General features: G+C 39.9%; 5 protein-coding genes across 10 annotated transcripts; 1 reads left to right on the forward strand and 4 right to left on the reverse strand.

Annotated features, from left to right (window-relative positions):
- Positions 1-9,091: 9,091 nt before the first annotated feature.
- On the reverse strand, positions 9,092-17,768 carry LOC124119378. Of its 2 annotated transcripts, none has more exons than XM_046481866.2 (3): positions 17,589-17,768; positions 13,428-13,674; positions 9,092-12,786 (listed from the first exon to the last, which is right to left on the reverse strand). In XM_046481866.2, the coding sequence occupies exons 2-3, from the start codon at positions 13,663-13,665 to the stop codon at positions 12,542-12,544; spliced, it is 483 nt and encodes a 160-aa protein (XP_046337822.1). In that variant the 5' UTR covers positions 13,666-13,674; positions 17,589-17,768; the 3' UTR covers positions 9,092-12,541. The 2 variants fall into 2 exon arrangements, with proteins under 2 accessions (XP_046337822.1, XP_048258626.1); XM_048402669.1 differs by having other exon boundaries at positions 17,662-17,746.
- A 7,914-nt stretch (positions 17,769-25,682) lies between these two features.
- On the forward strand, positions 25,683-36,631 carry LOC124119381 (dentin sialophosphoprotein-like). Its single transcript, XM_046481869.2, has 3 exons — positions 25,683-25,975; positions 29,115-29,642; positions 33,497-36,631. Exons 2-3 carry the CDS (start codon positions 29,135-29,137, stop codon positions 35,881-35,883), a joined length of 2,895 nt encoding a protein of 964 aa, XP_046337825.1. The 5' UTR covers positions 25,683-25,975; positions 29,115-29,134; the 3' UTR covers positions 35,884-36,631.
- Positions 36,632-61,459: 24,828 nt separating this feature from the next.
- LOC124119387 lies at positions 61,460-84,684 on the reverse strand. Of its 2 annotated transcripts, XM_046481874.1 has the most exons (17): positions 84,528-84,684; positions 77,290-77,382; positions 75,578-75,747; positions 73,842-74,015; positions 73,552-73,714; positions 73,024-73,165; positions 72,790-72,918; positions 72,375-72,457; positions 71,728-71,910; positions 71,249-71,430; positions 70,939-71,083; positions 69,663-70,034; positions 69,157-69,465; positions 65,529-65,702; positions 64,935-65,125; positions 64,475-64,652; positions 61,460-62,234 (listed from the first exon to the last, which is right to left on the reverse strand). In XM_046481874.1, exons 1-17 carry the CDS (start codon positions 84,583-84,585, stop codon positions 62,140-62,142), a joined length of 2,841 nt encoding a protein of 946 aa, XP_046337830.1. In that variant the 5' UTR covers positions 84,586-84,684; the 3' UTR covers positions 61,460-62,139. The 2 variants fall into 2 exon arrangements, with proteins under 2 accessions (XP_046337830.1, XP_046337831.1); XM_046481875.1 differs by lacking the exon at positions 69,663-70,034.
- Positions 84,685-92,215: 7,531 nt separating this feature from the next.
- Positions 92,216-109,702, reverse strand: LOC124119385 (stearoyl-CoA desaturase-like). The gene is made up of 5 exons (XM_046481872.2): positions 109,492-109,702; positions 108,636-108,837; positions 97,252-97,382; positions 96,068-96,273; positions 92,216-93,319 (listed from the first exon to the last, which is right to left on the reverse strand). Exons 1-5 carry the CDS (start codon positions 109,495-109,497, stop codon positions 92,890-92,892), a joined length of 975 nt encoding a protein of 324 aa, XP_046337828.1. The 5' UTR covers positions 109,498-109,702; the 3' UTR covers positions 92,216-92,889.
- A 1,472-nt stretch (positions 109,703-111,174) lies between these two features.
- Positions 111,175-120,078, reverse strand: LOC124119391 (peritrophin-1-like). 4 transcript variants are annotated; one of them, XM_046481879.2, is made up of 6 exons: positions 119,998-120,022; positions 118,786-118,837; positions 118,444-118,483; positions 112,906-113,128; positions 112,187-112,522; positions 111,175-111,904 (listed from the first exon to the last, which is right to left on the reverse strand). In XM_046481879.2, exons 4-6 carry the CDS (start codon positions 113,051-113,053, stop codon positions 111,735-111,737), a joined length of 654 nt encoding a protein of 217 aa, XP_046337835.1. In that variant the 5' UTR covers positions 113,054-113,128; positions 118,444-118,483; positions 118,786-118,837; positions 119,998-120,022; the 3' UTR covers positions 111,175-111,734. The 4 variants fall into 4 exon arrangements, with proteins under 4 accessions (XP_046337835.1, XP_046337836.1, XP_048258664.1 ...); XM_046481880.2 differs by lacking the exon at positions 118,444-118,483 and having other exon boundaries at positions 119,998-120,032; XM_048402707.1 differs by lacking the exons at positions 112,906-113,128; positions 118,444-118,483 and having other exon boundaries at positions 119,998-120,078.
- Between the last annotated feature and the right edge of the window lie 6,576 nt (positions 120,079-126,654).

Here is a 126,654-nt window from a genome sequence, read left to right on the forward strand (position 1 = left end):
ATCTGACATATCGAGGAATGAACAAATTAGGTTAGCCTCCCCTCGACCAGGGACGACTGTTCCTGTGCTTGTGGATTTATGCATCCTTACTGACAATATTGGAACTGTGATTATAATTACTTTCGCATAGACAAGTTCCTGTGCAAAACTGTCAAAGCCTTTGGTCTATGGGGAGACTAGGGCTTGGACAAGTCCAAATTTACTACCCAGTTACTCCCCGACCCCCCCAACCCCCCCTCCCTATTACCCGACCCTACCACGATCTGGTCAGGCATACACTGAAGTTGACTGAAATTTTATCTTTATTGAAACATATAAGTCAGAAGGTTTGCATGCTTATACAGAAAGAAATGCTAACATTAGTGACTTGCAGTGTAACCATAGAGTTCTAGATAATTTTTGTCATTAAACAATATGATATGTGACTAACCCTGGGTCCGGGTAGTCCTTTGGGTACCTGGGTCCTTCTCAGTACCCACCTGACCCGAGTACCCGAGTTACCCGTCCCAGCCCTTACGGAGACACAACATTCTTCTCTCTAGCTGTTAAATCGTATTTGTGTACACTATCAAACTTATATAATCCAACACACCAAATACCTTGATTGAAAATGTATTTTGTCAAAAGTTACGAACCTGTAAACATGAAGCGGTTTGGCTGCTGTGTTTAAAGTTAGTAACCTCTTCATGTTTTTAAGACTTGTAAAACTCTTTTGGCTGTGTTCAAAGGTGGTTTGGGAACAAAGGGTATAAAAATATCCATGATATTTTGTAATTTGCATTTTCCCTTGTGAAGGCTGAGACTTGTGTTAGTAGAACTTGTGGAGGTGTGAATTGTAGCTAGGTATCACCAACCAGTGGATGGTTTGTCATATTTTCATTGTTTTATATGGCACAGGGCTGCAAGCATGTTGATTTATATTGGTGTTCCCAGAGGCCAATCTCCAGCAAGGTCAACAACAAGTGCTGATACAAATTCCCAGTTGAATAAAATATTCCTAATTCAGAATATTTATGTTTATAATGCTCGTAATGTTTTAGAATGGACAAAGTTCAAAATATGGACAGTTCTTAAATAAAAGTGAAGGGGTAGTAGCTAGTACTTGTCTTATTTCTCCAATGACACTGCCGATGTATTTCATTTGTGAAATAATCCTCATAAAACCATGCTTGTCATGTCACTTTTAGCAAGAGAATCATAATAAACTGATAAACAGTAGGTCACAGTAACCATAAACATGGAAGACCAATGCTGACAAACGGTTGTCAGCTACCATCATTGGACACTCAGTGTGACCTGTTAATATGGAAATGTGACAAATCAAAATAATTAAAAATAGCAAAAGGCAGCTGATGATGAATGTATATTCAATAATTATAGTCTCAAAAGCTAATGGTTTCATGCAGAAGTATTCATTAGCCATAGAGTTTTGGCAGGAAACAAACACTACTTGTTTGAGACTAAGTCAAGATTTTTCCATTAGTTGAGCATGTGGTCTTTGTGTTGTGGCTCAGAAACAAAGCCCACAATTGTTTGAGATAAAGAGTCAAAATTGGTTCATGGAAACGTAACAAAATAAAATTTAGAAAAATAAGAAAATAGCAGAAGGCACCAGTTAAGCTGATGAGCAAAGCATATCCCAAGTTTCGTGGCAAACCATTGAGTTTCAGGTTTTCAAATTATGGCTCGTAATAGAATGGGAACTGAGCCAAAAACAATACGTCCCCACTCACTATGTCATTGAGAGATGTCTTAAAAAGGATAATATGAGTGAGGTGTTCAAGAGTGAGGTGTCATTGAGTATGGTGTTAATAAGTTATTGCACTTATATATCGATATGCATGCACATCTGAGTGTGTGTGTGGCTGCTTGTACTTGTCCGGACTAATGCCAATTTTATAGGTCTAGCTCTATCACTAGACCATGGAGATGGTCTGTTAATGAGTGTTGTCTGTTAGAGCATGGTGTTATTTAGATCACTATAGTGTTAATCAGTGTGGTGTCAAGTCAGTGTGTTGTCATGAAGTGTTGTGTTAATCAGTGTGGTGTCAAGTCAGTGTGTTGTCATGAAGTGTTGTGTTAATCAGTGTGGTGTCAAGTCTGTGAGTTGTCATGACGTGTTGTGTTAATCAGTGTGGTGTCAAGTCTGTGAGTTGTCATGACGTGTTGTGTTAATCAGTGTGGTGTCAAGTCTGTGAGTTGTCAAGTCAGTGTGTTGTAATGAAGAGTTGTGTTAATCAGTGTGGTGTCAAACCAGTGTGTTGTCATGAAGAGTTGTGTTAATCAGTGTGGTGTCAAGTCAGTGTGTTGTCATGAAGAGTTGTGTTAATCAGTGTGGTGTCAAGTCAGTGTGTTGTCATGAAGTGTTGTGTTAATCAGTGTGGTGTCAAGTCTGTGAGTTGTCATAAAGTGTTGTTTTAATCAGTGTGGTGTCAAGTCAGTGTGTTGTCATGAAGTTCTGTGTTAATCAGTGTGGTGTCAAGTCAGTGTGTTGTCATGTAGTGTTGTGTTAATCAGTGTGGTGTCAAGTCTGTGAGTTGTCAAGTCAGTGTGTTGTCATGAAGAGTTGTGTTAATCAGTGTGGTGTCAAACCAGTGTGTTGTCATGAAGAGTTGTGTTAATCAGTGAGGTGTCAAACCAGTGTGTTGTCATGAAGAGTTGTGTTAATCAGTGTGGTGTCAAGTCAGTGTGTTGTCATGAAGAGTTGTGTTAATCAGTGTGGTGTCATGAAGAGTTGTGTTAATCAGTGTGGTGTCATGGAGAGTTGTTTTAATCAGTGTGTTGTCAAGTCAGTGTGTTGTCATGAAGAGTTGTGTTAATCAGTGTGGTGTCAAACCAGTGTGTTGTCATGAAGAGTTGTGTTAATCAGTGTGGTGTCAAACCAGTGTGTTGTCATGAAGAGATGTGTAACACTGTTAATCAGTGTGTTGTCATGAAGAGTTGTGTTAATCAGTGTGGTGTCAAGTCAGTGTGTTGTCAAGTCAGTGTGTTGTCAAGTCAGTGTGTCGTCATGAAGAGTTGTGTTAATCAGTGTGTTGTCATGAAGTGTTGTGTTAATCAGTGTGGTGTCAAGTCTGTGAGTTGTCAAGTCAGTGTGTTGTCATGAAGAGTTGTGTTAATCAGTGTGGTGTCAAGTCAGTGTGTTGTCATGAAGAGTTGTGTTAATCAGTGTGGTGTCAAGTCAGTGTGTTGTCATGAAGAGATGTGTTAATTAAGTGTGGTGTCATGAAGAGTTGTGTTGTCATGAAGAGTTGTGTTAATCAGTGTGGTGTCAAGTCAGTGTGTTGTCATGAAGTGTTGTGTTAATCAGTGTGGTGTCAAGTCAGTGTGTTGTCATGAAGAGTTGTGTTAATCAGTGTGGTGTCAAGTCAGTGTGTTGTCATGAAGAGTTGTGTTAATCAGTGTGGTGTCAAGTCAGTGTGTTGTCATGAAGTGTTGTGTTAATCAGTGTGGTGTCATGAAGAGTTGTGTTGTCATGAAGAGTTGTGTTAATCAGTGTGGTGTCAAGTCAGTGTGTTGTCAAGTCAGTGTGTTGTCAAAAAGAGTTGTGTTAATCAGTGTGTTGTCATGAAGTGTTGTGTTAATCAGTGTGGTGTCAAGTCTGTGAGTTGTCAATTCAGTGTGTTGTCATGAAGAGTTGTGTTAATCAGTGTGGTGTCAAACCAGTGTGTTGTCATGAAGAGTTGTCTTAATCAGTGTGGTGTCAAACCAGTGTGTTGTCATGAAGAGTTGTGTTAATCAGTGTGGTGTCAAACCAGTGTGTTGTCAAACCAGTTTGTTGTCATGAATAGTTGGGTTAATCAGTGAGGTGTCAAACCAGTGTGGTGTCATGAAGAGTTGTGTTAATCAGTGTGGTGTCACAGAGAGTTGTGTAACAGTGTTAATCAGTGTGTTGTCATGAATAGTTGTGTTATTCAGTGTGGTGTCATGAAGATTTGTGTTAATCAGTGTGGTGTCATGAAGAGTTGTGTTTATCAGTGTGGTGTCATGGAGAGTTGTGTTAATCAGTGTGGTGTTAATCAGTGTGGTGTCATGAAGAGTTGTGTTAATCAGTGTGGTGTTAATCAGTGTGGTGTCTTGGAGAGTTGTGAAACAGTGTTAATCAGTGTGGTGTCATGCAGAGTTGTGTTAATCAGTGTGTTGTCATGAAGAGTTGTGTTAATCAGTGTGGTGTCAAACAAGTGTGGTGTCATGGAGAGTTGTGTTAATAAGTGTGTTGTCAAGTCAGTGTGTTGTCATGAAGAGTTGTGTTAATCAGTGTCGTGTCAAGCCAGTGTGTTGTCATGAAGAGTTTTGTTAATCAGTGAGGTGTCAAACCAGTGTGTTGTCATGAAGAGTTGTGTTATTCAGTGTGGTGTCATGAAGAGTTGTGTTAATCAGTGTGGTGTCATGAAGAGTTGTGTTAATCAGTGTAGTGTCATGGAGAGTTGTGTTAATCAGTGTGGTGTTAATCAGTGTGGTGTCATGAAGAGTTGTGTTAATCAGTGTGGTGTTAATCAGTGTGGTGTCATGGAGAGTTGTGTAACAGTGTTAATCAGTGTGGTGTCATGAAGAGTTGTGTTAATCAGTGTGGTGTCATGGAGAGTTGTGTTAATAAGTGTGTTGTCAAGTCAGTGTGTTGTCATGAAGAGTTGTGTTAATCAGTGTGGTGTCAAGTCAGTGTGTTGTCATGAAGAGTTGTGTTAATCAGTGCGGTGTCAAGTCAGTGTGTTGTCATGAAGTGTTGTGTTAATCAGTGTGGTGTAAAGTAAGTATGTTGTCATGAAGAGTTGTGTTAATCAGTGTGTTGTCATGAAGAGTTGTGTTAATCAGTGAGGTGTCAAACCAGTGTGTTGTCATGAAGAGTTGTGTTAATGAGTGTGGTGTCAAGGAGAGTTGTGTTAATCAGTGTGGTGGCATGAAGAGTTGTGTCAATCAATGTGGTGTCATGGAGAGTTGTGTTAATCAGTGTGTTGTCAAGTCAGTGTGTTGTCATGAAGAGTTGTGTTAATCAGTCTGTTCTCAAGTCAGCGTGTTGTCATGAAGAGTTGTGTTAATCAGTGTGGTGTCAAACAAGTGTGTTGTCATAAAGAGTTGTGTTAATCAGTGTGGTGTCAAGTCAGTGTGTTGTCATGAAGAGTTGTGTTAATCAGTGCGGTGTCAAGTCAGTGTGTTGTCATGAAGTGTTGTGTTAATCAGTGTGTTGTCAAGTCAGTGTGTTGTCATGAAGAGTTGTGTTAATCAGTGTGGTGTCATGGAGAGTTGTGTAACAGTTTTAATCAGTGTGGTGCCATGAAGAGTTGTATTAATCAGTGTGTTGTCATGAAGAGTTGTGTTAATCAGTGCGATGTTAAGTCATTGTGTTGTCATGAAGAGTTGTGTTAATCAGTGTGGTGTCAAGTCAGTGTGTTGTTATGAAGAGTTGTGTTCATCACTGTGGTGTCAAACCAGTGTGTTCTCATGAAGTGTTGTGTTAATCAGTGTGTTGTTAAGTCAGTGTGTTGTCATGAAGTGTTGTGTTAATCAGTGTGTTGTCATGAAGTGTTGTGTAACAGTGTTTATCAGTGTGGTATCATGAAGAGTTGTGTTAATCAGTATGGTGTCAAAAAGAGTTGTGTTAATCAGTGTGGTGTCAAGTCAGTGTGTTGTCATGAAGAGTTGTGTTAATCTGTGTGGTTTCATTGAGAGATGTGTAACAGTGTTAATCAGTGTGGTGTCATGAAGAGTTGTGTTAATCAGTGTGGTGTCATGGAGAGTTGTGTTAATCAGTGTGGTGTCATGAAGAGTTGTGTTAATCAATGTGGTGTCATGGAGAGTTGTGTTAATCAGTGTGGTGTTTATCAGTGTGGTGTCATGGAGAGTTCTGTTAATCAGTGTGGTGTCATGGAAAGTTGTGTAACAGTGTTAATCATTGTTGTGTCACGAAGAGTTGTGTTAATCAGTGTGGTGTCACGGAGAGTTGTGTAACAGTGTTAATCAGTGTGTTGTCATGAAGAGTTGTGTTAATCAGTGTGGTGGCATGAAGAGTTGTGTCAATCAGTGTGGTGTTAATCAGTGTGTTGTCAAGTCAGTGTGTTGTCATGAAGAGTTGTGTTGTCATGAAGAGTTGTGTTAATCAGTGTGGTGTCAAGTCAGTGTGTTGTCATGAAGAGTTGTGTTAATCAGTGTGGTGTCAAACCAGTGTGTTGTCATGAGGAGTTGTTTTAGTCAGCATGTTGTCATGAAGAGTTGTGTTAATTAGTGTGGTGTTAATCAGTGTGTTGTCAAGTCAGTGTGTTGTCATGAAGTGTTGTGTTGTCATGAAGAGTTGTGTTAATCAGTGTGTTTTCAAGTCAATGTGTTGTCATAAAGAGATGTGTTAATCAGTCTGTTGTCAAGTCAGTGTGTTGTCGTTAGTGTGGTGTCAAGTCAGTGTGTTGTCATGAAGAGTTGTGTTAATCAGTGTGGTGTCAAACCAGTGTGTTGTCATGAGGAGTTGTTTTAGTCAGCATGTTGTCATGAAGAGTGTGTTAATCAGTGTGGTGTTAATCAGTGTGTTGTCAAGTCAGTGTGTTGTCATGAAGAGTTGTGTTGTCATGAAGAGTTGTGTTAATCAGTCTGTTCTCAAGTCAGCGTGTTGTCATGAAGAGTTGTGTTAATCAGTGTGGTGTCAAGTCAGTGTGTTGTCATGAAGAGTTGTGTTAATCAGTGTGGTGTCAAGTCAGTGTGTTGTCATGAAGTGTTGTGTTAATCAGTGTGTTGTCAAGTCAGTGTGTTGTCATGAAGAGTTGTGTTAATCAGTGTGGTGTCATGGAGAGTTGTGTAACAGTTTTAATCAGTGTGGTGCCATGAAGAGTTGTATTAATCAGTGTGTTGTCATGAAGAGTTGTGTTAATCAGTGCGATGTTAAGTCAGTGTGTTGTCATGAAGAGTTGTGTTAATCAGTGTGGTGTCAAGTCAGTGTGTTGTTATGAAGAGTTGTGTTCATCACTGTGGTGTCAAACCAGTGTGTTCTCATGAAGTGTTGTGTTAATCAGTGTGTTGTTAAGTCAGTGTGTTGTCATGAAGTGTTGTGTTAATCAGTGTGTTGTCATGAAGTGTTGTGTAACAGTGTTTATCAGTGTGGTATCATGAAGAGTTGTGTTAATCAGTATGGTGTCAAAAAGAGTTGTGTTAATCAGTGTGGTGTCAAGTCAGTGTGTTGTCATGAAGAGTTGTGTTAATCAGTGTGGTTTCATTGAGGTGAGGTGAGGTGAAATTGGGTTTAACGTCGCGTCCAAGATTATTGCACTTATATAGCGACGTGCATGCACGTGTATGTGTGTGTGTGGCTGCTTGTACTAGTCCGGACTGATGCCGATTTATAGTGCTAGCTCACTGAGATACCATGCCGCAGTTTAACATGAATACCCCACTCAGACACAGTATACTGACTCCGAGCCGACCAGTCCTTGTTTTAGCCCCTTAATGCCGAGCGCCAGACAGGGTAACAACAAGTACAATCTTTTAACGTCTTTTTGTATGACGCGGCCCGGGATCGAACCCCGGACCTTCCACTCTCCGGGCGGACGCTCTACCACAAGACCACGGAGGCGGTCGGTTTCATTGAGAGATGTGTAACAGTGTTAATCAGTGTGGTGTCATGAAGAGTTGTGTTAATCAGTGTGGTGTCATGGAGAGTTGTGTAATAGTGTTGATCAGTGTGGTGTCATAAAGAGTTGTGTTAATCAGTGTGTTGTCATGAAGAGTTGTGTAACAGTGTTAATCAGTGTGGTGTCATGAAGAGTTGTGTTAATCAGTGTGGTGTCATGGAGAGTTGTGTTAATCTGTGTGGTGTCATGGAGAGTTCTGTTAATCAGTGTGGTGTCATGGAGAGTTGTGTAACAGTGTTAATCAGTGTGGTGTCATGAAGAGTTGTGTTAATCAGTGTGGTGTCATGGAGAGTTGTGTAACAGTGTTAATCAGTGTGGTGTCATGAAGAGTTGTGTTAATCAGTGTGGTGTCGTGGAGAGTTGTGTAACAGTGTCAAGTCAGTGTGTTGTCATGGAGAGTTGTGTAACAGTGTCAAGTCAGTGTGGTGTCATGGAGAGTTGTGTGACAGTGTCAAGTCAGTGTGGTGTCATGAAGAGTTGTGTTAATCAGTGTGGTGTCATGAAGAGTTGTGTTAATCAGTGTGTTGTCATGGAGGGTTGTGTTAATCTGTGTGGTGTCATGGAGAGTTCTGTTAATCAGTGTATTGTTAATCAGTGTGGTGTCATGGAGAGTTGTGTAACAGTGTTAATCAGTGTGGTGTCATGAAGAGTTGTGTTAATCAGTGTGGTGTCATGAAGAGTTGTGTAACAGTGTCAAGTCAGTGTGTTGTCATGAAGAATTGTTAATCAGTGTGGTGTCATGAAGATTTGTGTTGATCAGTGTGGTGTCGTGAAGAGTTGTGTTAATCGGTGTGGTGTCATGGAGAGTTGTGTTAATCAGTGTGGTGTTAAGTCAGTGTGTTGTGTTAATCAGTGTGCTGTCATGAAGTGTTGTGTTAATCAGTGTGGTGTCATCAAGTGTTGTGTTAATCAGTGTGGTGTCATGGAGAGTTGTGTAACAGTGTCAAGTCAGTGTGGTGCCATGAAGAGTTGTGTTAATTAGTGTGGTGTCATGGAGAGTTGTGTAACAGTGTCAAGTCAGTGTGGTGTCATGGAGAGTTGTGTTAATCAGTGTGGTGTCATGGAGAGTTGTGTAACAGTGTTAATCAGTGTGGTGTCATGAAGAGTTGTGTTAATCAGTGTGGTGTCATGGAGAGTTGTGTAACAGTGTTAATCAGTGTGGTGTCATGGAGAGTTGTGTAACAGTGTTAATCAGTGTGGTGTCATGAAGAGTTGTGTTAATCAGTGTGGTGTCATGGAGAGTTGTGTAACAGTGTCAAGTCAGTGTGGTGTCATGGAGAGTTGTGTAACAGTGTCAAGTCAGTGTGTTGTCATGGATGGGTCATTGGATCTGGTGTCATCGGCCAGGTTACAGCAACCGGTGACAGGAGAACGAGCTGGGCTAAGACCATTCATGTCAGGTGCACTTGATAACCATTTCCCAAAGCTGGTCGTCTCAAGTAGTCTGTAGCATTATCTACACACATCTCTTAACACATAGAAATTATATGATTCTTTATTGTCACATGAGATCATAACAAAATATATCCATACAAAAGATAATAAAGTATAAACAGTGGATACATAACCATAGTTGCTCCAAGGACAATGGTTATACAACAAAACAACTGATAGTTGATAAGCTTTGACACATTTGTAAAATCTCTAACCATTATTAAAGGGCTGCATGAAAGAAACTGGATTCCTATTTGACAAGTTTCCTACCCACAAGATAACACATAACAAACTAAAATCAATAGAGCTTTCAACCACCTTAACACAGCTCATTTGATTGCTAAAATATTCACTTCTTCCTGTCAAATGGTTGTGATGGTGACAACTTTACATACTATCCCTAAGGCCAGGAAGTTGAAGTCTCTGTTGGCGCTGTCTACATGAGTGGGAAGATCAGAGAACTCCGAGACACTCAGCTACCATCAAGGAGCTGATCACCATGCAGCAGAATATTCATTAACTTCTATTTCTCTGAGTGTTCAGGTTCAAGGATGTGTTATGAACATACATCTGTCTCTGATACACAAGCAGCTTTAGTTAAACTACAGCACCCGGTAACTTGACTCAGTGTTACATTGTGTATCTAAATATATACACAACTGCCTTGTACAAGCTAGCTGGTCGCAGGGAGGCAGGTACACATTGCCAGCAAACAATTACTCCTACAATTGTCAGTTAATCTTGTTGCTCCAGATAAACAAACATATCAGATATGAAAACTATTTGTACCGTGGTTGCTTACCGTAATAGGAAAATACTAAATATTGTCTGCAAAATTCCTTCTAAAAATGTAAGGTTCCATGGTGGCAAATAAACCTGAGGTTCACTTACGTCCACACTTAGTTTGACTAAGATGACCATTAACGCCCTGCTGAAGTCATACTTGTGATCATAGTCTATAATGGGGTGAAGGCTAAAATAGGGCTGTGATCTTGGTGATGGCATGCTGATGCTATACAAATCTCAATCACACATCTATTTCTACCATGGTGAAATAGACAGAGAGTGGTGACACATGTCTTAATGTCTGGGATATGAAGGCTGATTCACATGAACATTTATATCTTAAGAGCACTCACCTGAGTAAGGATATGAAGAAAAAAAATCAACATCAGCAAAAATAATTTTGAGCAGTGACATGAACACAATGTTTTTCATTCTCGACTTTCAAGTGTATCTTGTCTATTGATCGTAGTAAATACCTGGAACCCATTCACAACTGTAGCTTCATTCTGAGCCAACAACTGTAGCTTCGTTCTGAGCCAACAACTGCAGCTTCGTTCTGAGCCAACAACTGTAGCTTCGTTCTGAGCCAACAACTGCAGCTTCATTCTGAGCCAACAACTGTAGCTTCGTTCTGAGCCAACAACTGCAGCTTCGTTCTGAGCCAACAACTGCAGCTTCGTTCTGAGCCAACAACTGTAGCTTCGTTCTGAGCCAACAACTGTAGCTTCGTTCTGAGCCAACAACTGTAGCTTCGTTCTGAGCCAACAACTGTAGCTTCGTTCTGAGCCAACAACTGTAGCTTCGTTCTGAGCCAACAACTGTAGCTTCGTTCTGAGCCAACAACTGTAGCTTCGTTCAGAGCCAGGGTGGTGGGGTAGCCCAGTGGTTACCATGTGTGAAGCTCATTTCTGGTGTCCCTAACGTGATATTGCTGGTATATTGCTAAAAGTGACCCACAACCATACTCACGCCCTCACTCGTGTTGAGTCTGATCTAAATGAGCAACACTAAAAATAGCCACCCAGTGTAATTAGTCTCATGACAATTCCTCTGCTAAGCTATCTATGAGATGGTGATGTCACTTCCAATACAAAGCTATAGATGTGAACAGGTCCAGGGTGTTTATCATAACAGAATGGGGATACACAGGATAATCAAGGATGAATGTTGTGGGTCTGTGGCAGGCAAATACATGAAGAGAGGTAAGTCCAGTGTGATTCAGGCCAAAATCATGAACCAGCTCCACTTAGTGAATTACAGGAGGGGAATACCAAAGGGCCACAGGTTATCAGTTTGTTCATAGATATGAGGACAAACAACATGTACATGCTATGTTTAGGAAAGAGTAGATGTATAAGACAAACCAGGTCAGCAATGGAGCATGCTACCCTGGGGTTAGACACTGATGGCTTCTACTCCTGTACACAACTACCGGAATGGCACATAATTGGCCCAACACATTAATACCAAACACGGCAACATGCTTAACATATACATAATGTACATTGACAGGCTAATACTGCAAATCTTATACAGGCTATCTTAAACACAGATACACAAAGTGAATCAATGACTAGATTATGCATTATGATGAAAACAGTAAATCTAAGAATACAAAAGTCAAAGAAAGCCTCATCCCAACTGTCAAATCAAGAATATTTACCCATGAAAGCTGAAAAAAGTGTTCACTGAAAGACGTAATGATCTGTCCAGGACAACAGTAAGTGACCGGTGTTCACAGTCAATTACTCCCAATTACACGTGCTACACTGCTGTCAGTCAGCCTTCAAAGTATCTTTCACCTACAGCTTTCCTAGAGAATCCCAGAATGCACTAGTGGCATGTACTCAACAACAAGCCACAGCTCCACACAGACAGGAAGATGATAATGTTCCCATTACAAGATCTTGGACTGAATCAGTAGACAGTTAGTTTAGGGACATACATCCTAATATGTTGTCTTCATGTACTGGAGTCAGGGTGCTGTGAATAGCATATCAGTTGCCAGCATGCTAGCCAAATGTGGGAGGAAAGAGAAGTAATGCAAATCATGGATGTTTACCACTGAAACTCACAAGCACAAAGCATGGTGTTGACAGACCAATGATCATAATATTCAACAATCATAATCTCGAGTCCCTTGAAGATCCGGGTTAGAATAGGTCTTCAGCAACCCACGCTTAACAAAAGAGATGGCTATGCTTGTCTTAAGAGGTGACAAACGGGATTGGTTGGTCAGGCTCGCTGACTGGGTTTGATGCATGTCATCGTATCCCAATTGCTCATGACGTCAATCACTGGATAGCCTGGTCAAGATTATTTACAGACTGCTGTCATATCGTAGGAATACTGCTGAGTGCGGAGTTAAACAACAACAAACAACAATAATCCTAATCTCAGCAAATGAGATTCAAACTCTGGACCGGCAGATCATGGCATAGCTATGGGACACAACTCTACACAGCAACCTGTGGCAGATCACTAGACCTACATTAGATCAGATAAGCACAAACTCATTATCTTAGTCACCACTGACGCAGCAAAGGTTCAATCATGGTACATAATGAAACATAGCAACATATATTCCATGAAATATATTCAATGTCACAACCTATTCATGTATATTTATGTACGCATTCGGCTGTTCATTTCTTAATTGTTTTTCATTCAATGTTTGGTACAAGTTTCTATTTTCAGACAATTGATTCGGCTCATCTCTTCTGGGAGACAAATGGCCCCACCCGTCCCTGTGGAGTCTCAGAGTGTGTGTTGTGCTGCTTCACTGCTGCACCTGTCTTGGGCTTCTGCATCTTGCTGGTCAGTCCCTTGACCATGTCCAGGCTGTACTGAATGGCATAGAAGCCTACCACCAGGCTCGAGCTGAATCCCAGTGCAAGCAGGCAGCACCACAACAATGCACCGCCTAGCAGCACTGTGGCTATGGTGACCACGGTTCCTGCAAAACACAACAACATGCAGTTAAACTCTCCATAAGTCAAAGAGGAATCTCATTTAGGAACAGTTGGCGTTGCCATTATCATGGGACTCTTGCTCTCCTCTTATTGTAATTTACAGATTTGTGATTATGAATCTTGACTAGACCAGATCATGAAACTTGACCAGATGATGAAATTTGGCCTGGCCATGAGTCCACCAGGCCATTAAACTTAACCAGGCTATGAAACATGTCAGTTCACAACAGATGTGTGTACATTGACCATACCCAGGTCACATGATTTCTCCACACTACAGTATGTACTCTTGGACTGATAATACTGCAATAAAGGCACCTTGTATATTTGTTGTGAAAGTTCTTTGAAACTTGACCAGGTAACATACATTCCTCAGTTGAACAATATTTTGCAAAACTTGATTTATGATTGTGCCGCCCCAAAACCTCAGGTACATGAAAGACATTAAAAACTTATTTTACTAGGACATGATAATGACATTTACAAAACACAATTGCCTGATTTGTTTCCGCTCTGTGCCCCAGACAAATAATGCATGCTCTTGTATGTAGCTAGTAAGTGCAATCTAGAAATATTGAACAAGACTTGTCTGAGGTGATGAATGAAATCAATACTGTACACACACCCTCGATGAGGACAAATCCTGCTATGGCCAAGAAGACACTGGCACAGACAAATGTACAGAAGCAGATAACCGGTACACAGCACATGGCCAGAGTGACCACCCAGAACAGGGTCATCACTGGATGCTGATGTGCATACATCTTCACCTCCGACATCCGTCGATCTACCTCCAGATAATCATTGAGGCTGTATATGAGAGATGAAATATCCTCCTCTTCTTTCTCACCAAAGCCTGACATCTTCAGTTACTACAAATAAAAACAGTTTTCATAATCATAAAATAATCATAGATTCCAGATGCTAGCTTGTTTATCTGCAAATGACATTGTTTTGTAAACAACGTATGATTACTGGCATGTAATATCAACCCGTGTGCAACATTAGTTTCATCACATCAAGTTAGTCTCACCACATCAAGTTAGTCTCACCACATCAAATTAGTCTCACCACATCAAGTTAGTCTCACATCAAGTAAGTCTCACCACATCAAGTTAGTCTCACCACATCAAGTCAGTCTCACCACATCAAGTTAGTCTCATCACTTAAAGTTAGTCTCATCACATAAAGTAAGTCTCACCACATCAAGTAAGTCTCACCACATCAAGTCAGTCTCACCACATAAAGTTAGTCTCATCACTTAAAGTTAGTCTCATCACATAAAGTAAGTCTCACCACATCAAGTTAGTCTCATCACATCAAGTAAGTCCCATCACATAAAGTTGGTCTCACCACATCAAGTTAGTCTCATCACATAAAATAAGTCTCACCACATCAAGTTAGTCTCATCACATAAAGTTAGTCTCACCCAAACAAGTTAGTCTCACCACATAAAGTTAGTCTCACCCATAAAGTAAGTCTTATCACATCAAGTTAGTCTCATCACATCAAATTAGTCTCACCACATCAAGTTAGTCTCATCACAAAAAGTTAGTCTCACCACATCAAGTTAGTCTCACCACATCAAGTTAGTCTCATCACAAAAAGTTAGTCTCATCACATAAAGTTAGTCTCACCACATCAAGTTAGTCTCACCACATAAAGTCAATCTCACCACATAAAGTTAGTCTCATCACATAAAGTTAGTCTTATCACATGAAGTTAATTTCATCACATAAGGTTGGTCTCATCACATCAAGTTAGTCTCACCACATCAAGATAGTCTCATCACAAAAAGTTAGTCTCATCACATAAAGTTAGTCTCATCACAAAAAGTCAATCTCATCACATAAAGTTGGCCTCATCACATAAAGTTGGTCTCACCACATAAAGTTAGTCGCACCACATAATGTAAGTCTCATCATATAAAGTTACCGGTATTCTCACCACATACAGTTAGTCTTATCACATGATAAGGTTAGACTGACAACATAAAGTTAGTCTCACCACATTAAGTTAGTCTTATCACATGAAATTAGTTTCACCACATAAAGTTAGTCTTATCACATAAGTTAGTTTCACCACATGAAGTTAGTCTCACCACATAAAGTTAGTCTCATCACATAATGTAAGTCTCATCATATAAAGTTACCGGTATTCTTACCACATTAAGTTAGGTTAAACATTAAGTTAGTCTCACCACATATCACATGATAAAGTTAGTCTCACAACATAAAGTAAGTCTCACCACATAAAGTTAGTCTCATCACATGAAGTTACTCTTATCACATAAGTTAGTTTCACCACATGAAGTTAGTCTCATCACATAAAGTTAGTCTCACCACATAAAGTTAGTCTCATCACATCAAGTTAGTCTCATCACAAAAAGTCAATCTCATCACATAAAGTTAGCCTCATCACATAAAGTTGGTCTCAGCACATACAGTTAGTCTCACCACATAATGTAAGTCTCATCATATAAAGTTACCGGTATTCTCACCACATAAAGTTATGTTAAACATTAAGTTAGTCTCACCACATACAGTTAGTCTTATCACATGATAAAGTTAGTCTCACAACATAAAGTTAGTCTCACCACATAAAGTTAGTCTTATCACATGAAATTAGTTTCACCACATAAAGTTAGTCTCACCATATAAAGTTAGTCTTATCACATGAAGTTAGCCTTGTCACATAAGTTAGTTTCACCACATGAAGTTAGTCTCACCACATAAAGTTAGTCTCACCACATAAAGTTAGTCTCATCACATAAAGTTAGTCTTATCACATGAAGTTAATTTCATCACATGAAGTTAGTCTAACCACATGAAGTTAGTCTTATCACATGAAGTTAATTTCATCACATGAAGTTGGTCTCACCACATAAAGTTAGTCTCATCACATGAAGTTAGTCTCATCACATAAAGTTAGTCTTATCACATGAACATGATGAAGTTAGTCTCATCACATAAAGTTAGTCTCATCACATAGAGTTAGTCTTATCACATGAAGTTATATTCACCACATAAAGTTAGTCTGATCCCATGAAGTTAATTTCATCACATGAAGTTAGTCTCACCACATAAAGTTTACAATTACATATTTCCACAAGAGGGTTAAGAGTTCACCCTTGTATGACATATGTCTTTTCTGTAACATGTTTTAAAACATTACAATGTACAAGAAACAAATGCATATATTTTTCACAAGTATATCCTTTTGACAACCATTCAATGTGGACTTAAATGTTGTATTTGAAAGTTATTCAGACTTAACCAATAAGTCTAAAACAATTCATATGTGTCTTTCCAGTAACAAAATATTGTCCATCCCATAACAAAATATCCTTCTTGTAACAAAGGCCTTTTTGGTTCAAATATCTGCCATAGGCATTTTATCATTGGAGATTTAGGTTTAACATGTTGGATCTATACACTAATACTGAGTCTTAGGGAATTGAGACAACTGAATAGTTGAACTATTATGTTGGTTGAAACCCTTGTCATTTTGATGATGTGACAATCACACATACATGTTACGGGATTTCTACACAAGAACTAACGCTTATGGCATTGCTTTGTAGTTATTACAAAACTTACTACTAATATATAAAAGACCTGCATTCAAAGTTTTATTTTTTTTTTAGGTTGTTTTTATGATTTCATAAACAAACAATTTTGTTTCAGGAGTGCATACAGAAAAACGTAATAAAAGTAAAAATTATTGTGATATTAAGTTGTCTCTTTTTATTTTTGTACTGTGTGTTCATCTATCCAGACCAAGGAAAATATTGGATCTACTCCTTCATCGGTTTTGTTATACTTCACACTTTTGAATTTTGACATATTTTGATATTGACACATACTTCTTAGGGGCTCAAAATGCCACATCACAAAGATATTCACCCCTAAATCAATGTAAATGGCAACAGTGCAGCTTCGTCCTCTACCAACAACTCATTTACCTTGCTACAACACAACCAGTGTCTCACTACCGTGGCTGACGCTCGCATGCACTCGTCTCAGGGAGCTGACACGACCTGGTGATCCAACATCCTATACGACGCACACACGCACAGAGCAGCATCTTAGTTATTGAATATCATACCTTTTGTAGCTTCTGCAGCAAGTGGCAAACACTTTGATGCTGATACGCGGTGGAAGTCTTAAAAATAACTCAACAAAATGTTAAGTTAATGTCTGTTTAGTAATTGAAACTAAAATTTACACCATATCTAAATTAACCCACGATTTCAGAAACAATTTCTAAAATCACTACTTACCACGATTTGTCCTTATTTGACTATGTTTTAGTCCTTATCTGACAATGTTTTAGTCCTTATTTGACAATGTTTTAGTCCTTATTTGTCTATGTTTTAGTCCTTATTTGACAATGTTTTAGTTTTCTGCGTTTTCTCCGAAGGTCTGGATCACAGGCCCCTGAAGCAGGATAGTGATGTAACTGAAGTCTGGATTCATTATTCAACATTACTGTGTCGACCCAAGGCTGTGCATTAGGAATTAAAGCTTGCATATTGTGAAAATCAATATGGATCTGTTGTGGATGGACTTGCCAAACCTCGAACAGCTGATTTTAATGTGGTGACTTATTGAATATAATCTGTATGTACATATACTTGACATGGTTTTCGTCGCCGAATGCTAAACTGTGCTGGGAAGACGAGAACCTTGTTTTATATCCGGGATATATGAATGTGATCTGCCGAGAGACTGACAATGTTTCTGTGTTGCGGTGTCTTATCACATACATAACCAAACCTTCTTACCTCAATGAAAACTCGTAGAACAAGAGATCTTCGAAATAAGGTAGAACCTATATTGACGGCCTATGTTCTCTACCTCTAACTGTCCCAAATCCGGAAGCATCCCAATCAACTCTGAGCTCGAGAGTTAAGTCCCCTTTAAGCTCCTCACACCAAGCTCCTTCCCAGCGCGTGACACCTTCGTTACACTCTCGGTAACATCGCTGCCACCATTGTGGTAGACTGGTTCCCGTTCGTTCCTGCGACAGACTGGAACGACCGGTATTGGGTAAAACAACCTTCACCTTGACGTTACGGTAAACTGGTTTAGCGCCTTTGCTGGTTATATAGACAGTAACATAGTCAAGACAAGATGGCGACTAATGTGTCGTCTGTCAACAGTAACATAGAAATTGCAAATATTTTGGATCGGGCGAACGGGTACCAATCTTGTAATTTTTTCCAATTAAAGGCTAAACAACTTGATGCTATTTTGGCATATGCATCAAGGGGTGTTTTGGTGTTCTACCGACTGGTTACGGCAAACTGTTGACGTGTTGTGATACAGTTAACGATTCCGCCAGCACTGTAGTGGTTGTGAATCCACTAAATGCGATTCTCGAAGAGCAGCACAATCGCCTCCGTAGCCACAGTGTAATAATTATAAATAAATGTATGTTTCATGTTTGGAAAATAGTGCTATTTAATATGTAAACCTCCTGAAAGGGCGATACCTTGACGTGGTCAGGAGGCTTAATTCGCTTTGACTTTGATATGGTCGTAAGGGAAGACCAAAATCGCCTTGTTGTAGTAATTATTTTATTGCACATTTTGTTAAACGTTTTCTATAAATAAACATGTCTTAGTGTACTGTGTCCCATTATCCTCACCCCATATTCAAATTTCAGATCAGTCACATTATTGTTGATGAGGGCATTGTGTCATATCATGGGGGAAATCTAACTTTCGACCAGCCTTTCTCAAAGTAGGGGATTTACGTGCAATCCTTAGAGCCCAGTATGAAATTCAGCAGGCTTTGTGCATAGTGACTCCTCTAATTGCAGCTGAAACTCCTGGCAGGTGAAATTTGCAATCAAAATAGATTTATAAACAAAACAGTATACACCAGCGAGGTATGGATACACTTTGTTGATACCCAATTTATGAAAACTTGACATGTTTCGGAAACATTTCCCTAATCTCTATTAAATCTATTTAATAGTATCCCAACTAACATTTAGTACATTGAGTCATTTGATAACACTGATGTAGACATGGAGATTAAGTATAGCCATGGACTTGTATAACTTGTATATAGGTCTGTGGTTTTGCATACAATGCAGCAACCTATAATCTAAAGGGCATCAACATTACTTACAAGGGTCAAAAGGGAAAATACCTCCCAAAAGGGTTATAGATTATTTGTTATTACACTTTCTGCACATGGTTGACCACTGGACAAAAATGATGTTTTCCATGTACATTTTAGTTCAATAGTTTCACACATACATACATATGAATTTAATAATATTCTTAATGCTATTGGAAATGTGAAGTACATCCAAAGTAGTAGTACTAGTACAGTATACTGTCATCTCAAGAAGAAAATTAACACCACAAATCAGAAATTTTTCAATATATTTTCGAATATACACACTACAATATGTACAATCTACAGTATGGTTTGATAAGCTAAGGCAATTCATGCAGCGAAGCACTTTGACAATTACAGATAATCATGACGTGACAAATCCCAAATTTGAACAGTTACCATTCATCTCATCAACGCAAAAATATGTGATAATAATTACATTTGTTAGTGAAATCATAGAAAAAATTGCTTACTTTTCTTATTTTCCATTCACCAATGTTTAGAAAACATATTGTTCTTAAATGCCAAGTTTAGTATGACAAATGGAAACGTAAAAACAATTTACAAACAGTCTTTTAAACATTTTTCGTTTGAGAAATGGTAACATAAACTCAATATCCTGATTTTGTTTCACAGTAAATATGAATTATGTATTATTGCTTATGTCTCTACGTTACACTAGTGATCATCAATCAACATTGTCACTAAAAACAATTGTGAAAGTGAAATTCTAGTCACAGAATAGGTATGTTTTTGCCACGAAATACAGCTGGGATTGATATTAGTTACAAGAATAAATAGTTATAACACTGAAATAGCTTTCTTCGATACAGCACAAAACAACAGTACAACATGATCATAGAATTAATATCACACAATCCAATTTGAATGGCCCCAAATATATGGTGAAAATATACAACCAGTGAACAGTAACCTCATTAACAAACATTTGCAAATTGATAACCCATCTCAGCTTTTTCCTGAACTTGTGAAAGTATCCATGCCAAATGGCAAAGAAATCTCTTAATGCGATAATTGAGCATTTATTCATTTTGTTGTACATGAATACCAGTTTGACCAGATGAGTCAAAGATACTCTTCCAGGAACATTTCTTGATTGGTGGGTAAGAAATTCTGCCAATTGACATTATTTTTTTCTGCCTTTAAATCTTTTTCTTTGATAAGATTTGGGTTCTCTTTTGATTTGCTTAGTTATGCTCAAGCATAATTGAACAACAGACAACTGGTGAGGCTGGTTCACTGACTGTAAGTGGTTGCAAGCAGTTTTGTTTAGGCACCAACGGAGAAGTGGCATCAGTTGACGGTATGTCAGAGACATGGCAGGTCTGTGAGCATATAGCAGGTGCGGCTGGTTCACTGACTGTAAGTGCTTGTGAGTAGTTTTGTTCGGGCACCAACGGAGAAGTGGCATCGGTTGACGGTATGTCAGAGGCATGGCAGGTCTGTGAGCGTATGGCGGGTGAGGCTGGTTCACTGACTGATACATTTGATAACATAGATCTAATTAAGGAATGCGAATGAGTGGTATAAAGTGCATGACTGCTACATGCCCAGGTCACTTCAATCATAGGCCCAAAAGTTACATCAGTCTGTACACCCATTTCTCTGGTTTCGGCACAGTCCTTCCACTCTTTGTATTTGATATTTTCCATCCCCCTGCTCTCCACAAACTGTCAAAAATTTCTCCTCATCTCTAGTCCATCTCCCATTATGGCATGGTTCCTGCAAAATATTATATATTATTTTTTTTCAAATATTCTAAATTTAGGCAAATGGTGCAACATCAGTATGTTTATACAAAATTTGTGTCAACAGCTTAAAACAAAACTTAGAAAATAATGTAGGGAGTCTCATATAAAACTTGTCAGGATGGCCAATACTGTTTGCTTTGTCTTAATCTTTACCACCTAAACTTTGTATCAATGATTATGTTATGGTACGGTCAGTCATGACTTCATTCTTATGCAAGTTCCTACAAACAAAGATGTATGTGTATGCAGTTTGAATACAACTAATAATTACATGGTAATGAATGATTAAATATTAATAAATATAAATAAATATTACTATAAAGAAATTTTCAAATGAATAAAAAATAATAGTCTGCCGTATCAATATTTGCACGAAATTAGTCAAAAGATACACTGACATCAAATAGCCATTATGTGGGTACAAATACTCACCTCTATTACTGCGAAAACTACAATATTTCAAGGCTCTCAAGCCTTGCCCAATGTGTTTTGTCAGCCGCCATCTTGTTTTAGCAGACCATGTTTTATGGTGGGCGATAACGGTCCTTTAATTCCTTGGAAAGCAGAGCAAGACCAGCGACACCAAGCAGAGGATCCGGGAAACAGTCTATGGCCTTACGTGACATCAGCTGTTAATCTGGAGACAACAGATGTAATTACAGTTACTGTACATGTAGTATATTCACAAAGGCATTCAACAACATATTATTATATCATATGTACCTGCATAGGGCCTGTTGCATGTTAAAGTAGTGCAACCTATTCAACTGACTCTTTATGTATTGTAATGCATTGGTTAACATGATCATCAGATAGACACATTTTAAAAGTCACATCAAATGATTAAATATTTATAAATAAAAATAAATATTACTATATAGAACTTTTCAAATAATTTAAAAATAATAGTCTAGTCTGACCCTATAAATATGGACAGATCTTTAATGTCCTTTCAATTAAATATGAAGCATTTGACGATTTATTCATTGTCCTGATTTTTTTCATCAGTTGATCATATTTATAATGTTAATTCTTTGATTGAATCAAGACATAAGGGACCAACTATTTGGTATGCTGGTGGTAGGGCTGGGATTTTATTGAGAAAAATAAATTGTCCCTGAAATATGCTTGAAAACAATATTCATGCTTCAAACTGTTGAAAAAAAGAAATTGACTGCTACAAAGAATACATTGTTGCAAGAGGCATATAAAAACATGATTAGTCTCATAGTTGTAATTAAAAGAATATCTGGTATTTCAGCTGTAGCTGATAATACATTTTGTCTCCAAACACAATCCTAGACCCAGACCACCATCCTCTACCCCACTCTCCCACCAATATCAAATGGTCCCTCAGTATGCTCAGGAATTTAATAATATACCCACGAAATTAGGGTACATGACCATATCTGACCATAAACATAGCCCAGTTCAAATGATTCCCGTTTCGTAATTATTGTCACGATAAAATATTTGCAGCTAAATATTTATTCGTGCTTTCATTGCCTTTAATTTTTTTGATGCGGGAATCATCAAAACTATTCACAAAATATTTCTAGATATTATTTCGGTCAAAATTCAGTTTCATGTGTTATCATTGACATTTTGGCCGTGTCATGTTGTTGCCTAGAAATGACAATTTCGTACTACCAGACACAATGACAAGCATATGAATTATGAATATAAGTGCATATGTAATAGTCCATGCAACATATAGTTGACAACACGGCAGTTTCATACAGAATTTCTCAGAAACTTAAATTGTCTTGCGTAAGAACTTCATGATAATCTGTTCAGAAGGTAAATTCATAAGAGATTCATCGTCCTCCATTTAAAACAAAAACACTGCCGTGTCAATATTTGCACGAAATTAGTCAAAGAATACATTGACATCCCATAGCCTTTATGTTGGTACCAATACTCACCTCCATTACTTGGAAAACTACAATTTTCCAGAGCTCACTAGCTTCGCCAAATGCATTTTGACAGCCGCCATCTTGTTATAGCAGACGATGTGTCATGGTGGGCGATACCGGTCCTTTGATTGAAAAGCCGAACAAGTGCAGCGACACCAAGCGGAGGATCCGGGAACCAGTCTACCATTGTGGGCGCGGCCATTACAAGAATCTTGAAATTTGACGTCTAACCCCATATGTAGTAACGTTTATACTTTTGTTTATGTCTTTGGAAATGCCACTATATTTTATTTTGAAAAGGTTTACGACTGACCATGTTTTCCAGGTGAATTTACTTTGTTGTTTTAATAATCAAATTAGTTCGAGATTGCAGACTAACGGAAAATCAACCAACTTCTCCATTACATTCTTACTATTTCAATTAAGATGATAGTTTTAATGAAATAGAAATTCAAATTGACAAACAAAGAATTTTCAGCGGTAAGTGTATTCGGCGTCACGACAGTCGTCACTTGTTTGTAAACATAACGGTCATTCTGTTGCGAGTTCAACTCCAAGCATGGTTGGGGCCACCTATCACAGTGGCCGCCGTTTTCGCCTCGAGAAATCGGTGACGTTTTGCTGAGGAGCCGTTTTAGCCTGCACCCAGGATTTGGTTGGTTGGTTGGTTTGCTGTTTAAAGCCGCAGCAATATTCCAGCTATATGACGGCGGTATGTGTAAATAATCGAGTCTGGACCAGACAATCCAGTGATTAATATCATGAGCATCAATCCACGCATTTGGGATCGATGACATGCATCAACCAAGTCAGCGAAGAGCAGGGGTCGAGGATCCGGGAACCATGCAGTCTATCGCTGCCAGAGAACTTTAGTCAACGATCGATCTCCAACCAGTCTGATTAAACAAACCAACGTAAATTCATATGGGAAATTGTAAATCAGCCGTAAAACTATTCCAAAAGACATACCCTAAAATATGAATGGCACGATCGAGCCTCACTGCAGTTGGGGTTAGCACAAGTACACTTTTAGATAATTACCACAACTACATTAAGATATCTAAAATTCGAATTTGTGATATAAATAATATTTTATGATATCAACATAAATAGTTTTATGATATCATAAATTAGAATTTGTTACATCAATAATTCCATAAGTTATTGATATAATAAATCAGGTATAAACAGTAAAACGGCGCCTCATAGAGATCGTCCACCCGAGAGATCTATATTGCATAGTTTTAAGGCAATCCGGTTTCGGAAATCTTGCTTTAATTAGGAGATAAACATACTGTGTTTTCAATGTAGAGCTGGGTTACCTGTAGAATTAACCCCGCTAAATTGAATTTGGAACCGAACGCGCAGCGTGAGGTTTCAAATGTTAAATTTAGCGCGGTTAAATCTACAGGTAACCTAGCTCTACATTGAAAACACAGTATGTTTATCTCCATTCTACCATGACTAAATAAAACGCGAACTCTTTGGTGTTAGCAAATATACTGAGTGAAGCGGCATGGGTTGAGTTCAGTGTTTTGAGTGGGTTATCGATCTGAATTACGGAATCACCGAACCAAATATGGTGCTGTATATACTCAAGCAGTTTGTTTACTCCGTAATACTTCACTCGAACATATGACAGGCATTGAAAGCATATAAGCACGGCAAGTTGGTAAGCTAACATGAGGTGGCCATCCCTAAGAAAACAAAGAGGGCTTTGCAAGGCTTTCGCTCTACAACTCACATCACCATTATGACGTCATATCGCTCATTGTGACGCAAAATATATGACGTCACAGTCGTATATAGAAAAGCGCCAAAATTTCAAGCTCTCCGTTGTCTCCAAAACGTAAATACATTCCCTTTGTTGATTTCTGTCGTGTTTTTCTGCACGAAATGTATTGCCACACATCCTTTGAATATTGTAGTAACCGCATCTGTGCATTTTGTAACCTGTTATTGTAGATATAGTTATTTAAATATGCCTACCGACAATGACTGAAAATAGTACTATTCTATGAATATTAGCTTCCGCGGTGATGCGGCCGTCAAACCAGCTGTTTCAATCAGCGGGGGTTTATTGTGATTTAATAGCCTCTGATTGACCAATCAGAATCGAGTAAATTCCAAATTCATGGTAGAATACCGATTCGTTACAAATGCGACAAAAATAAAAATAAATAAATGTGTACGGATCCTCAAAATTTCGTGTACGGATAATCTAGATTTGTGTGTGGGTCCTCCATTTTTGTGCACGAGTCAGCGAAATATGAGCTAGGGTGGCAATCCCACCCACCCCTGAATCCCAAATACCATCTATAATTGTTCACTCTGAGTTTCATTGCTCACCTCTGAATCCCGTATACTACGTAATTAACACGATTCTCAAGACATTGAGAAAAGGGTGCGATTTGAAGTTAAATTACTGAAAGTATATCACACGTTATATACCTTTACGTACACTACACCGCTGATTTTTTTAAAACGTTGATTCAGATTACCAAATATGACTTTCTTTGAACACACAACGCCATTTAGAAAGTGGTCAAATGTAATAAATGTTATATTTGGGATAACACTTTCTTTATAATGTACAGATTCTCGTACTTTTTTTTTACTCAACCCAAAAAAGTACGAAAATAAGTACTTTACAAAGAAAGTGTTATCCCAAATATAGCATTTGTTATGATTTTATTTGGGTACCGCGTACCACTACCGAGTCCCGAATACCCTACTACTACTACTACTGCTACTAAAATTAATTTTGTACTCTGCATACAGATCTAATACTGTTCAAGCACATGCTGAGGACAAAGGCCAAGCCAATATTCATTTCAATAAATATATTAAGCTCACGCTGACATGCTGGACGGTTGTTTCTGTCGCCCGATACCTTTAAGGCTCCATTCAGCGCATGGCTTCAGGTGATTGCAAACACTTTAACGAAGGGGATCTGGTTTAACGTTAAAGGGAGTTCGCACTTTACATGTAGTGAGGTGATGGGCGCATGCGCTGTACGGTAGTCAAACCAGTCTATACAAGTTGGTGTGACTCAAAGCTCCGTCCCAGCGCGTGACATCGAATGTTATCACAGGGCGAAGCTTTGACTTGTGGCAGCGATAGCAGAGAGTGCTATCGCTGCGAGGAGCTTGGAGTCCATGGCGAATGTTTAACGAAGGTGGCACGCGCTGGGAAGGAGCTTTGAATGTTTTCCCATAAAGGGACGTAATTATGATGGACTCTTCCGCTTGATCCGAGAGCTGTCATCAACTGCATCGGATGGACATAGATTGTTAGATTGCTGTTGTCATTTACGATTTCGTCTTTGTCCGAGCACATTCAAAGCAGAGGGTAATATATTTAAAACAACTTTAATCTGTGTGTAGTGTTTAAAGAGGTGGGAAAACCCTTGGACTCCCCGCAGTCCCTTGTTGCTGGTCATCTCATTCGACCAGTGGGGACAGTATTTAGGCTACTCCACACGTGTGGGTATAATTAGTATCATAATATTTGATGTCGACACATGTCAGATAACATTGTAAGATTTCTACCTGTAAGAGGATAAATAGAGTCCGCCAGTCGTCACGCGTCAAAAGGTATTCTTTCAGTCCACAAATGCATAGGCCTAACAGCTAGGCCATGGACCCGTGAAAATCCCGGTATGGCTAGAATTGACCTTACCATGCTTGACCTAACAGGCGACTAACGGGATTGGGTGGTCAATCTAAGTGATTTGGTTGATGCATATCATCGTATCCCAATTGTTTAGATGGATGCACATGATGTTAGTCACTGGATTGTCTGGTCCAGACTAGTTTATTTACAGAGCGCCATGATATTGCTGGAATATTGCAGAGTGTGACATTAAAGGGGCACTGATCTAAAGCAATTCACTGGGACTGGTTGTTGCCTTTGTTATTGTTTTTTCCCGTGAGTACCCGGATGATATAGCAGGAACCTAGACTAGTTCGCAACCTGTGCTGCGCATTTTGTAAGCGCATTTGTCACTTTTATTGATAGTATAAGGGCGTAGGGTCACATTGATCAACAAAAGGAATTAAAGTTTTGGAAATAATAAGGAAATGTAATTATCTTTGTGGGTAGCATCGCTAATGGTGACGAAGTTTTGATAAGTCACTTGCTTGATATATATTTCTCCTGAGCATTGCTTATTTTATCGTGTTTATAATTTTACAGTCAAAATGTGCAAAATTTCCACCTAGAAAATTTATTAAACACCTGAATATTTAGTTATTTTACAAAAAGACTGAAAAATATGTCCATCTGTATGATTATGACAACGAATTCCAAACATTTTTATGTTTAATCATCACCAAGCGACTGAAAATGTTACGATGAAAAGTACATTTCTATATTGTTTAGCTTCTAATCCTACGTAATAATCTATTGTGATGTTTTTAGGCCCTTTTGATCGTCTTAATCAATTTTAGTCAATCTGTTAAAGAAATGGAAAGATTTTTCAGTCAAAATGACTGAAATATTTACACATTTTATAAATTGCCTAAGAGAATCACATTTTACAAATTGAGTGTAATATATACTCGCTTACAAAGGAAAAGATTTGTGAAAACAAGTCTATTGTGCATGGAAGAATTTCCCAACCAAGACGTAGAGGACCAAGAATATACAATAATGAAGGAAAACAAAATGCAAATATCATAATTACAACCTACAAAATTTATGTGTATAATTTTAGGCAGCTTCCTTTGTTGGAGGAATGTATCCGTGAATATCCACACAAAGGAACAATATCCCACACGTCTGCAGCTGTACAAAGAAACTTATTCGATTCCACGTGTCTCTGTTACAATCAAATATTTTAAAATATATATATATATATATCGTTTCGGGATATTATAACCCGTGTTCGTTTCTCAACTGATCACTTAGATTGTTCAGGTGTTTCACATAGGTGTCAAGTCTCTAAGGTCGGCTGAGAAAGCCCACGTGACAACTATTTTCATAACGTCCACTGTTCCTAAAAAAATCCCTTAAGTTATATAACAATGAGCAATCAATCAACGTATTATCGGTTAACCCTTTGAACAAAGTATGTTGTTTTTACATCGGCACTTCACGCCATAATATGAGTGTATTCCGTCTGCTTTAGTAAACCTACACATGTAAACACTGACTTTTGACATATCCACTGTGCAAGATAACAGTGATTAATCAATCAATGTATTTTCTGTTAATCCTTTGATGACTAGGAACGATCCGTTGATTTACAAAAAAAGTAAATCAACTGATCATTCATCTCTTGCTGGGCTGCCATGTGCATATTACATAACACACATTTCACCTCACTTAAAACCTGGATTTAGATTGAATAATTACCCCTGACACAATAAATGCCAAATGGGAACCTTTGTCAGGTAATCTAAGTGGTGCTACCAAGTGTATGGTTATACGAGAAAACGTGGATGACAAGAAGGGAGTAGTGATCTATTATCGACAAAATCCGAAATCCGAAAATGCTTTCACTGCATGGATACTTTTTTTATTATTAAACTATAACCATCAGGGGTATTTCCAAATGACGACATCCGATGAACTCCGCCGTTATTTTTTGTCTGTTTGTTTAGACTGAAGAAATTAATTAACAAGCACCCTTTGTCGAAATCTTAATAGATCACGGTTAACCAATCGGTGTTGAAAAATGAGTAACATAATTATTGCCTCCAAGTTTATTTAGCTGTCCTTGCAGACAGTAGCCCAGTCTCTTGTCACACTCAGTTGCGTTGCGTATCATCCGGGTACTCACAGGGAAAATACAATAACAAAGGCAACAACCAGTCCCGGGGAATTGCTTTAGATCAGTGCCCCTTTAAACAACAAACACACACACATGAAAAACACAAATATGATAGCGGTTTGTAAATAATCATGTCTGGACCAGACAATTCAGTGACTGACTACATGAGCTTCGATCCATGCGATTGGGATACAATGACATGCATCAACCAAGTCAGCAAGCCTGACCACCGATCCCGTTAGTCGCCTCTTACGACAAGCATGGGTTGCTGAAGAGCAATTCTAACCCAACTCTTAAAACGTATTGTTTTTTGAGTGGAAGTGGCAATTCCATGTATTTATAATAATGCGCACAACAATGGCCAAATGATGTAGGTAAATAAGACTGATGATTCACAATATGTGTCATTCAGAATTAATTCTTTTGCAAATTATATATATCACATTGATATATAACTCACACATTGCAAAAAAAAGAAGAAGTGATACTGGTTAACGTTTTGGCTTTGTCATGTGAAGTTCATTGCTCACTGTTAATATATTGGTGGCGTCTTATTTATTCCACCAGATTAATCTCAAATATGAATTTTTATAAACCGAATGATCTCCTAATAAAGTCTTACCTTGCCCACAGTCTGAGAAGTATCTCGACAATTTAATGCTATTTATCTAATAATTCATAGAGTCTATGCAACATCTAACTCTGTTTTTCCAGGCTAACCTCTCCATCTAGCCATGTCTCAGTATGATGTGGACAAGTTTGATCCCCCGCCAGATGCTGAGCTGGTGTGCTGCATTTGCACGTTCGTCCTAGATGAGCCCATGGAGACCCCATGTCGACATGTCTTCTGTAGGCATTGTATTGAGACTTGGCTCGGACATCGCCGCACATGTCCATCATGTCGGAAGAAAGTTTCCCGGAGGGATCTCAAGTCTGTTCTTCCACTTGTTCAGAATATGCTGAACAAACTGACCATGATATGTGAATTCCGGGAAAATGGGTGCCAGAAGAAACCAGCATTGGAGCACTACCGTGCACATATAGCTAAGTGTGACTTTGAGCTGCTCACATGCAAGTATGTCCGATGCAAGGAGCAGGTTCTCCGGCAGGACTTGGAGATGCATGAGACAAATTTGTGTGAGTTCCGAGAGGTCCTTTGTCAGCAGCAGTGTGGCTTGCATGTTCCCATCAAGGACATCGACAGCCATGACTGTATGCTAGCCCTGAAGAAACATGCTGAAGGTGAGGTCGAACTTGCTTTACTGTCATATAATTAGCATCTTCTCAAAGGCAACGGTATCTGTGATCCTATAAAGTTGTTGATAACTGGTAATTGATCACAATGTAGGTGATATTGATTTTATTGCATTACACTACAGTTTTACTAAATCATCTAACTGACAACATATATTTTCTCAAAGAATAAGTAACAGCTTTCTTTCCAAAGTGAAAACATTATTGCAGACATGTTAACATCAGAAATAGAATGTCAACAAGTCTGCTCTGTGGTATGTCATTTAGCATGTTTAGTCCCTTAATTACCATTTTGTCTCAGTATATCGAGGTTTTGTATGATCCATTTCATTTCCATAGTTGTATTATTCAACGTTTAATTGAGTATAGTGAATTTCATTTTCGTTGAAAGAGCGTGGGAAGTGATCAGCTGATCGCTATCATCGCTGAATCATTGTTTGCAAACTATAGCCAATAATCCTCGAGCTTACTTGGCTCTGGTTGCCTTACTCTGCAAGAGAGGTTTCTGCTCGCCACACCGCAGGAGTAGGCTCACCAGGAGGTCAGGAAATGCTTCCTTTTGGGGAATACCCCTGCCTTGTTCCTGACTTCAGTCGTCCAACATATTTAGTTGGTAATCTAGGCTTTGATAAACACTTGACTTCTAACCCAAACAAGCTGGCAATTAGTATTTTAAAAATCATCCGCAAGAAAAACAGACAAGCTTTCTCGTGCCCTTATAAAAACATGACTGAAGCCAGTTTATTTTGCACAGCCCTTGGGTTGTTGGCCTTCCTATGTGGAGCTCTTTTGTTCTTGGTTCGAGAAATGAATTGTGCCTGAACTAACTTGCTAAAGGTGTGATGCACACTTGGCATTATTTTAAACATGATTTATAAACACCCAGAACTGTCAAAGCTTTCGATATGGTATGGCATAACAGGCTAATACAAAAACTAAAAAAGGCAGGACTTAAAGGCCAAATAATAAACTATATCCAAGACTTCCTAACTAATCGCAAAATAACCGTGGGTATCGACCAAACGCTATCGGACCAGTGTCCCTTAGAAAATGGCAAACCCCAAGGTAGCATTCTAACACTCCAACACTTTTCAACATTATGATTAATGACTTATTCGAGGGAATACCCAATAAAATTCAAACTTCCAAATACGCAGATGATGGAGCCCTCTGGGACCGCATCAGAAGCATAAATATGGCTAAAAAGTTACTGCAGAATGCATTAAATAAAATTCAAATATGGGCAAATAAATGGGGTTTCTCACTAAATGTCGAAAAAACCACAGGGATAGTATTCAAACACAGAAATATGTGTGCAAACACCCCCAAACTACAACTAAACAAAAAAAACATACAATTCCAAAAAGAAACCAAATTCCTTGGACTAATCTTTGATGAACATCTCACCTGGGGTGCTCACATTAAAAACCTAACAAATAGATGCACTAAAGACCTAAACACACTACGCTGCCTGACAGGCCCCAACTGGGGGGCCTCCAAGGAGACCCTACTATCCCTTTACAAATTACTAATTAGATAAAAAATAGACTATGAGTGCCAAATATACAACACCTTAAACTCCTCATTAAGCGATAAACTAAACTCAATTCAATATCAAGCACTCAAGATAATCACACGCACTCAGCATGGCGCGCCGCGCATATCGCTACAAGCACTAACAGGCGAAATACCCCTGGATCTATGCCGAGAACATCTAACAATAAATTACTGGGCCTCAACCCAACAAAACCAACAAATCCAACAGATCCTTAAAACTAACATAAGCCCCGGACTCCAAGCTCTAGCTCGCAAAAACCCTCAATTAACACCAATCTCTCAACGCATAATAAATTACCTAAATACACACAACCTAAATAATTTACAGTTAAACACAGCCCCAAATAATACCTTCACACCCAAACTTCAAACCCCCAAAATCGACATATCTCTCTCCACCAGACTAAATAAAGAAACTGATCCAAATACCGCTAAATCCATCACACCAGCATACACTCAAGAAAAATGGCCAAATTGGTGTCACATTTACACAGACGGGTCCTTTGACTCGGGCTCAAAATGCACAGGATTCGGCATCCATATCGACAAACCCCAAAAAGAAACACAATCATTTAGGCTCCCAAATAATCAATCAATTTTCACAGCCGTATTAATGGGGATAGTAACATTCCTGCACAGCGATCAAATAAATAGACACCAAAAAACCCTAATCCTTTCAGACTCATTAAGTGGGCTCCAGGCCATAAAAAACTAAAACACAAAAAAACGCCCAAAACTAATACAGATAATTAAAAGCGCCAACAATCTACGTAAACTAGGTAAAGACATAGAAATAGTTTGGATCCCTGCCAACGTTGCAGTGTTTGGCAACGAAAACGCAGACAAAGCAGCCAAATCAGCACTAAAATTAGAAGTAAGCATCAACCTACCAATATCAAAAAACGAAATTAAAAGTATCACAAAGGAAAAAATCTTCCAAAAGTGGCAAAACAACTATCAGAAATCTGATTGCAAACTAAAACACCTGCTACAAAAGCCATTAAAAAAACAAAAATCCATCATAAAACACAAAAAATTGACAGAGTTTTAACTAAACTACAAACAGGCCACACTAAGTTAAACTCCCACCTGCACCAAATTAAAAAACACCAAACCGGTAAATGCCCCCACTGCAACTTAAAAGAAACGCCCAAACACGTAATACTATATTGCACACATTACGAGCAACACAGAACAACACTCCAATCCACACTAAATTGCAACAATCAAATGACACTAGCAACGGTACTAAACCCCCTAAATGACTTACAAACCTTTAAAGCACTAGATATATATCTAATCAAAACAGGCCTACTTGGCCGCATTTAAAAATAAAAGTACAACAAACAAGCTGCCAATAAACCCTAAAATTCCAAACCTATAAAAACACACAAACTCCTTTTAGTCTCCCCCCTCCACCTTTTATGGCATATTTAAAAATTCCAAAATTGTTCTCCAAATTACGTAAACAACCCTAAAGAGCCCCACCTTGGTTGCCTCACCTTTTCGGACATACCCTTTTCGACCAAACACCAAATGGCCTGGCGGGCTCCGTGCGCGAAATACCCATATGTCGGAAAGCGCACGTTAAATTCCTAATCTAAGTAAGTAAGCAAACTCCTGGGCAGTTCCACAAAGCAATCGTAGCGCTACAACTGTCGTAAGTCTCTGCTAAAGTATGGGAGTTACGATCGTCTTCACGCTAAGAACGCTTTGTAGAACGGGACCCTGGTCCTTTCAGTTACATATCACACACACTGTTATTAGTGTCGTCCTTGACTGTAACATCAAATCCCTTGAAATACATGGCTTTTAAATGTGTACTCTCTTTTAACAAAATATAGAATTGGTTCTGTTTTATAGAGGAATATGAACATGATAACTGTCAACATATGACATTTGTTACTTTGCAATGTTCCGAGGTAGCTATTTATAGTTCTTGAAGTGGTATTTTGTAAGTGGTATTCTTTGAGTACGGTTTTGTTTTTGTCCCATGACATGGTTAGAATTTGTGTCACTCCTAATGACACCGCCTTATGATTAATACAGCACAGTTGTTGACCGACGTACAATATGCTAAAATATTTCTTGGTATTATTTCGTGGTGTTGTCAAAATCTACATAAAGACGACTGCTTTTGGGCGGTCACAGTAAGTTCAAATTAAAGTCTTATGTCAACCCTGTGTATAAATTTTGATATTTTGTGTGTGCGTGCATTATGCAGTTATTCACAATGAATTCTTCTCAGCCTTAACATTACAATACAACATTAACATTTGCTTCAGAGCGACAGAAACATGCCGAGGAGTTGGAAGCCCGCCTTCAGCAGCTGATGTCCCTGCAGGAGAGCCTGCGAAAGGATGTGGAGAGCCTACGGAAGCAGGTGGACCAGGAGCGGCGCCGTCGTCCATCTCATCCTGATGACTGGTTCTCTTCCAGCTGGGACTCCTGGGACGATGATGACCAGAACACACATGGGTCCTCCGAGTCAGACTCAGAGGATGTGCCAGTAGAAAGTCTGTTCTTCAATTCCACTGATAATGATGCCTCTCCTGGTCATGCATCCAGAGATGCATTGTCCGACAGTGATAGTGATGTAGAGATGCTGAGAAACACCAGGAGCTGGAGACGGGTCAGACGTCTGTCAACAACCTCCATCAATTCTGACACACCAGAGATAATTGAGGCAGGTGTTAACAGCTCTGAAACTGTGGAAGTCCCTATAAGTATTGAAGAAGACACCGGTGCCAATGAAGTGGTGGATATGTTCAGTGGGGCTGAGGCTGCTGCAGTGCGTGAAGGCAACACAGAGAGCAGGTTGTCGACTGGGCTTGTTGCAGGGGCAAGCAATCAGATCTTCACTGCAGGAGATCTGGTTACAAACATCATTGCAGAATACCAGTCATTGGGCTCTGCCATCCAACAGTCATTTCGCCAGAGCACTGATAACCTTTCTCGAAGGAATGTAGTTGAGGGATCAAATGATTTGGATAGCCCACTAGTTACGGATATACACAGGAATTTGTCTGATGAACTGACTTCCCAGGCCGGTGTGGGTCAGGCCCTTGACACTGTATCGAGCATGGCCCCCACACCTGTTCTTCCGGCAGTCTGTGCTGATGTTCCAGGTACTTCTGCTTCATGTGATCTGCTGACTGGTTACAGTGCAATCAATACACTGGCAGCTACTGAGAACTGGCCCGCCACTGACAGGAACCATGAAGCTACAGCTCACATGTCACACTTCCCTCACTTCCAGGTGGCCAACTCACTGGACAGTGGTCAAGCAGTCACAACTACAGATTTTTATGAAGAAAGCAGATTAAAATCTGTTATTCTGCCTCTGGTTTCAGATTTCCCATCAACAGATGCAGTGTTCAGTGTTTCTTGTCCTCCAAATTTAGCAGAGCAGGCTGAAGATTCCAAAAAGTTTGGTGACAGTGTTAAGGCAGCATTCATGCATGACTGGGAGTCAGCATGTAGATATCCAAACTCGGACACTTCAGAGGAATGGAAGTCTGCTCTGGAAATTAGCAGAGAGTGTGCACCCACGATCAAACAAGAAGAGTATCTGGGTTCCCCTAGCGTGGATGTCTCAAGGACACACAAAGAATCTGTTGTTGATCTTACGATGATTCGTGGAACAGAGACAGTGGGTGAGGTTGCTCCAAGTGATGACTCCTGTATCTGGATCTCTTCAACAGAGGATGTGGAGTATGCTGAGGACACACTGGACAGTGATGCTTTCAGCAGTAGGAAGACTGGAACCGGTACCTTTACTGATACTTTGACCAGTGATCCTGATGTCATGAGGACAAGTAAAGCTGAAAGTTCAGATGTTAGTAATACAAAACATGGTGATACTATTCCAACTATGTTTTTTCAATGCCACCAAGAATTAAATTCATCTCAATCCAGACTTTGCTGTGATGAAATGCTTGATAAATGCAAAAGGAATCATAACCAATCAGAATTTAGTGAGCCATGTGTGAAAAGCAGAAAGAAATCTGAGCTTGAAAAAGTGGAATCTCATGATCAGAGCTACTCTCCAACTGTAAATGTCAAAATAAATTTGTCCTTACTCGACCTTAGAAAATTTTCAAAGCCTGGGGAAAAAAATAATTCACCTGAAGTCCCTTTGAGACATGCAAAACGTGAGAGTGCAACAGAGTTTAATACAAAACATGGGAGGTCTAGACCATTGTCCAACACTTCAAGTCAAGAGATGAAGTCTACAGGATTTCTGACAACACAAGGCAGTGTCTCCTTGTTGAGGCCTCTACTAAATGGCCCAAGTAAAACTGATTCAGTGATACCTGATCAGCCATCTGGAACTGAATTGGATGTATCGAGGTCGGTACAACCAGCACTGTCCTCCATGTCTGGTGCTCGGAAACGAAGACATGTATCTGAGACCCCTGGGCGTCCAGATGATGATGTTGAGATTCCGCCCAGCACTACCCAACTCCTGGCACAGTACAGCGAGGACAGTGACACTTCCTGGGAGCCAGGCAACTCCGATGTAGAGTACTCTGATGATATGAGTCTCACAGATGATGAAACAGCCAGTGACAGCAGCTATGAGGTTCGTGTTCCCAAACCCTTGTCCCAGCTCATTGATGAGTTGGCAGAGGAAGATGAAGATACTGATGATAGTTGGGCTCCTACTTAACTTGGAGTCACTGACACACTCAAAATACCACAGCACAGATCAGTTTAGAGTATGGCTCTTCATTTTTTTAGATTTTAGATCTTCTATAACATCATTTTCAGTTAATAAGTGTTTTCAATTTACAAATGTATTATTACCATGGCCATGTTAATGAAATATGCATGATCACATGATTTTTAATGTTGAGATGTGTTGAGTACATAAATCTGAAAACAACTTCATATTTTGATGCAAACATTTTGAGAAATTGATTCAATCTGTTATGATGATGGACTCAATTTCATTGAAATATATCATATCTGGAGGTAATGTGTTATGATCAGAGAAAGGTAGACAATATTACTTTGTACCGCTGTCTGTAAGCATGGTAAGAAGGATGACTGAAGGCAATGTATTCATGTATTTTGTATAAGCTATTTAAGAATTGACCCCAGTTTTTTTTGCGTTTATGTAGGTATAAACGAAAAAAATGCAGCGTTAGAAATTGGCACTAGTCCTATAGTCCTTGCCAAACTGCCCAATGGTAAAGGTATCATAAGGACTAGTAGAAATTTGCCCTTTTTAAGGGTTTTGCTATATGTTATCATTATAAGGACTAGTGGACGAAAACTGTTAGTTTCTAACCCTGTAATGGTGCGCATTCTGTTAATCCACGTAAAAATTGGTGTTGAATTCCATTTATATTTACGATTATAACTCAATAAACATAAAAAGGCAATTCTTATCAATAAATATTCAATAATAATGACTTCACCAGTTCACAGATTGCTTATTTAACAATTTCACCAAAAAACTGTTGACAACACTACGAAATCAGTGACATTGCACAGCACAATAAAGCAACACAAACCCCACCCATTCCATTATTAGCCATCTTCCCAAGGCAAGGGAGTTAACTGACTGAAAAAGTCCAGTTTCCACCCTTGCCGAATTAGGCTGGTATTATGGAGTTATATTTGGGCTGGACTAACAAATCTAGGCATAGTCCAATCAAAATCGTGCATCTAAATCGAAATCCGGTTCGTAAACTGTCCTGCAGATTTCGGTCGATTGCAGGATTTGCAAAGCATGTGCACCGCCAACTCGTTGTCAACAGATATTTTCCAAATCTTTTCATGTTTTTAATCAAGTTGCTCACGCATTGCGCCATGTAAGACCCGTTTTATCACAACTTAGACCTTGATTATCGATCAGATCGTCTTGACTGGGCGCCACTGTTTTGTTTGAAGCAAATGCAAGTGATACGAGAGGTGGAATCTGATTGGTCTAAAGGAGAGGCTCAGAGGGGACATAACTTGTAATAGCCATTGGTGGCGCTACGACAGAGCCCAAGAACTCCAGCCTAGTTCGGCAAGGGTGGAAACTAGACTTTTAAAGTCAGTTAACTCCCTTGCCTTGGGAAGATGTTATTAGCCAATTGGGAAACAGTAATTTGTTAGTGGGTGTGACCTACTATTTTTTAGGTTTATGCAAAAAATTGTTTCACATTTATTTACTAAGCATTAATTCCTGTTACTAGTTGTTACTCTTCTTACCCTGATTCTGTCTATTATTTGTTTTATCCCCCAAATGTCATTTATATATTTCATTACAGAAAGAGGGGCAGTTCTTTGACTGAGCTGAGGTTAACTGTGGTGTGTCACGTGACTTTCATTGACTCGGAAAAAATGGGGTAGCCTAGTGGTTTAAAGCGTTGGCTCATCACATACAATGTGTGAAGCCCATTTCTGGTGTCCCCTGCCGTGTTATTGGTGGAATATTGCTAAAAGTGGCGTAAAACCATACTCACTCACTGACTCAATACAGATAGGAATCGGGAATAAGATTTTGCCAGATGATTTTGCAGCTGCACATGAAATCTAATATCCAGTTTGATTTGATTCTTCTCAGAGGTGCAACAGCCTTACAAAACTGAACCAGGTTAACCCTGTGTATCAATTTCTTAAAATTTCAGTCAGGCAACCTGAGTGGCAACTTTGCAAAGTTACCAAATCAGGTAAAATGTTGCCAGTCTAGACAAAAAAAAACTAAGAAAAGAGTACAAAAGAATAGTACTTTTTAATGTTAGTTCTAAATAACTGGTGAATTGTCAACATTAGGGCATTGACATTTTATTCATCAATAATGTCAATAACAATGTTTAATACACATCATGCATACACCATTGTTCAATACACATCATGCATACACCATTGTTCAATACACAGCATGCATACACCATTGTTCAATACACATCATGCATACACCATTGTTCAATACACATCATGCATACATCATTGTTCAATACACATCATGCATACACCATTGTTCAATACACAGCATGCATACACCATTGTTCAATACACATCATGCATATGCCATTGTTCAATGCACACCATCCATACACCATTGTTCAATACACATCATGCATAAACCATTGTTCAATACACATCATGCATACACCATTGTTCAATACACATCATGCATACACCATTGTTCAATACACAGCATGCATACACCATTGTTCAATGCACATCATGCATACACCATTGTTCAATACACATCATGCATACACCATTGTTCAATACACATGCATACATCATTGTTCAATACACATGCATACACCATTGTTCAATGCACATCATGCATACACCATTGTTCAATACACATTCATACACCATTGTTCACTACACATCATGCATACACCATTGTTCAATACACATCATGCATATGCCATTGTTCAATGCACACCATCCATACACCATTGTTCAATACACATCATGCATAAACCATTGTTCAATACACATCATGCATACACCATTGTTCAGTACACATCATGCATACACCATTGTTCAATACACAGCATGCATACACCATTGTTCAATACACATCATGCATACACCATTGTTCAATACACATCATGCATACACCATTGTTCAATGCACATCATGCATACACCATTGTTCAATACACATCATGCATACACCATTGTTCAATACACATCATGCATACACCATTGTTCAATACACAGCATGCATACACCATTGTTCAATACACATCATGCATACACCATTGTTCAATGCACATCATGCATACACCATTGTTCAATACACATCATGCATACACCATTGTTCAATACACATGCATACATCATTGTTCAATACACATGCATACACCATTGTTCAATGCACATCATGCATACACCATTGTTCAATACACATCATTCATACACCATTGTTCAATACACATCATGCATACACCATTGTTCAATACACATCATGCATATGCCATTGTTCAATGCACACCATCCATACACCATTGTTCAATACACATCATGCATAAACCATTGTTCAATACACATCATGCATACACCATTGTTCAGTACACATCATGCATACACCATTGTTCAATACACAGCATGCATACACCATTGTTCAATACACATCATGCATACACCATTGTTCAATACACATCATGCATACACCATTGTTCAATGCACATCATGCATACACCATTGTTCAATACACATCATGCATACACCATTGTTCAATACACATCATGCATACACCATTGTTCAATACACATCATGCATACACCATTGTTCAATACACATCATGCATACACCATTGTTCAATACACATCATGCATACACCATTGTTCAATGCACATCATGCATACACCATTGTTCAATACACATCATGCATACACCATTGTTCAATACACATGCATACATCATTGTTCAATACACATGCATACACCATTGTTCAATACACATGCATACACCATTGTTGAATACACATGCATACACCATTGTTCAATACACATCATGCATACACCATTGTTCAATACACATCATGCATACACCATTGTTCAATACACATCATGCATACACCATTGTTCAATACACATGCATACATCATTGTTGAATACACATCATGCATACACTATTGTTCAGTACACATCATGCATACACCATTGTCCAATACACATCATGCATACACCATTGTTGAATACACATGCATACACCATTGTTCAATACACATCATGCATACACTATTGTTCAATACACATCATGCATACACCATTGTTCAATACACATCATGCATACACCATTGTTCAATACACATGCATACACCATTGTTGAATACACATCATGCATACACCATTGTTGAATACACATGCATACACCATTGTTCAATACACATCATGCATACACCATTGTTCAATACACATCATGCATACACCATTGTTGAATACACATGCATACACCATTGTTCAATACACATCATGCATACACGATTGTTCAATACACATGCATACACCATTGTTCAATACACATCATGCATACACCATTGTTCAATACACATCATGCATACACCATTGTTCAATACACATCATGCATACACCATTGTTCAATGCACAGCATGCATACACCATTGTTCAATACACATCATGCATACACCATTGTTCAATACACATCATGCATACACCATTGTTCAATACACAGCATGCATACACCATTGTTCAATACACATCATGCATACACCATTGTTCAATACACATCATGCATACACCATTGTTCAATGCACATCATGCATACACCATTGTTCAATACACATCATGCATACACCATTGTTCAATACACATGCATACATCATTGTTCAATACACATGCATACACCATTGTTCAATACACATCATGCATACACCATTGTTGAATACACATGCATACACCATTGTTGAATACACATCATGCATACACCATTGTTCAATACACATCATGCATACACCATTGTTCAATACACATCATGCATACACCATTGTTCAATACACATCATGCATACACCATTGTTCAATACACATCATGCATACACCATTGTTCAATACACATGCATACACCATTGTCCAATACACATCATGCATACACCATTGTTGAATACACATGCATACACCATTGTTCAATACACATCATGCATACACTATTGTTCAATACACATCATGCATACACCATTGTTCAATACACATCATGCATACACCATTGTTCAATACACATGCATACACCATTGTTCAATACACATCATGCATACACCATTGTTGAATACACATGCATACACCATTGTTCAATACACATCATGCATACACCATTGTTCAATACACATCATGCATACACCATTGTTCAATACACATCATGCATACACCATTGTTCAATACACATGCATACATCATTGTTGAATACACATCATGCATACACTATTGTTCAGTACACATCATGCATACACCATTGTTCAATACACATCATGCATACACCATTGTTCAATGCACATCATGCATGGATGGAGTAGCCTAGTGGTTTAAGCGTTGGCTCGTCACGGCAAAGGCCCGGCTGCGATTCCCACATGGGTACAATGTGTGAAGCCCATTTTCCGGTGTCCCCAACTATGATATTGCTGGAATATTGCTAAAAGCGGTGTAAAACCATACTCATTCACTCACTTCGGGAAAAAGGTGTCCAGCTTTTTCCTTTGAAGCGGGGTATCAGGGATTTATTCTTTCACTCAGGAATCCACCTGCAACCTGTCTTCTTCATTGCAGGGTATGTAGACGTTATCACGAGAGTGTGCTTGGGGATGGTAATTATCCTGTATTAGGAATGAACATTGTATTTAGCAAGCCTTGGCAAGCTAAATACATATAGTCCGGCAGAATGTTGACATGACCTTGCAATTTAGGTCCCACAGTTGTTTTTGCATGATTTCATTTGTTCAGACACTACATATGAATAAACTAATGGATGCCACTTTGGCACCCTTGAGGGTTTTGAAAAAAAAGATTTTTAAAAATTGGCTCAATTTTCATATTCGGCTTCATTTTTGTAGTCAGAAAAATACACATAATGAACTTTTCAGAGTATATAGATGTTAAATACACTTGATATAAAACATATATCTTTAAAAGTTTTGGTTAGACATGTGGTAGAAGTTCTTTTAAGTATTAAAACATAGGGACTTTTGATTTTCTAAACCTCTTTTATCCAGACGAAATGTAATCCATACCATGTTACTGTTGAATTGTGAATTATCAATGTATTACAGTAGATAAAAAACAATTATTTGATTTTGAAATTTCTAATATGAATTAAGTAATAATTACTTTGATTTATATCTTGAAAATAGGATAAGTAAAACTTTTTTAGAGAACCTTTCAGATGTTTACTAATAAATTGTATGGATAAAAGAGTGCTTTGACAATTTCCATAAAAGTATTTTAACTCATTGTTTCAATGAACAAACAAATATAATGCATGAGTTGGAAATAACATAAACCCAAGACTGAATTGTTTGATTTATGGATTGTATGTTACTTACAAAACAATCAGATGAAGAACATGCATCATACAAATCCTTATCCAGGATAATCAGTCAGGTCCCATTCTTGAATCAATTTGAGTCACAATATTTATGAGAGAGTCATAGGCAAAGTCTGTTTGAGTCTATTGACACATCAGATCAGTCACATCAGTCACTTTCATCTAACACTCTCTGTGCAGTTCTGGTGTGCTGGTTATAGCAATCATCACATCCTTCACATTCACAGAACATTGTACATGGAAGTCGAGCAACAGCACATCCACACTTTGCTGAGGCGCAGTTTTCACAGCTACATTTCAACAGTTTGAGAATGTAGTCAGGGGCTGATGGCCTTTCCTGGTGGCAGCAGCACTGGAAGCAAAGTCTGGTTGAGGGTGTCTTTCATCCAGCCATGCTTGAGAGGATCTAGAGTCGGAGGGTCTTCATCTAAAGCATGTTTCCAGATGCAGGTTTGCAGATGAGCCCTCAACGCATTCTGTTCAAATGCCTCCTGCGTAGGTGGCAATGACATGATCTTCATAGATGAGAGAGCATTTCTTCTTCCAACTTTTGATTTCCATACTTTGAAACATAGCTCATGCATTGTAGATGCAGTGTGACCATAGCATGATGACAGAAATAACAAGGATTCTTCTGTTATTTCTTTAGAGGAAGCAGACAAGTCCCCAACATGATGAAGATTACAATTACCTTTCAACAATTTGACAGCAGTAGATTTTCCAACACCCCAGCACTGAGCCACTGTGTCACAGCCTGTGAGAGCATGAGCTGCAAGAATTTTTGGAACAATAGCAGAGTGTTTCTCAACTGTGGCTTTGATGTGAATGCACTTCTTGTTGACAGATGATGTCGACTCCATGCATAGCTGACACGTTAATTGTTGGTATAGGTAGAAATGCAGTAGCAGCACAAACACATCAGTGTCGTCACACTTCACTGTGATAGATGCATTGGCAACTGACTCTGCAACAGATACCACCTGCTGAATGATAATGACATCAGCCTCTTCATGGGTTGTCTTGAGATCTTGTCGATAATCAGTAAACCATTGTTGACCTCCACAGGTACCGAGGAACTTCCAGTTAATACTAGCTTGTGTGAGCAGACTTTCAACGATTCTCTCATCTCTTGCAGATAATCTACTACTAGATCTATCAGTTGAACTTTGTTTGAAGTAACTGTGAGTAGAATCTTCTGTGGTGGGAGGGGCATGGACAGAGAAATCTTGTGTTGTCGGTTGGCCTCTTTGTCCCGTGATGATCTAGTGACACCTTTGATACTGTATTCAAAGTACCTGTCAAATACAAGGTACACATCAGCGTCTTTCAGTTTCCTCATTACATATGAAGCAACATTGTCAATGAAATCTTTTAGTTTTCCATCTTTCGGCCAGTGAACCACCCATAGCATTGCAGAACCATCAATGATAATGCTTTTTTGGTCCGAGGGGATGCTTTCTGACAATTCAACCTGCAATTGATTCCTCAAAGTAGCTTTGTTTGTGGCTGTTCTCATGACACCTGCATCTGTAAACATGGAAGTAGGCACTGGTGCCAACTCAAACTTTAAGACCTCAGCAATGTTGATGTCTCTTCCTGAGGCCTGAAGTCCAATTATTCTGGAGTAGATCAGATTTGTGTCATATAACGTGGCAGATCCAATCTGAACATGATTCTTCAAGACAGCCATAGTCTTTATCTTCTTTGACAAGGGCCTATGAAATCCATCTGGCCATGACCTTTCAAATTTCTCCATTTCTTTCTGACCCACTGCCAATGCCTTATCAACATTCACAGTACTGTCTGCAAATCTGCCACTCACAACCTGCAGAAGTTTATCAGTAGGGAGTTGGGATACGTTCAGTGGATCACTTGACTCTTGCAGCTTCTGTCGAATGCTTTCCCGATCTTTTGCATCTGCTGCAATTCGACCTTTCATTTCTTCTTTATGAGCTTAAATTGTTGATTTGTCCTGGTTTGTCATGTCATAGATATCATTTGACAAAACACTGCAAATATGAAGACTCAAAGCCCATGTCTTCAGTGTTTGGCTTTAAGGTGATGCCAATGATGCCATCTGGACCCTTTCCATATTTCATGAAAGTAGTTTCAATCATCATGTATATGTATAGGTGTATGACGCGTGACATGTTCCCCTTTGAGAAACTTCTCAAGTAGTTCTGGATTTAGATCTTCTGCTGTTCTAAGATAATAGAGGCCATAACGAGCATAGTTCTGATGTCCAGCAGCAAAGAAATATGGCATCATCAGTTTCACTGCAAGCAAATGGAGTGGCCAATCAGCCTCTTTTTCAGCTCGGACAAACTGTAGCATCAGCAAAACTGGTTTGATTAGCATATCCAACCACAGTCGCGTTGTTCTCGCATGTCTTGCTCTGCCTTCCAAGATGTTCAATAAGTCTTCTGGCTTGGATACTTCTGTTATCACATTCCTTATAGCTCTTCAACAAGAATTCTTAACGCTCTTAAGTTTTGAGGGTATCTTTTTCCTGTCATCATGTTTGCTACACTTCCGAAAGAGCTCTCAAGAATGTCTGACAATCCACTTCCAGCCATCAGCGTGCCAACACATCCAATAAAGTTCATAAGGAAATGCATTCCTCCAAGACGCAGAAAGATATTATGAAATCTTTCTGGGTATGCCCATGAAATGTGAACTGCCACCCTGTACAGTTGTTGGTCACATGTGAAAACAACAATATCTTGTCCAACTTGTTTAGTTAATCTGTCAGCTTCCTTCATAGCAGTTAAAATGGTGTCAGGGTCAGCCGGTTTTATGTCTATCAAAGGCGTGTAAACTGATGTTGTTTTTGATCTCACTGTCTGACTTTCTTCTCTGTTTAGGGCACTATTGTATCCATTCCATTCTGGACAGGATGTGTCTTGAACAACTTCAGACAAGAAGTGAACATCCCTAACGGTTGCACGTGATGCTGAGACTACCTGCATGGCTAAAATTTTCAGTGGTAACACTGTCTTCGTGGTGGAGTTCTTGGGCATGTGTGGCTTTTTGGGACCTGTGTACCGTTCTTGTGTGATGTCATCTTCTACTTTCTGTGTCATTTCCTCTTTCTTTATCCGACGAAATGTACCTTTGTCATCAGTGTCTTTGCCATCATCAAGTGTCTGAGTAAGAAGCATAGCAAGAGCATGTGTTGATTGGAGTCCATTCTGACTGGAAATATTGGCATCAAAGTTGTCAACTATGACTTGTACAAGGGGAGTTTCTGTTTGTGATGAAGAGCTCAGGCCTCTAGATGTAACATCATCAGATGCAAGTGCGGCTGACTTCTTAAATCGAAGAACTTCATCGTAAGTACACACAATGCCAAACTTGTTCAGTTCTTGAATGAGATCTTTTGCTTTGATGAAAACTCCAAGAGTTGTCTGTAGTGGTGTTGGTTGCTTTCTTAGTAGTCCAGTCATCATGTTACAAATCATCAGGACTGGTAGTGCATGATCTTCACCTTGAAGAATGTGACTCAAGAGTTCCTGAAGTGTTGGGCTACAACTCTCCCCAGCAACTTGGCAGTATATTCTTGTCTGGTATTCTTCTTTGGAAAGTGGTATTTCTTTAGTTTCCTTTCTTACTTGTTTTGAAAGTTTCTTCATGGAAGAAGTCAAATAATCATCTTCAGTTTCATCAACAACCAACTTAAGGGTGTCTGTGGCAGTTTCACGGAAAACAAGAATACTGGCTATTCCATTTCCTCTTAGGATAATCAGTTCATCAGCAAAGCACCTTGATATTTCTTCAATAAACTGTCTTTTTGAAAGCATGACCCCTCCACTTTCTAGGTACTGATTGTATACTTCTGTGGAATTTCTAATTTGTTTCCAATCAGCATTCATTGATCTGATCACATTATAGAGTGATTCATCTGAAATTGTTTCGGTTCCTTTCAGTTTTGAAGTAGCTAATTGTACAGATTTAGGGGCCATAAAATTTGTTCTGCATTTGTCATGATATCTTGCATCTGCAGCATGAAGATCACTTATGGCTCCATCTACTCTAAGTCGAACTTCATCTCCCCACTTATCCTGGCGTATATCGCATGTCCCAAGAATTATATTCTTGAATGATCTTTAGCCATCATCTGCAGTTCTGCAAAGAAGAGATCTCTTCCATCGTCCAGGATTTCTAGAGTCTTTTTCAATTTCACATGGGTTCCCACAGAATAAGCAATGTTTTAGAAAGTTAAAGTCAGTGCTTGAAACTGAACGACGCCTTCTCTTTTTGAATGGTTCTAGCAGGCATTTATCTGAACAAGATTTTGAAAGTCTTTTAAGGTGGGTCTTTGATGTGTAAGTAGAAACACAGTTTTTGTGGTAAAATAATTCATTAACATCAGAAGAAGATTTATTTTTTTCAATTTGTAAATGTAGACTATCCTGTCTGGTCTTGCTAGCATCAATGATAGATATGATATGTTGACTATTTGAATTAGCTGTCAGCTTCTGATTTTGGTTAGTACAACAGCCAATCAGCTTGAATAAACATTCAACCCCCGACTGAAATTGAAGAAAGAAAGGATTCATTATATCTCTTAAAATATGCAAAAATATTAATGATATATTGAAAGGTAGTTGAATAGCACAATATTAACTATAATGTTTCCAAAAGTTTTAAATTCAAATAAATATGAAATTGAATTATGACATTGTAGCCAATGACAGACATACATCAATTATTTAACATATTTCCAGTGCAGACTGTACCAATAATCAATATTGCATTTGATGAAAATTATGTAACATTTCATTTGAATCATTTTAGGGCTCATATTACCAAATACATCTTGGCCTTTGTAGGTTGATATCAATCATAATAGTTCACAGGAAAATAGTATCTACAAATCAAACCCTTTCAATTTATTTTAGTAATCAATTTAGAGACAAAAATAAAATAAAATCTCTTCCTTACTTGCATAGTCAATAGAGACCCTATGGCAGTATGATAAGTGGTTTGGAAAGTAGTATACACAGTTTTCATCAAACTATCAATTCAAGTGAATGGAGACATTATTTCCATGAGATAATTTGCATACAGTTTGCAAACATGAATATATTGATGCATATATAAATAGTTGTTATAAATTTCAACAACTAATAAAGTTTAATGCAGCTTTTGATAGCATTGGCATGCTTAGCCTAGCAGACGACACTTCACTAGTTTGCATTTTGATCTGAATTATTTTTCCCACTTATCTCTCATTCAATTACTCTGCTTAACTTCAATGTCTATGTCATAAATCAGTTGGACAACAAAAATAACTTACCATTGTGCCATATTATTTGTGAAAATGAGGTAGAAAATGAGTAACTAATGTAAACAGTCTGTACAGGAAGTACTCCATTTTGTGCTACTTACCGAACAACTTATTTTGCCTCCATACGGTCCTCTGCTGGCGCTTGAGATTCCAAGGGTATATTTTAAAACACATTTTAATTAAAATCCTCAAGGGTGCCAAGTTGGCATCCAGTTGTTTCTTGATCTACATATGTTTAACTTATAAAATCAGCAATAAAACACTGTGGGACCTCAAATGCAAGGTTAGCATTGAAAATTGCTTTTAGCTACTGGACTAATAGTGTTTATTCCTAATAGCGAGTTTTCCTGGAATGTGCGCATTGATATTTATTACGTCACAGGGTAAGTGATGTATTTGTCAGTCGGATAACAATGCACATAAGCAACTGGTAAATAAGTAACGAAATATAGGCGTACTTGATGTTTTGACCTACAGAAGGTGTATCCAGATAATATTGTACTTACGATAAACGAAAACTCCAACACACATATTCCAAGACAACTTTAATTATGAATTTCCTTTTTTTTCACAGAATTTTCACACACAAAACTGAGTTTAATCATTGGATCCACACTTGTCCCATGTATTTTTTGTTCGGTGTATTTGGATACACTTCGCGCACAAGTTTTAAAATACAATCTGGGATCCCTTTCCCGTTTTGTCCACACCAATCCTTCATCTGCTGCAACGTTTAATTCCGTTTCTTCAAGTCCAAGTATCTACGATCTCTCCAAACATTTCGTTTATTTAGCTAAGCCCAGAAGCAATGTGTTCGAATCGACGAATTTCTGCAACAAAGTGGCCGCACCATTCCCTAACTACGATTTGCCTGTGCCGTGTCACGCATGGTTGACAAAAGAAGTGTGAACATACATATTCGGCTTCATCTGGTTCCACAATGAAATCTAGCTGTGACACTGATTCACTAATCCCAAGAATCGGCACTGAATTTATCAAAGTTTCTGTTGCACTTCGTTTCGTCAAATTAGGCTTCACATGAAAATGTTCTGTTGCTCATATTGAAGACAAGCGAAATTGCAAAGTTCTTGACAGTAAACTGGTGTAAGCAGCAACTCGATGCGCTCATGGGGCGTGGTTTCTAGGAGATCGCGTGGTCAGAAAGGCGAAAATAAATAGTTTTAGAAAGTAATAAAAGAAATACCCAGTGCAATGAAAAAGTACCATGTACAGGATATTTTTTAATAATAATATTCACGAAAAAAAAACTTTTCTAAAAATGCAAAATAATTTATTAATTTATCCCAAGGTCGTAACCCTGATCACGGGGCAGGTATTTGGAAGGAATCTTGTGATGACGCCGTGAATGAGGCCGTGTGTATTACATTGTTGAATTCAACTGCCCGATGATTGTTGAGGCATTGACATTATGACAGATGTTCGTCATGGATGGAGAGAAAAATGTATCTGAGAGAAACATTGTTGCTTTGAGCTTCGAGACAAAACACTACTGCCGAAGTAGCCAGCGACCTGAATGTAAGCTTGATGAAAGTAATGTTGAAACCCATTTTCACGCACATGACAGAATTAATGTGAACAAATATTTATCTGAACATCGTTTCGAAGTCATTGAGGCTGTCCGTATTTGAATATTTTTATCTCCATTCCGACGTGAAATAATATGTCTTCGTGTCTCAATTTTGCTGCCCCTGTGGAAAATTGCGCACCGATCTAATAAAAGAAATACTACTAGATCTACAATTGCACCGTCATAAAAGAACCAGGTCAACTTTATCTTTGTTCCGTTGTTTATTAAAGATTCGTTTCCGAAGCAAAGTGAATCGATCTAGAAATCTACATCATAAATTAATTCATAGACTAGATTATAGTACCAAGTGTTGAACCTATTTTTAAAATGTCCTAAAATAACTTACACAATTATTGAAAGACATTTTTGGATAAGTCATAGATCTATATTTTATTTCGTCCGCCCGCTCTCTGATTAGTTGAGGCTTGAGGGGAGAAACACATCCAAATAATATGGATGGCCTTATGCAAATGACACTTGGCATGCCAATCAACAGGGATCTGGGTCACTGGGACCCGCCAAGTTTTACGGATCAAGTTACTTCGGCATGAGGAGCTTCATCGGACAAGTGAGACTTTGCCAATATACATTGCTACTGGGCAATGAAAAAACGACAAGAAACTACTTTGATCACCTGAAAATATTTTTGACCATTACCAGGGTTTTTTACACGATCTTTGTCATCCAGATTCAAGATGAGGCAAGACGAACACAACGAAAAAAAACATTGTTGAAATCACCGATTGCCGTATGTATTGTGAGAAATGCTATTTATAAACTGCAGATATACCGTACACCAAAGGATAAAGATTGGTGCCCCAACACGTATTATGTTTCTTGTTCATTTACACTGCTCATATGCATCACGATCTCATTTTATGAAGATGCGAAGACGACATGGCAGGTAGGTTTTGAAACCAAAGATGTACGCGTTTGTTGAAAAGTCTTGGAATCGTTTGGTAGATATTTATATAGAGGATTCATCACGAGTGTTTTTTAATATGGGAAATATCAACCGAGTCTTAGTTAATCGGTATTTGCCGAGCCTTTGGCGAGGCAAATACCGATTAACGGGACGAGGTTGATATTTCCCCTATTAAAAAACACGAGTGATGAATTCTATTTATCATTTTCACATTTTTGCTTCCCAATTATGGAATAATTGCATTAAACATTAACATCAGCAACTTGTCGAAATCTTACGTATAGATCGTGCGTAGTGATACATGTTTTCCATAGCCGTGTAAACCAAAATGAAAAACCTCTTAACTCCTTTATGACATATTCCTTCGCTGAGAAAAAAAGTTCCTCGGATTATTTTAAACAAAATACTTGAACAGACTTTTGCAGAATAATTGAAATAATGTCTCCAACATCAAAGGTATCCATGTTGTTTGTAAACACCTACTCACGTGCACTCTCCTACCCAGAGTTCCATGCGGCCGGTAGCCAGCTAGCATAGTACCTCTGCCACAGGCCAGCGCCATGTGACGATTCGTCACATCTTTCACAGCCCATTCAAGATATTGCATATGCTTTTCATCCGTTTCATGTTTGACAAGTCTACACATTTTCATAAACAAATGTCAAAGAATGGTTAACTTTCATTGAGAAAGTATGCAAATACTTAAAAATCTACTTGTTTTTGCGTAGTTATCCTATGTTTGCATTGGTTGTACGGCTCCACGTGCTGTCATCGAAGCCCAACGGAGAGCTAGCGACACGGTCACTTTGATGCATAAATATATATTGTCATACAACTCACTGTCGCAGTTGTAGTAGCATATCTATATAGTTATGCAAAACAATATGTAAAGCGCCCCCAAATACTTGCATTAGTCGGTTCTATACTGATTTCTGAAAAAGCGCGTTTGTTTACAAACAAGAGAAAAGTCCGGTCACGTGATATGCAAATTAGCCTGTGGCAGTGGTGTTATGCTGAGTCACCACTGCGACGGAGTGTGACTCACGTGCACCGGCGAAAAAAGTCCCACTTCCGGTTATCTAATTTGCATATCTAATTTGCATACTTATGTCATTGGGGTATCACATACATGTTTTTATGTCATAAGCTTATGTCATGGATAAATGCTTTAGTTAAATGATAAACTACCATTAAAACTTACGTCCTTGTTGTCAAACGGCCCACGTGGGTGGGTGTTTACATGACTTCACCCGTTTACGCATTAACCAATGAAATGTATGTGTTATCATGACGTCATATTGACCTGTCAAATCACTTGTATAAGCTCCGCCCACAAGAGTGCGGTAGTTACTACCGCAGATGGGGCTTTAAGCGTCAAGCATCACAACAGTAGTATGATCTATAACTACACTGACACTGAAGTGTCCAGCATCACAATAGCAGTATGGTCTATTACTACACTGACACTGAAGTGTCCAGCATCACAACAGCAGCATGATCTATAACTACACTGACACTGAAGTGTCCAGCATCACAACAGCAGTATGGTCTATTACTACACTGACACTGAAGTGTCCAGCATCACAACAGCAGTATGATCTATAACTACACTGACACTGAAGCATCCAGCATCACAACGGCAGTATGGTCTATAACTATACTGACACTGAAGTGTCCAGCATCACAACAGCAGTATGGTCTATAACTACACTGACACTGAAGTGTCCAGCATCACAACAGCAGTATCCTCTATTACTACACTGACACTGAAGTCTGAGAAGATAGAACCACACACCTACATACACCACGTGAAACGCGTCTAATAAAGTCTTATGACGTCATTCCTTTATCAATTGGCACCAATGACGTCATATTGCAAGGGGCATAAGCCATGGTGTGTTTATTATGGAAATAGAACTCTCTGTAAATGTGAAAAATATGAACCGATTTCATTAATAAAATAAATTAGATACGTGTGATATTTTTATTGTTTTGCCTCCGAAACTACTAGGTAAATACTTTTCATGATGAAAAAGTACAAGAAAAATAGGTTTATTTTCGTGTGAACTTTAAGCTGCACCTGCTCAGCCACTTTGTGTGGATATATATATATATATATATATATATATATATACTTTTATTCCTCCATAGGAGAGTTACAAGGTATAATATTAAAGATAATTACATGACAATAATTACATTGTCAGAGAATAGCACCTTATACCACTGTGGTAACGGATTTTCTTAGTAAATTCCGTCTATATATTGAAAACGGTAGAGTCCTCGAATTACACTTCGTGAGTAAGAGCGACTGGTATCTGGATCAGTATCCAAAGGTGGCTTACAGGACAACAAAAAAGCTACAAAATCATAGTCTGATTTGCTGTGGAGTTCAACGCTGATGTCAACGGGACCTATACACACAATGTCACACCATAAGTTCTCTCTTTTTGTTTCCTTACTCACACAGTGGCACAGTACGTGAGTCAGTAAGTCATGGTAGTTAATACCACAATGTGTACAGGTACCATGTAATTTCCCTGGTCTTCCACATCGCACACATGTGGACAACAAAACAGGCAGCTGCCTTTAGCTCAGGATACTCTCTAGCTATCCTCCACGCCACGTGTGGGGTCACATCCGGATGAATACTCTTAAAGTGCAATGTGTCAGGGTCTGATGAAAGTCTTTCCCGCCATGCTCGTACTTCAAAAGTATTCACGGCTTCTTTGACTGTTCTTTTCCATATATTCCGTTCCAGGGATGTACCGGAACTAAGAAATGCCTCCAGATGACAGTACAGTGAGTACTTTTGGAGGATGCGACATGTGTCTGGGACAAAGCCCATACTTGTGGATGAACACTTATGCATATACATGAAGATACGAGTCATAAAAACCTTCTTAGAAAGCAGATGATTAGAACAATTACAGAGGTGGCCAAGAAAGAATAGCTTCCTGATGTTGATAAATGATTAAATGGGGAGCCAGCCGAGAAGAGCATTAACTATGTCAGACCTAGTATGACGTGGAAGTCCCTGTGCCATTTTGAGAATGGACCTCTGTGCTCTTTCTAAAGCCAGAATTTCTGCCTTGGAAATCATCGACCAGAGTTCACACCCAAACATAGCCATTGGAATACAAACTGCCTTAATAAGTTTTGAGCTTGTCATGGGGTTTAGAGTGCGTTCATGCAGTCCCAATTTGACGAGTGCCATGGCTGATGCTTTCATCTTCGAGCAGCTCTCCAGAGTTCTCTCCCATGAGTTAAATTCAGAGTTCAATATAATACCAACGTGCTTAAGCTCATTTGTCACTAAGATATCACGTCCATAGCGTACAACACTAGAAGCAGCTGCTTTTCTGTCACTATATCTGACAATCTGGCTCTTGGAAGGAGAGAAAGCAGGTAGAGTTTTGCCGACAGGACGCTTCCTTGCCGAACACCTCTTGATAACGGAACCAGTATGATCTTGTGTTATTAACAAGGATGCTGCTCTCGATGAACTTGTAGCTATTGTCAAATATCCCCCACAGTGCATCTGGGATTCCAAGATGATACAGCTTGTATAAAAGTCCTTGGTGCCATACTGTGTCAAACGCTTTTGAACTGTCTAGGAAGGCTACGTTGATGACGTCCGATCGCTCTTTATAATAAAGTATTGGTTCTTGTACAATAAAGGAGGTGTCACTGGAGGAAAGGCCTTTCTGGAAACAACATTGTTGTATACATGGAAAGGATTTACTGTTGGTGAGCTGTGGGATTCTTCTGCTTACAATGACTTCAAATACCTTGTATATAACCGGCAATAGGGTTACCCCTCGATAGGAATCCGGTAAGACGCGAGACTTGTTGCCTCCCTTGAATATCGGAATGATAGTGCCTCTTTTCCATTGGGCAGGAATGTATCCAGATGTAATAACGAGGTTAAAGAGTTCTGACAAGCACTTTGTAAGGTATTTTCCACCATATCAAAGATGTTCATAAAATATGTTGTCCATCCCCGCAGCCTTGTTGCATTTAGGGTTTTGCAAATTGATGTTATTTCCCCTGGACTTCTTAGAAGATCAACTGATGACTGATCAGTGTTCTGTATGTCTAAACGTATCCTTTTCACGTGAGCCTCAATGTGCTTCCTAAACTCTTGAACAAAGTGAAGCTCATCTTGGTCGCTTGATACCTGTTTCATATGGTTTGCCATGGTGGTACAGATTTCTTGGGGATTTCTTGTTTGCACACCTTTTGCTTCAAGGCATGCAATCTGTTGTTTTCTGTTCCCGCGTTGAATTAAAGTCCAAAACATCTTCTGATCTAGGTCACCACAATCATCTTTCTGTTTAAAGTACTCATTTTCATACTGCGCTGCCGCTACAATAAAGCGTATCTAAATTTATCTTTTGCTTCCTTATAGCATCTGAAAGTGCTGTGTTCCCTTCCTCAGGGTTGCCCAGCATTGATCCATTCAGTTCTACAGTTCCACATGAACTTATGAAGGTTATCAACTTTACCTTTCCAGGATGGCTTAAGATATTTCTTAAACTTCTTTTTATGTAAATACATTTCACTTGCTTCTGTTAGACACTGGACTATCTGATCACTATAGGTGTCTACATCATCATGTGTACATCCAACCTTGGGGCAAGAAATAGGCCAGAGAAGATGTGAAACTGCATATGTATAGTCCTGGATAGATCCATCTTCTAGTGCTTTATCCCATGAATATTTTGTGTAGACATTTCCTTGGTCGTGATCTGTCGGAATCTTGTCATATGAAATTGTGCAGAGAACCGGATGGTGATCAGAGACGTTGAATGGATTATCATCTTTTACACAAGCAGTAGCTACTAGTCCTTTGAGGTCTTCTGAGATTATTACATAATCGACGGCAGAGACTGGACCTCCATTATAAGCTTGAAAGGTAAATATCGGACCAACACAATTAGATTGCATGTTTACTGGAGACAAATTTGAACTGGTCAGGAATTTCGACAGAGTGTATTTGATGCTCCCCAGTTTCTGACATCATTACTGTCATTTCTTTTGTTGTAACTGCAGTGTCCTTATGTTTTTCAGCTTCTGTTGTTTTGCTCATGTGTCCCTAATCAGCGGGTGAGCTTACATTGAATCTGCCCTCTGACATGATATAACTTTGTCTACTTTGTCTTTGTAACCAGTGCTGCTATTGAAAGGAAAAGCCAATTATCCTGTCATATTGGTTTCATTATATTTTTGGATGATCCCTGCAAACTGAAGCCATCAGTTGTTCAAATAATCTCCATGCACAGTATAGTTAGGTTTCCATGACAGACATGTTAAAATTATTTGTTTTAACAATTGCTGAGTCATTTGAAAAGTCTATTTGATGAAATTTGGCTAGTATACAGTATGTTTTTGCAGCGTATTTGATTATTTTACATATTTGTAGAGAGTAGAAAAATTGGTAAACATGGTAAAGCTTTGTGTTTGCTCCAGTTAGCTCAACAAGCTCCAACAACACACCAATCTTGTTTGATTTCATAAGAGGGTTCTAATGGAAATATGGCTACATAATCAACTTAAATCCTTTCTAGCAAGCTAGGTTCTGAAAAAGATTAATACATTTATGAACCTGTCTGTGTCTATTCCTAGATAATCCATTATTAACTATAATCAGTCATGTGTCCAAGATGTCATTCTGCTGTAAGACACGACAGTGGTTGTAAGTGTATGAACAACACAATTAGGCAAACATTTCACTTGTGTTTGCTAACTCATGTGAAGCCATGCGAACACAATTTAATAAGAACTATGTCTATGGTGTAAATTTGCACACTAGTGTTCATAATTTAAATGTGCACACTAGTGTTCATGGTGTAAATGTGCACACTAATGTTCATGATGTAAATATTCACACTAATGTCCATGATGTAAATATTCACACTAATGTCCATGATGTAAATGTACACACAAATGTTCATGATGTAAAATGTGCACACTAGTGTTCATGATGTAAATGTGCACACTAATGTTCATGATATAAATGTGCACACTAATATTCATGATGTAAATATTCACACTAATGTCCATGACGCAAATGTACACACTAATGTCCATGATGTAAATGTACACACTAATGTCCATGATGTAAATGTTCACACTTATGTCCATGATGAAAATATTCACACTCATGTCCATGATGTAAATATTCACACTAATGTCCATGATGTAAATATTCACACTAATGTCCATGATGTAAATATTCACACTATTGTCCAGGATGTAAGTATTCACACTATTGTCCATGTTGTAAATGTACACACTAATGTCCAGGATGTAACTCATGCATGCACATGATGGAAATAGCGTCAAGGTGGCAATGGTGAGTGTCATCACATTGGATTAATATGCCACCTTGTCTGTAGTTTATTCCAATAAAAGCTTCAGTGAGTCAGATAACCTACCTACTGTTTTGCTTGGCCTTATTGAAAAGTACATCAAATGTTAATTTGGGCTGTCCTGACCATATTTTTGTATGTATAGGCCTGATAGGTAGGCAGAAGTTATTTTTGTAAATAATTACTACTTTGAAAAGTATGTTGGAGCAATGCAGAGTTGCAGAGTCATGCCAGAATCCTAAATCATGGCTTTAAGTACCAGATTGACCCAAATATTGTTTCTAGATTTGTTGATTCCATACTGATGCTTGTCGGTTTCACCAAAGTTGTAAATGTCCAAAACCTACATCACTTTGGACTTTCCTCCCTCATTAATCTGACAGACTGTGATATAACCAAAATACTGTTCAAAGTGGTGTTAAGTCACTCTGATAATGACGTTTTTGGTATAGAGCTTGGAACATAAACATGATTAAAGGCATGTAGATGTTCCAAACAGTGATGTGATGCTATATGGTTTAAGAACAGATTGAAACAGTTTCCCAATAACAGCAATAAGATCTGTACAGTTTTGTTATCATTTCAGTTAGAACTACAGTGTTGCTGTCATTGATGTTGTGACACTACAGTTGTGATAACTGTGCTATGCTGAACAAGATAGGGTGCTAGGGTGTGATGAGAGGACACTCAAAACAATCCAGTGTTTTGATTTATTTTTGGGACATATGTATCATTAACTAATCCAGGTATATTCAATGCTTCACAAAAATGTGCTTTTATGTTATGTTTGTATGTATGTTTATTGTATGTATAATTATGATGTAGAACAGGGAGATGTGTGTCTGTTTATGACCAGATAAAGGCCATGTTATTTGCTGACTTTTCGCTGATATAATTCATCACTTGTTGATGACTTTTTGCTGCTGTGACATTATTCTGTTCGAATCGACACGAAACATTATCAGATCATGGTGAATTGTTGGTTCAAAGTCAATATTATTTCAAAGAAACCCCAGTGAAACCAAACCTTTAGAAAACTAGCCAATATATTTATTTATGATGAAATCCTTGTATGTGATGTCTTGGCTAGTTTAATGAGATCTTTGGCTAGTTATAAAAATAGTCATGTACAATTAAGTGATGATGTCATTGCTAGTTATGATAAAATCCATGTAAGCTATATCTTTGCTAGTTATGATAAGGGTCATGTTAGCAAAGTTCTGGCTAGTGATGATAAAGGAACATGTAAGTGATGTTCTTTGACAGTCATGATAAGGATTATGTACACAATGTTCTTTACTGGTTATGAGCTAGTGAGTGAGTGAGTGAGTGAGTGAGTATGGTTTTACGCCGCTTTTAGCAATATTCCAGCAATATCACGGCGGGGGACACCAGAAATGGGCTTCACACATTGTACCCATGTCGGGAATCGAACCTGGGTCTTCGGCGTGACGAGCGAACGCTTTAACCACTAGGCTACCCGACCGCCCCTACTGGTTATGATAAAGGAACATGTAAGTGATGTTCTTTGACAGTCATGATAAGGATTATGTACACAATGTTCTTTGACAGTCATGATAAGGATTATGTACACAATGTTCTTTACTGGTTATGATAAAGGAACATGTAAGTGATGTTCTTTGACAGTCATGATAAGGATCATGTACACAATGTTCTTTACTGGTTATGATAAAGGAACATGTTAGGGATGTTCTTTGACAGTCATGATAAGGATCATGTACACAATGTTCTTTACTGGTTATGATAAAGGAACATGTAAGTGATGTTCTTTGACAGTCATGATAAGGATCATGTACACAATGTTCTTTACTGGTTATGATAAAGGTCATGTAAGTGATGTTCTTTGACAGTCATGATAAGGATCATGTACACAATGTTCTTTACTGGTTATGATAAAGGTCATGTAAGTGATGTACTTTGACAGTCATGATAAGGATCATGTACACAATGTTCTTTACTGGTAATGATAAAGGAACATGTAAGTGATGTTCTTTGACAGTCATGATAAGGATCATGTACACAATGTTCTTTACTGGTTATGATAAAGGTCATGTAAGTGATGTTCTTTGACAGTCATGATAAGGATTATGTACACAATGTTCTTTACTGGTAATGATAAAGGAACATGTAAGTGATGTTCTTTGACAGTCATGATAAGGATCATGTACACAATGTTCTTTACTGGTTATGATAAAGGTCATGTAAGTGATGTCCTTGATCAAACCTGATTTTGATGTTGGTCACTGTGATTATGATAAATGATTATGATTCATGTAGATGGATCTTTCACATTTTTAAGTTTTCATCTTTTGTAGATTATCTTGTTTATTATATTGCAAGCATTGTTAATTCTGAAAACATCTGTGAAGATCCGGGTTAGAATTGATTTTCAGCAACCCATGCTTGTTTTTATTGGCTACTTAAGAGTCCAATTCACTGACTTGGATGATGCACATCATCGTATCCCCAAATGTGTAGATCAATTCTCATGTCAGTCACTGGATTGTCTGATCCAGACTCAATTATTTACAGACTGCTGGAATATGCAGATATAGCTGGACAAACAAATAACAACAAACAAATGAAATTATTCTGAAAAGGAGATATTTCCAGTCCATCGTGTCCACATAGGCTTATTCTGAGACACCTACAAACCTACAGGAACTGTGACCATGATATGTTTGTGGTAATGTTCAAATGTTCATGTTTCATGAAGATTTGAATGGAACAGGGACTGAGTAAATAATTTTTAAGTAGCTATTTAGAATTTCTTTTTTTGTCCCATTGTTTACTTCTGGTTCTGTGAGGACTGTGAGGAAGTTTTACTGTCTATTCCATTTTGTGTTGCTGTAGACATGATAGAAGGAGAAACTAAAATGAAGATCTACAAGATATCCAAATCTTGTGAGTAGGTGATATGGACAAGTTTGTGGAGACATGGCATTGTTATCATGGTAAGACAATTGATTATATGTCACAGCTTGATGAGTATTGTTACCAAGGCCAGCTACATCAACTTGCTGCTGGTTACCCATTACACAGACAACGGAACGTAGACTGACTACCCATTACACAGACAGCAGAACGTAGACTGACTACCCATTACACAGACAACGGAACGTAGACTGACTACCCATTACACAGACAGCAGAACGTAGACTAACTACCCATTACACAGACAGCGGAACGTAGACTGACTACCCATTACACAGACAGCGGAATGTAGACTGACTACCCATTACACAGACAGCGGAATGTAGACTGACTACCCATTACACAGACAGCGGAAAGTAGACTGACTACCCATTACACAGACCACGGAATGTAGACTGACTACCCATTTCACAGACCACGGAATGTAGACTGACTACCCATTACACAGACCACGGAATGTAGACTGACTACCCATTACACAGACAGCGGAAAGTAGACTGACTACCCATTACACAGACAGCGGAAAGTAGACTGACTACCCATTACACAAACAGCGGAATGTAGACTGACTACCCATTACACAGACAGCGGAAAGTAGACTGACTACCCATTACGCAAACAGCGGAATGTAGACTGACTACCCATTACACAGACAGCGGAACGTAGACTGACTACCCATTACACAGACAGCGGAATGTAGACTGACTACCCATTACACAGACAGCAGAACGTAGACTGACTACCCATTACACAAACAGCGGAATGTAGACTGACTACCCATTACACAGACAGCGGAACGTAGACTGACTACCCATTACACAGACAGCGGAAAGTAGACTGACTACCAATTACACAGACAGCGGAAAGTAGACTGACTACCCATTACACAGACAGCAGAACGTAGACTGACTACCCATTACACAAACAGCGGAATGTAGACTGACTACCCATTACACAGACAGCGGAACGTAGACTGACTACCCATTACACAGACAGCGGAAAGTAGACTGACTACCAATTACACAGACAGCGGAAAGTAGACTGACTACCCATTACACAGACAGCGGAATGTAGACTGACTACCCATTACACAAACAGCAGAAAGTAGACTGACTACCCATTACGCAAACAGCGGAACGTAGACTGACTACCCATTACACAGACAGCAGAACATAGACTGACTACCCATTACACAGACAGCGGAACGTAGACTGACTACAGGCCTGGTTTCAACTGCCACACTGACCTTGCCGCTAACATTATGTCCAAACAAAATGTCCTCTTGTCAATTATGCCTCAAGTTGAATAAAAAATAAATAAAATTCTCAAGCCTTGTTGCCAATCTTTTATTCTCGAGAGTCTGTGAAGGAATCCTATTTTATCTCACTTGTACTGTGTTCTAGGTTTTATTGTTGCTGGTATGTTGGATTGTGATGTTTGAAATGTACATGCTACCTTGATATACTGCTGGTGTGTTGGATTGTGAGGTTTGAAATGTACATGCTACCTTGATATACTGCTGGTATGTTGGATTGTGAGGTGAGAAATGTACATGCTACCTTGATATACTGCTGGTATGTTGGATTGTGAGGTTTGAAATGTACATGCGACCTTGATATACTGCTGGTATGTTGGATTGTGAGGTTTGAAATGTACATGCTACCTTGATATACTGCTGGTATGTTGGATTGTGAGGTGAGAAATGTACATGCTACCTTGATATACTGCTGGTATGTTGGATTGTGAGGTTTGAAATGTACATGCGACCTTGATATACTGCTGGTATGTTGGATTGTCAGGTGAGAAATGTTATACATGCTACCTTGATATATTTCTGGTGACATACATGGTAAACATGATACTTGTAGCAATTCTCACAGCAATTTGTACAAATCACAACTGTTTGAGACAAGATACAGCTCCTTTTGAGTTGGAATGCTGTCATCATACAGTGTTATTTACATGTACTTGGAATCATTGGTCTTTTTTCTGCACTCAACAAAATTTCTTTGATGAAGATTCCCGAAACTAGTGAGCAATGGCTTGTGATCATAGTATAGATCTTCATTATCATTCATGTCAAAGTAACAACACCCATACACAGCACAATTTCATTTTATTAAGAAATGTATACAAAGTATGAAAAGTCTAGATGCAAAATATTTACTGAATAAAGATGGTAAAAAAACTAAAGCATTTTGCTAATACAACTTAGACATGGACAAGAATGCACTTTATGCTTACATCATATTATTATTTATTCTTCTCTAGATACTTTTTGTATTTGAATGAAAATGGAAAAATCTTACATCATACATCTATGTAAAATATTTGTATAAAAATGCTTCTTTAGTATTTTGAAGATTGACAGACTTAAAGCATAGTTATTGAGTCATTGTGTAGCTTATCATTTTTTTCACACACACGGATTTATACAAGAAGTGTTACAATAGGGGTTGATACAAAAACTTCTATCACAGATACTGTGATAGTCTACCTGCTTCACAGATGTGAGGTGGGTTAGATGTAGTTCAGTTGAGATTGTGTGTCGGCCATTAATGAAGAAAGTGCATGGACTTCAAAGAGAGGTGTTTTAAGGAAGGTCTCTCCTTTCTAAATGTTCCATTGTTGGTTGCATGCTGCACTACTGTGAGTGAGTGAGAGAGTGTTACTCACAAAAATATACGATTCAAGGACGGGTTGTATGTTTGTACAGCAGATGTAAGTGGTTGAACTGTGGACTGTGGACTGTAGCAGATGAATGTTGGAAGCATGGTTCCTACAGCTCCATGTTCACCCACCTCTTCTCTCTGTTGGTGTAGCGCTCAATCAGATCTTCACGGATAGCAATATCCACATCTCGTTTTGCCACATCTGCAACAACAACCGCAAGATAACTTCTCTATAAAACTACACCCCAGACATTTAAGTGCAGTCAGGTTCCAAACATGAACAGTGTCTACAGTTAAGAATGTCCCACACCAAATGCTAGAAGTCAAAAGGTAATATTTGTTCAAAATATAATGAAATTTGGTACATGTGTAGTTAAATGTGGGTCTCAACATATATGTTCTGCTTTTTACGATATTTTAAATTTTGACCACGATTTGATCTTTGCACTTTGGATCATGCCCCTGAATTCTCTTAAAATGCATTGTTTGGTACGATCAACACTGAACCACTTGATCATTGAAGCATTTTTTTGCCCCAAAACATCTCTTAAAATGCCAGTCTGAGGAAGCTGACCTTTGGAAAGTATGTTTCTCCTGATGATGACATCCTGCTTTCAAAACATTGGGATTTTACTGTGTTTTTATAAAACATTGAAAGCATTCTATGTACTATTAGAAAATACCATATTCTCATAGGAAGATATATAAGTTTCAGAGTTTGTGTAACGAAAATGTAACTATGTGTGTAGCAAAAAATGTTCTAAATAATACATTCATTCTTGCAGATTTAGAAACATTGTGGAAATTTAGATACTTGTCCTATTTATTTGTTTATACTTTTGGCATCAGTATTTATGTCTGGCTGCCCTACATGAAAATATTTTAGTTTTTCCCACCGACAAGGCCTCAAATAACATAACAATTATATGAAAGCATCACTACAATAATGTTTTGATTAAAGAACTTGGTAAGAAGTGACATGTCAAATAATGATACATATAAGGTCAGTATGTTAACCGAGGATTTATCCACAAATCCATACCAGCACCTATTGACCTGAATTCATGTCTATTCCTCTTTTGTACTGGATTCCAAAGCTCCATAAAATCGGCACAAAGAGAGATATATTGCTGGGTCCTGAAACTGTTCCACCATATCCCTGTGTCAAAGATTAACCACAATCCTTAATGCAATTGTGGGAGGACTTTCTTTGTATTCTCCCAAAAAAATTAAGACAATTTTAAGGGTAATTCATACCATGTGGATTCTCAAAACCTCAAAGGATTTGCTCAAATGTTTGAAATCTTAGAAAAGATCCAAGTTCAATTATGTCAAAACATTTCATTTTTCAACTTTGTACACCACTATCCAACACAATAAACTAAAAATAATCTGCGTTACTTGATCAATAGGTATTTTGTTACTAAACATGGTGACCAGGGGCATATTTACACCTCCATGCAGAGGTTCAGGACAGTTTATTAAAAAGGAAAGTAAATGCCATCTGAAGTTGACTGAAAAAAACAACAATGTGTGAAATGCTGGACTTCCTCATTGATACATCCATGTGGAATTAAGGGAAAAGATATATGAGCAAGAAGTAGGCATACCCATAGGTACCAACTGTGCTCCCTTGCTGCTGATGTGTTCCTTTCTGCATATGAATCAGAATTTCTGCTTGGATTGGCAAAATCAATAACAAGGGATTTGAAGTTTAACTTAAGCTTCAGGTATATCAATGATATCTGATATTGTTCAATAACGGTCAAATAACCAGGTCCCTTCCACCAATTTAGCCACCTGATATAGGAATAAAAGAGACCAGTGAAACCTCATCTGCTTCATATTCAGATGTATGCATAAAGATTCAGAGTGACAAAACAAGAATGTATGACAAGACTAACTTTCCAATAGTCAACTTTCCCTTTATGTCTAGCACTATTCCAGAGGCTCCAGCCTTTGTCTACTTTCTCAACTTTTGAGCTACAATTGGGCATGCTTGTTCTTAGATTTCAAAGAGCTTCACACAACTCTTGCTCAATTTTTTTTGATGAAGGTTACAGCATTCAAGACCCCAGCAAAGCTTTTCAATTTATTTATGGCAGACATGTGGAGGACATTTCCAAATTTGACACATCAGTGACAAAATGTCTGATGCAATTCCCTATTTTGACTTCTACCATATGTTTCCGTGTAAAACATTTGACTTGTCTTTGCATGTGATGGGTGCCTAAAGAAGGATGAACACCTGGTATCATCACTAAACGCATGTTCACGATATAGTCAGAATCATACTATGGAGATTTAAGATCATGGAAATGTGTTTTGTCACATTTTATTTAACATTTTAAACTGTTGACTACATATCCAGATGAGCTATAGTATGTGAGCACTAGTTTGGATAATTCCTCTTCCCATTTAACATTGAATAACTTGACTTACACTTCGGAAGGTCCATGAGTGTGTATGGAGCTATGAACTCCCTGGTGACTGCTGGGTAGCCGTTAGTGGACCACTCCAGGATCATGTTCTCAACAGCAGCACCCACAGCATCCTTGCTGCCTGGGCTGGACACGTACACTTCCACACTCGTCACGTTCTTGTTGTACAGCATTACAACCTGTAACAGACAACCCATCAACTGTACAACACACAGTCAGTCCGACAAGACAGCATCATTGCTGCCTGCGCCAGACAGGTGCACCTCCACCTCTGCCACGTTCTTGTGGTACAGCATTACCATTATCAACCAACAGTCTGACAACTTATAATGGTTTAATTTGGATGTTTACGCTCATTTTACCTTTTCTGAGCGTATGAGTGAGGGAGAAACGTGTTTTATCCCCAATACATGCTACTTGCACCATCGGCTGTATTATGAAAACGGTTGACAATTGCAAACCTGAAGTGGCTCTCTGAGCGAGGAGATGTCTATGTCATCGTACACCCAGAACTTGACCTTGCCGGTGGCATGGATGGCATACAGGCGGTGTAGAAGCATCATCACAGGGCTTGGGTTCTCGGCCTGAGGGTACAGCTCTTGTTCTACACTTTGCTTTGGGTCAGGCCGGAACACTGCTTCAGCAGAGCTGACTAGATAAAAAATACCACTGATTTAATATGAATCATCTTTAAGATACTCTGTTATGACAGTGAATTTTAATGAAGATATGTGTTCTCATTTTCTTGTCCACTTCCAGAAACACCAAACAGTTGACCACAGACAACGGGCCCAACACATGTACATATGTTGCATTTCAAGCGTTCAATAGTTCATTAATATTTGTTACATGTCTGAAAACATTATCCCGAAAAAAACTCTATGCGTTATCATAGTGTGTCAGTGTATATAATACAATTAGGGTGTCAGCTATACAGTCCAAATGTGTGGTAAGCTAGCTAGTGGTCACCTAGCTCAGGAAAAAATATACACATACATAGCATATTTTGTGGTGTTAAACTGCTTATCCAAACTTCCGTGTGTACATGCACTTACTGACGAGGTGAAATAGTTCCGCATCCTCGATGCTGTGTTCCAGACTGGCGTAGCGTCTCAACTCGGTGTTATCACGGGGGAAGAAGTTGGAGATGGTGTTGTCGTTCATGAGGCCGAAGGGAACCCAGTGTAAGAAGTTATCACAGTGCTCCAGTTTACTCTCGTATACACTTCCTGTGACGCATAATGTATATACATCAATAGTTGCATCATTAATGGTGTGGTTTCGAAATACAGCATATTGTCAAGAAAATGCTCATGGGGAATGATGAAGATATCCACTTAATATAGCATAGTTCTTTAGGGGCATTCAATTTTGGATAAGATACACCATAGGATATACCCACACCAATGTCATGAAGGGTGATTAATATGTTCTGAGCCTCACACCACATAGACAGACCTGACCCAAAGACATTAAAATGATTTCTTTTTCCTCATAATCCCCTTCCACATTCACATATGAGTTCAAAGCCATACTCGTGGATTACAGCCATCGCAATGACAGATTTGTCATGGTGCATTGTCATGGTGGAAGAGCACACCTTTTCTCAGCTTTCCACTACCCTTAGCCTTTATTCCCCAATTGCCCCAAAAGAGCAGCATAATATGCTCTCTGTTTTTTGTCTGGCTTTTTGGAAGATAGTCCATGATGACACCATCGTCATTTCAGAACACAGAGGCCATAACCTTTCCAGCTGAGGGACAGTCTTTGTCTTCTTTGGTTATGCCAAATGCTTCAACTGCTTCAACTTCATTGTTTTGGATTCAGTCGGTGAACTCAGGTTTCACCTGAAGTCACAAATCGTTGCTAGAACCTTTCTGGATCAGCTTCAGTTATAGCTACGTTTTCAGATGTCAGAAGCTTTGGAACCCCAACGGACTGATACTTTCTTCATTGCCAACTTTTCTGTAGTAATGGGATGTAATCTCTCCTCGGAAATACCTTCTGAACTATCAAACTGACGCTTGTCCTATCATCATCATCGTGGAATCTTTGGATCATTTCAGGTGTTGCTGACGTCAAAGGCCTTCCAGGACAGGGTCACCTTTGAAGCTCTCCCTGCCACGTTTAAACTCTGCTCCCCACCTCTTTACGGTGGCATAGAAAGGGGCACCCGTCCCTTGTATATTCATATCTTCATGGGTGGCTTTCTTAAGCGCCCTTTATGCAAGTTCTTGATCACTACATGTTCCTCATTTTCTCCATTTTCCAAGCAGGTCACAGACGCCCTGCTTGTTACTGACTTGACACAGCGAAACAATTTGCTCAATTTGCCCAAGTTTTGTTTTGTTTGGATGTACCTCTCTGACTAGTAATGTCCACAACAACTGATTTTATAAATACCCAATTTCTGCTATGTGAGGCTTAGAACTTATCAACTAACAATGGTATGTCATGCTGAAATCTACATGTCATGGGAGATATGAAAACTGGGAAAGGCACGTCAAAAACCTATTATTTCTGTATGATTTTAGTACAGTATAGATTACACAGTTGGTTGGTGATTAGAATATGTTTGTATCTGTTTATTGTCCCCCGCCGCGCGAAAGCGCGAAGCGGCGGATATAGTATTCACGACCGTCCGTACGTACGTACGTACGTCCGTCCATACGTCCCACCTGTTTGTTGCCGCGATATCTCAAGAACTAAACACTGGATTGTCTTCAAATTTGGAACTATGGTGTATATACAAATTCCGCAGACACCAGTCGGTTTTGGTGACCTTGACCCCATTTTCAAGGTCACAGCAGGCAAATCTGCTTTTGGAGTTGGGAAAACGGTGTTGCCGCGATATCTCAAGAACTAATCGCTGGATTGTCTTCATATTTGGAACTATGGTGTATATACAGACTCCGCAGACACCATTAGGTTTTGGTGACCTTGACCCCATTTTCAAGGTCACAGCAGGCAAATCTGCTTTTGGAGTTGGAAAACGGTGTTGCCGCGATATCTCAAGAACTAATCGCTGGATTGTCTTCATATTTGGAACTATGGTGTATATACAGACTCCGCAGACACCATTAGGTTATGGTGACCTTGACCCCATTTTCAAGGTCACAGTAGGCAAATCTGCTTTTGGAGTTGGAAAACGGTGTTGCCGCGATATCTCAAGAACTAAACACTGGATTGTCTTCATATTTGGAACTATGGTGTATATACAGACTTCGCAGACACCAGTCGGTTTTGGTGACCTTGATCCCATTTTCAAGGTCACAGCAGGCAAATCTGTTTTTGGAGTTGGAAAACGGTGTTGCCGCGATATCTCAAGAACTAAACACTGGATTGTCTTCATATTTGGAACTATGGTGTATATACAGACATCGCAGACACCAGTCGGTTTTGGTGACCTTGACCCCATTTTCAAGGTCACAGCAGGCAAATCTGCTTTTGGAGTTGGAAAACGGTGTTGCAGCGATATCTCAAGAACTAAACACTGGATTGTTTTCATATTTGGAACTATTGTGTATATACAGACTCCGCAGACACCAGTCGGTTTTGGTGACCTTGATCCCATTTTCAAGGTCACAGCAGGCAAATCCGCTTTTGGAGTTAGAAAACGGTGTTGCCGCGATATCTCAAGAACTAATCGCTGGATTGTCTTCATATTTGGAACTATGGTGTATATACAGACACCGCATACACCAGTCGGTTTTGGTGACCTTGACCCCATTTTCAAGGTCACAGCAGGCAAATCTGTTTTTGGAGCTGGAAAACGGTGTTGCCGCAATATCTCAAGAACTAATCGCTGGATTGTCTTCATATTTGGTACTATGGTGTATATACAGGCGGGGGACATTTCGTCACTTTGTGACAAATACTTGTTAACAAAGGTTTATATTATAGATTGCGCCGTACACAATTGGCAGTCATCTTTAGTGAAAGCCACAGTCTAAAATGTTGTTAATCCTTAATACATTGTGTGAGTTTAATTAATGTTTAGTGATGTTACACAATAAAGAAGGGTATGTACTATGTTCTGGAGTAGATTTAATGTGTTTCGTACTCAGCATTATGGAACGGAAATATGATGTTGATCCTGAAGTGCTGAGTACAGAATGTAAAGGGATGAAGCGCATATAATCTGTTCATGACCATTATAACATGACCTGCGATGGGTAAGATCAGTAGCACATGGCTATGAGCCTTTGTCGAATACACTACCACAAGCTTATAAGTCTAGCCAATAGCTTGTGAGATGGAGTTGTAAGTGAGTGAGGGGGTGCAGAGCTAGGTGTAGATGACACATTGTACACCACTTTAAAGAAATGCATATTTTTTCATACTTTAGATTACCTGAATCAAACTAAATATTATATATCCAATCATGTAATTTACAGACAATGTTCATTTTTCATAATATATTTAGTTACCCGAACGGCATTTACTAGAATTCCATCTTCTCTATTGGATGTTTTTGCGTGGGCCCATGACTTAAAATATTTGGAATGTCATCACAAAGTACACAATTGACCCCATATCTGTCACCAAACGGCTGGATTAAATATGGACATCTTCGGGAGGGACACGAGTGTCCATTTGACTTGTCCCGGAATGGCACGGGTAGGTCACGAATGGATATATATTTGACATACTAAGTCTCCTGCTATACACCTGTGTGCTTACCTTCCATACATGTTCCACACTGCCCCATGCACCGCTCCAGGGCCTGCTTCACCTCATCCCTGTCATGGTAGTGGTACTTGCGCATCACCTCAGTCCAGATGTACTCTATTTCTTTGTCTCGGAACTGCTTCGTTTTGTCACAGAAAGACGTGTCAGTCTTTGGCACACAGTCGTCAGGGTCGGGGGCAGCCCGTCGTCGTCGGAGTACATGGGGTGGGGGTGTGTGACGGAAGAGGGGGGATTGCCTGTAGGGAACGTTGGCCGATTTTTTAGCCTCTTCAATGTCATCGGGGTCCACTATTCTGTTCTCTAAAAATAGGACGTTGTCATCACAATGGAAGTATAGTTGGTGTATTTATAGCATATATTTATTAAACATTGTCCACTGGTTGAATTGTGTCATCCATTTGGTAATCGCTGTATAATTATGAATGAATGGTTGTACAATAATTATGTTGATGGTCATTGGTACAAAACCCACAAGTGTATGTTTAAACGAAACTGACCGTTGGAGGCATCAAAACGTATCTTCAGCTCTGCCTTGTACACACCCAGACTGCCGAATTCATGGGGTATTAGGTTGACATTATCTGTCCACACATCAAACTCGTCCCTCATGTCCACAAACACCCTATCAGCGTACAGCCCCATCCCCATCTCTTGGCGGCCTTCAGCGAACACGGGCGCACACGTGTCCACTGCGGCCTGGGCAAGCTGGGGTAAGGTGTGACCGTTGGGGTTTTGTGACGAGTTGTACTTGACCTCCATGGCCAGGCCGAGGATGAAGGTGTTGTAGCGCTGGTCGAATGGGTCTATAGTGAGTTTCTGCTCCTTGGTGGAGATGAAACCGCGGACAACGTCAATATCTGTTGCTGGATCTGGGCCACAATGCGTTACATTATAGTATCATACCATCTTTACGGGAGTTCATATATGTTTGTTTGTTGTTTAACGCCACAAACAGCAATATTCCACCATCCAATATATGACGACCCTCTGTCATTAAACGAGTCCAGACCAGACAATCCAGGGATTGATAACATGAACATCAATCTATGCAATAGGGATACGATGACATGCATCAACCAAGTTACTGAGCCCGTTAGTCGCCTCTTACGACAAACATGGATTGCTGAAGATCAATTCTAACCCGGATCGTGAAGGTTCCATGAGCTACCAGATATGCATTTGTGGACTGACTGAAAGAATACCTTGTGACGCGTGACGACTGACGGACTCTATTTATCCTGTTCTTTCAGGTGGAAGTCGACATCAAATATGGTGATACTATTTATACCCACACATGTGCAGTAAATACTGTCTCCACTGGTCGACTGGGATGAACAGCAACCAGGCAAATATATGAAGATATTATATATACTGGGAAGCATATTTTGATTGTCAAAATATATACACAGTCAGATAATAACGTCACTCTGCTGGAACGTAAGTTCAACCAATAGAAGTTACCATCATGTTGTTAACATGTTCCATGTAGTTCCACACATAGCCTGAGTTGCTTTCACGGAATATCCTCGATCGCCAAACATAACATTTTGTGTTCTTGTTCTGATCACTCAAATGACCAGTCAAAATTCTCTTCACATAATGACTAAAACGAGTGTAGCACTATTAGCAACTTCTATTTATGTATAAGATGTGACTCGAAATCTGATTACTGATAATCATGATGTTTCATGTTAAGAAATACGTAACGTGAATTATCATTTTTGGCTGAATAGTAAGTGCCGTTGTTTGAAAGTAAGGTGTTTTAAGTTGTACCTCCCTCGGCGTTCCACTTGTTGTGTTGGTGGAGCAGCAGAGAATAGCACTTAGCGATGAGCGGGTTAAGACGCAAGTAGCGGAACTCTGGATCACTGGACGTGAACTGCCCCAGAGTGGTATCCTCAGCCAGCAAGTCGTCCTCCTGAAAATGAGATATTCTACTTTATCATCTAAATAACCTTATTTTAGAAAGAGAGTTGCTATGTTTTATTATATTTTAAAAAATATTGAGATATTCGACTGTGAATAATTTCATATGAAAACAATCTATATAGGTTTCTGAATATACAAATTTATATCGTCTGACCTGTCCATTAGAGTCAAACAATGGATAGTCATCCAATTCCGACTCGTCAAACTGCTCTGGGAGACTGTAGTCGCCGACCTTACTGTGTGGCGGTTCGACAGCCAAGATCATCGCCTGCTGGAAGTCTACCTTCTGTGCTTTATAACCCTTCATCTTCCTCACAGCAAGAACCACGTGGTCGCCTGAATCGAGGTAGACGCATAAACATATGTCACAGGTGGTTTGGTATTCTAGGTTCGTGTCTGTCGATCCAGTTACGGTACAAGCCAAAATGTTGTCGCGATTTTGCCAACTTCCCTTTGTTTTCTATATGTTAATGTAGCAAACTAGCATCAACCCAATTCAATGTAGTTCGGTGGCAGCATTAAGATGCGATACTGGGAGAAAACGGTTGCTGTAACAAGAGTCAACTGGTTGGTAGGTGGATAATTCTTTAGGGGACACGTCGATACTCTTGATGTACACTGAAATATGATTACCATTGTGCTTAATGAAATCCACCCCTATGCATTGGGCTAATTTGGTGACAGTCTTCAATCCAGCCGCGGCGCCAGTGTCCAGCTGAAGAGTCACTTGCCTCCCTTCTACATGAAGCGATGTGGCCGAATAGTCAGTTTGTCCAGCGTATGGTTCGACATATGCCTTCGTTACCTTCAGTTTGCCTGTGGTGTAAAGTGATATTATGAAGATGAACACCATGACATCCCTGTTTAATTAACTCTCTATCAACATAAATAGCATGGACCATATTCAAAGATCATTATCAGTGTCTATCATATATCATATTTACGACGCGGAAAAGCACAAAGTCAATAATCTCTTTGTCATATAATATCTTAAAACAATTGATATTTAAGACGTAATTTTTCTCACTAAAGTAACTTTAATATGCTAGATTGAACCGCAGATTAGTACCAAATCTGCTGAAGCTATGTTTGTGCACATAAAAACATATCGCTGGGCACATTTCTAAACTTTTTATTGTGAACGTTAGGCAGCGGTTATTGAGCAATTAGATATTTCATCAATGCTTGTAACTTATTAAAAGTAGTTCCCGTAAGGTGACCCAATATCCTTAATCTTGATTTATGTTACAGTCATTCTTATAAGGTGTGACGTCACTCACTTCCACTGATGTTGTCCCTGGTGAGTTTCTGCAGCACACGCACGAAGCTGTACATGCGGGCACTCATCAGGCGATTGGCGCATCTGGTAAATACACCCGAAAGGTTCATAAACAATCAACACTCTGGTGGTACAAGCTGGACAAAGTGTGTTTGACAAATTTCAATCCTTGTCACAGTATGATCAATAAGTATTGGACCTGCAAAAGTACCTCGTTCACATTTTTTTTTTTAAATGTCTCGCCCATAGCTGACTATTCAGTGATACATTAGTTACTACGATTTAAAACACACATCTAGTTGATGCAGTAATCAGCCTCAGGAAATATACATATCCATACATCAATGGGATTACTAGATGGTCGCTACGTATTAGGGTCACTGCATCAGCATGTAACCATCATATCTGTGGCTCACCTCTTGGAGACATGGTTGCCTGCCGGGGAGGCTGTGCAGTCTACACAGGTGATGTCCTCCTTCCCACACCAGGCTGCAGCCCCCTCAGGGTTTGGGAACACCACATTGCTGCCTTGATACTGGACCAGTCTGAAACACGGGGCAAGGGGCAAAAAGAAAACATCATCTCAGACACCTGCATTAGTTGTATAACTTGGGTACAGCTGGGTACAGCATTTAACCCGCTACACTTACTTGATGAAGTCTTCTGGCGTGTCTCTAGTGATAGGTTGGTCTACCACTCCAACCAGTTCCTCAGGTGTGGTCACATCACTGGGGTGGATCTGACCGCTGTCCAGACCCAGGAACTTACTGCAATCGGGGGACTGGAGGGGGTCTATTAGTGGAGGATGAAATCACAATTGATAGTATGACACGTGTATCCTCGGGTACTCATGGCAATGCTTATGGTTTCAGCTTCTACCTATATAGGCCTCATTAGATGGCAATGTACTTATTATTTAGGATACTCCTTGATATCTACGTTTGTTTCTTCAGTCGTTATCAAAGTTTGCAACCAAAGTAATATATAAACAAAGCACGTGGAGTAAGTGTTGGATGGTATAATCCTTCGACAGAGGCCATCACCGAATTATACACGCCCTAAACTATTGGGCTGACAACTGCAACATCGATGCAAGTGGCGTGTTATTTCCTGCGTTTTTGACACATTATGCCAGCTTTACTTTAAGTTACGAAGAGCAGTATACATAATTTACAGACCTAATCCCTCATTGATCGAGGCCAGCGCCCACGCTTCGAAGCTTGCAGTGTTCATCTCGAAGCCGGACTCGGCACTGAAATGTTGCTGTGGATCGTCAGCTCCTGTCATGTGAATGTGCATCCCTGTGGCCGTCATGATGATGCCGATATCTCGCTGAATACGCTGTGTCAATCATAGTACAGTCAAACACATACAAATGGGGATAGTCAACTAAAGGTTTACACACGATTATTTTGAAAGGAAATCTCTGAGACATATTTGAGGAATTTCTACTGAAACAAATTTATACCTCGAAAATGACCGGACAGTGTTTAAGCGCTGCCTTGGCGATTTTCTTCACATCACCATTGACCCCATCCTTGAACTTGAGGTAGGCTCCAGTGCCAGCCCGGGCATACAGGTCTTGTATGGAGGTGCTTCCCCCAACGTCGGTCTTAGTCTTGTAGCCACTAGAGATCTGCGCCTAAAAGAGAAACATGACATCGGTTTTAGTCTTGTAGCCACTAGAGACCTGCCCATAAACGAGAAACATTATCTTACATTAACAGAGCAATGAGAGCATCTTACAGCCCACTGATGTATAGACTACAAAGAGTGGGTAACAACTTCTATATTATACTGCAATTTAGCAACGTATCTATACCGAAACATGGCTATCAAATTATAATATGATATAAACCACAAATAACGATGAAGAACGAAGCGTGGTTTATTTCAGGATAAAACATTGTTCTACCAAGACGTCATTCCTGGAGATTTAACAATTTGCTGACGTGGTAAACTGGACGACGCTATTTGTGACAGGGGGGGGGGGGGGTGTCTTGTGAGTTTTCCTCTTAGATGTAGCTGGGCAACGTAGATAAACGCAATGGCCGAACGATCGCACCAAAATTGGAGAGATACGACAATCGGTATTGGGAGAAAAGGTACAGAAAAACGACGTGCAAATTATGAGAATATGCGGGAAAGAGCACCCAAATTTATCCACATCACTCCCCACCCCCCGCTGTTCACGGAGGGACTTGTCCGACATTGCCATTATTTAAATACGGATAAATATTTTTAAAGCTCGTACATTTGATTAAGATCCTTAAAGATGCTTTACATAATATTATATCTCATAAGAAATAAACGGCTCATGGCCGTTGTTGATCGTACAATAAAACACTGCAGGGAGAATAAATCATGAGTGTTTAAGTGAACGATAAACAAGTCCCACTCGTTGTTCATTTCTTTAATAAAGAAGTTGTTATCCATTAACTTTGTCATCCGTCAACTTTTAAGAAGGCCTATCAAACAATACAAAGAAGTGATAATAAACACGACATACATTCTGTTATTGTTGTGAGACGGTAAATCGTCTGTTCTGGGACCTGTTCCACAAAGCTAACGCAGCGCTACCACGGTCGCAAGTCTATGTTAAAGTGTGGGAGTTACAATCGTCTTAGCACTACGGTCGCTTTGTGGAACGGGGCCCTGGTTGCCTGAATAGGTCCACACATATTTTATCACCCAAACATCCGCGATATGTATCACCTCACCGCGAAGTCCGCTGATAATATCACGACTTATATCCAGTTATCATCAAAGAAATAAACGTCGTTGCAGTTTTTATCTTGACTATTATTTGAAAGATATATCTTTGGATAAAAGTGAAAATTTGTTCTACGTACCCGACCTACACATGTTGTAAGTAGACTGAGTGTTTTTAACAATATAATTACAACCATATCACACATATTACTGTCAAGTAATTAAGTTGCAAATCATATTATTGATTCCGTAATACTGTTTGCCATTAACGTAATGAATTCATATTAGCTTATCTAACAACATTCCGACGGTGTAAAGTATTGATACAAGTCTACGAATTAGTTCGGCGGCATGTTCCTGCCTTTTGCAACACCCTTCCCTGCCATAGCAAATAGAACTGCCACGGCCCCTGTTCACACAATCAGTCCTATAGATCGTTTGTGAATGATGAAACAAGCAAGTGCAACTGTTGCGATGTTTCAGGGTGCTCACCGGTGTGTCCTCGTTTTGGAGATCGTTCAGGATTTGCTGCAGACAGCTGACAAAAACAGGATGCGCGCGGAAGTACTTTGAACTCTTGGAACGGAACTTGTAGATCATCACCAATAGGGACATTCTCTTCTTGTCATTGTTGTCTTGGGAACTATTAAACAGTTTGGACCCTACAAGAAGACAAACATAGTTTACATAATAATCACCCGTGAACATCCGGGTTAGAATTCATCTTCAGCAACGGATGCTTGTCGTAAGAGGCGATTGGATCGGGTGGTCAGGCTTGCTGACTTGCGTGCTGAATGTCATCGTATCCCAATTGCGTAGATCGATGCCCCTGATGTCAACCCCTGGATTGTCTGGTGCAGACTCGATTATTTACAGACCGCCGTCATAGAGCTGGAATATTGCTGCGTGCGGCGTTAAGCAACAACAAGCAAAACAAACGAACTAAAGAATCTTGTAAGAGAGTGCTAGTGGTATATATTGGTCCGTGCTACACCGTGCATGCTTATCCCATGCCACCTGTAAAGGAGCAGTAAACAAAAATGTTGTCAGATGTACAAATCCTTACATGTTCTATATTTCTACCATACAAGTTAGTAACATAACATGTCAAACAGAATTATGGTATGTGTATTGATCTTGAACACCACATTACGAAATACCAGTAAAGGTGTGAATGCGAAGTGTGTACAAAAGATATTTCTTCTTATATCCTTAAAAGGTCTTATATTACTATACGCATATAACGCAGTGTTATTTGGTGAAGACCCGACAAGCTTGGAAAAGTCACGTGACTCATATCTGTACTGTTACAAATGGAAGTTAGATGCAAACACACCACAGACTGATATTACAATCCTGTGTACAGGCAGTCTGCAAATCTATCATATGTCTTTGGTGACTGTGACCTAAATGATTCTTATGTAAATCTATGATAATCCTTCCATACAAATCGGAGATTTTAAATTGCAATGAAGGATATAAGGCTACGAAAGAAATGTTCAGTGAAAGGATCCAGAAATATTAACTTACCCTTTGACTGCCTTTAAAGTGATTTCGATGCAATTGTTGCACTTATTATACTTTATGCCTTTGAAATATAAGGCTATGGAACTAATATAATTTATCAGAAATTTATACACACCTCAAAATACAAGGATCTATTATTTATTAATAACATAAGTGAGCTTAAGAAACTATCTAAGTTCATTGATGGTAGCCTCTGCTGTCTTGATTCATCAACTTGCTTTCGCTGTTCACCAAGATCATCTTGTACTACCGTAGGGTAGTTTTAGGAAACAAGAAGTTGAAGTTGACAACAGCGATTGGAAAACGCTTGCTTGTCATATCAGTAATAGTAAGAACAACAAAATTCATTTTTACATAATCTTTGTCCCACTGATGCGTCAGATTTGGAAATGGCCCCTACATGTCTACCATAAAACTTTTTGAAAGCTTTAGTGAGGCCTTGAATGTTGTAACCTTGATCAAGCAACATCTGAGCTACAGTCGTAAAGCAGACAACATATTGATTGCACATGTCCCATGATTACATAGGGTGTACGTACTACAATAATTACACTGATTTCAATTTGAGAGGGTTCCAAAACGCATGCAAGTAACAGATAAATGTCATTCGATACACAGTGATCTGGCAATGAAGTGACAAATATAAAAGCATTGTGAAAATAACAGACTGGACGTACCAGTGTCCTTTGGGTCCTCATATTCAGAAGCGCCACCCTCGACGGTGGCTGGGTCGACCACGATCAGTCTCTTGCCAGACTCGAACAGAACATCTGAAACAATCACATGCCAGTGATCTTATCACTCAACGTTATACATGTGTGGAAGAATACACAGACATATCTTAACAGTGTCTTGAAAAGGGAAATTCAAGAGTGCCTTTAGAGAAACAACAATAACATCTTCAAATAATCAATCCAAAAATCCTCTGGCACAGTAAGCCTCTACCATAGACAACCATAAATTTCTTTATCTCAGTAACGATGTTTGTAGCAATTCAATCCAAGTGACATCATAGACATCATAGACAGATAGACAGATATTTTATATGGCTCTCAAGTCAACATTTGACATTTGATCCATGCGGAATTCCGAGAGACTATTATGCATACAACAAAATAAACTATGAACTAAGGGAGTAGTTGACAGCAGCGGTCTGGTGCCGCTCCTGGCTTCTGATTGGTCGAGAGGATCACGTGACCTCTGTGACGTCACTTCCGGTCACGTGACCTGCACAGGGCATGATGGCGGCACATCCGTTTCCGGTGGCTTGCGCATCCAAGATGGCGTCACATCCGTTTCCGGTGGCGTGCGCACCTCCAAGAGGGCGTCACTTCCGATTCCAGTGGCGTGCGCCTCCAAGAAGGCGTCACATCCGTTTCCAACGGCGCTCGCATCCAAGATGGCTGCGCATCCGTTTCCGGTGGCGCGCGCACCTCCAAGAGGGTGTCGCATCCGTTTTCGGGGAGGAGGATGGAAGGGGGAAAAAACCCAGAGAAGCGGTCGTGAAAGGTGAACAAGATCGACATTGTTGTTCTTTTGTTGTTCTAAAAATAGAAATAGAAAAGGCGGTGGTGGTGAAGGGAGGGAGGGAGGGCGGAGGAGGCGGGTTCTTTGTTTGGGTTTGAGGGTCGTCAAAGCAAAGGATGAAAGAGTTCTTTCGGGAGAGATGGGTGGCCCTGAAAAGTAGCGCTAAGGTGATCGCCACTCACCGACTTTTAACTTAGACGAACGGCTGTCATAGTGGGCTACAATACACGATCGCCCTGTCTTCAAAAAGAGATTGATCCATAGGATTATGACGTTGTCACTCGTTTATTTATACCGAGGAGTTGGCTCTCGCGTAGGTCTACATACGTACTGTCACGCGTGTCTCCATGCAAACGTCATGTACTTCGTGTTGACATGCAAACGTGGTGTCACGCGTGACTACAAACACACGTTTATCAATAGGATGATGACGTTGTCATTCGTTCATCCACGCCGAGGAGTTGGCACTCGTGTATGTCTACATGTGTACTGTCACGCGTGCCTCCATGCACACGTGATGTACTTCATGTCTTCAAACACACATGGTGTACTACGTCTCTCCATGTAAACGTGATGTACTTCATGTCTTCATGCAAGACGTAGTGTCATGTGTGTGTCTTCCAAAAGACATTGATCCATAGGATTATGACGTTGTCACTCGTTTATTTATACCGAGGAGTTGGCTCTCGCGTAGGTCTACATACGTACTGTCACGCGTGTCTCCATGCAAACGTCATGTACTTCGTATTGACATGCAAACGTGGTGTCGCGCGTGACTACAAACACACGTTTATCCATAGGATGATGACGTTGTCATTCGTTCATTCACGCCGAGGAGTTGGCACTCGTGTATGTTGGAGGCGCACGCCACCGGAAACGGATGTGACGCCCTCTTGGAGGTGCGCACGGCACCGGAAACGGATGTGACGCCATCTTGGATGCGCACGCCACCGCACGCAGGACCCATCATGCCCTGCGCAGGTCACGTGACCGGAAGTGACGGCACAGAGGTCACATGATCCTCTCGACCAATCAGAAGCCAGGAGCCAACTACTTAAGGGTATTAGATAAACCCGTAAACAATGACAATAAAATAGATATTACGTATGAATACACAAGTTAGCAGTTTTTCTAAAGATATTATGGCAGGTTTTGGTGGTTAAAAAGCACAGTTCAGGGTATGACAGTATCAAATGAACCTTATCTTTATCGTTAACGGACATAAAACCTCAAACAAATTCTTTCAGATAAAGGACATCCATCATATCTCCCAGTTTCAACTCTTAAGGGAGCTACACCACATCTAAAAAGGGCCAGTGCCCTTCTATACGGACGAGACATGTTACAATTTACATAAAATTCAAAAACTAAATTCATATTTAAAAGTAGAATAGTTTTTTACCACTTCTTCCAGTTTTACTACCTGCTTGCGAGACTTCAAGTGTCCATTTATGTACATATTTTTTATAAATAACATCAGTAATTTGTGATACAACATAAGGGATATGATGATCAACGTTTAAGTTTTTTAAATGAGCAAAATTAAGATCACAAAGTTTGACATGAACTCTATAATTCCATTTTTCTTTTTTGTTCATTGCTAAATCATTACTCCAAATAAAAAAATGGCAGTTGCTCTATTACCATCTAATTTACAAAAGCGTCTATAAAATCTCGACACACTTCTCCACTGATTAACTCCAGTAGGCGACCAACCCACATCACCGATAACACCATTATAAGGTCGCATACTTGCGTAAGCCTAAACAGAAACGCATGGCACAATTATGCACAGCATTAATACAAGAAAAATTATAAGTGGCCCAAACTGCAACACCATATTCAACAGTAGCCCATACCATAGAACGATACAACTTAGGGTAGGTCAGATATTGCATACCACCCAGTTATATTTTGTTATAAGTAGGCCTAGCGCGCTGTTTGCCGAACATGCCACAGCTTTTGCCAAACGGCCATAATCTAAGTGTTCTGTGAAAAAAGGTAAACCTAAAAAATAATAACAATCTACAATCTCCAATGCAAAATCTCCAGATGTAAATAAAACAATGGTTCTAGCAACCGAAGCGAGGCGGCCCAAAACTTTAGATTTGGCATTGTATGTAATCATTTTGTTTGATACACACCAGTTATGCAGACAATCGAGCATAACATTCAGCTCACACTCGCTTTCAGCGATTAAAACAATATCATCGTCATGCTAAAATACCAGCCTTACACCCATGGACAAATTGGTAATCGTTACAATAAAATCATTAACATGCAAATTAAAAAGCAAGGGAGATCACAAACAGCTCTGTTTCAAACCACATTTTACACGAAACCATGGAGTATATGAACCATTTACCCGTACAGAGCTTTTAACATTTTTATAAAGTGACATAACACCTTTAAACATATTTCCACTGATACAATGTCCTATAATTTACTTCATAATAAACTTCTGTCGATACAGTCATAGGCTTGTTTTTAAACCTATAAAGGCTGTAAATGTAGATTTTCGTTGAGACTTGCGACTTTCTACAATTGAAGTCAAACTAGACATATGTTCAGTAGTTGAACGTCCTTTCCTGAAAGCGTATTGGTAGTCGTGAATACATTCATTTTCTTCTGCATACTTAGTTAGTCTATTGTTCAGGACACCATACAGTAGGGCTTGTATGACGCATTGGCCAGAGTGATACCCCGGTACAACAGGGTGTCGCTGGGCCGTCTGCACCGGATTTAGGGAAAGGAGTTACAATACCCTTGGCTCAGCTGGAGGGTACGTAACATGTCTCAAAACATGTGGAAAATAGTCTATGTAGGAAGTAAATACACATGTCATTTTTTTAAAGTGAGTGAGTATGGTTTTACGCCGCTTTTAGCAATATTCCAGCAATATCACGGGGGACACCAGAAATGGGCTTCACACATTGTACCCATATCAGAAATCGAACCCGGGCCTTCGGCGTGACGAGCGAACGCTTAAACGCTTAAACCGCTACCCGACCGCCCCTCATTCTTTAAAACATCTACAGGTACATTCTCAAAACCCGGTGATTTCCCCCATTTTGCTTGACTCACTTCCTCCAGAGTTATTTTGGTATTCAATTCACTGTTCTCTTTGTGTTCACTTTGTGGGACAGACTGATCTGAGCACTAGCACAAATTAGAAGATCACTATAAGTTGTCTCCAACACCTCCGTGACGTCACGGCTGACATTGCCGTCAGCAAGTTTAACTTCCATTGGGATAGCCTTTAGAGAAACAACACTAACATCTGCAAATAATCAATCCAAAGATCCCCTGGCACAGTAAGGCTCTATACCACAGTAACGGGGATTGTTGCAATTCAATCCCAGTGACATCAAAAGAGATGCTCTCTGGGCCGGTAACCAAGCGCCAGGTTTGTGATAACTCGGGGAAGCGTGGCGGTCAGTGAGCTGGAGATGTGTATTGAGAGATTGCTATATACCCGGACAAACAAGGTATTATATGGTATGGTATTTGACTTTTAGGACGACTTGGACCAGTAAAGGTCTATTTGCGCTCAACACATCAAATGAACTTAAACAAGAGATAAATGAGTAATGAAAATGTGACGATTAACTGATCTAGTTTATATTTTAAAACCACAAGTAAACACGTTTTCATTTCCAAAAAGTAAGTTCTCATTCCATAAAAAGAACCCACCCAGATCCGGATGAACAAGACCCAGGCAATGAGTTATGTGACTTTGTATATCTGTAAATAAACGTTCCTAACGTCTATAAACGCCTGGAAGGTAGGATTTCCAAAGAACCGAGGACCAGATTCACGGAGTTTCAACGTCCTGTTCATCACACTTCGTTCTTTATCCGTATTCATATTCATAGTAGTGTGGCGAGGCATGCAGCTCCCGTATGTATGGTACCAGTACTGATGTACTCACAATTATTTATACTTCTCTCATATATTGTTTGTACATTTCTTGAACTCTCTGTACTTCTCACTTTATACCAAAGTATTTGAAACATTTGTATAAATTGCATATGCACGCACGTGGTATGAGGATGAGGGTCACACCTATTGTACAGAGGTTACACAAGTTATTAAGCTTGTGGCTCATTCGTGATGTCATAATGCCATCATGTGATGTACCGTTCATTTTCCTCTGTCCGATACTTACTTAATATAATTTTATGTCCTTTGTCCACTCATATGAACATGTATAAGCAACAGAAATATTGTCTTGAAGCTTATCAAGTAGAGTTGCATGTTCTAAGTGAAAGAAACAATACCCCTAATGATGTGTTTTATTTGGTTATGTAATAACATTAAATCACTTAACTATGTTGTTTTTCTCGAAACCCCGTCCACGGACCTATATACCAGTCCGTGCCCAGACCAACCTATAAAATCTACTCTATAAAATCAGGGGCGATGAGGTAGCCTAGTTTCCCGAATTCGAATCCCCACATGCGTACAATGTGTGAACCATTTCTGGTGTCCCCGAAGTGACATAGATTAAAAGGTACAACTACGCATTCCACAACAGCAAAGTCACGCAATACACACGTTATATATGACAAGGTACGGGTGATGGTCACTCTGTGCGAGTTAGATGCACACTGTATTCATGAAATGTGTGGTATTTTGATTATTTTTTATCATTTACCAATATGTGCATTCATGGGTAGAGTAGGCGCGAGTTTCTAACATGTCATACATCTAAAGATAGTTAATGTAATAGGTAATAGGTAATATGTCTTAATTGTTGCAATATATCCTAAGACCTAAAACACACAAACGACAGCTATCAAGCTCGGGGGCATTTGACGCAACACACTTGGTACAGTGAAGTAAGAGGCCGGAGTAAATATAGCGCCTCTCAACACAGCAAACAAATCTGTCTGACATGTATCTGATGATTTATGTTCAAGTACAGCATATAATATTATACCGGTAATGAATGATTTATATTGCTAAAAACGCATAATAGATACTGGTGTTCATAGATAATCAAAAGAAGTTAAGAATAACAACATACATATTTGTAACGTCCACCAAGAGTCGTGCTGAGGTCAGGAATGATAACATACATGTTTGTAACGTCCACCAAGAGTCGTGCTGAGGTCAGGAATGATAACATACATGTTTGTAACGTCCACCAAGAGTCGTGCTGATGTCAGGAATGATAACATACATGTTTGTAACGTCCACCAAGAGTCGTGCTGAGGATAAGAATGATAACATACATATCTTTGTAACGTCCACCAAGAGTCGTGCTGAGATCAGGAATGATAACATACATGTTTGTAACGTCCACCAAGAGTCGTGCTGAGGATAAGAATGATAACATACATATCTTTGTAACGTCCACCAAGAGTCGTGCTGAGGTCAGGAATGATAACATACATGTTTGTAACGTTCACCAAGAGTCGTGCTGAGGTCAGGAATGATAACATACATGTTTGTAACGTTCACCAAGAGTCGTGCTGAGGTCAAGAATGATAACATACATGTTTGTAACGTCCACCAAGAGTCGTGCTGAGGTCAAGAATGATAACATACATGTTTGTAACGTCCACCAAGAGTCGTGCTGAGGTCAAGAATGATAACATACATGTTTGTAACGTTCACCAAGAGTCGTGCTGAGGTCAAGAGTGATAACATACATGTTTGTAACGTCCACCAAGAGTCGTGCTGATGTCAGGAATCATAACATACATGTTTGTAACGTCCACCAAGAGTCGTGCTGAGGTCAAGAATGATAACATACACGTTTGTAACGTTCACCAAGAGTCGTGCTGAGGTCAAGAATGATAACATACACGTTTGTAACGTTCACCAAGAGTCGTGCTGGGGTATACGGTACGGTAGCTTATACTGTTTGAGGATCGTATTTCGTTCCAGGTTCTTTTCCAGTGACATGGAACAAAGAACCTACACACTAGAGGGACATTGTGTTTGGAATAACGGGTTTGTATGTCCAACACAAACCGTTATATGATATCAAACCTAAACAGCTTATTAGCTATTATACACAAAAATATTGAAAGTCAGGCGGTTCACGATTGTTCGTGAAATAAGAGAAATGTAACAAATGAAAATAACCTGATGTACACACTCACCTTTGCTGTGACATATCCTCGATTGCTCTACAAAAACATATCGTATAGCAACATAAACCGGAAGAAAACGTAGATGTGAAAACGTGAAGGTGTGTTATGACAAATGGCGACCTCAATACACTGTATTGGTTGAGCACTGTACCCCAATGCTGACTTGTTGTAGCCCCTTGAAAGGCTAATGACAGTTGTTGGTGAACCACCACATTGAACTGAGAAATTTACACATTATAGGTAGACAAACTTAACCATTATCATCATTGAAACTATGACCTTACCTTCAGACATCACTGCATGAGTTAGATATAACAGCGACATCAACCACAGGGCACCCATGTTGATCCCTTCTCGAGGTATGGGATCCCGGAACTAACCTAAACTCAAGTCAACAACAATTGTCGTCTGCTCCGCTCGACAAGGCGACCAGTAAAGGGCGCTGCACCACGCGACTGCTAGAACATGCGTCATCACTATTGATAAGGGAGGTAACTGGTTCGGGCATGGTAACGATGGCTTATGTACTGGAGCGGAACTTTCGAGCTGGGACGGGTTTTGGTCATGTGTTCATACACCATGACCAACTTTCATTTGCGTTCGAAGGCAATTGTATTTGTTTGCGTGACGTATGTGCCATCGGAATATTTTATTCAGGTGTGAGTGGGTGTTTAGGGTTTCATTAAAGCTTCTATTTGCTCTTACGCGGAAACCAGGAAGTGTACGTACATCGTACTATCCGTGTTCAAGTACTCGGAGCAGACGTGCTTTGACATGACAATGCATACAGTATGCAGCAGTAGGTCGGCGTATATGTTGTAAGTGCCGTAATAAATTCAAAACCTTCTGAATAACTTACAACATGTCATTCTATTTAATATAACATAACAAATCAATTAAATTAAATGAATGTTGGTGGCGATGTTTTTAAAACAACAAAATCTTCAAGCACAAATTTAATTGCTATTCCGTTGGCGGGAAATAGCAGCGGGTTAAAGGGGCGCTGATCTAAAGCAATTCCCCGGGACTGGTGGTTGCCTTTGTTATTGTTTTTCCCCCGTGAGTACCCGGATGATACGCAACGCAACTGAGCGTGACAAGAGACTGGGCTACCGTCTGCAACACTGATTGGTTAACCGTGATCTATAAAGATTTCGACAAAGGGCGCATGTTAATTAATTTCTTCAGCCTAAAAAAACAGACAAAAACAAGCTCTTCGGATGTCGTCAAATTAATTTCAGAAATAGTTATATGATTGTTATAGTTTATAATAAAAGAGTATCCATGCAGTGAAAGCATTTTCGGATTGCGTCGATAATACGATTACTACTCCCTTGTTTTCATCCACGTTTTCTCGTATAACCCTACACTTGTGTGTATTTGTCGTCATTCACTTGATGCTCAGTTAATGAATTTATTACAGGTATGATTAGTGGTAGCACCGCTCAGAATACCTGACAAAGGTTCCCATTTGGCATTTATTGTGTCTGGGGTAATTATTCAATCTAAATCCAGGTTTCAAGTGAGTTGAAATGTGTATTGTGTGATATGCACGTGGCAGCCCAGCAAGAGATGAATAATCAGTTGATTTACTTTTTTTGTAAATCAACGGATCGTTCCTAGTCATCAAAGGATTAACAGAAAATACATTGATTGATTAATCACTGTTATCTTGCACAGTGGATATGTCAAAAGTCAGTGTTTACATGTCTATGTTTACTAGAACAAATAGAATACACTCAAAGGGTTAACCGATAATATATTGATTGATTGCTCATTGTTATGTAACTCAATGGATTTTTTTAGGAACCGCGGACGTAATGAAAATAGTTTGAGACCTTTGAGACATGACACCTATGTGAAACATCTGAAACAATCTAAGTGATCAACGTGCAGACGTGTCCTTCCAAGCTCGCTACCCACGCTCAACTATGAGAGACATCGCTCTGTCGCTACCGAGGGAACTAGTTGCCATCCTGGAGCCCTTGCTGGCTTTCAGGGTTGGGGACTACTTCCTACAAGTCCAACTCCTCCACCCTCTCCATCTCCTTTGACTTAGGTCAAAGGAAAAGGCCTCTGGTCAAAGCTCCGGCCAAGACCAAGCCTAAGGAGAAAACCACCCCGGCCCCTTTACCTGCTGCACCACGCCCGGTACAGAAGGCCAGGCCGCCCAAAGTGAAGAAGGCTCCACCAGTCGCCGCCATGGAGATCCAGGAGAGCCTACCCACTACCCCTCCGCCCCCCAACAGCAGCATTGGAACTCGCTCCCCTCGAATCCAGGGGGGAGGAGCCCTTTCGCACGCCTGTAGGGACAGGACACGCTTCCCCCCCCCCCCCCCCCCCCCCAATAGTATAAGTGCTTCCCCGTGTGCGAGATACGCACAAAGTGTAATTTATTACACGCGGAAAGCGCACGTTAAATCTCCGAATGAACCAACGAACGAACTAAGTGATCAGTTGAGAAACGAACACCGGTCCTACTAAATAACACCCGGGGGCGTTGGGAAACGCCCGGGAGCGTCCGGGCAATGCCAGGGAGCGTCCGGGAGAATGATACTAAATAATAAAGTGTATTCTATATAATTGTGTTCTTGTATTAATTATACAAAATAACATATAGCTCGAAAAAAATTACATTCACTCCTATTCTTTTTAAATGGTGAATCTGCGAAGCAAATACGATTTGATTTTATTCGAACTGACGAGGTATTCGTAACGTAGGCTTTGAAGGATACAATGTAAATTTGCTTATGGAACAAAAATAATGTTCTTTTATAGTGTCATATTCTGTATACTATTCCATAACTAATACTGAAACACAGACATTTTCAAAAGTTCATGCCTGGCCCCAGATGGTTAACTGAGTGTAAAACGTCCGGTACTATAGCGCCCGGGCAACGTCGGGGAGCATCTGGTGGGAGCGTCCGGGAGGTTTCATCAGACGTCCTGAAACGTCCGGGAGGTTTCATCAGACGTCCGGGAGTTTAAAAATACAGTGCAGTCAATAAAACATGTCTTTCTCAGTTTGGTAAGATCGTGAGAATATCAACTGGCGTACGTGTTTGCCATGTGCAGCGGCCAGAAACTTCCGGTTACTGGTACTTCCATTTTCTGGCCGCTGCACATGGCAAACACGTACGCCAGTTGATATTCTCACGATCTTACCAAACTGAGAAAGACATGTTTTATTGACTGCACTGTATTTTTAAACTCCCGGACGTCTGATGAAACCTCCCGGACGTTGCCGGACGCCCCCGGACGTTCCCGGGCGTCCTCGGACGTTAAATAGTAGGACCCACGAACACGGGTTATAATATCCCGAAACGATATATATTTTTTTAAGTATTTGATTGTTACAGAGACACGTGACATCGAATAAGTTTCTTTGTACAAATGCAGACGTGTGGGATATTGCTCCTTTGTGTGGATATTCACGGATACATTCCTCGAACAAGGAAGCTGCCTAAAATTATACACATAAATTTGGTAGGTTGTAATTATGATATTTGCATTTTGTTTTCCTTCATTTGCTGTAGCATTGGACAGATTCATTCCTGTTCCTCTACGTCTTGATTGGGAAATTCTTCGATGCGCGATAGACGTTGTTTTCACAAGTCTTTTCCTTTGTAAGCGTGTATATATTACCGTCAATTTGTAAAATGTGATTCTCTCAGGCAATTTATAAAATGTGTAAATATTTCAGTCATTTTGACTGAAAAATCTATCCATTTCTTTAACAGATTGACTAAAACTGATTAAGACGATCAAAAGGGCCTATAAACGTCACAATAGATTATTATGTAGGATTAGAAGCCAAACAATATAGAAATGTACTTTTCATCGTAACATTTTTAGTCTCTTGGGGATGATATTAAACATAAAAATGTTTGGAATTCTTTATCATAATAATACAGATGGACATATTTTTCAGTTAATTTGTAAAATAACTGAATATTCAGCCTTTTAATAAATTTCCTAAGTGAAAATTTTGCAAATTTTGACACGATAAAACACGATAAAATAAGCAATGTTTAGGAGAAATATTTACTTTGTGTTGCAAGTCAAAATAGTGTGAACGAAAATCGCACAATTACCAAGTAAGTGACTTATTAAAAGTTCGTCACCATTACCGATGCTACCCACAAAGATACCTACATTTCCTTATTATTTCCAAAACTGTATTTCATTTTGTTGATATATGTGACCATGCGCCCTTATACTATCAATAAAAAAGACAAATGCACTTACGAATTGCGCAGCACAGGTTGCGAACTAGTCTAGGTTTCTGCTATATCATCCGGGTACTCACGGGAAAAAACAATAACAATGGCAATAACCAGTCCCGGGGAATTGCTTTAGACCAGTGCCCCTTTAAGTATATGCTGGAAAGAATGGATGATAATATATACATATCATATCACTTAATATCTAAGCATATACACTAGTTATTGCACCTGCCACATTGTATGTAAGGAAAGTTTCATGTATATAGATATAACTAGTTGTTGCACCTGCCACATCGTATGTCAGTTTCATGTATATTGATATAACTAGTTGTTGCACCTGCCACATCGTATGTCAGTTTCATGTATATAGATATAACTAGTTGTTGCACCTGCCACATCGTATGTCAGTTTCATGTATATAGATATAACTAGTTGTTGCACCTGCCACATCGTATGTCAGTTTCATGTATATAGATATAACTAGTTGTTGCACCTGCCTCATTATATGTAAGGTAAGTTTCATGTATATAGATATAACTAGTTGTTGCACCTGCCACATCGTATGTCAGTTTCATGTATATAGATATAACTAGTTGTTGCACCTGCCACATTATATGTAAGGTAAGTTTCATGTATATAGATATAACTAGTTGTTGCACCTGCCACATCGTATGTCAGTTTCATGTATATAGATATAACTAGTTGTTGCACCTGCCACATTATATGTAAGGTAAGTTTCATGTATATAGATATAACTAGTTGTTGCACCTGCCACATTATATGTAAGGAAAGTTTCATGTATATAGATATAACTAGTTGTTGCACCTGCCACATCGTATGTCAGTTTCATGTATATAGATATAACTAGTTGTTGCACCTGCCACATTATATGTAAGGAAAGTTTCATGTATATTGATATAACTAGTTGTTGCACCTGCCACATCGTATGTCAGTTTCATGTATATAGATATAACTAGTTGTTGCACCTGCCTCATTATATGTAAGGTAAGTTTCATGTATATAGATATAACTAGTTGTTGCACCTGCCACATCGTATGTCAGCTTCATGTATATAGATATAACTAGTTGTTGCACCTGCCTCATTATATGTAAGGTAAGTTTCATGTATATTGATATAACTAGTTGTTGCACCTGCCACATCGTATGTCAGTTTCATGTATATAGATATAACTAGTTGTTGCACCTGCCACATTATATGTAAGGTAAGTTTCATGTATATAGATATAACTAGTTGTTGCACCTGCCACATCGTATGTCAGTTTCATGTATATAGATATAACTAGTTGTTGCACCTGCCACATCGTATGTCAGTTTCATGTATATAGATATAACTAGTTGTTGCACCTGCCTCATTATATGTAAGGTAAGTTTCATGTATATAGATATAACTAGTTGTTGCACCTGCCACATCGTATGTCAGTTTCATGTATATAGATATAACTAGTTGTTGCACCTGCCACATTATATGCAAGGTAAGTTTCATGTATATAGATATAACTAGTTGTTGCACCTGCCACATCGTATGTCAGTTTCATGTATATAGATATAACTAGTTGTTGCACCTGCCTCATTATATGTAAGGTAAGTTTCATGTATATAGATATAACTAGTTGTTGCACCTGCCACATCGTATGTCAGTTTCATGTATATAGATATAACTAGTTGTTGCACCTGCCTCATTATATGTAAGGTAAGTTTCATGTATATAGATATAACTAGTTGTTGCACCTGCCACATCGTATGTCAGTTTCATGTATATAGATATAACTAGTTGTTGCACCTGCCACATTATATTTAAGGTAAGTTTCATGTATATAGATATAACTAGTTGTTGCACCTGCCACATCGTATGTCAGTTTCATGTATATAGATATAACTAGTTGTTGCACCTGCCTCATTATATGTAAGGTAAGTTTCATGGATATAGATATAACTAGTTGTTGCACCTGCCACATCGTATGTCAGTTTCATGTATATAGATATAACTAGTTGTTGCACCTGCCACATTATATGTAAGGTAAGTTTCATGTATATAGATATAACTAGTTGTTGCACCTGCCACATCGTATGTCAGTTTCATGTATATAGATATAACTAGTTGTTGCACCTGCCTCATTATATGTAAGGTAAGTTTCATGTATATAGATATAACTAGTTGTTGCACCTGCCACATCGTATGTCAGTTTCATGTATATAGATATAACTAGTTGTTGCACCTGCCTCATTATATGTAAGGTAAGTTTCATGTATATAGATATAACTAGTTGTTGCACCTGCCACATCGTATGTCAGTTTCATGTATATAGATATAACTAGTTGTTGCACCTGCCACATTATATGTAAGGTAAGTTTCATGTATATAGATATAACTAGTTGTTGCACCTGCCACATCGTATGTCAGTTTCATGTATATAGATATAACTAGTTGTTGCACCTGCCTCATTGTATGTAAGGTAAGGTATACATGTATCATGTATAAGTTTCAAGTTACGTGAACACTCAGTTGTTCTCCCAATCATGTATTTATATAGATTGAAGTCTAGACCGTATCGATTTGAAAACAAATGATGTCTGAAAACATAAGTATAGGTTCAGCATTGATGTGATTGGACCTACCGTCATTAAAGCTTTGATACCCAACCGGTCCACGCAATCAACTCTTAATAACAGAGTTATCAATAACACAGATATGTATCAGTGCCTCAAGAAAATAGTAAATTGCTGCATTTATGGGAGTTGTAAGGCTAGGCTAATACACGACCTAATTGTAGTAGGTTTGTTTTTTGTAGTTCTATTTTGCAGGTCTCGGTTTCACGCGCAACGACAATGTACCATAGACATGTATGTATGCATGTATGTATGCATGTGTGCGTGCGTGTGTGCGTGAGTGAGTGAGTGAGTGAGTGAGTGAGTGAGTGAGTGCGTGCGTGCGTGAGTGCGTGCGTGCGTGAGTGAGTGAGTGAGTGAGTGAGTGAGTGAGTGTGCATGCGTCCGTGCGTTCGTGCGTGCGTGCGTGAGTGAGTGAGTGAGTGAGTGAGTGAGTGCGTGAGTGCGTGCGTGCATGCGTGCATGTATGTTGGGGATGGGGGGTGTACTTTGATGTAGGTCAGTTATCGTGTGCAATACAGGACTAAAATATGATTCATGCTACAGTATTAAATAATGTTTGTACTTCCTCATTTCCCGTAATAGGAATTTACATACATTTCGAAGAATCGATTAGGAGAACCAGCATACTTGGAAGAGGTAGGGCAGTGTGTTGCCACCGTGGATGGTACTCATGACAGCTATCACCAGGCCTCTGCCAACCCCTATCACACACACACACACACACTTTACTAAGTTTGGGTTTTAACGTGCGCTTTCCGACATATGCGTATTTCGCGCACGGGCCCTCCAGGCCATTTAGTGATGTGGAAGGGCATGTCCGAAAGGGGGAGTAAATGAGTTTGTGAGGTAGTGTGGTTTGGTGTTTTTTGGATTTATGATTAATGTTTTATTGCTAGCTTGTTTGTTGTGTTTTGTTGTTTTTGTTGTTTTAATAGCCGCACACACTCACACACATGCTGCTTTTAATATAGTCATAAGTGACAAGGAACCATTTGATTGGATGGCTATTTTTAGCGTCGTGTCATTCGAATCTTTGGTTGAGAATGGGTCCAGAGGGTTTATCATAATACTATTGAGATGTAACACACTAGATAATAGAGGACAGAGGTGTCGAGTATACTCCCAAGTGTACCAAATTTATTCATGATATAATATAATGCAAACGTATACATGGTGCTATAAATGTATTGAGAACTGAAAAGTGATAATAATTTTGACTGTATTGACTTATATTCTGTGCATACAACAAACCTCTTGCTAAGACTAATCAGGGTAGCCAAATGTCATTATCATATCAGGGTAAGGGAAATCACACCACCAATTGTTTTATCCTATCGAATGCTGCACACGACTAGAATGAAATCTAACCAGAAATATCAACTGAGCGTTGTATAAAGAACATTACTTTAATAACCCTGTTCCATGAAGAGTGTAACATTATTGGTCATATTAATTAACTTTGGTATTTATGAACAAATAAGTCAGAAACATAAATTTGATAAATCTAATTGTATTGTGTTCACGGATTTCAAGAATTGTCGTCGTCCAAATCGCGAGGATACGTTAGGTAATCAGTTGTGACAGAGAGCGTGTACATTACGTATACTGGTGGGTGTGACGCGGACCAGTGAGGTAACAGAACAATACATGAAAATATCAGATCTTGGTAATAATGCAAAAATCATATCCAAAAGAAAATGCATCACGTAGAAGGATGCAACATATATGTTAGTAATTCTCTTGACCGTATATCGTACTTCAGGAATTGGTCAATGGTAAACAGAATAGATCAACCCTTCAAAGACCCTTGTCCGGTCCTTGCCGCCCTTTTTGCCACAATGTCTTTAGACGTCTTATTTAAATCATACGCCAATCCAAGTTTTGCGCATGCGTCGATAAACACAGAGGTTAAATTGAGTGTCCAGGGTAGCTCGCTGGTTGCATAGTCCTGGGGGAAGGTGTGGTGGAAGTTGTGGAATCCTTCCCCGTTAGCGATCAGCGCTATGATGTAGTTGTCCGCAGGACGAATTTTCTCGTCATAAGGACGCATGCCACGTAGATGTGCATAACTGTTGACGAGGAAGGAGGTGTGCATGCCGAGGCAGTAGCGCAGGAAGACGGCGATGTGGACAGAGTTGTAGAACGTCTCCCCCCAGAAGTAGCAGGGCACTAGGGAGGGGATGGCGAACCAGAACACTCCCACCAACAGGACGTAGTACCTGTAGAGAAGCCAGCATATTCAGTGTCGGGTTGTATATTATTCATATCATATTGTTAACATTATGCCCAGGGACACGGGTGCCCCAGTCGTCTAAGGCGCCGCCGTGAAGAGTTGCGTACTCTAGGCTGCAAGAAACCTATGATCGAGGTATAAAACCCTGATTCTCCCTGATTATGTTTCACAAAAAGATGAGAGACTGACATGTTATAACTGAAATAGTGTTCGATGCGGCATATAATCATCCTCAAGGGCATCCCGAAAGAGTAAAGAGGGAATAAAAGCAACAAACGTGGAAATTAGTTTAATATTTTTCTCCTTTAAAGGATATATCAATCCTTAAGTGATGCTACGGGTCAGACTTTATCCCATGCACTCCATACTCTGTGCAGCATGTGACTGCAGTGAGCATCAAGGAGACATAAAGTGTGACATGACTTCCTATCCCGTCATTTTTATACCCCTACAGCATCATGTCATCAACCACTGGTTCGACTGCTCCAGACTGTTCTGTTCAAGCCGTCGTGATACACAAAGGATATAGTTCTATGGATATACAACGTCTTTATTACAATGACTGCGACTTAAAGGTGTACATGTGTTCATCACTTGCTTGATAACGGTGTTTTATAGATCTACACCGAAGCGTCGCAGTCATTGTAATAAAGAAGTTGTATATCCATATAACTGTATCTCTTGTTCATTGTATCAATGTATATAAGATAGCTACGCGATAAATCGCAAAGAACGATGAAGAACGAAGCAATGTTTTACTGTACGACAAACAACTCCCACTCGTCGTTTATTTCTTAAATAAACACGTCCCATTTTAATTCTGGAAACCCATTTGTCCAGAAACTCTCCATGCCGTGTCTAGTCTCTGTCCGAGGTATTTACAGAATTGAACATGCTGCCCTCATGGGTACATAAAAAGGAAGAAAAAATGTAAAAGAAATCTTTCGAAAACTCAAAATTTAAACTATGTCGCACACGGGCGAGAATATTTTCCTTTGCTCAAAACTCATGATTTTCTTTGGCAAACACATAAAGGTTTATCTACCAGCATCATGACACATGATTCAACTCATTTTAACTTAATTCAACTAATTTGTGGCGTTATTAAAATATTTCGCCCATGTTTGGTCAGTCCCTTTGAAGTATTAACTAATTGTGTGCAAGGTATATTGTATCATGTGAAAGATATTTAATATTCTTTCATTACATTACTATTTAAAATGGGCCTTTGATTGGATGTTACCTTTATAGAAGTTTCACAAGTTTTACCTTTGTACATATTGTAACAATCTTTATTGAATTTCCCATTTTATGTCTCGTTGTTACATCTCTATTCTTTACATTGTTTATGATGACTTACAAAGACGAGGCCACAGAGCGGAAGAACCCGGCCCGCCGCATCTTTGGTCTTGCTTATTGTAGTAAAATGTTAACGGCCTACGCTTTTAAGTGGATTTTGCATTCCTTATACGTTCCATTAATCACAGTGGGCAATTAAGTGACACTAGGTGTGCGATATACAGGTACACGTGCACGTATTGTATAAAAAAAACCCGATTCGTCTTTCATTGCTAAACGTCTGGCTGAATATCTCACATTCTATTATCTTATTATATGCGGTGTCGAACTGACCAATGGGAATAATGTTTAAAGCCGATTGAGGAAGACTTGAGTGAATATTGTGACACGAAAGCAAAACCAAAACCAAAACCAAAGGTCCATTTTAAATAGTAATGTGATGACATAGTATTAAGTATATTTCACATGATACAATATACTTTGCACACAATTAGTTAATGCTTCAAAGGGACTAACCAAAACATGGGCGAAATATTTTAATAACGCCACAAATAAGTTGAAATAAGTCAAAATGAGTTGAGTCATGTGTCATGATGCTTGTAGACAAACCTCTATGTATATATATGTTAAAGAAAAACATGAGTTTTGAGCAAAGGAAAAAATTCTCGCCCATGGGCCAAACCTTTTCGCCCATAGGCGAAATGTTTTATAAACGCCACAAATTAGTTGAATTAAGTTAAAATGAGTTGAATCATGAGCCATGTTGCTTGTAGATATACCTTTATGTATTTGTTGAAGAAAAAGATGAGTTTTGAGCAAAGGAAAATATTCTCGCCCATGGGCGATATAGTTTAAATTTTGAGTTTTCGAAAGATTTCTTTTACATTTTTTCTTTCCTTTTTATGTACCAAAGAGAACAGCATGTTCAATTTTGTAAATACCTTTGACAGATACTGGCCACAGCATTGAGAGTTTCTGGACAAATGGGTTTCCAGAATTAAAATGGGACGTGTTAATATAACTTTTCCCTTCCATTCACCCAAACGAAAGTGTTTGTTGTATGCAAAGGTACGTAAATCGATTCGGAACAACACTTTCCCCGATATTCTGTAATGTGCACTCTTGACACAACTAAATGTCACTTAAAGCAGTTGTCGTGATATAGGAGGTGTAATGCTGACCTTAGCTCTAACCGACATTTACTCACTGGTTCACTGCTTGCATTTCTACATTATTCCCGAAAGCCTGATGTCTGCTGGTACAGAAAGATTCGTTCACAGGTGTTTTTTAAGGTACCTACGCGGTAAGTCGCAAATAACCTCGATTACGACGTTTACCCAACGTTCACTTCAGTGGAAGTGTCCTCAAATCTTAACACAGAGAGCTATCGATCTTAAAGAGAATGAACTGTATAAAATTGTGTAAAATTGTGTACCGTTTCTGAAACATGACAACCTTGTCATTGAGCAAATCAGACATGTCGAGTTGCTTCCCTTTGGCAATCACATCCGGATGTTTCTTGACCATGAGCCACCCAATGTGCGAGAAGAAGAAGCCCCGAGTGGCATTGTGAGGGTCGCCGTCGGTATCAGAATACTTGTGGTGAACTCGGTGGTCACGGGACCACTCGAAAATTGAATTCTGTAGAGAAAAATAATATTAGAACAACCAATGAGCATCGTGACATGCAGAGTGATAATTTGCAAAGAGTGACGGGAGGTATGAGGGGAGTGTTTTAAATTTAAAAAAAAAATACCGACTCGTTCCAGAATATACAGGAAAAGAAAAAAACATTTGTTAACTGTGTCGTGAAAAAATATGATTTCGGCTCCCCTTTACGTTGGTTGAAAAAAAATGAAAATCCCGATACGCCTCGACACCAGGATAAACACGACCACATGCCAACTTTTCATTCAAACATTCAAGGTTCACAATTGTTGACGTTGTACGCATGCGATAATGGTGAAATCTCTCAGGCCTCGGTACCCTTTGTTTAAGTCTAGTATTGAATATCAATCATTGGTGACGATGTAAGCATGTAGTAACAGAAAGTAATTCAGGCCTTGGTAACCTGTGTTTAAGTCTAGTATTGAAAATAAATCATTGGTGACGATGTAAGTGTAGCGGCCATAAAATGTCAGAGTCCCGTGATGGGATTCGAACCACGGACCTTCTGATCACAGGTCGGACGCCTTGTCCACATGACCAAAGAGGTTAACCCCTCCAGCAAGCTGACAAGATAAGGATGTCATCTGTGGGATGACTCCACGTCCTGCTACATACTTCCCCGTCAACAGAAGGCACGTCCCGGGCCGCATCGTAGGGTACTGAGACTTATTTTGCTCAAATTTGATATGAACGTGCTCAGCCCCACGTTGGGCGCATATGTAGCGGCCATAAAATGTCAGAGTCCCGTGATGGGATTCGAACCACGGACCTTCTGATCACAGATCGGACGCCTTGTCCACATGACCAAAGAGATTAACTCCGTCAGCAAGCTGACAAGGTAAGGATGCAATCTGTGGGATGACTCCACGTCCTGCTACATTAGCATGTCGTAAAGGTTAATGAGTCAGGTAGGGATCAAGATTATTTTGTGATAACAGTTATGCAAGTAACCTGGAAAGCTCCTGTTTGAAATATTGCAAGGAGGACCTTGAGTGGAAACCGTGCCTTGTAGGATCGATGAGCCCACAGTCGGTGAACGCCCGCTGTTATGCCGAGGTCAGTGACAACCAGGACAGCGTAACCTGTAAGACAGAGGACAATTACTGTAAGTACTGGGATTTATCATATTATGTTAAAATACGTCGCAGTCGATTGTGCTACAGTTTTGGACCTATTCGGGGGATTGCCTAAAAGTCGGGCCGGGCCGGGCCAAGACGGGCCAAAGTTGTATTGGCTAATTACTCCATTATCGGCAACCATACCTACATATTATTGATGCAACATACACACTTGACAGTAATGAACAATCACCGACCAAAAACGTGCACCATAATTAGATGATTCGGAGTAAATCGCTTGAAAACCAGAAAGTGGAGCTGTGTGTAAGAGTCGCTGATCTAGGTAACGTGTAAAAGAACAATAGTTTTAGGATAGTACTACATCTAAGTAAACAACACTTAATAATGTCACTGTTCATCGTATTTAAAGCAGATACGTTGGTTAAAGTAGACCTCTTCTCCCCAAACTCTCAACAGTCTCACAAGTGTTCTGTCCAACTTGGCCCGGGCTGTCAAAATCAACTTTAAACACACAGATGTAACATCAAATGTATTTACATCTATAGACTAGTATAATATCTACCTATTTATAAATTTATAGTGTCTCAGATGGCGGTATTTAAAGAAAACAAAGTGCCCAAAGTGAAGCCCTTTTCCCTCTACATTCTCAACATAGCCTCTATCAAAAGTGTTTAGTTTGTGTTCGGTCCGACTTGGACCGGGCTGTCAAAATCAACTTTAAACACACATCACCAAATATGTTTACATCTATAGATTAGTATCATATCTACCTTTATACCACTGTATAGTGTCTCAGATCGAGGTATTTAATGAAATCAAGGTGCTCAAAGTGAAGCCCTTTCCCCTCTCCATTCTCAACATGTGATTGAACGTTGTATTTGTCATTTTAACTGTAACCTTTTGATCGAAATCCTATTTTGTAAAAATGAACAACTTACACGAGTGAGTGTGTGAGTGAGTTTGGTCAGCTTAATGTTGGAGGACCACTGAAAACCATGAGAACGGGTATGGTGCTGACAAACCTAGAAACATAATCGGGGCGAAGCGGGATTCGAACCCACAATCATAGGTTTCTGGCGTGCCCAAGGAACGCAACTCTGCACAGCGAATCGCGGCGCCTTAGACGACTGAGCCACTCGTGCCCCCTATAATCTCAGAAGGTAACTAAAATGTAATTATGAATTTACCTGTGAGGGTTGAGAATGCATTTACAAAAATGATTCACATGCACTCATAGAACAAACGAAGACGAAAGACGAAGCCCTACCAAACTCTTATCGACCGATCTCACTCACCTCAAACATGTGCAAAGCCATGGAAGCCATGGTTATGAAAAGGCTCATGCATCACCTTGAAACTGGCAACCACATAAAACCTGACAAAAGTGGCTTCAGGCAGGGACACTCGTGTCTAGATCATATTCTAAGACTGGAAAATGAAATAAAAAAAGCCAAATTAAACAGACAATACCTAGCCGCAGTATTTCTGGACTTCAGCAAAGCCTTCGACATGGTATGACATGACGGACTCCTCACAAAACTAGCAGAAAATGGAGTAGAAGGGAACGTGGCAAACTTCATAGACAGCTTTCTACAAGACAGGTCGCTATCAGTTGAAATAGGGAACAATCAATCTGATCCCATGGCAATGGACAATGGCATACCACAAGGCAGCATTATAAGCCAAACCCTGTTTACTATCAAGATCAATGATCTTTTTGACCATGTCAACTCTCCTACCCAAACTTCTAAATTCGCAGATGACGGAGCAATATGGGTAAAGCACAGAGATATTTCACAAATCAGAAAAAAACTCCAGTCAGCCCTGGACGGAGTAGATCAATGGTGCAATAAATGGGGATTCACCCTTTCAAGTTAAAAAAACTGTTGGAGTTCTATTCAAACGCCGGGGGAAAGATGCTATGATACCTCGTCTCTCCATAAAAGGCAAACCAATCAAATTCGAAAAATCTGCAATATTTCTTGGGGTGATCCTTGATCAACACCTCACATGGCGCAAACATATAGAATATGTGGAAAACAGATGTCAAAAAGACCTGACCGTATTACGGGCAATTTCAGGCACATCGTAGGACACTCAGTTGGACCTCTACAAATCACTTATCAGATCAAAAATGGACTATGGTTGTGAGGCCTTTCACTCAGCATCAAATACTGTCTTGAGCTGCCTAGACAGAATACAATACAAAGCCCTAATGCTGGCCACAGGCGCAGCAACAGGCACCTAACCAGAAGCACTACAAGTAGAAACGGGAGAACTCCTATTGAAGCTAAGAAGAGAACAGGCAATATTATCGTTCTGGGGACGAACATCAAAGCCTTTGGTTAAAAAGATATGACAAGACAAAAACACTCGAGATGAAGCCCTAGCTCGAAAAAATCCCTCACTAAAGCCATCTTGGATATTAGTACGTGAACTCATTCGAAGTCACAATTGTGATGACATTCAGCCTCCAGAAAGTCACAAAAAAAGGGTTTCACTCATACCGGAACTTCCGGAAGCAAGGGGGCACGGGTGGCCCAGTCGTCTAAGGCGCCGCGATTCGCTGTGCAGAGTTGCGTCCCTTTGGCACGCCAGAAACCTATGATTGTGGGTTCGAATCCCGGTCCGCCCCGATTATGTTTCTAGGTTTGTCAGCACCATACCCGTGCTTGTGGGTTTCGCCGAAGTGGTAAACGTCCGAGACCTGCATCACTTCGGGCTTTTCTCCCACATTAAGCTGACACGCCGTAATATAACTGGAATACTGTTAAAAGCGGCGTTAAACCCAACTCACTCACTCACTCACTCCGGAAGCAAAGGCAGTCGTCCTATCAGACTCGCTTAGTGCACTTCAAGCCATCAATGGCAGAAACTCAAACTCCAGGCCAAACACAGTCAACAATATTCTATACGAATATACAAAACTAACGGAACAAGGGCTACAGGTGGAGCTGTGTTGGATCCCCTCTCACATAGATATTCATGGAAATGAAAAAGCAGACTCACTGGCGAAGCTAGCTCTAGACAAAGGGGATATACAGCCTATTCCCTTTAGTAAACTAGAGATAAAAAGCAAAATCAAAGCCTCCATAGCAGAGAGATGGCAAGCCCAATGGGACGCAAGTAAGATCGGCAGATGGCTATACAAAATTCAATCCAAGGTCCAACAAAAGCCAAACTCATACTCAAATGAAAGGAAAATTGAAATTGCTATCTCACACCTCAGACTCGGTCACAAAAAGCACTATGACAAGGTTTGTTCATCTTGCAACCAGGCTGAAACCATTGCTCACGTGTTACTAGAATGTCAAGACCATGCCCCAGCCCCAGCCCCGGCTAGGTTAAGACAAGAATTGCAGTTAGATCCGCTTTCTGTCATAGATCTCCTAAAGCCAAGAGATGCAATAGCGAAGGCCAAACTAACTCTATTTCTGAGAGATGGACAGCTACTCGAACGTATATAAACAGAGCAGCCACGGATAAAAATGAAATCATATCAAAATACGAAAATAGAAATCATATCAATACAAAAACAGAAATTATGTGAACACCAAACTCACAATAGATATGTGTACCCTACTCACACACAGGAGTCCCAAAGAGGGACAGGTCAGCCGAAATGGCTTAGGCAGAAGGCGACCTCTTAAACACTTAATGCAACAACAACAACATCACTGACATCCTATTCCAAATATCACGATCTGACAATGACTGCAGTACTTGTTGGCGACTCTTTGGTCAAATATCTTGGACGGCACACGGTGAAAGAAGGCATAGTGACGAGATCTCTGTCAGGAGCCAAAGTGGCTGACGTTCCCAATTTCCTCTGGGGCACTGAGAGGTATAAGGTAGGAGATGTCTTCATATCATATCAGTTAAAGGAAGAAACATTTTTCACATTTTGAGGACTTTTTCACGCACGTAGTAATGAATAATCAGTCATAATAAACTCACCACAATGATAATTGAAACCGGTTTTAATGGTAGATACAGACACTGTGTGTATTTCCAAAAAAGTACCTTACTCTGGGTTTTTGTAAAAGATACATCTGAAGTGACCGTTATTTTAACATTGTTTTCATTTCGTCATTGTCCGTGTTGGGATCAATGACCTGGCTTACATACCCTGGACGCCGCGATAAGTCTTGGACTACTTCACCAAACTGGTCGGCTTATTAAGGGTACCGAACCCACTGTATGTCATCATCTGACAGCCCGGGGCAAGTCGGACAAAACACTTCAGACAAAGATTTCCTTAAGAAAATACAGTAAAAGTGCGTGACTTTAACGGACCAGTTTTCTTTAAATGCGATGTTCTGTGACATTATAAAGTGGTATATAGGTAGGTATATCACTAGTCTATAGATGTAATCACATTTGAAGATATATCTGTGAGGTTTAAGTTGATTTTGACAGCCAGGGCCAAGTCGGACCCAACACAAGCCAAACACTTTTCATAGAGACAATGTTGAGAATGGAGAACGAAAAGGGATTCACTTTGAGCACCTTGTTTTCTTTAAATAGCGCGATCTGATGCACTATAAAGTGGTATAAAGATAGATATTATACTTGTGTATAGATGTGAATATATTTGATGTTACATCTGTGAGGTTTAAGTTGATTTTGACAGCCCGGGCCAAGTCGGACCGATCACAGACCAATCACTTCTCATAAAGATCGTTGAGAATGTAGTGGGAAAAGGGCCTCACTTTGAGCAGCGTGTTATCTTTAACTACCGCAAAATGAGACACTTAAGTGGTATAGAGGTAGATATAATACTAGTCTTTAGATGTAAGGATGTTAAGTAACTTTAGAAGTGCTAGGACAGTTATGACACGTGTCGTGCCAGCCCAATTCAAGAATACCCACTTCCAGAAAACATCCTGTGCTGGTTTAACATGAATTAGTAAAGGTTATTAGGGATGCCAAACACGTTAATAAATGAAAGAAGAGTAGTCAATACACTGTCATTTCCTGCCCAGGACATCACACCCCTACACGCTAAGGTCGGTGAGAAACCGTCTCATCAAAGAAAACACACAGTCAAGACACTCACTTAATTAAATGAGCAAAACTATTTGAGATCTGCCTAGATATACGCGTTTCGTTTTATTATTCTGCAATCCATTTTTAGTATTACCCGCTGGCCCGGCCCGGCCCGACTTTTCTTGGCCCGACTTTTAGCCCGTTGGTTCCCGCAAATTCTTTATCAAACCATCACCCCGCCGCCTCCATATGGTTTCACTTCTTGAATGCAGTGTGACGCCAACCGTTCCGCCCTGCGACGACAAACCCGAGCATGACCTCCATTCTGGAAGAAGCAGAATCTGCGACGTTGATTTCAAGGCCATTCTACGAAAGGAGCGGTAGGCTCGAGGACCTGCGACCTGTCCCGGTTATATCAAGAATGCCGCCATAATGGCCCCGAAAGGGTATAAAATTCTGCCGAATCCAGCATTTTCATCACTCTTAGCCTAACCATCATTGAGTATAGACCCCCTGGACCATGTTGCTTTGCTCCAGAAAGCTCTCCTCAAGCAAGACCTGCTTGAAGGAGATGTGGAGGATGCCAGGAGGAGAAACCCAGAAGATATCAGACCCGACCATGGCTGGCAGAGAAGAGGAGGAGACTGTATGGACATTACTCCAGACTGATGGAGGAGCCTCAGGATGGAGTCTGCCATGTTTGATGAGTTTTATAGAGAAGGATAGAGAAGCAGGATACCAAGATGAAGAAGGCTCTACCTCCAGGCCTCCCTGAAGTCTGCCATGCCATTGTTGAGGGATACAAGGAGGGGGTCATCACCTGCCCCACCACTCCAGCTGAATGGACACCTATTTGGGAGATCTTCAGAAACAGGTGGAATGATCCTCATGCTGTGGTACCTCCAGATGACAAGCATGTGGCCATCAGAAAACCTGGCATGAGCGACTCTCATGTCTCATGTACCACAACTACAAGGGCTTCTTCTCTGTGGTCCTCATGGCCCTTGTGGATGGAGACTACAAGTTCCTGTGGGTGGACATCAGTGCATATGGAAGTGTGTCTGATGCTAAGATCTTCAACAAGCTCAAGGACTGCTTTGACGCCGGGAGCATAGGTTTCTTGAGACATCCCCCATATCCCAAGATGACGAGCCTATGCCATACTTTATCCTGGGAGATGATGCCTTTGGAATAAGGGCCTTCTTGATGAAGCCATATGGTCACATGTATCTCAAGAGGGACGAGAGCAACTACAGGAACTACAGGATCTCCAGGGGCCGACGTGTGGTGGAGAATGCATTTGGAATCCTGGCCCAGAGATGGCAGGTCCTTCTCACCACAATGCAGCCAAGGCCCATCCATTGCACAGGAAATCGTTGAATGTTGTGTCTGCCAGCCGGCTTGTTGAGGATCCGTTATCCTGCTGATGAGGAAGATGACAAGCACAACGTGGTGCCAGGAGCCTGGAGACAATTTCTTCAGCTTGAATATGTGCAGCGTGTTGCAGGAGGTATTAGCGACACCTAGGCTGGTAAGAGGCAGCCGGAGATCCTCAAGCATTGCTTCAACAACCCAGTAGCAGCCGTGCCATGGCAGAACAGGATGAGTGATGGATAAGAGACCGATAAGAGGATGACATGACATATGTACACTGGATTTGTTGTCTTGCCAATCAATTGTTATCATTAATAGAAGTAATAATTGCTTTTTGTTTCTTATTTAATTATGACACAATAATAGTAGTGTGTTATTATTATAACACATTCAGCTTTAAATGGGAGAGAAATAAAATAAATGTTACATTTGTTCTCAAAGTATCTGTTTACCAATGAAGTTCCAGGGTCATTTACATTTTATTCTAACTTTATTAGTTTATATACTCACAAGCAAAAGAAACGCAAGTCGAGTATGCATGCGCAGTATCTATGTTATTCATTTTCAACAGTAAAGACAAGAAATACTATTAGGGCAAGATTGACAAAACATTTGACTGAAGACAGTTTAATTGATTAAAAGGCAGATGACATAAATTTTTTTTCAAATATTAAGGGCTTGCAGTTTCGGGTCAATACCCAAAATGTCAGTCAATATCTGGTGTTACCACCATTAGCATTGATCACTGCCACACATCTCCTGTACATTGGGTGGATCAGACGATTTGTGAAGGCCCTGGGGATCCTCCTGCACACACCCAGAGCAGCTGTGCGTAGCTCATCGGCAGTTGTAGGGACTGGGCGCACATTGTGCAGACACCTTTGAACCTCATCCCACAAGTGTTCGATGGGGTTCAGATCAGGGCTGAGGGCTGGCCACGGTAGAACACAGATGTTGTGTTGTTGCAGAAAGGCCATGGTAGCTCTGGCAACATGGGGACGAGCGTTGTCCTGCTGGAAAATGTGTTGATGTTGTGCAAAAGATGGAACAACGTAGGGTCTGATCACTTGGTCGATATACCGCTGAGCAGTGACCCCGTGTCCCCGACCTTGACCAACATTCAGAAAGCACATGGGTCCAAGTCTCGCATTAAGTCCAATCCCTGCCCATATCATGACGCTAGGTCCACCCCATGGATCCCTTTCCACAACGTTTCTGTCAGCGAAACGATCACCTCGACGCCGCCAAATTCTGACTCTTCCTTCTGCATGGGAGACACAAAAGCGACTTTCATCAGAGAAGATGACACGCCTCCACTCAAGATGACGCCAATTGTGATGACCCTGTGCCCACTGAAGTCGTGCTTGTCGATGCCGTGGTTGGAGAACAGGACGACGTGCTGGTCAGCGACATCTGAGGTTGTTGGAACGGAGACGTCGGATCACAGTGTCCCGGCTAATGTGTCAAATATGTGTTCCTAAGGTCTCTCGAGCAGTTTCACATGCAGTTAGGAACGGATGTCGCTGGTGTTGACGGCTAATCTGCCGATCTTGTCGAGGTTTGGTGACCCTAGGACGACCGCTCTGAGGAAGGTCATCTTTGGTCTGTGTTGCATTCTATCGATGCAGGAGACGGTAAATTGTGGTTATGTTAACGTTGAAATGACGGGCAACATCTTGGACAGACTCTCCAGCTTCAAAACGTCCGATAGCCTGGTTTCTCTGAATTTGAGTTAGGCGTGGCATTGTTGACCAAGGAGTGGTAGGTCCAAGAATCGGCCACAGTTTTAATGCCACTACAGTTCGTGACAGTTCGTGTTTTTCGATTTCGCGAGAAATGGGTGCATGATACCCACATATTCATTTACATGGTGCGTTTTGGCGATTCGTTTTTTATGTTGCATTTTTACTCGGGGCTTCCAAAATGCAACCAAAAATATTGATAACACCATCAGGCTTCACTACATGCTAAAACTCGTATCAATTTATGGTTCCGTGTTTGTTACCTATTTGCTTAAAACCACTTGCATTTCTTTTGCGTGTGAGTATTTTATAGTTTCATATAAATTCAATGCAGACTGATTTCTAGCAGCAGCTGGCCGCATTTTATGCGATTCGGCGGTGTTCTGAATTACGCCCGGACTCCCTCGCGGGCCAATCGGGACGTTCCGACTGCATTTGAGCCGCATTTGAGCGGCAATCAAAAGATTCTGACGGCATTCGAAGTGCATTCCAGCTGAATGCTTTTAATATCAAATAGATTCCGTCAGCAATCGAGATGCATTCGAAGCGCATAACGGCTCATTCGAGGTGCATTACGGCTAATTCGAGGTGCATTCCGGCTCATTCGCGGTGCATTCGATACACTCTGGCAGGATTTGAAGTGGCTTGGCGTTTCGATTCTCCCTCGAATGCGATCAGAATGTTTCGAATGCTGTTGGAATGCCGTAAGAAAATTTATGCCCCCTCTTTCACTACGACAACGAATATCCCGAATCACCCCGAATCGGAAAATCGTGATGATTCGGCCAATAATGCAAACTTTCGTGGTTAATCGGGATGGAAAATATGAAGAATGCCAGGAATGGGTTGAGAAACAATTACAAGATTCATGTTGTAAGAATCACCTGCGACTAAGTTACGAATATGCCGAATGTTACTGAATTCTTACAATGATTCGTAGTTGATTCGGGACATTCGTGGCTGTTTCGGGATGGTTTCGGGTTGAGGACAAGAGATTTTGAGAGCCACGAATCGCTTATGCTACACAGACCACGAATCCCACAAATCGCCACGATTTGTAAATTTTAGGATTCGTGAGGATTCGTGGAATTTAGCAAATATTCTTGTTCAATTCGTGACGCTCTACGATCTAGTTACGATACAGGTACGATAGAGTTACAAATATTCGTGGGATTCGGCTGGATTCGCATGAATATTGTCAAGAATTCACTACGATTTACAAGAAGCTATTACGAATACTGCACGAAAGTTAGGAATCAGTTACGAATCAGTTAAGAATACGCCGAATGCATGTACGAATCAGGTACGAATAAAAATGAATTCGTGACTATTCTTGACAATTTATGGCGTTTCCCTCAAGATAGCTTCGGCGTGTATTCGTGGAATTCGTAGAATATTCGTCGTAAAGCCACGAATTCACGAATCCCCGAATGAGCTAAGAATACCTAAGAATGCCTACGAATCGATTACGATTCAGTTACGATGCCTAAGAATGCATTACGAATTTGTTACGAACTAACTACGATATTTTTGAATCGGGAGTTCATGGCCAAAACTTTGAACAGCTCAAAACTTTTGCCACGAATTCCCGATAGCTCAAGAATTGTAAGAACTAACTAAGAATATATGCGAATCAGTTAAGAATTTAACGAACTGATTACGATTCAACTACGAATCCTAAAATTTATCAATTCACGGGATTCGTGGTCTGTGTGGAATAGTAGTATTAGAAATGCCAAGAATGCAAAAGCATCGATTACGAAGCTGTTACAGAACATAAGAATTAATTACGAATGGATTATGATACAGCCACGAAATTGCAATTCGGGGACCCTTCCACGAAAGATTTTGACAAACAAAAACTTTCTCGTCGATTCGACGAACTCCCGCGAACTGTACGAATGGTTGGGAATCATTGAGATTTATCTACGAACATGAAAAATATCCTATTCGGGGTGATTCGGGATATTTGTGGTCGTAGTGAAATGGGGACAGAATGCAGCCAGAGAGCAGTTAGAATACACTTCGAATGCCGTTCGATATTTCTCCACTTCGAAAGCATGAGAAAGTTTCGAGCATGAGCAAAACATTCGGGTCGGCCACACGAATGGGCCCGAATATTTGGAATGCTCTCAGAATGCAGTCAGAAGTTTAAGAATGTTTTTAATATCCAGGAATAAACAATTTTGAAAGAATTATCATTCGGACGGCATTCCGTCTCATTCCGGCTCTAGTGTGACTAGGGTTTAACGTTCAAACAGTCTGGCGACGGTTGTATGTATACAGTTGAAGTTTCTTGCAACCTGGGTGTGGATGGCACTCATTTGCCTCAGTTTTACGGCCCTCCCTCTCTCTGTGGTGTGTAGTTAAACATGGCGTATCTGTTGTTACCTGTACATTACCTGTAGCGTCCAACAATCCATTGCATGTTATACAATTTCTGTACATGCATTTGTAGGGTACCCAGAAAAGGTATTTTGCAATTTTGTATCACCGCTGCACGTGCACATTCCATATTCTTTTTGGGAAACCCTTTTTTCTGCGATACAGCTGGTTGTTGTATGGCTGTCAGTGTAAGACAGATGGCACTGGTATAGATTTCGCGGTACATCACTCGAGGTATAAAATAGTGATCTATAGTGACAATATAACAATTGACTTTCCCTTTATGTGAGGTCCAGGGTTCGATCCCCGGTCGCGTTATACCAAAAGACGTTAAAAGATTGTACTTGTTGTTACCCTGCCTGGGGCTAAAACAAGGTCCGCTGGGAGTCAGTATACTGTGTCTGTGTGGGGTATTCATGTTAAACTGCAGCATGGTAGCTCAGTGTCGTAAGGTCGCTATATAAGTGCAATAATCTTGGAAGGCGACGTTAAACCTCATTTCACCTCACCTCACCTCTTTTGGGGGAACGTTGTTCCCGCGATACAGGTGGTTGTTGTATGGCTGTCAGTGTAAGCAAGATTTTACATCCCTCGAGGTATAAAATAGTGATCTGAAACATTATAACAACTGACTTTCATTCTATGTGAGTTCATTGTATGAACGTCGTCGCAAGCTCCGACCCTCATTGTATGAAGGTTCATACTCCAATGAGGTCACACAATGTGAAAGTCAATTCTTAAGTCAGAGGTAGAATAGCGCACATACCCCACAGTGTAGTCCTCCACATCGCCTTGGGGATGAGTGTGAGGGCGTACACGGCCAATGCATTCATCATAAAGGACAGGAACACATTCCGCCACACGATCACCATCGGTGGCCTGGTCGTTTCCTGCTCAGCTTTCATCCTGGGATTGGGATCAACGGACAACCCTGCTTCCCCCACGTCTTGTCTCGGCGACATCGTATTCTACATTTCAGAAAAACACAGGATGGTTACGTAGCAAATCAAAAGTTTTCATTGCAACAGGGATCCTATATCATTAACGTGGACTTGGGTTCGACACAGACGGAAACCTGTGACTGAGGGTAATTATATAACGATAGCTGTAACCCCTTGAGACAAACATTGTCCAATATGACATTGAATATAAAGCATGCATGGAAGCTCTGGCGCCTGCATGACTGATTTGTTTATCTAAGACGAGCTCGCAAACATGTGTCTGTTCACGTGAATCAAGCCAGGGCCAGTTACATGTTGTGCACTTGCAACGTTCACGTAAAAGGAAGGCATGGAATGGTTAAGGACTACACCGTGTGGTGTTGGGACTTCCCGAGATGAGAAACACCCAACTGTAAATGTACAAAGATATTACTGTCCAGCATTAACGTTACAGTATATACGTAAAATGGCAACCTTTCATAAATGTGCTTTCCAATATATGATAACGTTTAGTTTGACTGCATCGTGCAACCCTACCAACATATTCTGATATGGCCATTGACTATGTAGGCATCTTCATACATGCGCCACCTTCCACTATGACGTAAAAACTTTGACCATATTCGACCAACAACAACCATTGCCTCTCCTGGCTGTCTGCTGTCACAACTAGTTACCCACCCTCATGGAGAAAACGTAGACCCTGTAGAGTACTGTAAGACACAGTTGGTTTGATCGTCAGACCCTTGTAAAATACTGCAAGACCCTGTAGGCGTGATGGACAGACTCCTGTAGAATATTGTACGACACTTTTGGCGAGATGGTCAGATCTGCTCTCTCCTGATATTCCTCGTTCAGCAGTTGGACGCCTGTCGACAGGGACCGCTATACCTGTAACCCGATCTGTGCGCCTGTATTTTAAAGTTATTAAATGTGTACATTATTTCATCAACATCGTGTTGTAATATATTGGAATAATGCATTGCACTCTGCACTTCAATTAGCAGTTGTGGAAATATGCATGCTATGAGAATAATGTTCTTGTAATGGCTTGGGTTTAATAAAGGTACGAAGTTAATGTAGTTTTGTCTCTCATTTTAACTTTATTGCACGTATATGATGGTGCAAGCACTATTGTGTTTTTTATAACTAGCCTGCAACACGCCTTAGCGCACAGCTGGTTGAGAACCACACAATGGAAATTGGGTCTACGTCATCACATTTGCTGACAAGTGAACATCTGTTCGTCTGACTGGACTACTGTTTTTGTTCAGTGACAAATTCTTCACGGATAATAACTTTTATGACTTGCCCGTGAAGAGATCATCCGTTTAATAAACATACAGCTGTATTACACATTGTGTAATACCAAAACGCGTGCTTATGTTCTCTCGGAACACGTTTCACTAAAAATATTGAAAGCTCTCAACATCCTTTGGCTTATTGAACGACATTGCGTGTGGAGATGATAGATCACTGAGAGGAGTTTATGCACACTCGATGACCCCAGCAACCTTGTTGCTAGGCTGACGTCACATGGCATTGTTTCGCCGAAGGATCTTGCAACAAAATTCCACAAATTACGTCATCGGGTATTGTGACATGATTGTAAACTTTGAGGTGCAAGGCCCCGTTCCACAAGGCGATCGTGCTGTAGCGCAACGACAGTCGTTGGTCTAAGTTTAAGTATGTGAGTTGCGATAACCTTAACGCTACGATAATTTTGTGGAACGGACGCCTGAATTCTAAAGGTAGACCGTTGTATGGTATTAAATTCATACGTTTTAACTTTTGACGTGTTTGAAGTATTATTCTGTTCGTTGCCCTCCGATAGGAATGGAATCGGATACCTGCAGTCGATGTGAGGACGCTTGTCTACTCATTTCTGACGCCGCATTCGAAGATGCATTGCCGCTCATAGAGTCATATCCCGTATTGAACGGTAACCAATGTTGTTGATCGAATACTGGACGAAAGACCCCTTGTCAAGAAATGTCCCTGTTGGAGGTCAAGGACGTTGTTGAATTAGTAAATTCGCATTTTACTGTTCTGAATGATGAATTTCTACAATGCAATTATTATTGCTGCTTCAAATTCTGTTGGTCATATTTTATCCTAGAAATATCGTTGGTAACGTTTCTTTTGGCCGTCAGTTTAGTCATAGTCAACGTTACGTGTGTCTCTAACACTTCCAGGCAGCCCGTTGTTAGTTTCATTCAAAAAGCCTTGCAAATGATCTCTTGACAACGGGTCTAACAAATCACATCGATAGTTAAGCAAGATTTATACTCATGTATAATAAGCGTCAGTTCCATGATGGTACTAATAGAGGTGTGTGGAAGGTGCAAATAAAGGTTTCACAAATACGATAGGACATATTTTATTGAACGTAGTGACAAAGACAAGCTATTTTACATTGATTGTTTTGAGAAGTTAAACTGCTGCACGACTCCCAGAGATGGTGGTGGTACAGCTGCACGACTCCCAGAGATGGCGGTGATACAGCTGCACGACTTCCAGAGATGGTGGTGATGCAGCTGCACGACTCCCAGTGGTGTGGTGGTACAGCTGCACGACTCCCAGAGATGGTGGTGGTAGGGCTGCACAACTCCCATGGATGGTGGTGGTACAGCTGCACGATCCCCAGTGGTGTGACGGTACAGCTGCACTACTCCCAGAGATGGTGGTGATACAGCTGCACGACTCCCAGAGATGGTGGTGGTACAGCTGCACGACTGCCAGTGGTGTGACGGTACAGCTGCACGACTCCCAGAGATGGTGGTGGTACAGATGCACGACTCCCAGAGATGGTGGTGGTACAGCTGCACGACTCCCAGAAATGGTGGTGGTACAGCTGCACGACTCTCAGAAATGGTGGTGGTACAGCTGCACGACTCCCAGAGATGGTGGTGGCACACGTTGGTTCAGTGACAGCCAGGTACTTTGTAAGGGAAGTCACACGCCTGAATCATCTTGTTGAAGGCCGTTCCGGTTGGACAGGTCCTCGCTACAGCCATCTGGTAGTAGCACTGAATATATTTCCTGCACGTACCAGGGGCTGCCATCAAGGAGTTCGGCTGGTTGCGGCAGATGGCTGGAAAATGCAATATCGGGTTATCATCTCTATCATATATGTGTTTGAAGAAATATGTATGTTAATGCAATGTTGAAGGTTATTGCACGATAATAGTATTTGATCATACATACATGCTTTGACCGATATTGTGTGCAAGTTACGATAAAGTCATCACTTAAGGGATAAAAATAGTTATTATTGCAACCAATGATTCAAATAAAAGAAGTATTTGTTATTAGATGACATGGGCACATGTGGTAATCATGTGGTAACCATCAATGGAGAAATTCAACCATTTACAGGAGTAGGCCGTCCCTGGATTCAGAGTTGTCGTTGGCAGCGTGGATATTGCCGACTTCCCTGAGGATGTAGAAGCAGGTAACTGTGTAGGTTTAGATGTTGCGGTTGTCGGTTTGAGCCACCTGGAAGGGAGTGCACGCGTGGTGTATGGAGGCACTGTCTGACCAGGCAGGCATGACACTCTGCTACGCAAGTCACAGTATTGTTTGGTCGGACTGTAAAGCAGACCATAGGGGCAGGTAGCTTGAATGGCCGACTGGTTGGCACAGATGTAATAATGGTCACATGAGTCAGGACTGGGGTAGAAGTTATCTGGCTTCCCGACACAGAATGACCCTAAACAGAGAAGACATGGTCCGATAAACATGGTACTCATGAAACAAAACCCCAAAACGACCACTAGTACAATATTTCAGATAAGTACTTGAGCCCGATGGTTACACACTTCAGGTACGATGGACATTGGGGTAACTGTTTGGATATCATTTTTTGTTCAGTATTGAATAGAAGTGAACATATATTTTAGTTTGGAGAGGATGTGAAGCAAAAGTGTAAAGCAAAAGTCAATGAAGGACAAGAAGGTGGATAGTGTTGACATTCACTACGTAGGTGACTGTCCGTGACCTGGCAGGTTAAACGTCATTAGATGTAGTTCTCTGCATCCCTCCAGTGATTACAGGAGAGCTAACTTCTGTTCTGATGTGTCCTTATGTGTATACCTCCAAGTTGGTGAGATGTCGGAGTGACCGCCGGCCGGACAACGTGACACTGGACATTCTGTGACTTGTCACAACTGCCTGTTCGAGGGTTGAACAACTGGCCAGTCTGGCACGTGAATCTGTGGAGCCTGTCGCTGGTACAAAACATAGTACTCCTCGCAGGACGTGGGGTTGGGATAGAACCCGCCAGTCTTTCGGAAACAGCTCATGTCCAGACCAACACCTGTGGAGTGTTAAATGTGTTTGTAAACTCCGCGATGGTGTCAAGCTGACGTAGTGGCATTGTATACACGGAGAGGTTAGTGCACAAGTGTAATTCACCCGTTATGGTAATATAGAATAACGGTGGGGCAATTCACCTGTTATGATAAATTACAGAATAGCGGAGAGAGGTATTTTACCTGCTATTGTTATGCATAATAATAGTGAGAGGCATTTAATAGCTGTTATTTTAATGCCATAGTGGAAACAGGTTCAATAGAAATCTCTTAAACTTCATTTATTCAAAATACTTAATTGTTCAATGAGGGAGGTACTTCAACTGTAATAATAATGACGCTTATCTGAGGAAAGTACTTCCTTTGTAATGATGATAATGCTTATCTGAGAGAGTTACTTCACCTGTAATGAGATGAACGCTTATCTGAAGAAAGCACTTCACCTGTAATGACAATAACGCTTATCCGAGGAAAGTACTTTATTTGTAATAATGATAATGCTTATTAAAGGGGAGTACTTCTCTTGTAATGATAATAACACTTATCTGAGAGAGGTACTTCACCTGTCATGATATTAGGTGAGGTGAAATGGGGTTTAACGTCGCATCCAAGATTATTGCACTTATAAAGCGACGTGCATGCACGTGTGTATGTGTGTGTGTGTGTGTGTGTGTGTGTGTGTGTGTGTGTGTGTGTGTGTGTGTGTGTGTGTGTGTGTGTGGTTGCTTGTACTAGTCCGGACTGATGCCGATTTATAGTGCTAGCTCACTGAGATACCATGCCGCAGTTTAACATGAATACTCCACTCAGACACAGTATACTGACTCCGAGCCGACCAGTCCTTGTTTTAGCCCCTTAATGCCGAGCGCCAGACAGGGTAACAACAAGTACCATCTTTTAACCCCGGACCTTCCGCTCTCCGGGCAGACGCTCTACCACTAGACCACGGAGGCGGTCTGTAATGATATTAACGCTTATCTGAGGAAAGTACTTCACCTGTAATGACAATAACGCTTATCCGAGGAAAGTACTTCATTTGTAATGGTGATAATGAAGTACTTCTCTTGTAATGATAATAACACTTATCTGAGAGAGGAACTCCCCCTGTACTGATAATAGCACTTCCCCTGTAATGATATTAAGGCTTATCTGAGGAAAGTACTGTATTTGTAATGATGATAATGCTTATTGAAGGGGAGTACTTCTCTTGTAATGATAATAACACTTATCTGAGAGAGCTACTGCCCATGTAATGATAATAACGTTCAGTGAAGGGAGGTGCTTCACCCGTAGTGATAAAAACGTTTATTAGAGGGAGGTACTTCCTCTTTAATGATAATAACCCTCATCTGAGGGAAGTACTTCCCCTGTAATGATAATAACGCTTTTCGGAGGAGGTACTTCACTTGTAATGATAATAACGCCTATTGGAGGAAAGTACTTCCCCTGTAATGATGATAATGCTAATTGAAGGGAAGTACTTCTCTTATAATGATAATCACACTTATCCGAAAGAGGTACTTGACCTGTAATGATAATAACGCTTATAACAGGGCAGTACTTTACCTGAGATGATAATGACGCTCATCACAGGGCGGTACTACACCTGTAATGATAATAACGCTTATCTGAGGGAGGTACTTGACCTGTAATGACAATAACGCTTATCTCAGGGAAGTACTTCTCCTGTAATGATAATAACGCTCATCAGAGGGAGGTACCTCACCTGTAATGATAATAACGCTTATCGGAGGGAAGTACTTCACCTGTGATGACAATAACGCTCATTGAAGGGGCGTACTTCCCCTGTAATGATAATAACGCTGATCTGAATGAGTGAGGTTTTATGCCGCTTTTAAGTATATTCCAGTTATATCACGGCGGTGGACACCAGAAATTGGCTTCACACATTGTACCCAAGTCGCTTAAACACACGGCTACCTTATCTGAGTGAGGCACTTCCCCCTGTAATGATAATAATGCTGATTGAAGGGAGGAACTTCCCCTGTAATGATAATAACGCTTATCTGAGGGTCCACTGTAATGATAATAACGCTGATTGAAGGGAGGTACTTCACCTATATTGATAATAAGACAGCTTTGTGGTGATTCAAATGATTGTCAGGCGTCGACATGGGGAATTAGCTATTGGGGGCTAGCCTTGAAAACAAGAGAGGAGAGAGATGTGAGCTCCTTAGGGGTTATTCAAGCAAGTGTGTCGAGGACCAACACCAAAGGAGTTTTTTCCCTCACAGCTCTACTCCAATCACATTAACAATTACTTTGATGTTGTAATTTCCGTCTATGTTATCTGCCATAGGCTGTCAAAGTTGACTACACAAAACAGGTGGTAATAGAACAGTTTCAGTATTGCCTAACAGGTGTTGATATTATTTACAGTTTTAGATGATGGTCAAAACCTGTGACAGCTGGTAAGAAAACTTTTTTTTAAGAGAACAAGGTCCGGGGAGGACGTATCCGCCGACTTTATCTATGATTACGTAATTTACTTTTCGCGTGAATGAGCTCGCCAAGGGGCAGCCGTCATAGCCAACCAGTGGCGATAAAAACGAGACATACTGGTCTAGCGACTTTCGAGTTTTAGAATTTCCTTGATTAAATAAAATTTGTGAAAAATATAAAAGATTATAATGAAATATATGCACTGTAATAATAATAACGCTTCTCGGGGGTAAGTACTTCCCCTGTAATGACAATAACGCCCATTGAAGAGGGGTACTTCACTTGTAATGATAGTAACGCTTATCTGAGAGAGGTACGTCCGCTGTAATGATAATAACGCCTATCGGAGGAAAGAACTTCCCCTGTAATGATAATAACGCATATCTAAAAGAAGTACTTCCCCTGTAATGATAATAACGCTTTTCAGAGGGAGGAACTTCACCTGTTATGATAATAACGCTTATCAGGGATAAGTACTTCCACTGTAATGATAATAACGCTTATCTGAGGGAGGTACTTCCCCTGTAATGATAATAACTCTTATCTGAGGGAGGTGCTTACCTAGTAATGATAATAACGCTTATGTAAGGGAAGTACTTCCCCTGTGATGGTAATAACGCTTATCGGAGGGAAGTACTTCTCCTGTGATGATAATAACGCGTATCTGAAGGAAGTACTTCCCCTGTAATGGTAATAACGCTTAACAGAGGGAGGAACTTCACCTGTAATGATAATAACGCTTATCTGAAAAAGGAACTTCCCCCGTAATGATAATAACGCTTATCAGAGGGAAGTACTTCTCCTGTAATGATAATAACGCTTCTCGGAGGGAGGTACGTCATCTGTAATGATAATAACGCTTATCGGAGAGAGGCACTTCCCCTGTAATGATAACAACGCTCATTGAAGGGAGGAACGTCATCTGTAATGATAATAACGCTTATCGGAAAGAGGTAATTCCCCTTCAATGATAATAACGCTTATCGGAGGGACGTACTTCCCCTGAAATGATAACAACGCAGATCGGAGGTAAGTACTTCCCCTGAAATGATAATAACGCTTATCTGAGAGAGGTACTTTACCTGTAATAATAATAATAACGCTTATCGGAGGGAAGTTCTTCACCTGTAATGAAAACAACGCATATCTGAGGGAAGTACTTGTCCTGTTATGATAATAACGCTTATCTGAGGGAGGTACTTCACCTGTGATGATAATAACTTTTGTCAGAGGGAGGTATTTCACCTGTAAGTATAATAATGCTTTTTGGAGGGAGGTACGTCTCCTGTAAGGATAATAACGCTCATCTGAGAGAGGTACTTTACCTGTAATAATAATAATAATAATAACGCTTATCGGAGGGAAGTTCTTCACCTGTAATGAAAACAACGCTTATCTGAGGGAAGTACTTGTCCTGTTATGATAATAACGCTTATCTGAGGGAAGTACTTGTCCTGTTTTGATAATAACGCTTATCTGAGGGAGGTACTTCACCTGTGATGATAATAACTTTTGTCAGAGGGAGGTATTTCACCTGTAAGTATAATAATGCTTTTTTGAGGGAGGTACGTCTCCTGTAATGATAATAACGCTCATTGAAGGGAGGTACTTCCCCTGTAATGATAATAACGCTCATCGGAAAGAGGTTCTTCACTTAAATGATAATAATGCTTTTCAGAAGGAGGTACTTCACCTGTGATGATAATAACTTTTGTCAGAGGGAGGTATTTCACCTGTAAGTATAATAATGCTTTTTGGAGGAAGGTACGTCTCCTGTAATGATAATAACGCTCATTGAAGGGAGGTACTTCCCCTGTAATGATAATAACGTTCATCGGAAAGAGGTACTTCACTTAAATGATAATAATGCTTTTCAGAAGGAGGTACTTCACCTGTAATGATAATAACGCTTATCTGAGGGAAGTACTTCACCTGAAATGATAATAACGCTTATGTGAGGGAAGTACGTCATCTGTAATGATAATAACGCTTTTCGGAGAGAGGTACTTCCCCTTCAATGATAATAACGCTTATCGGAGGGAGGTACTTCCCCTGTAATGATAACAACGCAGATCGGAGGTAAGTACTTCCCCTGAAATGATAAAAACGCTTATCTAAGAGAGGTACTTTACCTGTAATAATAATAATAACGCTTATCGGAGGGAAGTACTTCTCCTGTGATGATAATAACGCGTATCTGAAGGAAGTACTTCCCCTGTAATGGTAATAACGCTTAACAGAGGGAGGAACTTCACCTGTAATGATAATAACGCTTATCTGAAAGAGGAACTTCCCCCGTAATTATAATAACGCTTATCGGAGGGAAGTACTTCACCTGTAATGATAATAACGCTTCTCGGAGGGAGGTACGTCATCTGTAATGATAATAACGCTTATCGGAGGGAGGTACTTCCCCTTCAATGATAATAACGCTTATCGGAGGGAGGTACTTCCCCTGTAATGATAACAACGCAGATCGGAGGTAAGTACTTCCCCTGAAATGATAATAACGCTTATCTGAGAGAGGTATTTTACCTGTTATAATAATAATAACTCTTATCGGAGGGAAGTTCTTCACCTGTAATGAAAACAACGCATATCTGAGGGAAGTACTTGTCCTGTTATGATAATAACGCTTATCTGAGGGAGGTACTTCACCTGTGATGATAATAACTTTAGTCAGAGGGAGGTATTTCACCTGTATGTATAATAATGCTTTTTGGAGGGAGGTACGTCTCCTGTAATGATAATAACGCTCATTGAAGGGAGGTACTTCCCCTGTAATGATAATAACGCTCATCGGAAAGAGGTACTTCACTTAAATGATAATAATGCTTTTCAGAAGGAAGTACTTCACCTGTAATGATAATAACGCTTATCTGAGGGAAGTTCTTCACCTGAAATGATAATAACGCTTATGTGAGGGAAGTAATCGTCCTGTTATGATAATAACGCTTATCTGAGGGAAGTACGTCACATGTAATGATAATAACGCTAATTGGAGGGAAGTACTTAACCTGTAATGATAATAATAACACTTATCGAAGGGCGGTACTTCCCCTGTAAAGATTATATCGTTAAGCAGAGGGATACACAGTCTGCTGTTATGATAATAATGCTTTTCGTAGGGAGGTTCTTGCCCTGCAAGGTACATAATATTTTATGATAATAACGCTTATAGCGAGAGAAGTATACTGACCTATTATGGCTCGGAGTGACGAAGCAAGAACAAACAGTAAGAAGGCCAGCATCTGAAAGTATACACAGACAGTCTAAGATCAGAAAATATAATAACAAGTGGAGAATACCAACACTTGGACGACCAACCCTAGAACGGGACTATTTTATGGGCGAATCTTTATCTGTTTTTGTACCCCCCGTATCCTATATATTTGACGGAATCCTATTTATGTCCATATTTACTAGCTGTCTACATCACTGGGACTGACCCACGGTTAAGAGGTTCTTACTCCAGTCTCGCTTTAATTGTGAAAACAACACCTTCACATCATTATCACCTTTTGAGGGCAAATACACGACAGAGTGACTTCCCTTTGATTGTCACTAAAATCGTCCACCATTACCATGATGGCGAGACTGCTATGATCTGACACGCACAGCAGATGTAGGAACGATGTGTAGACAGAGTTCAAAATACCTTCGTCTTTGGTACAGAAATTATTGATGTGAAAACTATTTACATCAATCATAAAATATGTGTCAGCAGTGATGCTGTTTCAAAACCAAAACCAATTTTGTTTTGAACACTTCAATGGAACTTGTCAGCCAGGTTGGTGAGAGGATGGTAGCTAGTGGTTAAAACGTGAAGACTGGGGTTCGTTCGACTGGACTATCCTACACTGGTACAATGCCCCCTCCCTCCATCACCCAACAGTAGTATGGTGTGTGATATTGCCCAAAGCGGCGTGTAACGCAACCTTAGAGGCGTGAGCCGCCGCGCGATGGTGCCAGTGTCTGATAAGGCATGTCGGCACGCCACATCATGTGTTGGTCTTCTCAGGCTGACACATGGCCACACGATCCAATTTGCGAGGCCTAATACTTTCACCTCGTGCAATAATCAAACGTCAAAGTTGACAGTTTCATTTCTGTCGTTGGCCACGAACATTCCTAGGCTATCTGAACTTGTTTGCTATCTTACAGATTGTGGCTGAACACAAACATGTAAACTTGTTACATACACAGGCAAGCAGGGAAACTTACCATAGGTGTGTTTATGAGTTAAATACAGTTTGGCCTTAATACGTGTCCAAAGTATATGTCACCTATCGTCGTTTCATGTAACAAACAAGCACAGTTGGTATTTCCTGTCTCCAACAGGAGACAGAACAGTCTGCAGTGCATATGTAGGGACACATGGAACAAAGTACATTTTCAGTAGCAAACTCACCGTGCCACGTTATTGTGTCGGCAGACAGAGAGTATGGCCAGTTAGATAAGACAGAAGTCGGAGCCAGGTGTGTATGGTACCAGTCCGCGCAAGTGTGCGAGTGCGTGACGCCAGGGAATAGATTCACCCAGAGTGTGTAGGCTTCGGGAAAAGAACCCGGGTTTATTGTGATGAAAGAACACTTTCACCACTGACTTAAGCACTAATTCGATTTTGGGATATTACATGATTTATTGATATCGTTAACTTGAATTTGTAGACAGACAGACAGACAGACAGACAGACATGAGGACAGATACTTCTTGATCAAACACAATTAGCAGTGTCTCCGGGTCGTCATCAGCCCCGAATTCAAGAAATACTGGCATTTACACATACCAGAAAAAAACGTAACGATGTTACGTTGTCATAAATGTATTGTAGTTATTACGCTGCTGTGATGATTGATCCGAACCCTGGTTCGGTTAGGGTATATAAGGTCAATTAATGAAGCGTGTTATGGCATTGGAACCAAAGGCAACCGTACGATATATTATTTTAACCTACCGTTTCAAGTTTTGTCAAACACCTGCGAAAGCTCTTGCATTGGCGATATGAGGCTCAACCATTTCACACAGTCAAGGCATATATAGAAGCAGGGAGTTTCTCTATTGTAGAGTAAGGAAAATCACAGTTGAACGAAACACCCGGGAAAGTAGTGAGTATTCCATATACTCCGCGGGGATCCTCCTCTGTATGGCAAGCGTTTCAACGAGGATAAACGTATCAGCAAAAATGAACGTTCTTTATTTGAAGTTAATTAATTTTGTTATCAGATTTAGTTGATAACGCCAACGGCAGTTTAAGAATCTCGTATATTGGAAAGATCGGAATCGTGTCACTGCCGACTGTGCGCACCCGAAGCAGTTACATCAGACGAATAATAATGCCAACTATACACACAGAAGTCTGTTTTACCCAGCGACCTCCGGATAACGGTTATCGTAAGTGTAAGTTCAAGTGAAAGAATTTACACGTCGATACATCACCTACCGATGAAGAATAATCGTATCGCGTCACAGAATGCCGAGGAGCACCGTTGCCAATGTGGTCAGTCACTGGTTTCTTTGCATCATATAGTCAAAAGGGACTGTGTGTCATAAAGGGACATGCTTCAATTGCGAGATGCCGCGTGGAGACGATTTTCGCACGGACTGGCGATCTAAAGCATGCGAGGAACTACAGCTGATGTCATTTTGCATTATCATAAACATACAGACAGCGTGACAGAAGAACCGAATCCCTCTCATCCCCGAGATGCACCCATGTAGAATCAGCCACGTGACACCAAACACAGTGGATGTAATTAAATATATACGGAAAAATAACACGGTTTTCAAACGACAATGAACATCTTACATTGCGTTGTTAGTATTTAGGCACAGTAGTGTAGTGCGGTATTTAGGTACAATTGTGTATTACAGTATTTAGGTGCAGTGCAGTATTTACGTACAACAGTATCGTGCAGTATTTATATATAACTGTGTAGTGAAGTACAACATGGTAGTGTAGTATTTAGTTTAGTAGTGTATTACAGTATTAAGGTACAACAGTACAGTGCAGTATTTACGTACAACAGTACAGTGCAGTATTTATATATAACTGTAGTGCAGTGTTGAAGTACAACATTGTAGTGTAGTATTTAGTTAAGTAGTGTCGTGCAGTATTATGGTACAACAGTGTAGTGCAGTATTTACGTACAACAGTACAGTGCAGTATTTATATATAACTGTAGTGCAGTGTTGAAGTACAACATTGTAGTGTAGTATTTAGTTAAGTAGTGTCGTGCAGTATTATGGTACAACGGTGTAGTGCAGTATTTACGTACAACAGTACAGTGCAGTATTTATATATAACTGTAGTGCAGTGTTGAAGTACAACATTGTAGTGTAGTATTTAGTTAAGTAGTGTCGTGCAGTATTATGGTACAACGGTGTAGTGCAGTATTTACGTACAACAGTGTAGTGCAGTATTTAGTTAAGTAATGTAGTGCAGTATTAAGGTAAAACAGTGGAGTATTTATATATAACAGTGCAGTATTAAGGTACAACAGTGTAGTGCAGTATTTACGTACAACAGTGTAGTGCAGTATTAAGGCACAGTAGTGTAGTGCAGTTTTTAGGTACAAGTGACGCTTAGTATTTAGGTACATTAGTGTAGTGCAGTATTTAGGCACATTAGTGCAGTCCAGTATAGAGGTACAATAGTGACGTTTAGTATTTAGGTCATTAGTGTAGTGCAGTATTTAGGTACAATAGTGTAGTACAGTATTAAGGTACATTAGTGTAGTGCAGTATATAGGTACAATAGTGACGTTTAGTATTTAGCCACATTAGTGTAGTTTTGTTTGTTTGTTTGTTTGTTGTTTAACGCCGCACTCAGCAATATTCCAGCTATATGACGGCGGTCTGTAAAATAATCGAGTCTGGACCAGACAATCCAGTGATTGACATCATGAGCAATGGGACACCTGAATATGTGAAAAAAGGACATTTGAATGCTATGACAGAATTCTGTTTTAGTGTGGAATGTTATATTCACATTTAGACCCTGTAGGAACAGTGTTTGTATTGGCTATACTGCTTTTCTGTGTAAAACAAAGAATTAACAACTCTATTATCTTTTGTAATTTAATGCCATTGAACCTGATGTGAAATATTGCTGACTGTAATAAATGTAATAAACCTAAAGTATTTTTCTTTTTCGTTTGTAATAATGTCTGCTGTATGTCCTTAGTTCTGCTTTTGATTTGTGACATCCAGTATATAGTTATAATAGTGACGCTTAGTATTGAGGCACATTAGTGTAGTGCAGTATATAGGTACAATAGTGTAGTGCAGTATTTGGGCGCAGTAGTGTAGTGAAGTATTTAGGTACAGTATTGACGTTTAGTGTCTTGGTACAACAGTATAGGGCTGAGATTAGGTACAGTAGTTCAGTGTAGTATTTAGGTACAATAGTGTGGTACAGTATTTAGGTACAATAGTGACGCTTAGCATTTATGATTAATTGTTACCTGCAGTGATTAGTCATCAAACTGTCGTACAGGAAATGACCTTAAAGATGCAATATGTATAAACACTATAGATTCAATAGGTATGTACATTAAATATGCAACATGGATATACAATAATCACCTGCGATATTTTGACAGAAGTGTCTACAGCCATAGGTTACAACAGAGTCTGCAATCATTGGTTAAACAGCGCCTACAACCACAGGCTACAGCAGTGTCTACACCTATTGATTACACCAGTGTCTGCAGCCATAGGTTACAACGGTTTGCAGCCATAGGTTACAACATACCCTACAGTCAAAGGTTACAGCACAGTCGACAACCATTTGCTAAAACAATGTCTAAAATTTTACCAAATTTTACAACATTGTCTACGACCATTGGTTACAACAGTTTCTTCAGCCATTGTATTTAATCAGTGTCTAGAGCCACATGCTACAATGGTCATGGTTACAAGGATGTCTACAATCATAGGTTACAAAAGTGTGTTCAGGAATAAATCACAACAGTTCCTGGAACCAAAATACAATAGTGTTTATTGCCAAAGGCTACAACAGTGTTAGCAGCCATAGGTCACAGTAGTGTCTGCAACAGTGCATAGCCACAGGTTACAACATTGTCTCTTGCAATATGTTACGGCAGTGTCTGCAGCCTTAGGTTTCTACAGTGCCTGGAGCCATAGGTTACAACAGTGCCAACAATCATATGTTACAACAGTGTCTGCGGCCAAAGGTTATAACAGTGTCTGCAGCCATAGGTTATACCAGTGTCAACAATCATATGTTACAACAGTGTCTGAAACCATAGGTTATAACAGTGTCAACAATCATATGTTACAACAGTGTCTGCAACCATAGGTTATACCAGTGTCAACAATCATATGTTACAACAGTGTCTGCAACCATAGGTTATACCAGTGTCAACAATCATATGTTACAACAGTGTCTGAAACCATAGGTTATACCAGTGTCAACAATCATATGTTACAACAGTGTCTGCAACCATAGGTTATACCAGTGTCAACAATCATATGTTACAACAGTGTCTGCAACCTTAGGTTATACCAGTGTCAACAATCATATGTTATAAAAGTGTCTGCAACCATAGGTTATACCAGTGTCAACAATCATATGTTACAACAGTGTCTGCAACCATAGGTTATACCAGTGTCAACAATCATATGTTACAACGGGGTCTACAGCCATAGGTAACAACAGTGTAGTTAACCTTACGTTACAATAGTGTCTACAGCTATATGTTACAAAAAGGTCTTCAGCCATAGGTTACAACAGTGTATATAGCTATGTGTTACAAATATGTCTTCAGCCATGTGCCACAACAGTGTCTACAGCCATAGGTTACAACAGCGTCTACAGTCACAGGTAACAACAGTGTAGTTAACCTTACCTTACAATAGTGTCTACAGCCATAATTATGGTACAACAGTGTCTTTTGCCATATGTTACAACAGTTTCTACAGCCATAGGTTACAATAATGTCTGTAACCATATGTTACACCATCGCCTACAGTCATAAGAACAGTAAGAACAGTGTAGTTAACCTTAGGTAACAACAGTGTCTGCAGCTATATGCTACAACAGTATTTTCAGCCATAGGTCACAATAGTGTCTTCAGCCATAGGTTACAACAGTTTATTCAGCCATGTATTACAACACTGTCTACAGCCATAGGTAACTACAGTGTAGTTAACCTTACGTTACAATAGTGTATACAGCTATATGCTACGACGGTGTCTTCAACCATAGACTACAACCGTGTCTTCAGCCATAGCCTACAATCGTGTCTTCAGCCATAGGCCACTACAGTGTCTACAGCCATAATCTATAACAGTGTCTTCAGCCATAGGCTATAACAGTGTATGCAGCCATAGGCTACAACAGTGTATTTAGCCATAGGTTACAACAGTGTCTTCAGCCATAGGTGACAACAGTGTCTTCAGCCATAGGTTACAACAGTGTCTTCAGCCATAGGTGACAACAGTGTCTTCAGCCATAGGTTACAACAGTGTCTTCAGCCATAGGTTACAACAGTGTCTACAGCCATATGTTACAACAGTGTCTTCAGCCATAGGTTACAACAGTGTATTCAGCCATAGGTTACAACAGTGTCTGTAGCCATAGGCTACAATAGTGTCTTTCAGCCATAGGTTACAACAGTGTCTTCAGCCATAGGTGACAACAGTGTCTTCAGCCATAGGTTACAACAGTGTCTTCAGCCATAGGTGACAACAGTGTCTTCAGCCATAGGTTACAACAGTGTCTTCAGCCATAGGTTACAACAGTGTCTACAGCCATATGTTACAACAGTGTCTTCAGCCATAGGTTACAACAGTGTATTCAGCCATAGGTTACAACAGTGTCTGTAGCCATAGGCTACAATAGTGTCTTTCAGCCATAGGTTACAACAGTGTCTTCAGCCATAGGTGACAACAGTGTCTTCAGCCATAGGTTACAACAGTGTCTTCAGCCATAGGTTACAACAGTGTCTTCAGCCATAGGTGACAACAGTGTCTTCAGCCATAGGTTACAACAGTGTCTACAGCCATATGTTACAACAGTGTTTATAGCAATATGTTGCAACAGTGTCTACAACCATATGTTACAATAGTGTCTTCAGCCATATGCTACAAAGTGTTTATAGCAATATGTTACAACAGTGTCTAGAGCCAGAGATTACAATAGTGTCTACAGTCATAGGTTACAACAGTGTAGTCGGCCATATGTTACAACAGTGTCTAAACCATAGGTTATATCTGTTTACATAGCTACAGCTTAGATTAGTGTCTTCAACCCTAGCTTGTCTATAGCAACATGTTTTCACCGTGTCTACAATTAATTTGTGTAATGTCTGCAAACAGTGGTTACATCAGTATCTACAACAATTGGTTACAACACTGTCAACAACCATTTGTGACAACAGTATCTGCAACCATTCGTTACAACAGTGTCTACAAGCATATGTTGCGACAGTCTATAACAGCAATTACAGCAATAATCATAGACTACAACAGGGTCTCCTATCATAGACTACAACATTGTCTTCCATCATAGACTACGACGGGGTCTATCATCATAGACTACACTAGTGTCTACCATCATAGACTACAATAGTGTCTACCATCATAGACTACAACGGGATCTACCATCATAGACTACAACAGGGTCTGCCATCATAGACTACAACGGGGTCATAGACTACAACAGTGTCTACCATCATAGACTACAATAGTGTCTACCATCATAGACTACAACGGGGTCTACCATCATAGACTACAATAGTGTCTACCACCATAGACTTAAACAGGGTCTCCTATCATAGACTACAACGGGGTCTACCATCATAGACTACAACGGGGTCTACCATCATAGACTACAACGGGGTCTACCATCATAGACTACAACAGTGTCTACCATCATAGACTAAAACAGTGTCTACCATCATAGACTACAACAGGGTCTACCATCATAGACTACAATAGTGTCTACCATCATAGACTACAACAGGGTATACCATCATAGACTACAATAGTGTCTACCACCATAGACTACAACAGGGTCTACCATCATAGACTACAATAGTGT

This window comes from Haliotis rufescens, unplaced genomic scaffold (genome assembly GCF_023055435.1).
Source record: "Haliotis rufescens isolate VD_foot unplaced genomic scaffold, xgHalRufe1.0.p SCAF_28, whole genome shotgun sequence".
Classification (NCBI taxonomy): domain Eukaryota; kingdom Metazoa; phylum Mollusca; class Gastropoda; order Lepetellida; family Haliotidae; genus Haliotis; species Haliotis rufescens.

Coding starts and splice junctions, on each gene's coding strand:
- LOC124119387 (XM_046481874.1), bottom strand. CDS start 84,585: ATGGGTGCCCTGTGGTTGATGTCGCTGTTATATCTAACTCATGCAGTG. Junction 70,035..70,938: donor CAAGTGGAACGCCGAGGGAG/GTACAACTTAAA, acceptor ATTGTGGCCCAG/ATCCAGCAACAGATATTGAC. Junction 62,235..64,474: donor ACTCATGGACCTTCCGAAGT/GTAAGTCAAGTT, acceptor TTGTTGTTGCAG/ATGTGGCAAAACGAGATGTG.
- LOC124119385 (XM_046481872.2), bottom strand. Junction 96,274..97,251: donor TTCAAACAGGAGCTTTCCAG/GTTACTTGCATA, acceptor TTTTCTCTACAG/AATTCAATTTTCGAGTGGTC. Junction 93,320..96,067: donor GTTGTCATGTTTCAGAAACG/GTACACAATTTT, acceptor GCTTCTCTACAG/GTACTACGTCCTGTTGGTGG.
- LOC124119391 (XM_046481880.2), bottom strand. CDS start 113,053: ATGTTTTGTACCAGCGACAGGCTCCACAGATTCACGTGCCAGACTGGC. Junction 112,523..112,905: donor GACATCTCACCAACTTGGAG/GTATACACATAA, acceptor TTCTCTGTTTAG/GGTCATTCTGTGTCGGGAAG. Junction 111,905..112,186: donor TCCAGGGACGGCCTACTCCT/GTAAATGGTTGA, acceptor TGCATTTTCCAG/CCATCTGCCGCAACCAGCCG.
- LOC124119381 (XM_046481869.2), top strand. CDS start 29,135: ATGTCTCAGTATGATGTGGACAAGTTTGATCCCCCGCCAGATGCTGAG. Junction 29,643..33,496: donor CCTGAAGAAACATGCTGAAG/GTGAGGTCGAAC, acceptor CATTTGCTTCAG/AGCGACAGAAACATGCCGAG.
- LOC124119378 (XM_046481866.2), bottom strand. CDS start 13,665: ATGTCAGGCTTTGGTGAGAAAGAAGAGGAGGATATTTCATCTCTCATA. Junction 12,787..13,427: donor AGGATTTGTCCTCATCGAGG/GTGTGTGTACAG, acceptor TGTGTTTTGCAG/GAACCGTGGTCACCATAGCC.